The following is a 115,309-nucleotide window of genomic DNA, read 5'->3' on the forward strand; positions in this document are numbered from 1 at the left end:
TAAAATCCATTCCACTCCCAGCTGACACCGGACACTGACAAAATAACTGAATATATCATCACATCAATCTGGTGAATTTCCCTGACGTACACAACAGAAGCAACATTGTGCAACTACAACATCCGCTCCACCAGGACAGCGCTCTTCCGTTGACGTACTCTAAGTCAGTGCTCCCTCAATGACCAACCGCAGTAATATAAAGACACAACCCTTAACACTTATACGTCTACCCTCAGGCTAATCATATGCCTATAAAAGAGAACATTTATAGTAGTTCATCCTCTTTTGACAGTGACCTCTTGTAGACGTACAAGACAGAGCTTAAGGGCAAATTCAACTAGTTGTTGGCGTAAGATAAATTTTATTACTTAGCTTTTATTACTCATTGCTGCTTTGCTTTATTTTAGAATTTTGCTACTTATGTATTGAGGTTTTGGTTTATGAGAATAAAGAGTACTTCTATTGCTACGCTGACATCTGAGAAATAGCATAGTTAGACTTGCACTAAAAATCTGTGTCAAGTCCTATAAATTGAACTCGCAACCATAATAAGGCGGCTTGCCTTCTGAGACATTAATCATAAACGCATAGTCTGGATAAAGTGGATGGTAGTTACTAATCACTGATGTTAGTGTGGTGTTCAAGTGAGTAAATTCACATCACACAATCCACACATAACAACACTGTAAGAGTTTCCTCATTTTTTTAAGAACTTTTAGTTACTGCACAATCATAGAGCAATAATATCAATATATAAAAACAAAACATTCCATGTAAAACTACCATTCATAAAAATATCGTGATTGTGAAATCTAATGTCAATTTTAGTGTACATTACTTATCCTGCATAGTTTGTAAGTCCATTTAAAAGGGTGTCACAGCAAAATAAGTATACACACAGCATAATCTAACAAAGTAAGTATAGTGAAAACCGATTTTTTTCAGTAATTGGAGTTTCTATAGCACTAATAAGAGTAATATCAATGAAACGCTAGATTATGAACACTCAAGAGGTGTCGCGGACAGAAATATTGCAATGACAGTCTAAAGAGCTGCGTATTTCCCTCCTCCAGCATTGAACAACTTCAGTGCAAGTACGTTACCTGCATGTTTTGTTTTTGGACATTTAGATTCTGCGATACAAAAAGGATATATTGTAGCAATCAATATGGACTAATGTATTTTACAATTTAAAAAATAAAAAAATAAAAAGTTCACAAAATGTGTAGAAAGGCTGCATATCTGCCGATAAGCTTTGCAACCACCGGATGTTTAACAGGAATTTATGCGTGCATGAGGACGAATGGAATGCCGATACAAATTTAAAATGTGGTGAATCTGTCAGGTTTTCTTTGGAGAAAATAAATACTGACCATCTAGACTCGTTGAAGATCGTATTGCAGCTAACGATATTTTAGTAAGGTATAACGGTTTTCCTCTCAGGATTCTTTGCTGCACAGCATCATCATATACAGTTTATCGATTACCCATTAGGCACCAGGTCCTGTCGGAAGTTCGATTATCCTACAATTATCGAATGCTTGCCCAAACGTATAACTAAAACATAGAGCGCTGATAATTTATTATTATTTAAAAATTCAATTGTTGATTTCAAAATGTTGTTGTTGCTGCTGCTATAAAAAGAGTGTCACACTAATCCTTTTGGTGGCAGTTACATATAATTTTGTTTTTGAGTCAAGTTTTATTAATGAAATAATGTTGAAATGCAAGTTGGTTTGTCGCAATGCTAAGTGTTTAACTACGCTTTGTTTTATATTTCTTTAGAACTTTACTATAATTTGGAGTATTCTTTCTCTCAAGATGTTAGGGAAAATTTAGTGAAAGAATTATTAATATTGTAATGAGCTTGCTGTTACTTTGTATTACCTTGCAGAGTTCTTCACGTGAAACAACTTAGGGGTGTCAGAGACGTACCTCAGATAAATATCAGTATAAACGATTTTAGGGCTAATTTCCAATAGCTAGATTCATATTTGGCATTTATTCAGACCAGTACAGTTATGCATACATAAGTAACTCATTACGGACCTAAGCCTTTTTTAGAGCATAATTTTTAATTCACTCACAAATCATACTCACGAAGCATTCACTCACAAAGCATCCGTCCAACATAATTAGTGTTTTGTCTTTGCAGAATTTATCAGTGGTGATGGCTTCTATTCTCAGTGGCCCAATTCCACAACATCCTATGTTTAACAAATCCGGAACATCCAGTACGCCTCGTATGGGCCCTCGAATCAAACCGGAAGCGTCAAGCTTTGCCAGCCATGGACAGAAAGGCACTGTAGGCAACATATTTGAAATTACAGGAACGAGTTGCTTTGCATCTACCTCCGGCACAAAAATAAGTGAGTTATATGCGTTTAGATAACTTATAGATTTTGGGTTGCTAATGTATTCTACATTCAAACATGTTGTATTTTTTCATATGTGAGAGTGCTGATGAACGGCATATAAACATTTATATAAAATTCGCATTGAATATAAAAATTGTCTCCTTCCATATGCTTCTACCAATGCACACATTCTATCAACACGCAAAGATTTATTAGCCCGGGCGAACTTTTGGCAGTTAATAAATGTTTACGCTGTCATACCCAAAAACATTATTTCAGAAAAGGATCCAAAAGACCATGTAGCAGAAAATGTGAAAAGAATGAGACAAATACAAAGAAAGTGTCGGCAGAAGCAAAAAGAAGAAGTTGAGACTGCTCCAACTCCGGTAAAAGCTCTCTGGAAAAGTGAGAAATATGAGTGCGTGCCTTCAAAACTCTCAGGCTATCTTAATGTAAGCTTTCAATGCTTTTTCTATACCTCAAATTTCATCTAATGCTGGATAAATAGCTGTTTCTGCCATATTTTTCAATTTAAATCAAAACTTGACCAACTGACGTCATGTCTATACAGTAAAGCTGACTTGGGAAGGTGACTTTCACATTGTCGTCATCAGTGAAGCTGCCCAAGATCTGTTTCATTGTATTTTTGTACATCCTCACTAGTACATTGTGTCCTACTACATTGTTCTGGATTGCACTTGCATAACCTGGCCGGTATGGTTCAGAGGTAGAGTTGTTTTTCCTTGGTAAACTGTTTTAACCTGAATCTTCTGTTATTCTCTAGAATTCTGACACACCTCGGCCACGCTCAACAAGCTTTTTGAGAGCTCACTCTAGAACAGGCATACCGCCTGCTCCACCTCGTCCTCAATCATCAAGGACGCCTCGCACCCCTCCAGCTCCTAGAGTTTCCTCACCCAAGCCAGATCACGCGCCAAATGTAGAGAGACTAGAAGGTTTTCCTGCAAGGCGGTCATCTTCTATGTCTGATGTAAGTTATTGGTATTTCTTTTACTTACATACTTAATAAGAAGCTGTATATATATAGTATATGTGGTTTACACTGTAAAGTGCTCATGTGTATATATTTATATATATATATATATATATATGTAAATAGCTCAAGTAATCAACTATGTCTCTTCATATCCTCATACTTGCTCATACCCTCAATATGTATATAAATCATATATTCTGTATGTATGTCAGTCTTTATTGATTAAGAGAAGAATGACTTAGTCATAAATTCAAAGGCATTCAAATGATAAGCGATGATAAGAAAAGGGATGTTGAAAGGGTTAATGCTGGTATTATGCGCGTGAGACGCTGATGTATTATAAGAACTTTTCTATTCTGTTGTAGCTGAGTGCTACTGGTAAACAAATGAACTTCATTAAAATAAATGCGCTGGCAGCATCAAGGCAGCAAGTAAAGCGGCCCCCTAGCCAGCAGTCATTGGAGGACAGCATGAATGTGAAGGCTGACAGATACAACGAGTACAAAAGGAATGTCAAAGGATCCGTACCTAAATAGTATGTTTAGTGAAGTTAGGCATGGCCTGCCATGTATTCCTAATTGTGGGATAATTTTCATGGCGTCATTGATACCGGATAGTATAGTTAACATTGCTATACTTTACTCGAAGGTTTTAATAATATATTTAAATTGAGTTTTTTCTTTGCGAATGATTAAGGGAAATGAAAGCAGCGAGTCAGCATCATCGATGAAGCTACAATCAACAGTTTTATAAGATTCGAGTTACAGTTCTAAAAGTATGTTTCATGAACTTTCTTCTAACATTTAGATTTGCATAGCAATTCACTAATCTCAGGTTTACCGTATCTGAAGTACCCTCATCTTTAGCTTTACAAGGTGAGGTGAGCATAGCATCATTAAATTTGTATTTGTGCTTATCAGAGAGGTAATTAATAACATTCAGTTGTTCATTGATCTTTAGGGATTTTATTACAGACAAAGACTTTTTTAAGATTTCAGTTTAATGGGGTAGGAATGGAGGAGCTGTATGCATGTATTACTTTTAAAAGTATTTCTCAAATGAAGATATTTCAGCCAAATTAGCGTGTTCAACCATGTGTAACCTGAAATTTTACTGACATATTTTTATATTGTGGTCAATTAGATTGCTGACCATTAGCAACAGTAGGGCATTTATTTACGTTTCAACTGCCTTATTAGCTTTTACATAAGTTTTATAAAAGTCATGTTTACTTATGGCTAGTATGGTTATGAAAGTATGGTTGTTTATTGTTGTGCATACAGAAACTTAGCTTACATTTTTAACCTGCCATAACATATTAGCTGATAAGGTAGTTTGAATGATTTTTTGTTTAAAAATATACCATAGTCACGTGGCATAATTGCTAAAGCTTATCATTGCTCTTCACGTGTATAAAGTGATGTGCAGCTCATTTGACTTGGTGCTGAAACATACCTTAGCTATATGTGCTTTCACATTTCAATTTCATCACTCGAAGGATTAATATTACAGTTTAGAAAAACGAAAGGAGGAATGGAAGAATGAAGAAGTAGAGCGAATACGTAACACACCCGACCCCGACATGCCTCCAGGACACAAGCTAATGCCATCAGAAGAACGCTGCGAAACTCTCAATCTTCTTCACCAAAGTAAGATCAAATCCTATGGTTTGCAACGTGCTCCTGCGACGTAAATAGTCCATTCTAGGGATTTTACGTTATATGAACTGTAAAGTACATGTAAATTGCCTAATTCGTGCCAAGATCTTTCCAAACTAACCCTTTTGGCCATACAAAAAAGATGGAACTTGTATGCAAGTGTATATATAATAGAGATTACGCTGTACATATGTCGTTTTATCTCACAAGTGTGGCAAGAAAAAGAAAGCAACGTTTTATGGCGTTCCTCCACGTATGTTGTAGGTGCGTATGCTGTACGTAAGATATCATATCATTAGTGTGTCATACATAAATGTAAATGAATCGTAACATATTGTAATTTAATGCATTGTACGACAGAACTCCTATGTATTTGTACTTACAGGCCACAAGGAACTGAGTTCCAAGTTATCATCTCTACCCATACGCAGTGATACAATGAGAGTTCGTACAGCAAAGGAGCAGCTCGAGAGCAAACTGTGTGAAGTAGAAGAAGCGATTAAAGTGTTCTCACGTCCCAAGGTTTTTGTTAAAATAGATGATTAGATTTTACTATTTACATTCCAGAAACAATGCGTGCATGTTTGGAACAGGAACACGTCTATGGTTCATATAAATGTATTGTATAGATCTACAATTACATGTAGCTCAAGCGTTGAAGGTTTTTTTGCAATGGATTTCATCAAAACCTTTTTACAACTGATCTACTGTAAACCGTCATGTCTTGTGCCAGTTTTATTACTCATTCTACTAATTTATTCCCTGTACATACAGTCAGCAGGTGTACATTTTTATTCCTTTTATTAAATTTAGCTTACAAATGTTTTCTTCCATTGATTCAAATTATAAATTTATATAAAATGTATGCGTCATAATATACACTATCTTACTTTCCTTTTTCATTCCACTCCTTAACGACAGCTGAACAGGATAGGATATTCGTTGTCAGAAATAGTCGTGGTCTTCACAAGGGGGTGGAGCTTTAGTAATGCTGCGACTGTCTTCACTAGTGCTTCCGGGCTTTGTTAGAAATAGTCATGCTCTTCACTAGGGGGTGGAGCTTTAGTAACACTGCGCCTGTCTTCACTAGTGATTCCGGGCTTCAACGTCACTACGGTGACAGCACCTGATTTCTTTGTAATTCCATGTTGGGTTGGTGCAATTGCCCGTGCAGCTAATGGACTTGGAGCTATCGGCTTCAAAGTGGTTTGATTGCGACTTAATGTTTTTATAATTGGATGACTCGTTGTGGCAGGTTGTATTGATAGGTTTGTTGTCACTGTTCTAATGCCTGGCTGCTGTAGGTTGTTAGTTATTATCATTTTGGCAGTGGGTAGGAGGGTCTGGGTAGTAATCAGTCCAGCGGTAGGAATTACTGCTGGTTTCTTTATGCTATTCTTCATAAAAGTATTTTTAGAGGTTGAATGAGTCTGGTTAGGTAATGCGGATACAATGCTGTGGGAAGATGTCGAAGGTAATGCAGAATCATCTTCGAGTTTAGTTGTCAAGTTATGCTGCCGCTCGATGGTTCTAGGCGCTGTTGAAATGGGCTGTACAGGAATAGATGTAGTTTTTGCAGTAACAGCACGAGGACTGCTTTGTATGGGTGCAACCTGGCTCACTACAGGTTTTGCTTTCATCGTGCTAGAGGAAGCTGCTGTGTTCACGGTTGGCTCTGGAGACTTTGGACACGCAGTGGGTCTAGCAGAAGCTTGCATTCTCTCAAAAGCTTCATGGTCTACAGTTTGGTGAAGAAGGAGGCTCATGAGACCAGCCCGATTAGTCATAGCCATCCGGGTATTGCGCTCCCTCTCAAGCAGCTCGTCTATCTTCATCCACTGCAGAGAATTCAAAAACAATTCGGAGTTGTGTAAACATGTGAGGTGTATAACTAAAGCACACCAGAGCCTATTAGATCATACCTAATACTATTAGACTAGACCAGCAGTACTTAATAAAAAGGCTATCGATAGTTTTTGGCTGTAAAAAGCTGGTTACAAAGAAAAATGCTTTTTCTTTACCAGATATCATATTATTGACTGGGTGCTGATAACCATTTTGATTTGTGTGATCATGACAATCTTCAACCAACTATAGAAAGGAGCGTTCACTAAAATTGGTAATTTTGAAGAAGTGTTAAAATATATATTTGAAAAGCAGCTATACAAAGGTTATATTTGGGTTTTTAACACATTTTAGATGAGCTGATGCAAGATACCCACTTGTCGAACCTTGTCCGCATCTATCTCAGCACGCCGCATCCTCTCCCATCTAAAGTGGTGGGGACAACTTTTTTTTGCATTCTTGCAAAGCTCATCAGAATCATTGAACACGTTTTTAGAGAGTGGACAACCGCATATCTCATCATCAGCTATCTGTAACACGTGCAGAAATTAATTTTTAGACATTTCTGCCTTTTAGTAGAAGAGTTGCTGTCTACTTCCGCCTCTATCAATGACATACCGTGAAGTGATGAGGACTTTTAGGATGAGAGGAACATGCAAATAACAGTAGCCAGAAGGCATCTAAGTGAGCCTATTATAAGCCAGAAGGCATCTAAGTAAACCTATTATAAACCAGATGGCATATACGTGAACCTATCACAAGCCAGATGGCATGTAAGTGAACCTATCATAAACCAGATGGCATGTAAGTGAACCTATCATAAACCAGATGACATGTAAGTGAACCTATCATAAGCCAGATGGCATGTACGTGAACCTATCATAAGCCAAATGGCATGTAAGTGAACCTATCATAAACTAGATGGCATGTAAATGAACCTATCATAAACCAGATGGCATGAAGTGAACCTATCATGAACCAGATGACATGTAAGTGAACCTATCATAAGCAAGATGGCATCTACGTAAACCTATCACAAACCAGATGGCATATAAGTGAACCTATTATAAGCCAGATGGCATGTAAGTAAACCTATCATAAACCAGATGACATGTAAGTGAATCTATCATAAACAACAGAGGTGTACCTTTGGATCCTTAGCATGCTCTGCGCATATCACTTTCAGCCTCTTACAATATGATTTGGTGGGTGCATTGTAATGATCACATATCGTGTCTCCTCCAATAATCGACTTGAATGATCCAGCAAAAGACATGTCTCTCTCTATCTATTTGTGAAAAAGTGTTGAGTAAAGTGCATGCCTACAATTCTTCATAGACAGAAAAACATTTGATACTCAAACCACAAGCGGATTCTGAGAAGAAGGCATGTAAATACCTTTATGAAACACTTTTCCATGTGCTTGAAGGCGTTGCTCTGTCTGACTTCATGTCCGCAAGTAACACAATAAACAAACAAGTCCATGTCTTCTTCCTCCTCATCAGAATTACTCTAACACAAAAATCGAGAATCATCGCAGAGGTAACAAGTGCTCCATCGTAGAACGATCCTTCATGGAATCACTAGACCCATGAGTTGTTGTAGGAATACCGTAAATCAGTGACCCGTTTTATAGAAAAACCATCATGAAATTTCAAAAACAAGGACATGTATGGGCTTTCCATGAAAATATCAAAACACAAAGCAGTTCTGTGAATACCTCCTCATCAGAGTCTTCCTGTTTCACTTTTTCCAGCTTGCCCCGCTCCACAAGCTTGTCAAGCTCTCGATGTTTCTCATCCAGTGACTGAAGATGATTTTTGGCAAGCTGAATCTTCTCTTTGATATCTGCTAACTCCTTTTTGTCCTTCTGCTCAGCCACACACGGAGAGCTCTGCCACTGGGCGATGCGACGGGGCATCATTTCGGTCAACCTCCTGTGTACCAAGAGCCAATACTAAGTTAAACATCTCGCATCTATTAAACAACCAAATCTACAGAAATTTATTTCAAAATCTGCTTAGGAATTTATTATATTACATTGCTAACTGATTGAGAACAATAAATATTTCAACAAGATAGCTTACATTGCAGCAAGAGTCATCCCGCAGTCATCAGAACAGTACTTGGAATTGGGTCTTGCAGCATTTTGACATCGTGGACCATAGCACTGCCTTGAAACCAACCGCGACATAGACTTGGATGGCTTATTTTCATCCTGGTTTTTCCTCGTGTACTAAAATAGTGTAATGATATAAGAAGTCAGCGGGTTGGTTGTGCGAGACCACTGTCTACAGCTGCATTTTTCAACTTTATGGTAGGTCAATATACAATATCAACATACAATAACAAACTAAACTTGCATTATCTTCCGAGAAATATACAAACACTCACAGGCCTCCGCGGTTTTGGCAACGAGACCGCCTTAGGCTTGCGTCCTCTCTTCTGTTTTGGAGGTTTTGGGGGCTTTTGATGAGAAATTGGCTTAGGTGGTTTAGCAACAGGAGGACTTGGAATAGACCTTTGCTCAGTTTTGGCGAACTTCTCATCGTCAGGTTTGATACCCTGAGTGTAGAGTAACAAAGACTTGCCAGTGTTAGAAGCATAAGTTAGTTGACAAGTAGGTGGCTATTATAATACTAACATCAGATGGATTGATCAGTGAGACCACAGGAATAACCTCTCATAAATCTCACACTTTTTTGTTCTGCATTTCATTTGCCATCACATTAGCGAGTGTGGCTATCATTCCATCTAACTATCAAGCAAGGTACTGTCACTTTACACCTTTCATGCACCACAAATGCCAATATTTCATGATTGGATCAAGAATGAAATAATGATCACTGTACATAGTAAAATAAATAGTGTACACTGAAGCGATAAACACCTGCGGATGACAAAAAGCTGCTAGAGAGAAAATGTTCCAAACTAGTTGCATATGCAGTTTAAAATTTCGTATGTATGCATGATTTTACTGTGTAAAACAAGACTACAATATTAAAGAAGGAGATGAGAAGCAAAGACAGACCATCAGTTGAGTTGGTTACATATGCAAAAATTATAACTGCACATTATTTAACTAATATACAAACTTTAATCAGTAGTTTTAAAACCAAATTTGGTCGCTGCTGATTACAAAATCGAACAGCTAGACTTGTAGACCAATTATGATGGTACAGACTTGTCTAGACAATTTTTTCTGATAATTGATGCTTCATTTGATCTAGGAAGAAGTCTATGAAACTAGATGAGTCTCGAAAACAAAGATGGGTGGGTCTATACAGTTGATGGCGCCTTCAGCGACTGACAAAGGTAAACATGGCAGCAATTAACAAACACCCAAAATAAAATTACACTCAGAGTTATCTCTCCTAACAGCGATGTTTCTATAAGTCATCTATCTATAAGTCATCTATCTATAAGTCATCTGTCTATAAGTCATCGGTCAATAAGACGTCTGTCTATAAGTTGTCTGTCTAAAAGTCGTCTGTCTAAAGGTCGTCTGTCTATAAGTCATCTGCCTATAAGACATCCGTCTATAAGTCGTCCCTCTATAAGTCATCAGTCTGTAAGTCATCCGTCTATAAGCCAACCGTCTATAAGTTATCCGTCTATAAGTCATCCATCCGTCTATAAGCCATCTATTTATAAGTCATCTGTCTATAAGTATATAATGTTCAGCAAGTTTTTAAAAGCAGTTAATGCTTTCTACATGCACGAGTTAGCTTTTATATTTAAAAATAATACATTTTTATCACTTACTAGTCAATCCCTTGAAATTGATAGTTTGTAAAACCCTAGCTTTAGCTGGATGAGCTCCAAATAATTACCCCTGAACTTACCAATTGCTTGCACTGTCGTAGTCTACACTTCTGGCGCACTTTGTTTGGGCCACCAAACTTCTTCATATCCTTTCAATACAACCACAAAAAGCTTAACTCCAAGATAGATGATTATTAGAGTGGAGACGGAGTGGCCCTAAACACAATACTATCCACAAAATGTAAAGATTTTGATAATTGGATGGATGTCAATAGATCCTATAAAACAATACAGACTAATATTACACATACCACCAATACAGATCCAATAAAAACTACTCAATTATTCATGCCATAATTATTGTTTTATTTTAACTATCTACTGTATTCTGGTTTTACTAGCTACAACCCAGTCATAAATTCTATGAGCCACCAGACCAGCTGAAATGTGTCAACCTTGGTTTCTTTACAAAGGAGACACGATGCTACTCAGACAACCAGTAAGTGAACATGGAGTTTCTGAGAACGACATCATACATATAATACTATGTTGACTGTTTCTCAGCTCTAGACTGTAGGTCTAAGTCATTTTTTTAACAACATATCTACGGTAAGACAATATATGAAATTTACTTGACTACATTTCATATCGGTTTGAAAGTAAATGCATAGCCAAACATGATGCCAGTTGAGGACTTGGTTGTTCTTTTTTAAATTATGGGGCATTAACAGGTTAGCATTGTTAAATATGAGCAAGTTCATGGCTTTTCCTTTTTTGATTAGGTTCTTCGTTTCAAGTTGCTACAGATATTCTAGTGATAATTTACTGTTGAAGGTACGTTAATGGTAAATATTTACAGGCACGCCGTTGCTATGGCGATGTAGCATGCAATGAAGATTGTAATTGATGCTTTGTAAAGCGTGTCTTAAAGAGATAACATAATATTCTGATGGCAAAAAAGCAGGTACTAAAGCACAGGTGACACGCTTTTTAATGTAAGTCACTCATATAAGATACGAGATCCTATGTAAGACTTCAACCTGAAACTGTTACAACTACACGGTTAACATGTAGCAAACTATAGCTATCACAGCGGCATCACAAATATAGAGCAAATAGCGGGTGAAGCGAATTATTCAATGGAAAACAGAACAAACCTTGCAAAAGTCACAGACACCGCAGTCATCCACCCTCGCACAGTTTACACACGCCATGCACTGTCGGTTGGCTGAGGATTTACCATGTAGTCTATGTTTCTTTGACTGCAATATAAAAATGATCGGCTGACCTTAGCTTATCAGTTTGTTAAGGGAAAACAAATGAAATAATTTCTCAAGCTAGTCGTCCTGTCACCATAAAATGTTTAGATTTAATAAAAGCAATCATCTGCTGAAACGCTACCTTCTTGGATGGAGGCTCGTCATCATCCGCATCTTCATCATGTTTCTCTTTGTGTTTCTTGTATTTGATTTTGAGAGATGGCTCCTCACTCTGACATTCTGCACAGTAGTATCTTTTAATGTTGGATGCCTTATCAGGGGTGATCTTAATGCATTTTCCATGAAACCATTCTCCGCACTGGTCACAGGCTCTGGGTTAAAGCAATGAGTTGCGACAGTTTCAAAGCTATTTTTAATATGCAAAAAAATACTTTTAGCAAAACATAGAGGATAGGTATCATTCGTGATAATTTTCATCACTCCATAAAAATTTTGCTTTTAATTCACTAAAAGCAATTGGCCTATTTATTATGAGTAAAGAGTGGTGTTTCAACCAAAGACCAATAAAGGATTTTTATAAAGAAGGCTGATGGTAAAGCATGGCTAAACATCACAATGCAGTTTCCAACAAACTCTGACAATTTTCTCATTTTCATCTAAAAGGAAATGGTGAGACGAAAAATATATTTTTCTCGTATGGCATATTGCATATTTTCTGTTAAACGGGCTCATTACTACAGATGATACCAGAAAAACAGGTCGAACGACAGCTTAAAACTTATGTTAATATTGTCTCATTATGTTTCAAAGCTAGTTATTGTATAATAGTCATAACTTAATACCGAGACTGATTTTGAGTTAACGATATGTAAGTAACATAACATTAACTAAAAATACATATCATACGTGTTCAAATAGAGATATTAGTCATTCTGTATTATCTCTATATGAACATAAAAACAGCAGCTGGAAAAATAATTTAGTCATTCTTAAGAATATTTGAATAAAAGCAGTAAACTATTTACCATAAAACCTCTAACTGTGCGCCATGACATTCTATTTTTCGACCCTTCTTCTCTATTGGCGGTGAATTGGAGGTGACGTTTAAATAGAGGCCGGAGTTTTATTTTTCAAATGGCACGTCAGAATTTTGGGAAAATAAATTCAGCCCTTTTACGGGCAAACTGACTGTCGCCTATATTTTGCCCTATTTTTCGGTGGAGCCATGTTAAATCTTTTGGATGCAGCAAATCTGCTAACTTATCAAACCTCTAACTTGTCAAAAATTTTTTAATAAAATATGCATTGGGAAGCTGAGAAATGACTCTACCAGTTGTTATCTAGTGCTTGCAATTAATCTGCGATAATATTATTATAGTCTGTCCCTTGCTTTGTAATTTGTTGGATCTTTCAATTTTTTATTTCATTCTAAATTTGAAGGCACATTTTTATTTTATATCTATATTTAACAATATCGAATGAAAGCTCGGTGTCCTCATTGATATGTTTGCTACAGTTTGCAGCCAAAATTAGCTTTTTATGTGCAATAGAAGTGGAGTTATGAGCGTCGATCCGTTGTAAGCCGTGTTAGGATAACTGCAAGGATGCTATCAAATAACACGCTATAAATCTGCAAATTTTTAAGTTATATAATAATAATCGATCAAATGCTACAAAGAGAAATATTCATGAATAAGCGACATCAACGAACCATACTTATATTAAATGCAGAAACAAAAATTAACGTTTTTAAAACAAAAATATTTCCATCATTTGCTCGGATAGTTGCGTTCTGATTGTTGCTTTCGATGGAACGAGCTTCTTTTGGTTCTCCAATACCTTCCACAATGTCTTCTGACCTCAATTCTTCTTCTGCACTGCTGAACTAATTAGAGTTCAAACAATTTTTTAGCAGAGCAAAACTCTTACGCGCTGCATTTAGCACAAACGCATGATGCATCACATTAAAGTTTTGCTCTCTAAACGTGACCTTTGTCCCAAAAAATGCAAACCGTTTTTTTATATATGTACATCGAAGCATGAAGACCGCGTTAAACAAGGAACTACTATTAACCTGAGACAGTTAGTAATTATTTCTATGGTGTTGCTTTCAACATTTTAACAAAAAAACAAAAAGCTTTGGAATTGGACAACGAGAGAATTAATTGTTATTGATGTAAATAATTCATTATTAATACAATTTTGAGAACATTTTTCTACTGATCAATTGATATTATGGGCTCGCAAAAATCAAATAATGTCAAAGTGGCGGGCAAATGGAGTATTGCAGTGGCGTTCAATTAGAGAGTGGCGCTCTATTTTCAACCCTTCTCTCAGGGAGATGGTCAAATGGAGGTGGCATTGAAATGGAGGTGGCTTTCAATTAGAAGTTTTATGGTATGTTATGTTTAACTAAAAATATAGGTTTTAACTAGCGCATTTCATTTAAAAGTATTGACACATATTATACTTAATTAATTTGAATCAGAACCATCATATGATTCAAGTTAAAGTCTAATAAACCAAAGTGCAAAAGAACATTTTCTGTATCTGCTGTATAATAAAACTATCAAAACAAACATAGATAACAATGAACCCAGCATTCAACTAAAACAAATTGTAACACTTTGAGGAAACACTGAGCCATTAAATTTTCCTTCTAATCACGTTCATTTACGTTCTGTTATTTTCTCCATCCATACAATACGGCTCATAGCCGGTGGCAAAAAAATCATAAAATATCGATACAAATACTCACATCATGAAAGATTTAGAATCAGTGGACCGGCAGATACAATACCTCTGTTTCTCAGACATGACTAACTTTAGCTATAACTTTCCTGCAAAATAAAGAAGTGATTACAACCAAGAAACTTTAAATGTGTAAACCAGATTATAATCGAGATAAACATATCAACACATGAAACTTCATGTTGAGCATGGCTGAGGCAACTAAAACTAGACAATAGCCAACGTCTGCTTTAACTTTAAAGTTTGACTAAACTGCAATTTTTATAGCTTATTTGTTTGAAATAGTAATACTAAAACTCTGTTGTATAAAAATATCACTGAAACAAGATACAAACAGATAGTGAAGCCAGACCCCAAAATGAGCATACAATATGTACAAGCAGCAAGACTCCCAAGACATCAAAATATCCAATTAAAAATGTCAAAATGTCAATTAGAAACCTCAAGAGGGAGGAATCAATCATAGAAAATGAGTCAGTAATAGAAAATTAGTCAGTCGCCCTGCCAGAAAACCGCCAAAGAAACAATGGAAATGAGTCAAATTATTACACGTATACAGACCTACCATCCTCTGTCAGACACAACCTAAATACCATGAGTAAGTCGCGAGCTCCACCCTACATGTCTACACCAGCTAGAGACTTATGCAAACAAGATACCTTCGCACACCTGACATAAAGAATTGAGCCTTGACCCTCAACCTACTCCCCACAGGCTAGCCTTCCCACATGCTAGATAACTATAAAAGATCTCAGCTCCAATGACAGCCTTTCTCTTTCCTAAGAGCCTGCAGAGCTTGCTCGCTCTCTCTCTCTCTTTTATCAAGGACTTGCTTAGACTCTCTGCTAAAAATCTTCTCTCCCCTGCCAGTGGATTCTTTCCCTCCCCCACCAGCCAAAACTCTCTACCTATGGACTGTCACAACTCGAGTTAGACTGTCGAGACTCACAGCCATACGAAACTGAGCAAACAAACATAGATGACCGTTCAAGTAAGGGTGTAACATTCATTAGCTATGTTAACCTTTAGTCATTACTATTATCGTTTAAAATTTTGTGTGTTTTTGGACTTATAGATAAAGTAACTTCTATTGGTAAATATTAATTTTGCTTAAAATAACTTAACACTTTCATTAGTGCCCAAATCAGTAATAATCAAATTAGTTCCCACAAGCTAAGCAAAAGTGCACATGAAGTAAACGCTCATAGCCAGATGAACAACACTCTTGTACAAGGTGGTGGCCATGAAAAGGGCCCTTTGGGAGAAAATCAGCTCGGAACTATAGGCTATAGTCCGAGTCGATCACGAGGGTCAGGTCAGATCGCGAAGACTACTCGCTTTGGAGGAGCATTCTGTGCGGTAGAGCGCCGTGGTTGCGGCTGATGTGTGTTAGAACTAGCTTACGGTATTTATGGGTAATAAGCGGGCGTATCGGAGAGAGGACTTGTAAAGCGGAGGTAATAGACACTCGTTTTGTTTGTTTTGCGCTAACTTTTGTGGTAAGATTTGACTGGATCTTATCATTTTGCTGTCTTATCCATGTGTGTAACCAATTACAGTCAGTAAAATTGACCTATATTATTTTAACCAATTATCTTAGTTTTTGCCATTTTTGTGTGTATATAAGAACATGCAATCGTGTTGTTAGAGCAGTCTGCTCGTGTTGTGCTTTGTGCTGATATTTGTGAATAAACTTTGACGCTTTCTCAAAGTGTTGTTAATTGATTCATAGCAGACTATCTAGTAGGGAGCACTAGCTATATTTGTTTTGTCTTCTCCTCATAAGCCGTGGCTTAAGACTGCGTTTCATAGCTGCAGCCACACAAGGCTTCGAGGGACGACAGACAGATTTGGCGAGTCTGTAACGCTGTGCGTAGGCACGTGGTATTAGACAGCGAACCACAGCTGCATCCACGCTAGTGCACCACCTCAGCCAGACAAGTGTTCTGCCAACTAATAGGAACTAGACATTGAATGATAGTTGGATAATTTCATGCCTGAAGCCGGGTAACTCTAACTTCCAAGAGTTTTGTTCAGTGAGTTACAGTGTTGGGGTATACCGGCAACCATGTTACGAGGCCAGTATTCGGTCTGATCCTACGAGGCCAGTCTTCGATCTGATCCTACGAGGCCAGTATTTGGTCTGATCCTACGAGGCCAGTATTCGGTCTGATCCTACGAGGCCAGTATTCGGTCTGATCCTACGAGGCCAGTATTCGGTCTGATCCTACGAGGCCAGTATTCGGTCTAATCCTACGAGGCCAGTATTCGGTCTGATTCTACGGGCCTGTGTTCGGTCCAAATTCGTCAGGGCCAGTCTTCGGTCCAGCTTAGCCAGACTTAGGGTAGCTCCCGTATAATCTTGACGGTCGGGTGTAGCATCATTAGCGAGTACTACTTTACACAAACTAAACACAGTCAAAATAGAATAAGATGACAAAGTAAATTCAACACTGATGTGGTGTGTGAATTTGGGTTAGTTATGCATAACATAATTTCTCCCTAAACACATATAACAACACGGCTATATGCGCTGTACCAGTATATTATAATAAAATAATATAACTCGTAGTACGCGATCATAACTTTTTATTCCTTATTCTGACAACCTAATAGAAGTAGGTTAATCTCACCTAATAACGTTTACTAAACGCAGCACGCCAAATCATATAGTGTATTTACTTATTTAACAAGTTCATGTTCGACAAATTACATTCTTTTGCTAGCGTCATCAGTATCAGCTACATGTATATATTCCCAAAACAAATCATATTGATTTAATTCGTATAGGATGCGAGTTTTGCTACACAATTGTCCTTGACATTGTATAGCCATACAAGCATCCACGAAAATATCGTCGTTGTACAAGACGGGGAACCCCAGTCATAGGCTTACTAACCTGAATAGAACATAGAATAAACTATATTAAATTAAATTATAATTAAATTAAAATTAAAAATTAGGCTAAAATTATTAATTAAACTAGAATGAATTATCATCGTAAACTCAGTTACTAAACTTTTATGGAAATGTTTTATTAGCCATCGCTAAAATTTATTTTAGATTTGTTTAAAGAGAGCAACTCCAAACCCGTTTCTTAGCACCATAAACAGTAACTGCCTAAATACTAAAAAGTGCATAACTAATGGATTCGTTCATTCACTTGAAGCCTTTTTGATAAAAAATAAAATAGTACAAATCTGCTTATACTACCATGCTCACCATTGTTACCATATACATGTAAATGTAATGCAACACTCGAAGCTTAATTGGCGGTCCAGAAGAGTCCACTGAGGTTGCTGCCACTGAGATTCAAAAGCCAATCTTGACTAGTGAGTTTAGCCACCTGAAAGGATTCCTTTCAAATTTTGAATCAATAATCTATAAATAGATAAACTATGCTAGAGTACACCTCGTGTTGCAGAGTTAACAGAGGCACCCTAGCTGGCTATTGATCACGCTCATTCTGGGTTGGTGCCTTCTAGTGTTGAAGATGTTATGTGTGGTTGTGGAGAAATTATGTTACGCATAACTAATCCGAGTTCACACACACAACATCAGTGTTGAATTGCTTGTCCTATTATTCTATTTTGATTATGTTTAGTTTGTGCACTTTTGCTTAGCTTGTGGGAACTAATTTAATTATTACTGGTTTAGGTATAGTGAAGGTGTTAAGCTATTGTAAGCAGGCCTGCCAACCCAATAGTGGGGCAATGCGTGAGATTTGGTTTTGGGGCAATTGATGCATCAATGATAGTATATATAAAATTGTGGAAATTGGGGCAAAAATCTCACGCATTTTCATTTTTTCTTTGAGGTGATTGCGTGAGTCTCACTCCCAATGCGTGAGAGTTGGCAGGTATGATTGTAAGCAATACTGATATCTATCAGTCAAACTTACTTCTTTATTCTATAAGTCAAACAATGAAATACACAACTAACAAAATTCTAAAACAATAATATTAATGACAAACAATTAGAAGAGCTAATAAAAATTACATCCTTACTCGAACGGTCGTCTATGCTTGTTGATCAATCCTGTACAGCTGTGAGTTTCCACAGTCAAACAAGAGTCGTGAGAGGCCATAGGTAGAGAGTGTCGGCAGTTGAGATAGTGGCGTAGAGGAGGCTCAGCTGGTGGAGAAGAATGAGCCTCCAGAGAGGGAGGGGGAGAGAGGGAGACTCCTCAGCAGGCAGATGGGAAAGCGTCCAAGAAGGCCCTCGGGAAGAGAGAGTGAGAGCTCAAGCGAGAGCTGCTGAGTCATTGGAGCTGTTCTCTTTCATAGATGTCTGGCATGTGGGATGGCTGGCTTGTGGGTGAAGGTTGAGTGTTAAGGTTCAATGCTTCATGTCAGGCATGTGAAGGTATATTGTTTGCGTAAGTTTTCAGCTGGTGCGCGTGATGTTGGCATGTAGGGTGGAGCTCGTGACTTACTTTTGGTATCTAGGTCATGTTTGACAGGAGTGGCAGATCTGTATGTGACTCATTTGACTCGTCTCTAATGTTTCTCTGGTGGCTTTTTGATGATGGTGGTTGGTAGGTTTAATTGATTCGACTTCCCTTTGGCATGTTCTCCATCTGGTGTTGACGCAGTTTCTATGATTGATTTCTTCCAATTCTGAAGTTCATAATTTTCTTTTGGCGTTTCCAATTATCGAATTATTTGATTTCTTTTAGGCGTCTTGCTGCTTGTAGGTATTATAAGCTTATCCTGTGGTCTGGCTACATTCCTTGTTGGTATCTTGTTTCCGCAGTATCTCCATACAACAAGGAAATGCTTAGGCAATTTCTATTTTTGCTTTTACGTTCAGTATGAGTAATCTGAGATTGACAGCAATAAGCCAACATGAGTTTTGTAAGAGCGTCATTATTTTTAAAACTTTTGTTTTTCTACAGCATTTCGATGCACTTACGCATGATGCTGGCATTACCCGTGTTCGGGAACAGATTTACGTAAAGCAATAGTTTTATTGAGAGTTGTCTTTCATACCGTAAAACAACTCCAAATATGCAATCTACTGAAATTTTTGTGCTGATCTGACTGCATACACATATGCAGTTACACATATGCAGTTGTACATGTCAATAATGTTGGAGAGCTTATTGGAGATATGCAATGTGTTTTACAGCTAGTCTACAATGCATCAGTCTCGAACTACTCAAATCGGCATTGCCCTAATTTTGTACACAGAACTGATAATGAAATTGACATTGCTAGGCAAACTGACGCTCTTCAAACTGGCAGTATGGAAAAGTTTTACATATTTTAAGAAATTCTAGAAAATATTTTGCTGTTGCACCGCTTAGCTATCGCCAGCTTTTATTGAATTGAGACTTTTGCATGCTTGAAACACTAATCATGACTCACCAGTTCTTCGTCTATAGCATGTGTTTTGACATGGTATATACAAACTGTGCAGCAGTAATGCGGTTGTTGATAAAATTTATTATCAATAAAATCTACTATATCAACTACATATATGGCCTCTCGCCTTTTCAACGTAAGGCGTTACATCTGGAGCATTTTTGGACATTCGTCCCATAAAAAAAATTTAACCCTATACTGTGTTGCATGACTGTAGTCAAGCGCGAAGTTTTCTGTCCATACACGGCGCCTGGTAGCAGCTGCTGTAGTTAGTGCATCTCGCTGTTGTCGCCGTTTCATCCGCTCCGAAAATTCAGCTCGGTGAGCAGCTGTTGTAGCTAGTGCATCATGTTCTTGTCGCCGCTGCATCTGCTCGGAGGTTTCTGCACGTCCAGCCGATGTAGCGGCTGCTCTGAGCCGTTTGAATTATTGCTGGGGTCGGTTTAGTAGTCTCTGCACTTCTAGCGGCTGCAGCATCTATTCTGGCCTGCTCTCGATGTACCCGTGTTTGTTCGACGGTTTCTGCTCTTCTAGCAGCTGCAGCAGCAGTTCCGTTTCGTTGTGGGCGTAGCTGCGTTTGCTCTGCAGTTTCTGCTCGTCTTGCTGCTGCTTCGCAAATTCGATCTCTCTTTACGGGAATCAATCTGTTTTTGCGTTTGGGCAGTAGGCTTTTTGGAAGGCATTGTACTGCTTCAAGCATTTCTAACATCGAATGAGATGGTGTGCTTTTTGTAATATACGCCGCTCGCTTTCTTCTCACCACTGCCTATCGCCAAGCTCGGAGTGCCCGTGCAAGTTCTGTAGTTTCTGTAGTTCTCGTAGCTGGAAAAAGAAGTAAAAGTAACTCAGCTGCGGAAGGAAATGAACATGTTTATTATCACAAACAGTGGCAAATCCAACGTTTTCAACCCTTTCACTGAAGTAGACTCCCTCATGCGTTTTCTATAGTCGACCGCCATAGACACATTTTTGCGACTTTCCCAGCAATTGCTAGTAACTGAATTTTATTATTCGTTGATAACATAACCAACGGTCTTTAAGACTTTTATAGTAGTGACAGTGTTGTCCAAAGATTTCTCTATGAAAATTAGCCTAAAATTTAATTTTAAATTTTCGTTCAAGAATTTCTAACCTAAAAACCAAGATTTTTTGTGCGAGTTCATTAAATGCGTCCGAGTTAAAAAAAACAAATAACTACTTATGTTGATGACACATGACAGATAATAAAAATGCACAAAATATAGATACAACGATTTTTTGTATAGCAGTGCTTGTTAACATGTTGGCAAAATGAAATATATAACCAAAACAAACAGTATAGATGGAGTTTGAAATTGAAAAAATATTGTATACATATTAAGCAATATCGGCAAAATGGCTGGCAGTAGGCCGATAGCTAAATTTGTACACGAACGCGAGTGAAAGGTTTATGTAGTGGAAGTGTGGCAATTCATAGACAATACAACATTGATTAAGAAATACCTACCTTTTTTATGTAGAAATTTAGTAGGTGAGAACTGTGTTTTCCCGTGACCGCAAGAAATCAACGTTCGTGTGACCTTCTCGGTACACGTTGGCAGTAAATATTAATCGCATGTAAATTACTATTCATTAATTTATTTTATTTAATGATTAGTACATTTGTATAGCTGTATATGCTGCCGAATTCAGAACGGTGCTTTTTCACACGGTCGCAATTTTACTGTTCCGAACGCACCAATGTCGTTGGACGCCGTAAAGAGGCGCGCTAACCAGATATGACGTGCTCTGTGTAAAACTATGAATAGGTTATGTATAATAGAGGCGTGTAGTAACCGAAGACTTCCAGTAATGCGCCCTAGATACCTAGTAGCGGCTAATAGTCCGAAAAGTACGGTACTCTATAAAGCGGACAGATAGATAGATAGACAGATAGACAGACAGACAACGATTGCCGTTTATATAGTAGATTATTTAGAAGACTATTTTGTTATTAATTAAACACAAATTTTATGATCCTTGCATTCTAAATATTTTAGATTGGCAGCGAATGAAGAAATTATTTTTGCAGCCAATCACTTGTGAGTTTTCTATTGGGTTACTTTATCAACTATTATTTTTCTACTGCTCTTTGTACTGCGACTTGCACTATTTGAAATGGTACAAATGAAGGTACTTTGTTTTTATCCATGACATCTTGGTTACCTTGGTTACCTGGAAATTCGCAAATGGAGCGTCATATCAAATCTTGTTATCATAACTTTTTGGAACTCAAGCTCCGTGACATCATTCAGCTCACTGCATCAGCATGTACTTGAGGAGTAGTATTAACCAATCATCATCATTAGCCAATAAAATGTGTTGTCAAAAGAGGCCTGTTAACCTTGCTGCTTTACTAACTCTAGTAATATTAGTAATATATGGTAACTATAATAACATCTAGTAATATCAGCTATCATTCGTCATAGCTGTAGAACATTTGGAATTATTGGTAGCTCTGGTGTTTCTGAGTTTGTGTATCGACTCTTCGTCAAGTCTGTGTTCTGGCTCACCCTGAAGAATGTCTATTGACTTTTGAATCTGTGTATAACTATCTGCCCACCTATAGGACTGTGTATTCATTCATCCTCAAGTATGTGTATAGCCTAACTCTCAAGTTTGTATATTGGCTCATATTGACCAGACATTTTGGATCATCTTTGAAGCTGTGTACCAGCCCACTCTAGACTGTGTATTCATTCATCCTCTAGTTTTTTTTGGGTTGCTTTCATGCCTGTTTACTTGGCTCATTTCTCTTTGATTGGCCAAAATGCTGACTGTTAAAAAATCTTTACGCTCTTTCAGAAAAGTTTGCTAAACCCAAATAAATCTCATCTATAAATGTTTTTTTACGCCGCAACTACTTTACCTTTTTGTACTTTGGAAAGTAATGAACAGACCTTCAACTACTTTTTCTTACTTTTTACTTATAAATAATAATAATAATAATAACTAAACGATAATTTGGCTGAAAAGGCTTGCTTAGTTTTGTTGAAAATTATCAAATGTGAATTAAAAACTCAACCACCATGAAAATGCAAACATTCTGTTTGGAATTCTCACATCACGCTGCACTATAATTTTGTTAGTACATTCGTAGAAAGCACCACGTGCACCACATTTCTTCGTAAAGGTAACCGTAAAGGAAAGTTTCAGGGATTAGTAACAGAGTGCTAATATCTGAGGTATGGCGCCTTACAGCGCCTCGCAATCCGTGTTCTCAACTCGAGTTGTGTAACTCGAGTTGTACAACTCGAGTTGTATTTACAAACTCGAGTTTGTAAAAGTAAGGTGCAATATATTGGTATTACGGTAGCATAACCGTAGATCTGGTTATATTAACAATGCTACATCAATAGGCACCCGTTAGCTAATAGAAATCAAACTATGTATGTATGTACTGTAAAACTAGAGCTAATGGCGAATTGTAGTGTCCCGAGTTTGCAACTCGAGTTGTACAACTCGAGTTATATATGGCGCCTTACAGTGCCTTGCGTTGCGTGTTCTCAACTCGAGTTGTTGAACTCGAGTTGCTGTTCAAAGAACTCGGCCTAGGTTTTTGATGAACTCGAGTTGTGTTACTCAAAACTAGCCCTAGTTTGTAAAAAAAGCAAAGCGAGTAAGTGGGGTGTCTCATTTACAGAACTGCATTTGCGCAAGTTATATAAAATTTAATAATTGATTAATAATAACAATTTAAATATATATTTATACATATTTAAATTATTATTATTGGCGATATTTGTGCATATTTATTTACATAAATATAAAGATACAAAAACAATTGTAGAATGTAAAAAGCAAACTAAAAACAATCTATGTGGGTGCCGAGCCACTTCTTTTTCAGATGAAACAAAGAGTTATCTTTTTAGAACCTGACAAGAAACTGAATGAACACCGAAAATGAACAAACATAGAAATTATGTCAACGACGTTTAATGATGCACCGAAAAAACTCCTTATAAAAAATATAGCTAGAGAAAATGAAATGATGAGTTGTTTAGTATGGCGCCTTACAGTACTTCGCATTCCATGTTCTCAAGCCGAGTTGTTGAACTCGAGTTGCTGTTGAAAGAACTCGGCTTGGGTTTTGATGAACTCGAGTTGTGTAACTCGAGTTGTACAACTCGAGTTATATTTACAAACTTGAGTTGTACAACTCGAGTTGCAAACTCGGGACACTCTAATTCGCCAGCAGCTCTAGTTTTACATTACAGTACATACATAGTTTAATTTCTATTAGCTAACGAGTGCCTATTGATGTGCCATTGTTAATATAACCAGATCTACGGTTATGCTACCGTAATACCAATATATTGCACCTTACTTTTACAAACTCGAGTTTGTAAATACAACTCGAGTTACACAACTCGAGTTGAGAACACGGAACGCGAGGCACTGTAAGGCGCCATATCTGAGGAGTTCGCATGAATCAGGAGTACGTAGGAGACGAGTAGTCATCATCGACCAATCAAACATGAATAACTATTGGTAAGTTTTAAGGCTATAAATAGACACCAGAAGCTGCTGCATTTACTACTCTAAACACTCTGTTGTTAAAGTCAAGCATAACTTTGATGAGCTGGTTTATTACTAGAACAAATGTTGAAGTGATACAAAAATAGCTTTGTAAAGAAACTATATTGAGCACAAAAATATAGTCATATTTAGAATGTGTAAAAACATCCATCGTCATCAAAACAATCAGTATGATATGGCAGCATTGCTCAAGTAGTTAAGTTGGACGGACATGAAAAAGTATTAAATGGACACCAGAAAAAGAATTTGCATTAGAATTACAGTAATGTCACCACGATTATTACATTAGAGTCAATATAAATGCTGAGCAGAATGAGGACTTGATCCCAATGTATCTACTCATTCTAATATGTAGATATGAAGCCCGCTTAGACCATATCCTTCTACAATAGAAACAGTAGAAATCTGTGTCATCCAAGGGCAAGGTCATTCGCGTAATTATAAAAGTCATACAATAAGGTTGTTAATTTTGCCTGCAAAATCCAAAGTATATAGTGAGCCAATCGATCACCTATCATCATGACACCTGCCCATATTGTCATTTGCTATATGTGTCAGGCTAATGAATACATGTACATGTATTCTACTTGTCTCAGTTTAACTCTAATTATTCTAATTGTGCTCCGCGGCAAAACCTAGCTAGAGTATCTCCCTGAATTCCAGTCAGAATTGTCTTACCTTGAGTGAGCCCTTAGATGAGCCTGTGGAAGGACGGGATCGGAGAAGACTCTGACCAGACATCGGTCTTCCATGAGCGGTGCCGAGATCTGAGTTGGAGTTCATGGCATCCTGGTCCCACCGAGCTAACTCATCAGCTACCAGTTGCTCCATCTGATCTTTCCTCTGATCATCAGTCAACTCGTCTCCACCTCCCTTCAAAGGAAAGACAAGTGTAGACAAGTGCTAGCAAGTGATCCAATCAATGAGTGCTTAATATCTAGATTTTAGAATCCTGCTATAGCTAGTAAAATAATTAGCTGTTTTGAAACTCTCAATGATGAGTGAGACTTAATAACTTGAGCATGCTTGACTTGAGATTTGACCTTTAGGAAGAATGTTTATAAGATTTTAAACAAAAACTAAACCTGTAAAAAATGATGGTTTAAGTAAATCATTAGATTTTTTGTCAGCTTTAAATATTTTACTTTTTTTTGTTTACTGCTCTACATTCGGAGATTAATCAACTCATGAGGTGATCAGCGTGAATCAGAGCCAAAGGATTCTCCAAAATTGTTATTTAAGAATAAACTTGGTGTAGTCCGTTTTCATTATCACCACGATTAGGTGCATGCTACAAATTCTTCTCTTATGATCTCAATGCCACAAAGCTAAATGATACAGTAAGAAGATATTGAGAAATAACAATTGCTTGAATTGCTTGGATTCATCAAACGTGATTGAGATGAAAAGGTTGATATATCCAGATGCTCAATATATCTACGGTATGTTAGAATTTTCAGAAGCAAGCAAGTAGACATTAATAAATTAATGTGCTTGTTTTCTAAATCTTGGTCCTTTCCTACCAATGACTAGCTTCACTTGGTTCTTTCCTACCAATGACTAGCTTTACCTTTCGTAATTGTTTAGTCCATATAACCAACGAAGATTTTGACTATTGATACTCCTTGTGTGCTTCAACCTGTTGTTTGCCTGGATCTATATCAGCTAAGATTTTGTCTCCAAATGTAAGGCTTTTGGATACTCATACTTTTGGCTGACCGATAAGCTGACACCATGAACTATTTAGACTGACTAATGGAGTTACAACGACTAAAAACTCCTGCAACTCATTGAACAAAAATTCTAATACAGAAACCAACAGTCGACAGTTAGCGGAAACAAATAAGTTCATATCCCAGCAACTCCATTTAGTTAATTGTCATTTGCGAATGAAAGTCCAAACCAGGATTTTTATTTAAAATAATCAAGCCTTACATAGTTGATAAAATCAAGACCCACTCACAGGTGTAATATAGCAGTATTATTTAGCATAATTGAGATTACGTATCATCTAAGTGACACCGCCTACTATTAGTCTCTCACCTCAATGATGCTGTCAAGGAGTTTGCTCATCGTCTCTCTCCTCCTAGACTTGGCTCTCTCCATAGTGTCAAGTTTAATGAGCACGGCATCTATTTTTGAGACGATACTCCCTATCGAATGTTCCATTCTGTCGACTCTTCTCGCTAGAACTGCGTACTCTTCGTACGGCACTCCATCATCTACAACTCCACGCTTGCTGCTATCTTCATCGTCGCTATCCTGTAATGGTAAAGATACGTCTGAAATAAGGGAACTAACTAACATGCTTGTTATTTCTCTTCCAACTGAACAACAATTTATAGAATATTTAATTGTATTTGTTTGTCGATCTCGTTACATAACATCCATTTTAAAACTACATTTATTATGTTTATTATGATTATTCCATGTTAATACTCTCTCCCTCTTGCAATCACTCGAGGCGGCTAGAACTGTCTATGGTTGTGGCTATATGTATGATGTCGATAGCGTGTTAATCAGTCATCAGAAAACATGACTTCAGTATCAAAAGACTACAGTTTAGCTAGCTGATTACAAATGAATGAAGTATTTACCTATTAATAACACCATAAGTTACCAATAAGCTGAGTGTTTGTAATTTATTCCAGAACTTTCCAACGGCACTTGAAGAGTTGCAATAAATCACTGAGACTCACGAGTAAGTCGGCAAGAGAGGCAGGTGTCTCGGAGTCTTTAGCATCTTGTATCTTAGCGTACTCCTGATTCAGCGAATCCTTCTGCTTCATTAGATCTTCAGCTAAATGTCGCTGCTCTTCGGGGTCAAGAATTCTGTCTCCATCAGTGTCATACTTGGCAAACATGGCCTCAATCTCGGTGTCAGCGTATCCCTTTCTAGAAAACAGAATAAAGTGATGTGTGCTTTTCTGTGAATATAAACTTTTCAAATACACTATGCAGACAAACCAAGTTCATACTGTTAAGCCTAAAGAATCTAATTCAATGTATATACTAACTGCTTAAGGTCATTTCGCCACTCAGAAAACTGCAAGTGGTTGTCACCATCAGCGTCAGCACCGGCAAGTGTCCGCTGAATGTCATTCAGTTTGTCCTTTTTGAAGTTGAGCTTGTCCATCATCTTCTCATAGCCCTGCAAACACAAGAACTTTGATTAAAAGCAGCATAATGAATAATGCAAAAAGCTATTTTTGTGAATGGTACATATAAAGGGGCGGTTGATTTCAATTGCGACGTAGAAGTCAAAAATTGTAACCGAAAGTATCAACTCAAACTTCTGCCTCCTCACTATTTTATAAAACACAAACATAGGCCAGCTTTAATAATAATTATTTCTCATTTATTCTACCTTCTTAAAGTAGTCCCCCATCTCAAATTCAGAACTCTGGAGAGTTTCATCACCCTTGACCTCTGAGTAGGTATCATTAATAATGGCGAGGAACATGTTGAGCAAAACGAAGAAGATGAAAAATACATAGACAAAGAAGTACGTAGGACCAAAGAAGTGATGCGCGTTCTGAAGGGCGTGGAAATCAAAGTCACCAAGTATGATACGGAACAAGGTGAATCTGCAACAAACAGATGAGCATTATGTTAACTAATAAAACACAACGAACCAATGCAGTAAAAGTTTTCGTGAACTCATAACTGCAATTTGTAATATTGCTTACACTGCGCTCCAAGTAGTGCTGAAGTCCTCGATCTGAGTTCCAAACATCTGGTTTCCAAGCTGAGCAAAGTCAAGGAACATGATCAAGAACATCACAAGAAAGCCGAAGAGGTCTTTAGAAGAGCGAGAGAGAGTGGCAGAAAGTTGAGTCAATGTTTTGTTAAAGCTGATGTATTTAAACATCTACAAAAAAGAAAACACAGGTAAATTTGCTGATTAAAGGAACTGTAGCTACTTCATGACATTGACACGCAAGTCATGAAGTGTCGATGTCATGAAGGCAGACATGACGTTGTCACTGTGTTAATGTCATGTTTGCCTTCATGACATTGACATGAGGAGCCGATAAGGCAGCAGGTGACTTCCTGCATTGCGCATGACCAACCAATCAAACACGTGACTTTTTTATCGTTTACAAAATTATGTTCTGTCGCGCAAGCAGTAGATAAAGCAGTCACCAACCTTCATCCAAGCCAAGAAAACAGCAATAGCGATCTGGTTGTTGAACTGGCTCTGCCAATATGCCAGATACTCAAAGTCAGCATATTCCTCCGGATTCTTTAGCAGCTCATCCAGCATCACATTGACTCTGATTGTTCGATAAACTGAGAAGCCGATGCAGATATAGGAGACAGCGAGAACAAAGACATCAAGAACATTCCAGAATTCGGTGAAATACTTTAACTTGTGCTCTTTTATCTACAAAGAGGTAAAAAACAAGCTTGTTTATTGATTCCAATAGAGTCTGATTGGCCATATTGTACCTGGTTGAAGATATCCAGCCTTTGTCTATACTTGGTAATGTGTAAATGGAAAGCTCAAATGAAGTGTTCTTACACCCTTTCGCTTACCAATCAGTTATTTTACTGAGATATAATTAAACACTCGGTATTTGGCGATGGCGCATATAAGTTGTTCTAACTTTTGAATCACAAGGTCTATAAAGAAGATTTTGATACCAAATTAATCATCATTAAAGTTTACTTCTGTTGATGCCATAAAACAAAGCTACAAATGTCTTGCAGCATGATCTCGGACACTTTTCCATCTCCTTCCTCTACCATGAATAACAGCTTATGCTCCGAGTCAAACGGATGATAGCTATTACTATAACTTATGGCGTTACTAGGTGAATGTCCGGATAATAAAAAAGTCTTTGCACAGAAAATTTTATTTTTATTTAACATATACATAGACAAAATTTAAACTTCATATCATGAAAAAATTTGTTTGTGCAGTTCAAATAATTTAAAAGAAAAACTAAAATAACTGTAAAGGTATTTAAATGTAAAACAATTAGCAAGTAATGGCTAGATAGTCATTACTTGCTAGAGAAAGTATGGTTTGTTACAATGATTACAATGGTTACAATAAAAAGTAATATGATACTGATACAATTAAAACGAACTGATGAAATCAAATAAAAATGTGTGTATAGAAGTGTATCGAAGTGTGTGTATAAAAAAGTCACTGTCGCTATATAAGCTATTCATCAAAATTTGGATACTGGTACAGACGGAGAATGAGATTTTAAAATTAAATGCATCGGTGAAGCGCACGAGGATACTTGGTTTGACCAAACCGAGAAAGAATGTAGAGGCAATTCCTACTCAAGAATGTCCATGTGAACATGTTTTAGTTTCACAATTTCTAGCGATTGTCTTTTGCAATAACCGAAAGTTGACGATTGAAATTGGTAGCTGTAAAGCGTCTGACACAGCTTGTTATTACGAACAAGAAATTGTGATACAAAATTAATTTTTGCAAGGCAAAACTCAGCTCAGCGTGGGCTGTAAACATGTTTTTATTGGCTCAAAGCAGGCAGATGACTGTTTCCTTTTGGTTAAGTACAGACATGATAAGCTATTTAATTGACTACTCACTTAATCAACAACGTTTTGTATGAAGCCTACTACTAAAGCCGTATGCATGACTCTTGCTGTACGTAGACTATGCATAGCCACACTACGCAGCTCGTGGTACACAATGAGTTAAATTACCACATAAATTTTAATCTAAATCTTTGATTGGTTGTCACATATCGTTGCCAATATTCCTGACAAAAAATCAGTTTTCTCACACCCGCTCTTGTAGGACAATGCAACACACTATCAATGTATCAATGACTTTCTATGAAAACTAAATACGAAAACTCACCTCCATGAGCTCTTCAATCGTGTAATATATGGCAAAAAGGACAAAGAGGCATTCGCAGGCAAGGATCACATAGTCCATCACAGTCACATATCGAATCAGTTTAACTGTACGGAAAGCTGAAGTGGGAATCGCTCCGCCAGTAGCAGGATATTCCACCACAAATCTAAAAATCAATAGTAAATAACATCTTATAGATAATTGGACAGAAAACTCCTAGTGCATAAATCAGCAGTCTTTAAAAAACATCTAAACATACTAAACTTTACAATATCTATACATGTATATAAAATATACATGTATAATTACATATTAGGTTTTATAAAATATATAGTACCATATACAGTCAAACATGGATAACTCGCCCACGGATAGCTCGAACACATGGTTAATTCGAACGGTTTCTTTGGTCCGTTCCCACGTAATGAAAATTTCTATAGATAACTCGAACTGAACACTGTTAATTCGAACTGTTTTTTGCCCAATGGCTACCGAAACAGTTGTTATCACTTTAGAAAATCACTTTATTCCAAGCCATAGATGTAAACTTCAACTTTTCGTAATTCATAAGCGTCGTTATTACCACCATCGGCAAAATATTTTTGTCAACGACTTTTCTAAAGGTTTGGTGAAATTTGATTTATACCAAACATCCGCTTAGCGATCGCCCTTCGGAAGCAAGGTAAAGCGAGGTAATCTTTGCATAAACTTAAAGAAAAATCGGCAAAATTGATCGTGGGTAAAACGCTCAAAAGAAAAAGATGTCTTTTCTTTTGAGCATTTCAACAACGATCAAGTTTTTTCAATGTCAATCTAAAAAACGTCCTGGCAATAACATCACCTTAAACAACAAACTAATCTCAAGTGATAGAAAAATCTCTATACTTTTTGATAAAAACGTTTTAAACTTTACATTAGAAGCATTTAATTTGAAACAAGCCATTTGTGCTTTTGATTTATATTATAGTTTGTATATGTACATGAATCTACTTATAAATAAGTAAATACATGGACTTGTGACAGTGCTCTGATAACTTGAACGCTCTGATAATTCGAACACTCTCGCTCGGTCCCGTGAAGTTCGAGTTATCCATGTTTGACTGTATATATATAATACATATAATAAATATAATACACATATTATAGAGATCATTTCAGTTTTACCTTAAAGTCTCATGGTAACAACCAGGAAACTTCAAGTAGTAAATAGTTTTTAAAATTTACAGTTCCCAATACATTTTATATAAATGCTCTATTTTAATATTGAGCACTATGCTTCTAGTGAACTGCAACCTTCTTCTTCAGCAGTATATAATACCGTATACATATACATATATGTAATGTAGTTTCTGCTGGTTGTTTGAGGCCTACCTCACGACACAGAAGAGGTTGATGTTGGCATTATAAACAGTGAAATCAGCGAAGACAGCTCTAGTGCCACGATCTATCCATAGCCTGTCCTTAAGCTCCGCAATTATGGAGAGACTTGCGCTCTTCTTTGAACCAAGATTTTGCGTGTAACCGCCTCCATTGTATACAGCAAGAGAGCCACTGTGCTTCGAACCATCGAGGGTGTCAGACGACTGGTAGTTCCATCTATAGCAAGACACCAATGTGAACCAATTCTTCACACATTTGATAGTTTTGTTATATAATTCACGATAAAACAAATCTTCAGCACCGTTAGCTTTATCAAACTCGTAAAGATGAAAAAACAGACTGTTTTATCACGCTATATTTGCAATTATTTGTTATAAAATGTATTTGTATAAAGATATACAGGACACACCTGCCAAGCATAAGTTTTATGTTACTCTTAGTTTTTGTTGAGTAATGAATGAATGAATGAATGAATGAATGAATGTGGGAACTTATCATCTACCCTACTTACGCGGATGAGGTGTCATTCTCAGGAATGCCACCAAATTGCCCTTTAAACTCGTTACTATTAGAATAACCTCCATAGCAACCCTTCAACTGGTCTTCAAAATTCTTGTCGATTGTGCAGGTGTTGTTCTTCACACGAACCTGAGAGAGCCAACAAATATACACTGCACAAAAAAGCATGCGGTACAAAATGATCGAGTTGTTTGAAACTTGTACGGTTTGGAAAACAGATCCTATCGGCACAAATATTTTGATATTGCATGATTCGAGGGATCGAATTCGTACATTCTTTTTTTAAATATTTATGTTTTTTGTCAACAATTGAACAATTTTGAATTCAAGAGAGACAATCCCTAACAGATTTACAATATTATAGTTACGGTATAACATAATGTGTTTTTCGTCATTTCCTTATTCGGAGTTACTTATCCGTGAGTAAACATACCCCTTTATAATAAAGCTATAGTTTGGTAGGTATATTTTGTTTACAAACATTTATTATGTTCATAATTAAATGATTAATCTCCATATTGCTCTTTTGAACAATGAAAAAATAAAATTTAAATTAGATATGTTCTAAAATGCATTTACAAATTTAAAGAGCAAAACAACATTTTGAAATTTATATGTTAGCTCGATAGTGTTTGCAGAGCTTTTGCATCAAAGTTTGCTTTTAATAATATTAAAAGTGAGTATGTTTGACTACGAAACATAAAATAGTTAACAAACACCCTAGTAATATTGTAAATAACATCAGCAGTATCACATGTTAAAGGAAATGGCTTTCTCTATTCAAGTTCACATATAGCCCAAATTTCTAATGCAACTGCGATACAGCGTCAATATACCTGATGCTTAAATACATTATAATCTGGATTCACCAGCAATGCAACTAGTGACCATACAGAAAGTATGATTGAAGAAATGAGAGCAATGAATGCTGTGAGAGAACAAACCTGTCGGAGACGAGGAACCCCGAGTAGCTTGCTCTCATAGTAAATGTAGCCCTTTTCATCCTCTGTAAGATTGCGGTTGTTATACCAGGTCTCCCAATACAAGCCATCCATTAAAGGTCCTTCGGCAAACTGTAATAAAACTTTTTAATGATATACAGCGGCAGAGTGACAAAATATTGCAAGTTGCTGCCACATGTCTGCAGATAATAATGTGTGTTAAAAGGTAATTAACCATCTGAGTTAAGCTGTCCCATTGCTGCCATTGGGTAATTTAACAATTTCGCATAAATGGAAAAACAAGTTTTAGCTAACTGCTATTTAACCAAAGGTAGATGCTTTTGATAAACCGGATTAATTGTGCAGATCAGGAAGACTGTATTTTATTACATATCTATACACTACCCAGATCGTGAGCTTTCCGACATGTATAAACATAGCATTGTACTATTTTTATAACAGAGCTGTAGTTTGATAGACATATTTTATTTACTGATATTTATTATATTAATAATTAAATAGTTAATATCTATATTACTAATTTGAACAAGAAAAAGGATAAAATTTTAATTTGATATTTTCTAAAATATATTTGCCAATTAAAAGAAAAAGAACAATATTCCAAAATGTTTATGCGAGTTCAATAATGTTTATCGAGTGTTTGCGTCAAAGTTTGCTTTTAATGATATTAAAATGAATATGTTTGGCTGCGAAAGATGAAATGCTTAACAAATACCCTGCTGTTATTATAAATAACAATAATAACTAATGATACATATTAATATATTGTAAAATATTATACATATTGTATTAATATATATAATAATGGCCAATAATATATATTAATACAAATGGTTTTCTCTTTCAACTGTCAAACCCGCCGTTAAAAACTCAGTGAATTTTTGTTCAAATTCAAAATGGCAAAACATGGTGTATATTGAAAGAATATGTCGTGTCAAACTACACCAACATCGTATATCTGTAGCGTACATATGGGAGTGCTAGCAATGCATCAGCAAAGAGTAAACCCTCATGCAAATTAACCAATGACAGAAAAGAAAGCTGGCATTGCAGGGAGTCTTACCCTCCAGAAGTCGAAAGGGTGATTGATTCCTCGAAATGTGTTCTTCGTCTCTGGGAAAGGGCTGTCAAGGAAGAGTTCGCTCATGACCTTTGTGTAGTAGAACATTGTTGATGATGTCATACCAAAGGTGACTGCAATACATTTTATAAATAGTATAGCCATAAATTTTGACAAATCCAAGACAGTCAAAGAGAGGTGAAAAAACTCATGCATTCTGTACAAGTATAGGAAAACTGAGTCCATGAAGACATGGAAGAATAAAACCCAGCTAAAGACAAGATTGAAGTAAATATAGACACACTGCTTATAAAGGCTCGAGTTGACCAGTGGGTCAAACAAACATCCAGACACATTATAATTTCTTGCCATTTTCAATTTTACAATCATCTCCACTTGGTTACTGCTAGCCTAAGTTATGCTTGATGAAGGCTTCATTGCGGGATAAACTCAATCTGGTGTCTCTTAGCTCATTGGCAATGCAGCTTTTGTAACCAGAAAAGCCCCCAATTGCTGTTGAGAACAAGGGTTTTTGAAATTATATCGCATACTATGATTCTCAGCTAAAGCTTTTTGTATTACATCTTTATTTTACAGCTTTATTACATCTTAAATCAGTCTTAGTCAACCCAAATCATCAAGAGCAGAAAGACACCATCAATTCACCTGTTAGTAGTGATATAGCTAAACTGAAAGTATCTCTCTGAGAAACCACTCTGTGGAAGTCTCAGGACTACCAAGTATAGGAGAATTCAGAAATAAATATTTAAAAATTAGCTACTAATATGGTACATTTGTCAGAAAAATCATTCATGCCGATGCTGTATCACCAGCTGGCTGTTGAAAATGTCTTGTACAAAAAACATTGAGGTCCATTCATGTCAAGCGTAGGAAATCACTTCAAAGAGCTTTTGATTTTTAAAATTGAAATTGGAAAATTGAAGAAGCGTACATAACAATTCCATTGATATATAAAAATGCTAACGGCTGCATATTAAGCTTTCAACAACCAACTCTTTCCTTAACTATTAAATAATCTAGATAATAAAAAAAGCCATGCTGTCAGGGCACTGTCACTCGCTGGGATTATTAGAAGATGAGAAAAACCTTGCAAATTATTTGCTAGAAATTATCAGAGTAATATTAAGATGCTATTCCAAAATGCATAAAATTGGTAAATTTTAAAAGCCTGTAAAAGCAAGATATTTCGAATTAAAGTTAAGCACCTTTACATAAATGTTTTTTTCAAAGAGTTTGAATTGTGTTGGTATCATCTTTAAAAGTTTGTTAGTCAAAAACATTAGCAATACGGATCCCGAACAAAAATAAAAGTTGATGTATAGGTGGTAAATTTCATGACAATTGAGCTGTTCAAGCGTCAACTAACAAATAGTGCGCATGTATGCACAGCAGTGGTTAGAGGTGCGAAAAACAAAACAGCTCTTTAAACTGAGCTAACCGATTGGGGAGTACGATGCAAACTTACGCGCACAAAGGACTCCGAGGAAAATAATGTAGATGATGAGTTCCTTCAAAGTGGTCTTGATGTAAAGATCCTTGTCCTTCGCGGTGTCAACCGTGTGTCTTGTCGACCACATGGCTGTAAGACAAGAAATTATTGAAAAAGTCTGTCAAATAAATGATGAGGAACAACAAGACACAATAATAGCTGCTCACAGTCATGACAGAACAAAGAGCATGATATACTGCCACAGGTGAGATGCGAGTGTCTTTATTGCTAAACAGACATACTGTCACAGGTGAGATGTGAGTGTCTTTATTGCCAAACAGACATATTGTCACAGGTGAGATGTGAGTGACTTTATTGCTAAACAGACATACTGTCACAGGTGAGATGTGAGCGTGTTTATTGCTGAACAGACATACTGTCACAGGTGAGATGTGAGCGTGTTTATTGCTGAACAGACATACTGTCACAGGTGAGATGTGAGCGTGTTTATTGCTGAACAGACATACTGCCAAAGGTGAGATGTGAGTGTCTTTATTGCTAAACAGACATACTGTCACAGGTGAGATGTGAGTGTCTTTATTGCTAAACAGACATACTGTCACAGGTGAGATGTGAGTGTCTTTATTGCTAAACAGACATACTGTCACAGGTGAGATGTGAGTGTCTTTATTGCTAAACAGACATACTGTCACAGGTGAGATGTGAGCGTGTTTATTGCTGAACATACATACTGTCACAGGTGAGATGTGAGCGTGTTTATTGCTGAACAGACATACTGTCACAGGTGAGATGTGAGCGTGTTTATTGCTGAACATACATACTGTCACAGGTGAGATGTGAGCGTGGTTATTGCTGAACAGACATACTGTCACAGGTGAGATGTGAGCGTGTTTATTGCTGAACAGACATACTGCCAAAGGTGAGATATGAGTTTCTTTATTGCTAAACAGACATACTGTCACAGGTGAGATGTGAGAGCCTTTATTGCTAAACAGACATACTGTCACAGGCGAGATGTGAGTGTCTTTATTGCTAAACAGACAGTGAGTGCTAATATAGTAGAGCTGACTTAATTGGGCAGATGAGACATGAGTGCTGTAATAGTTAGGTTGGCAGCCTCACAGGTAAACATGAGAGCTTTTATACATGTAGTTAGACTGACAATGTGTCATCGGTGATACATAAGTGCCTTGACAGTTAGACTGACATATGTAATAGGTGAGACATTACTGCTACTAAAGTTTGACTGGCAAAAGGTCGCGGGTGACACACGAGTACCATTATAATTATTACATTTTACTTGGTGATTAACCACTATTTTTACTAAATAAAAATATCGCAATCTTTTACAATTAGTATGTCATAATAATACATTCAGTTTAAAATTATTTCAATCCACCTGAAAGTAAAGCGCTTAGCCAAGCATTTTGATGTAAAGAATCGTGTACATCTAGTGTACTCAGTTCTAATGCTTCAAGTACTGCTGTCTCTAGGTTACAGACGTGTAATATGATGAGTATATCAAAATCTGTTTAATAGAATCACAATAAATAGTCGATGCCTCTAAGAATCAGCTTGACAAAGGTCAAGGTCTTATATGACCCTCATGTAGAACACGTATATGGTTTCATGTGATCATATATACTCGCTCTGTTGAATAGCTAACATTCAATCAATAAAAGCTCATATATTATTCATAGATTGCTGACGTGAGTCCTTTCAACGAGACCAGGGTGCTGCTCTGGTTAGAAAGATTAAACACACGCTGATCTGATGATGTATCTTTCCTGAAGAAGGCTCAAAGCGCTGAGGCAACAGCGTGTCAATATAATCTGATTTGTCGCTGGTCAGCTAATTCACCAATAAGTGAGAAACAACCAAAGTAAAAAAGGTGCAATAGTAACCCTAACAGCTAACAGAAACATCTTGTAGGAATACAGGCTATAAAAGTATCTATCATTAGAGAAAATGATATCAATTAACCATTTAGATACTTTGAGATGTGGTTTCTTTTTGTAGGTTTTATGACTTACCTATATTTCTTTAACAAACACAACAGTTAACCATTAATAGTAAATACTATTTGAAAGCCTAAAGAGTCTCATCTGCCTGTTTGTTTAAAGTTTCAATTTGAAAAGGTCATTAGGTGGTTTGACTTACACTTGACTCCATCAGTAAACTTGAACCAGCAGGAATCACTGTTCTCTTCTACTTGATGCTTTCTGCTGCTGTCAGCTCCACTCTGTAGGAAACCTCCGATGTTGCTAGATGAGCCCTCGAAACCATCATTAATGGCTGAAAAAGTAAAGACTTCACTTTCACTCGCTAGCCATAAGCACACTTAGCTTTGAATGTTCATTTATACGCTAACTACTTGTTATCATTAACTTGTTAGCAATCCATAAATCTTAGTGTTCTATTATCAGAATACGCTAGCATTAACTCTCTGACACCAGGTTTCCTAACCATGGTTTGTGGCGAGCCAATTAATCCTCATGTATTACTCTTAACCTTTTCTCAATAAATCTCAGAAGCAAAAGGAGAGCTTGAATTCATATCATAGAGTATAATCTTGACACAAGAACGATATCTGGCTTCATATATTCTTTGTAATCAGTAATCTAACTGTTGATTATTATATGTTATATATATATTATTATATACGGAATGTTTCTGCTGACTAAACCTTGTAAATGAACAGTAACACTAATACAAATGCAAAAATTTGTACACATTAAATATTCACTCCAGAAAGGTAGGAAATAGTATACCTCCTTGCAGCTCATTGTCATGGTCGGCAGTACTCCAGGCAGCGATGCTGCGCGCGCTGTCAGGGCGTGTAGGCATCCTAAATATTCAAAACCATATTGATAGCATTATAAAACAATCGTTCAGACAAACAAGCGATCAAAAGGTAGCAAAATAGAAGCATATTTATAGGTAATAATATTATGTATAATAAATAATATTACACATAATATCATTTGTATGATATGTATAATATCGTATTATACATAATATCCTATTATAATACATAATATTATTAGCTGTCAGGTACATGCAGTGTACATGACAGCTATATCGGTTAATAGCAGCGTATAAAAAGATGGAAGCAACTGATTCTAGACTCACCTGTAGCAGTAGAATTAGCTGTTAGCAACAACTCCCTCAGCTAACGATGAACCGTCTGCAGAAATCGATACAACAAACAGAAGAGAGCTATCAGAATCAATAACTAGACAAAAGGGGATATCGGTAAAACTGACGACAGTTGGTTGTCATTGCTGGCTTAATGAAATGTTACTGAATACATCAATACCGCAACCTTGTGCAAATAACAATGTTCACTTTGTTGTCCGTAGCAAAAGAGCCAGCTCAGGTGACAGAAGCATACAGAAAAATCCATAAATCATTGAAGGTCATGGTTAACTGAGGAGGCTGTTCCAAGAATGGCTAATTGAGGAGGCTACAATGTTCCAAGATTAACAGCTAATCTTTACAAGTTTCGTTTTAAGGTTATTTTTATTGACTTGTGAAAATTTAGCCAAATCTCTAAATAAATATTTTAACGTCCAGTACTTTGTTGAATCATCCTCACCTTTAGTTTTCTGCGGAGAATGTCCATGATGTTTTACGGCTAAGATATCCAACATGAAGCGATGACATATGCTTCCATGACAAATAAGAAAGTCATATTACATCTTCATATTATATTTTATAATTGCAGATTCAAGCTATTTGTTAAGTATGATTATTTGAGATAGCTTAGTTTCTAGCAATATCCTAGTTGCAATATATAAATAAAAACGGCACTAGTTATGCCTTATTCGAGGATAAGCAGTTTGGCTAGTAACAGAAAGGTGCCTTGCTTTGAAAATTACATCAACTATCTTCTATATAAGAAAATAGTATAATAAAAGGTTAGCGAGAGAAAATAAGCAACATGGTATGTCACGTTTCTGCGAGACATGATGAACACATTAAGTGAGTGAGTATAAGCAACTCCCAAATGAGCCCCTCAACTCCCTGGAGGTTTAGCACAGTCATGTATTGTCTTCCGGTCAATTATCGTTTACGGTGAAAAAGTGGTCTGCATTGTAGAATTTTATGCTCTCACCTTTTGGAGACAGCATCTGACAATCAATTTCATAATGAATAGAACCAGCAACCACGTTTTTCTGTTGCAAAAGCGATCAACTGTTATTAATGTGCAGACAAAATCACATTTTGGCAGCAGCATGCAGAAGACATTTCGGCAGATTTGTAGGTAAATAGTGCAGTGCTGAAAAAGAACTGTATAACAGCTATTTAACATTGAATGCAGACTACTAGGTACTCCAGGGAGTGTCAATTTTCCATTTTATATGATGCAAAGATTAAATAGCACAAATTGTATGTAAAACAGATTAAATAGCGCATAACATATGATGTGAATAATGTAAGACTGTCATGTAGATATAGTGTCATCAAAGAAAAGGGTTATTCATGTTTGGCTGCTGAGATGGTGCTTGATGGTAAAGGGGCTGAGCACCCATGTAACCATGCATTGGCATCATTGGGTTTACGAGCGGTTGTTGACCATTGTTGAAGCCACCCATATTTGTGGTTGCCGACATCTGGTTAAGGGATGGCCTTGGTGGTTGTTGAGCGTGGAAAGGATTACTGTTAATAGGTACAGAGCCGGTTCCATGGTTTGTCATTGCAAATGGATTGACTAAAAAATATAGCAATTTTGTCAGATTGCAGTGTCTACCGTGTAAAATATAACTGCTCAGATCCGCGAAAAAAGTTATAAACAATCAAAAAAATTTTGACCCCGCCAGGACTCGAACCTGGAATCTCCTGATTCGTAGTCAGGCGCCTTATCCATTGGGCCACGAGGCCTTCCATGCTTTCCACACGTTTCAATAACGATCCTATGCTGCAATTCAAGCATCACATTTTTGTATACAGCTGTGCGTATTACTGCAGTTTCTTTTTCGTGCATCGTCGAGGTTTTTCCACTGCATAACGGAGCACATACACAATTTTATCTTGCACATAGCCGGCCATTACGTTGTCTCATAAATATTTAATTATGGGGATATTGTCGGAAAAATTGTGGGAATAAATGTACATAATATTTTGGCATATAAATTGAAGACTTTCTTGGAAATAGGAGAAAATTTTCATCAAAATATTCCAGTTGGTAGCATTTGTTCTTCCAGATAGCAACTCAAAGATAATAAATTTATACTATAATAATTTGATACACAAATTATGCTTATAGATGTACTCTAGATCTTGTAGTTTGGCAACTTACATCTTCACAGATGTATTTCTCTGAAACCCTAAAAGAGGTTTGTGAATAAATAGGTTGAAGGGTTTGCGATAGCAATGATTTTCATGGTCAACTAGTATATATGGCTAACTAAACTAGTGGCAGCAGTGCAGCCCATAAAAATTCCCATCGAGGTTTCTTCGCAAATAACATTTAAAATCGTTTCTCTTTGTTAGAGAAATGCTTATGAGTACAAACTGGCCATAATGAGTACAGTTTTATGATGGTCTTCGTATTATGGCAAATCTCACTAGGCTCTGCGTTAAATTGTCTAAATTATGGATAGCTACATGTACATGCACTATGGAGCACATCATATAGATTTGGAGTTGTGTGCCAGTTGTGTTACCCTGCGAATTAAGTGGTTTATGAACATTCGCATGATGGGGATTGACTGGTGCCTTGTTGAAAAAAAGTAAGGAATTGTACGCTTTAAATTAATAATTAGCAACGCAGTTGGCGACACAAACACATGAAACTTAATAGAGAAAGGATGTACAGAAGTTTTGAAAATGCTTAAAATTGAGTGGCTGGCGCGTTATTTCAATGCGCACCATTCGCAAGAGCTGTTTCCATTATTCGCAAGTATGATGGATTTGATGAAGTTTTTCGAATCGCAAAACTCGCTTAGCTTGCGGATTTATGCCGTTTCCATGATGCGGCTAACTTGCGGATTGGCTCAAATTTGCGCATCATGTGCGTCATGGAAACATAGTGATAGGCCAATATTTTAGAGCACAATGTTGGACAAAAAAATCATTTCAACAATTGAGTGTCCACGCATTGATGATTCACAAAGCTTTGCACACACTTGTAATGTTTTGCATTTCTTACCTTGACGATACACTGTGCAATCAAGTTATACAATAATCAAATGATACTCCCAATTTTAGTTACCAAACGTATTGCAATAAAAAGCTTTTTGTTTCAGATAATGCATAAAAATAAAACAAATATGCTATTTGATAACTGTATTAGCCAATCAGAGATGATACATTAGTCAATGTTATAAAATGACTAATACCATACACTAGTCACTATTATAAAATGATTAATACCATACACTAATCACTGTTATAAAATGACTAATTCCATACACTACTTACTGTTATAAAATGACTAATACTGTACACTAGTCACTGTTGTAAAATGACTGATACCACACACTAGTCACTGTTATAAAATGACTAATACTGTACACTAGTCATTGTTATAAAATGACTAATACTGTACATTAGTCACTGTTATAAAATGACTAATACCATACACTAGTCACTGTTATAAAATGACTAATACCGCACACTAGTCACTGTTATAAAATGACTAATACTGTACACTAGTCACTGTTGTCAAATGACTAATACCACACACTAGTCACTGTTATAAAATGACTAATACTGTACACTAGTCACTGTTATAACACGACTAATACTGTACACTAGTCACTGTTGTAAAATGACTAATACTGTACACTAGTCACTGTTATAAAATGACTAATACCATACACTAGTCACTGTTATAAAATGACTAATACCATACACTAGTCACCGTTATAAAATGACTAATACCGCACACTAGTCACTGTTATAAAATGACTAATACCGCACACTAGTCACTGTTATAAAATACCATACACTAGTCACTGTCATCCATACATTCTATGGGTATTTCCCACGCTTAGCAGCAAAACGCTTTTGAGTAGATATCTTGCTAGGATAGGAGAATCCCATCACCACATTTCATAGGATTCAATGCAGGCTGCCAACTGCTAGGCAGTCAGCTGTTACTCACCACCTTAGCAAAGAGCTTCTAGAAATCACTTGTAGTACAATGGAGGGAAAATTAGTTCCCTTATACAAACTATAGTTGAAAATGCGACAAGCTTTCTCTGGGAGTCATAAAAAGAATAAAGAGAGAGGATAACTCTATTAGATAATACACACGCTCACTATCACCATTGGACATTATGCCAAGCTAGCCTCCAGTGTTTAGTAAAAGTATCTTATTGCTAGAAGAATAATGTGAAATTTGTCCAAGTGAACAACAGAGGGACTAACGCGAGACCTTACCAGTGCCTGGTGTTGAATGCTTCACAACCAAATTATCTATGTTAACCAAAGGCTTAGCCTGTGTGTCTAGGAAGTCCTCAGGTCTTTTTGAGGCCGTAAGGCTGGTCTGGCCGTGTGGCAGCGGCGGAAGTGAGCCCTGCACTTCTTGCATGTCAAACAATGAACCGCCGTTACTAGCTGCAAAATGAAGAGAACAGCCATTATATTTTACTCTTTCTCATGGAAGGTCTAGTCACATGATGGCTACCCTACAAAAAGAAAACTAATAATTGTCAACTCCATGATTGTACCAATCCTTTGACAGCAAGGTTTGGCTGACTAAGGTATTTTGTATGTCTAAAATGTAACGAGTAAACACTACCTGAAGTTTCAGCCATGACAGTTGTTCTCATTCCCAGCGCATCAAAATCGTCATCTACTGTTGCAGGCTTGGTAGCGCTGCCGCCATTCGCCTGCCATGGAGAGGTAGCTTGGCTTACTGGTGGACCAGCACCCCATGGATCATTGTTCACTACAAGGCACACTGTATACTTAACCATAACTACTAACTAACTTGTGTTTAGTTTTGACATTGACCATATACAAATTCACACGGCAGTGTACCAACGGCAGTGTACTAACGGCAGTGTACCAACGGCAGTGTACCAACGGCAGCGTACCAACGGCAGCGTACTAACGGCAGCGTACCAACGGCAGCGTACCAATGGCAGTGTACCAATGCTATGTCATTAAGCCGTGAAGCGTTGGAATGCAATGAATATGTTGCATTAATGGAACCTGGAGTTTTACTATTTATTAAAAATCATCTATAGGTGCAACCCCTAACAAGTGTCGCAACTCCAACCGTAATAAGGAGCTTGTATTAAGTCTTTATCGTGAAAAGGTAAAGCAGACATATCATAGACATATCATAAATAGAAAGGTAACCATGGTTCCTATGACATATCATAGACATATCATAAATAGAAAGGCAATCATGGTTCCTATGACATATCACAGACATATCATAGATAGAAAGGCAGTCATGGTTCCTATGATATATCATAGATAGAAAGGCAATCATGGTTCCTATGACATATCATAGACATATCATAGATAGAAAGGCAATCATGGTTCCTATGAAAAAGAGTGTGATATTAACAAATGGGTAATGAACAAATAGCTTGAGAACCAGCCTACCAGCAGGTTGGGCAGCGGGTGCATCCCATGGATTGTTACTAGCAGGCGCGGAAGGTACATTGGTAGGCGCCCATGGGTCTGATGAGGAACCGATGACAGGTGAGAATGGGCTTGCATTAGACTCCACCGCTGCTGTACTCGCTGGTTGCGGAGACCAGGGGTCTGTGGTAGTGACATTTATTGGTGCCTGAGCACTAGGATTCCATGGATCACTAGTGGATGGTGGGGCGGCTAGACGACCAGCTCCAGCGAAGTCAAGCAAATGCTACAACAATCGTCCGTCCAGCGAGTCATTATTAAAATAATTTCAAGTGTTGCGAAGCAATAGTCCCTACCTCATGCAAAAGGCAAAAATTTAATGCAAGTCTGCTCTCACATGTCTGAAGTGTTCAAGGCAGGAAAACTACTAATAACTCCTAAATATCTTGAAAATACTTCACTATTGAGGAACCTATCATATTTATATGATAGGAAGTGGAGATTGATTAATTTTAAATCATCAAATATGTAGCTACAGAGCATAACATAGATACAGCCATTACTAACCACCAATTTGTACCTTGCATTACTGGGTTAAAGCACATCAATTATATCAGTACTGTTTCGGCTTATTCAGGTTCTTCAATATCTTGGCTTTCAAATGAGCCATTGTTTGACATGGTGAGACAGACATTGGTTGGTGTTTATAGGATTTCCCCAGAGCTCCACCACAGAAATGTTCAATGGTATAGGCTCGCAAATTATGATGTCACATTTTTCATATTCGGTGTTGTGTGCTCTTACCGCTTATTTTTATCGCTTACCGCTTATATTTATCAACTACGATAATGACGCTGGTGGCAGGCGAAGGTATGACATGACAACTCCAGAGAACCAATGAAGATGACAAAGGAATCAGTGTCATTAGCTCTCCATGGACAGATTATTTCTATGATAAATAGCTCAGATTCCAAGCACCACACTATGTTTTCCCGATGATATTATGCACTAGCCCTTTCTTGTTATTGTGATGTTGAGGGGCACGACTGAGGCTAATTAATTTCAAGCATTGCGTGATCTCGCGAGAGTGCAATTTACATATAGTCCTAGGGCCACGCCACTGCAGGTCACAATTTAATCGATGTGATTTCCTTACTTTTATCAACGACAGTGTATTTATTGGAACAATCATATTTAGAAAGCAACAATAATAATGCAATAATAATTACTATAAATGTTTAAAATGAACGAAAGGATGAAAAAATCAAACTGTAACAATCACCCGAAATCTATTAACCCAGAACATGTGATTGCATTGGTCGGGTGTTAGCACGATCCCCGGGCATTGTTGATTATCTAGAAATGTAGTTTATTATTAGCGCTCTCTGGGTTTAAGAGCACCGATTGTCACAGAAAAGCGCAGCCTCAATGGCAGGCAGCAAAAGGGATCGACGACCTAAGGCTAAATGCTAATTACGACATCACATTGTGGGAACCACAACCAGGTGTTTTTTTAATGCAGGACATACTTTTGACACTCTGTTTTTTATAGTTATATTATTCTTTGTGTTTTGAATATAGGCTCATTCGAAAGCCAAGACTCTGAAGTACTGAAATATATGATAAAAGTACTGCTATAATTGATGTGCTTTAACTATTATTAACCGCCAATTTGTACCTACATTACTGGGTTAACTATTATTAACCGCCAATTTGTACCTACATTACTGGGTTAACTATTACTAACCGCCAATTTGTACCTACATTACTGGGCGACTACTTTTCGTTATCACTCTGTGTATTGCCTTTGAATTTTTTCAGTTTTTATTTTTGAAAGACAAACTAATACACCTTGTTTCATTGACCTCTCCATAAACATATATTAGCCTTGTTTCATTGACCTCTCCATAAACATATATACACAACTAGAATATCCTAGCTTTCGCTGTAGATAACTAGGGAACACAAAGTTTTCCTATCGAAATGATGAAAGTAATCCATAAATGTGACTTTCAAGAAACATAAATCGGAAGAGAAGAGTCTCATCAGTTGTTCGGGAAGCATACTACTTGTTGCTTGGAATGAGAAATACTTCAGCCAAAATTTTTGGAGATCGCGTCATCTGTCGCAAATGCATTGCTGAGCATTGTATTGGCAATGCGACAATGTCAATTGTATGGTTTACATTATTTCATTAATTAGCAAGCGGGTCAGCAACTGGTCAGACTACTAACTACATGGCAGCGGTAATGTAAAAAACAAACTCCTGTAATGCTCAGTTTAGTTAGAAACTTCATGCGATTACACGAGAAACATTCCTACAACTGAAAAACGCGGGCTAACTTGCTATACTAACTTATCTCACTTACAGGATTAGGTGTTTTAGTGCCGATAAAGCCAGGTGGACTGTGGCTATAATACCAACATACATAGAACCACGCAATATGTAAAATTTTCTTCACTTGAGCAAGGTCTCTGCACATCGGCCTAGTATGACATACCTTTATAAACTTTAAAACTCTGCAGCTAATTATAGCCTTTGACAAAAATAGTTGATCATTTTAGGACTTTCAACCGGTGTCGCTAACTGTTATGAGATTTGTGAAACTCCAAATGAATGGAACAAGTTTTTTCACTAAACCGAGAGAAATTGATGGGAAAGGAATTTGCCAAAATGCATAGTCATACTTCTATAGTTGTCAAACATGCTGAGAAATATTGTTTAAGTCAAAAACTCGTGAACAAGGAGACAACCTAACTACTAAACGGATAGGGCAAAAGATTACGGTACAATTAATTTCGGAGCGGCTGCATTTAATCTCAGACTCTGTGTATGAGATTGGAATCAATCTTTGATAAGAATAAATGAGGAATTTATAATCCCCTGAACAGAAACAGTACTGTATGAAGTTTGAATATGGTTAATATAACAAGTGTACCGATGTATAACAACGTATAATTAATACTACATATAGCTGTTAGTTTGTTGGTTACAATTCCATGAATATATGTTAAAGATGATCTTGCACAAAATTCTAATAAATTTTATCAAAAAGTATCGATATTTTTCTATCATTTGCAATTATTTTCTATGTTTGAGGTGATCTGACTGTCAGGGTGTTTCAAGACTAAAATCGACAAAACGATCGCGGTTAGAACGCTCAGAAGAAAAATGCGTTCAAAATGACGTCACTAGTTGTTATCGTTATTGTAGTTGATATCGTCTATTGCGATCAGTTTGCAGCCTTACCCGTCTCTATTCTGTCTGTTTCTTTGCAACTATCGATGTCATAATAGAAATGTCGCTTGATCTGAGCATTTCAACCAGGATCAAGTTTTATCGATTTTACTCTTCAAACATCCTAGCAATCAGATCACCTCAAACACCAAAACCAATCGCAAAGAGTAGAAAAATACCGATACTTTCTGATAAAATTTACTAAAATCTTGTGCAAGTTCATCTTTTAAGTAGCGAAACATGTAGTCAAGTCTCCATGATCTCTCCTGAGTTGAAATGTTCATAAACCGAAAGGCTGGACAACTGATAAACTAAAGTATTATTGACCAGGTGTACAGTGTTTGCATTCCTCAACAAGTTACATAACTATGTGCCCTATTCAATTCTATTCAATTGAAGAGAAAATGTATCAAGGACAACCAAAATAAAGACACATGCACAATATGCCCAGTGCATGCAATGCTGCCAATTCTAGTAGGCATAGCCTATACCTCAACTACCATATATGGTAGTATCTCGGTTCAAAGGGTCAGCAGCGAGAACAGAAGAAACAGCAGCATGCAGTAAATAAACAAGGCGATAACATAGCATTGTATTCCAACTCACTGGCTTTAGTCGCCGTAGCTACAAGGTAAATGCATACAGGAATGTTGTTGAATTGAGTGATGTAATAGCATAAGCTTAGCTAAACAGACTAAGATTAGCTAGTCTACGGGATGGACCACTCACTGTTGATAACTGTAATAACATCTCTACGTATATTTCAATGCTGCTTTCATATGAGCTGTAAACACTTTCCAAAAGTGCGTATTAAAACAGTTAAAAAATACACGCAAGAATAGTTTTAGATTATGTACGTGTCTGACCAGGTCTACAATAAAAATGAACCCTACACGAAGTACAACACTGATAGCGTTGCTCATCATATAATCCTCATTATACCAATCCATAGACATAGTTTGTGTGGTTACACAATTAGAAATTCAATTAAATTTGGTTTTTGTTATGATTGGTTAGACAGTTTCTAACCACAAATAGCTTTGAAAAACGTAATGATACTGATGCTATGGTTCTCAACTTCTCACTGATGAGTGGATAGAGATTATTGTAAATCGTTCCTGTTGGTTAAAACTTGCCAAGGTGTAAAAGCTATAGTTTATATATTTTGCTAAAACTATTACAAGACATACAACAATATTATAATCAAGAATAATTCTTCATGAAGCTCTTTATAATCTTTCCACATGCACACATACAATAGTGAAGGTCAAGGACAAATGCGGCACATTCTTGTTATAGGTAGGATGGTCAAATAGTCCCTCGACTACGTCAATTCCAGATAACGTAAATAATTTATGTGAAGTTTTTGTTTCGTGCTACGTAACAAATTCCATATAACATGGAGTTTCAAATCAGCCGAGTTCTTTAATTCGGTTATCTTTTTATCTTGCCACTTGCGAAAATAAAAACGACGTGTGTATCGCGTTATATCTACTACATTACTATACAACTTCCATGGGATTCTAATTCGTCGTGATAGATCCTCAGATGTGTCGACAAAACAGAGAATAGGTAGCTGCGCAATTGTTCATAAATACTCAAAGACAATCGATTGGTGTAGGCATTACAGAATCGGTCCATTGATCTGAATGTCATGAGTTGGAGTATTGTCGGAAGTTATCTTTTATCCTAACCTTGACTCCTAGGTACAGATAGATGACGAACAGGTAGGACTATTTTTGTAGTAAAAATCTTTTGTTGCCTTGCTTTATTGTAGACGTATAAAATATTTGTTTTGAGTTTTGCTTTGCAGAATAGACCTTCCCATTTAGAAAAAATAAGCAAATATTTGTGAATGAACGTCGAAGATGTGCCCGCTCCATCAATTTATTGTAAAATTATCGCAATCATGGTCTATAAAACCAGTGAAATTGATCAGCAAAAAGGAGAAAAATTGTCGATGCAAACCAATAATACTGCAGTTATAGTACGGCCTGCAAATTACAAAAGATAAGTCAAGTTTTTCATTTTTGTATGGATAAAAAAAGGGGTGAGTTTGGAAAGATCTTGGAACGCATTATGCAAGTTTACATGTATTTTACTGTTCTTATAACGTAAACATTCCTTGAACGAATTATTTACGTTGTAAGAGTACCTACTGTATTATATAGTGTCTGTCACTATGATTCCATGATGTGGTGAATAGAAGTACCTACTGTATTATATAGTGTCTATCACTATGATTCCATGATGTGGTGAATAGGAGTACCTACTGTACTATATAGTGTCTATCACTATGATTCCATGATGTGGTGAATAGGAGTACCTACTGTATATAGTGTCTATCACTATGATTCCATGATGTGGTGAATAGGAGTACCTACTGTACTATATAGTGTCTATCACTATGATTCCATGATGTGGTGAATAGGAGTACCTACTGTATTATATAGTCCCTATCACTATGATTCCATGATGTGGTGAATAGGAGTACCTACTGTATTATATAGTGTCTATCACTATGATTCCATGATGTGGTGAATAGGAGTACCTACTGTATTATATAGTGTCTATCACTATGAGTCCATGATGTGGTGAATAGGAGTACCTACTGTATTATATAGTGTCTATCACTATGATGCCATGATGTGGTGAATAGAAGTACCTACTGTATATAGTGTCTATCACTATGATTCCATGATGTGGTGAATAGGAGTACCTACTGTACTATATAGTGTCTATCACTATGATTCCATGATGTGGTGAATAGGAGTACCTACTGTATATAGTGTCTATCACTATGATTCCATGATGTGGTGAATAGGAGTACCTACTGTACCTACTGTGCACAACTCCAAATCCACATCCTCCGCACAATCAAAACACAGTATGCATAAGAAGCATTGAGTGTCATGGATTGCGCAAACCTTCCCTAGACTCAATAAATATATTCTATGACAGGCTGATTATGATAGACACCTATCGTGAGCCATTGTTGCAGCCAGATAAAACAAAAACAAGCTGAATGGTGGGAAATAAAAAAAACCCATTTTACTCATTTGTTTTACCCATTTACCCATTTTTACTTACCTATTTTTAAGAATTTACCCATTGTCAACCTTCCTCATGCACGCCATCACCTGCAAGGCTCTGCACAAGTACATGTACATTCCAACCAGCCATGCAGTTTCTATTTACACAAACCAAATGCAGCAGAGCAGTTTTAATATGGAGATATGATGTAGTGAACCTTATCATATGCAAACAAGCTCATCAGCTCAAGGAACCTGATCAGCCACAATATGACCAGTGTAGATGCCAATCTCACCTCAGCTTTGGGTGCTTCTGGAGGCAGAGCATCTTTCTGGCTCTCTTCTAACGCCATCTGAAGTTTAAGGTCATCGTTTGTTTTCTTTTTTGCGTCATTCTCGGCTTCCTCCTTGCTCATGGCCAGTGCCAACTGTAATTGTAGTTCCTCCTCGCCTGCCGAGTGTGGTCGAGCCTGCTCCAAATCGGGATTAGCGAGAGAGGAGGGGGTCGGTGTGTCTACAGTAAATGCACAACACTCAGCCATAGACCATAATCTCACCTTACAGCATCCCAACACGCATCATATCCATTCTACATGTAGGTAGTTAGTTATTTACCGTACTTTTCGGACTATTAGCCGCTACTTTTTTCTGATGTTTCAAACCATGTGGCTTATATAAGGGTGCAGCTATTCTGTGGTTTTTCTTTCACCGCTAGAGTGCATCAACCGGGATCTTCGGTTACTGCGCCTCTAGCGGTGAAAAAAAACGAAACAGTGCCTAACGGTACTGTTCCATTAGGCACTGGCTTAAAAAGCGTCAGTTAATACGGAACAGTGCCTAACGGCACGGTTCCGTTTTAAATAGCAAAGTTGCCGCCGTGTTAAAAATCATTGTCCTGCGTTCTGCGGCCTATACAAAGGTGCGGCCTATGTATTGTCATCGTTTTTTTAAAATAAAGCAGATGTTGCTTATATAAGGGTGCGGTTAATAGTCCAAAAAGTACGGTATACTCTAACGCAAAGAAATGTATCAATATCTAGCTGGTACACATTCAGTACAGCGACAAGTGACTGAGCCCGCAACTGTCAATCATCCAGAGGGCGGACAACCACTACAGTAAGCAGTTTTCTTTACTTGAAAACTATTAAAGAAACCTAATATCAGAAGCTCTTCATCTATAGCGAAATTACATAAAACAGACAATACCATAAGCAAGTGAAAGCGTAATGACTAGATACCAAATAGAACTGACCGCTGGTGAGTAGTGTCGGCCGGTGCTTTGGTCTGCCTAGCTGCCTCTACAATAAAAAACATGTCGGTAGATCAGACACCAAGATTGATTGTAATCATCAATAATTTATAGACACTTAACCTTCTAGTAAAAACGTATACCTTGTGCTTGCACTACAGCCCAACAATATGTGTATATTACATTCGAACATCTTTAAAAACAGACTAGGGATGCCACAGAGAAAGACAAGGATGCATGCCGCACACATAAATGCCCACCGTTATGTTCTACAGGTGAGCCACTGGCGACTAGACTATTTGTTCACTCTCTGCTAAGAGGTTGCTATGATAGTCTAACCCCTGTGTTCCTAGCAGTGCCCGTTAACTGCATCCACAACAAGATCTTGCAACTTAAAGTGAAGTAAAATAAAAGTTACCTTTTAATGAACACATACACATTCGTAGAGACCACTGCACGCCGACGAAATGTTGATACAAGACCCGGGAGAGTTTATAACGGTACTAGCATCTAACTAAAGTTTTAGCCATTTCATTTAATCAAATTTGGTTTTACAAATATTTGGTACTTCACCCATCTCTTGATCACTGTTCACATTATACAAAACTCACAACCGGTAGGATACGTTAGGTTAGCAGCAACTGGCACATGAACTTACTCTTGACTCGTACCTGATGGTCCGACCGAAAGAGACAAACATAAAATTGAACTAAAAACTAAACGCTCTTACCTTGGAGCTCCTCTGAGTCTAGAGAAATGAACATATAGTATTTAATAGATACCTACTCATCATCCAACAACATCATGAACATGATAGGAACTAAGTCTTGCACTCATCGTTTCAAAATGAGAAGAATATTGCAACATTGGAAAAGATTTCATAAAGATGCAGTTAATAAAAAATTTAATCTATACAAAAGAAATCTTTAAGATTTTTCAACACATTCTGCGTTAAATTCTGTCACACGATAGATGAAAAAAAATTACTTTGCTGAGCCAATGTAAAACATGCGAAGAAGCTTAGAGCTTGACAAGTAATTCAACACTCATGATGAACAGCAAAGTTTGTATTATCCATAATTCAAATCAAACTCCCGATGATAAACAACAATCGATAGGCAACAGTATTAATAGACAGCAAATCAAATTATTAAGATTGATATTTTCATACAATGAAGGGTTCCATGTTCTGTCAAGAGGACACATTCAGACTGGATAACACATTTATATTGTGAGATAGATGTTTACCTTAAAGCAAATGAAGCTCGTCAAAAAACACAATAAAAAAAGTAACTGGAACTTATCTTTTACTTACCTTCATGTCAAGATGTTTCTGGAGGATTGTAAACAATAACTACGATATGTTATAAATGATGACAAACAAGAGAGTTCCAAATCTGCCATTACATCCCAACAATAAATGAATCCGTTTTATTCTTTTAAATGCCAAAAAACTTGGGTTTAAATGATACACAGACTTGTAGTAATAGAACTACAAAACTTTTTGATAGTATTATTTTGGCACAATTAATAGTGAGTCACATAATAGTAAGGAGATGTTGCCAGTTACCAGCTAGCGGAGGTCACGCTATATCAAGCCTCCCACCCAGACAGCATGAATCAACTAATAGTATACGATTCGAAAGCATGTGTTGCTGATATGTATTGTTATCGCTTACACTATTTACTTTTTATGCCGTGTGGCCACGGGCAACTTTTAACTTTCTTAGCCCATTTGTAAAGGCAGCAGATTTAAAGCAAGACCCCTCAAACTAAATACTACTATCCTGCCTCAAACAACATGTATACACATGCCTAATTATCTCACAGACAGGTTCACACGATGCAACTCGGAGAGAAACAGACGGCACAGAACGCTTCACATGAACAGAAAAAAAAGGAAAGGAACTAAAAATCAAAAATATTCAAAAGTGTACCTTGTGTTTCCCTTGCTTCTGTAGAATTATTATAATATAAATCAATACACCATCAATGCATATATATGTATATCAATGTACGAGATATGTCAGTCTTGAACAATTGAATCGACATTTCCACAATTCTTACCTTACATCTGACACTATGTGGCAACTACAGATCCTCAGATGCATTTCTGTATTTCCTCATTAATTATTATGTTGTTTCCTGAGCATGGCAGAGTTTCTAGAATAGCCAAGCTCTACTAGGTTATAGATATGAGCTAAAACAGTTGAAATTTGTATAGCAAAGACTCACAGAAGTTGAATCGCTGCCGATGCCAAAGTTCTCAGTAAACCTCTCCTTAGTCTTCAAAGCCTTAGCTCTCTCATTCTTCAACCTCTCGTCATCTTTTAAAAGGGCAATGAGTACCTTTGCCTTTTCCCTTACATTTGCCCCGAGGTCTTTGTTATCCTCCATATGTTGGAAATCTGATAGAGTTTGTATTGCAAATATATTCTCCTTGCACTGTTGCGCCACCTACAACAGCATGGATTAACAGAGGCATATATATTCTCTTTGCTCTGTTGCGCCACCTACAACAGCATGGATCAACAGAGGCATATATATATATTCTCCTTGCACTGTTGTGCCACCTACAACAGCATGGATTAACAGAGGCATATATATTCTCTTTGCACTGTTGCACCACCTACATGTACAACAGCATGGATTAACAGAGGCATATATATTCTCCTTGCACTGTTGGGCCACTTACATGTACAACAGCACGGATTAACAGAGGCATATATAGAGCACACAATAAAATGGTTCAACCTGAGCTTCGAAACATATTTTTCTAAACATCTAAATTGAACTTTGAGCAATAAATTCGAGACTTGCTTCAGATGCTCAACAAAACTTCAAAGATCAAATACATCCAAGATAAGAAAAGAAATCTGACAACATGGCTCAAGTGCGGCTCTCTCTTGCTATATTTAGTTCTCGATAGTTGTACACAGATGTGTTCATTGTGGCAGTATTATATATTTTGTGTGGCATATTGGTATAATATTGTCTTTATTATCGCTAATTGGAATGAAACAAAAAGCTGTATCTACGCTTATTATTTTACACAATAATCTGAAAATGTGAGAATAGAGTAAAAGCTGCTACAGATACATTCCGCAGCCTAGCCTGCTTTATTGATAGAATATTTATGAGAATTTCAGTAGTTTTAAACAATCTGCCCTCTTAATATAGTTTCTGGTGCAAGATCATGCAAAAATGCTTGTAAACATGTTTTTCCAACCTTTGGAACAGATTAAACTCATTGACATTATTTGTAAAGGAAAGAATTCCTTTTGAGTTTGAATAGCTCGCTTTTTAAAAATCCTTCTGGAATATATTGTGGTCAAAAACTGAGGTCATATCATTGTACATCATATACATGTATCATGCACATCACAATGATGACCTTTACAGTGAAACATTCCCTCTTACAATCACAATACATTGTAGGCTAGTTACTTTCTACCGCGAAACACCTATTATGAAAAGCATAAATACCTTGCAACTATATATTCAGTAACTTCTAAGAACCTGTCATCATTTTTTGCCCAAATGTCAAGATTAGTTATTTGTATCTAACAAGCTTCTAACTAGGAATTTACTTTAATTTGTCTCGGAATCTTCATAAAATGAATACTTATGCAAACTGGCTGATCAGGTGCTTTGGAACAACCGCAAAGTTTTAAGCATAGAAATATAACATAGCCTAAACTCAAATACAGATTGAAACGAAAATAACAAACATGAGATGAAAAATATTTGAATCAGAAATCAAAGCTGGTATGATTAAGTGATTCAACTAGTCATGTTGACTTCCTTGTAATAACATATCTGCAATCATTGAAGTTTATTGCTAGTAACAAACAATGACTGTTATATTGCAACTTAACTTACCATGATTCAAAGGGGATCAACAAGAAGGTTTTCTAATACAATATAATGTGATTCCATAAGGAAGAAATGATTTCATAATGAATCGCTAACCTTAGCCATGCATTCATATCCACATAGTTAAGTACCACGTAGCGATTATAACTGATATCTCACATACCAGGATATCGGCCAGTTATTAGAGTCAACCAACAAATGTGTTTATACGATTACGTAAACACAGTACTTCCTGTAAGTACAATAGCAGTGATAGGCCAATAAACAACATCAGTGTGAGCCATGTGTGAGAACAATTGGATGCTAAATTGGTAGTCTAACATGAACTTATACAAACATTTAGTAGATTTTTTATCAAAAAGGATCGATATTTTTTATCATTTGCAATTATTTTTTGTGTTTGAGGTCATCTGACGACCAGGATGTTTCAAGATTAAAATAAAAAAACTTGATCAAGATTCAAATGCTCAGAAGAAAACTAGATGCGAGATGACGTCACTAGTTGTTATCATTGCGGTAGCTGATATCGATTATTGCATTCAAGTTGCAGCGTTACGCGTTTCTATTTCGTCAGTTTCTTTGCAACTATAGACGTCATAATCCCACTTTCGCTTGATCTAAGAGTTTCAACTGCAATCAAGTTTTTGTTGATTTTAATCTTGAAACATCCTGGCCGTCAGATCACCTCAAACATAAAAAACAGTCGCAAATAATAGGAGAATAGTATGATACTTTCTAATAGATCTTTACGACACATTCTAAACCTACATGTAGATACTGAGTCTTTTATGTACAATAATAAGAGATAATTACCTTTTCAGAGCCTGTCTTCATGATGTATTCAAGCAAAGTCAACGATTTGTATACATGACGCCAATTCTTGCCATGGTCACTCAGCCTCTTCCATATCATAGCCATTATCTCTGTGAATGCGACTACATTATATGTGAGATCAGCGATCTCGGACATTAGGGTGCTCGATGGGCCCCATGGATCATTTGAGGTTGCTTTTCTTACTTTCACTTCAGCATCTGTATAGTTTTTTACCATGTTTTTTACTGATCGCATTACCGGCATGGCTGCACTGGAAGGTCCTCAATCCGATGAATGAAGTTTTATGAACCTATAATAGTGAGAAGAGGCTGCAGTCTAAGCGAAGCAAGCCATGTGAGGTCAAGGGAGCCTAGTGAGATGTGAACAGGAGCAAATTTCTGTGTAATAATAGTTTGGTTGGTAGCACAGTACAAACCAGCAATATGGACTAATCTACCAGATAAAAAATCACTGTTCTTATTATTATAGTGCTAGAAAGTTATTATGAGTGTTATTTAGGAACATTATTACTGTTCCTAAATGTGCACAAGATTTTATTTTAGTCGAAGATCATATGTACAAATACTAGCAAAAATTACTTTGTCGAACAACTAAAACATTTCAAATTAAAAATGTTTGTTAACAGGATGACTTCAAAGAGCCATACGATACATATATACTAGGTTAAGGCTAAATGCAAATTTTGTGGTCCTAACTTTTGACAAAAATGAGAGAGCAAGTTGGCAGGTAATTAATTTATTTGCACCATCAACGGTCGTATGTGATTTATTTACTTGTAGCTTGGTCCAGCAGATCTCAATATGCATGTAAAAAAACAATGGTAATAAGAGAAAATTTGGCATATTGGTTGACTGCTAAGACTACAGTAGAAACCAAAACACCAAGGATTACACATGTCTAATCTGTGATCACTAATAATCAGTCCCTTTCTGTCATCGTTCAGTTGGCTGTAATAAATTACTTTAATGCAGTAGGTAGCTGCCAGCGATTATCTCAGTGGTAAGACACTGGCACACATTGCTAGCAAACACTTGACGAGTTCTGAAATAATCTTCGTGCGTTTTATTTAGCATATCATTAAAACGGGCTTGTTTATTCTATATTGAATTATGATTGAGCTTATGCAGGTGTTGAATTACATAATTTTGTGACACACATAAAAGCTCAAGATATACTTTGTACAACAATGTATAGTTGATAAATACATAGGTAGGGATCGCAGAGGTAGCGTTGCTCAAAAGTTGGCTGACATATGCAGCGAACTGATAAAGGCAGAGTGTATTTGAGAAAACATTGAGTTCATTACGGAAATACACATTCTTTTTCAAGAGCAAACATTGTAGACATTTCTTTGAAAATAAACCTGATTGAATAAAAACCAAATAAACAATGTAACAGTCTCTTATGGACAGAAGAACTGTTTTTGTCTACAATATAACCATACCATCTAGGTAAATTTTAACAGAGATGGAAAAGTGCATAAAAACTTTGATAATTAAGAAACAGAACAAACTTGAAACTATTTAACAGACAAAATGTATTATAGCATTACAAAAACAATTAAAAAAATCAGGATTAGCTCCTTACTCCATTTGCTCATCAACAGAATGATTTCACAATTTAGCTCATATAATTTGGTGTAAAATTTCAGTGTTGAAACTGTTTCAAATGTCTCCTCACACTAAGTCAGATGTTTAACATCAAATACAGCAGCTCTATAACATTAACAATGTATAAACTCAGAACACTCAAATGTCAACTTCCGATAGCTTTAAACACAACATGCGATGTAATTTTCAACATATGACACCCTACAACTCTTGAAACATTGCAGTTATGTAAGTAAATCAGTACATAAGTTTTTCTTCCAATAGCTTGGTTCTATGGCACTTTAATAATATTAGGAGTACTTCATACATTCCTTTTATAGTTTCTAATGATGGATTCCCAAGACTATTAAAAATGGAAAGGAAAATGGCAATGCTTTTCAAAGAATTCAAGCAAAAAATTCATAAAAAATCATAAGCACACAATTGATTAAAAACCTCTAAATCCGCGCCGGGTAGTTATTGTAAAAAAGGAAGTGAAAGTGATTCGAGTAAAAGAATGCCGGAAACAAGTGAAAGTGGAGAAGGTGGCCATAGCATTTCAAGACAAGATTTTTAAACATTGAGCATAGAAAAAAGTTAATTTACACTAATTAAAAGTTGATGCAGTCAACATTAGACTAGCTCTGGATCTCTATCACCACTTCCACGACATCCGTCTTTTGTCTTACCAATAATATACCTCTATCTGCTTATCGTGAATGTGAAATGGGAAGTGAAGAAAGACTCTTTTTACCAAGTAGTACAGTACTTTGTTTAAATTTATTTTTAACATTTACATTAAGTTTTTTAAATTTAGTCTTTACTTTTTGGCCTTTTAATAATGCTTCACTGGCAAGATTAAGAATAAGAGCAAAGCCATAAACCTTGGTAAATAATGCTATAGGCAGGTAACAATGGCTTTAAGTTGTTACAATAGGGCATTTCTAACGTATAAATTCACAAACAATATAGTATTCAAAGCATCGAATGTGGTGATAATCCAGTATATTAAAAAGACATTACGTGGATGAGAGGACAGCACCTGTGAGTGAGCTAAGACTTGCATTTAGGTTTAATAGCGTGGATACGAAATAAAAACGTGTAATGGTTTAGTTTCAAGATATAAGTCACTTACCATTGTACAGTTTGACAAACTATGATAAAAACAGCACATATAAACATCAATATGACATGTAACACTTTGCAAAGATCGCGATTCTTTTTGTCTGTTTTTATGGTTTGAAAATACTTACAAAACCTGATATTTGGCCAGAATTATACTAAAATATTATTCAAATGACAATCTGTAATGTTATCTGCTACTGTTAATACAATAATATTTTCCACTGTCAATTAACCTTTAACTCAAATTCCTTAACAATGTTCACATATACCTGTTTACCTATAAATTGAGTAAAACAGTCAAAATTATACAGGTGGAACAGTTGGCTTTCGTGACTAATAATGGGTATCTTGAGCATACATGTATATACAATAAAACCTTGAAATGCAAGTTTAATTTGTTCTGTGATGAAGCTCGAACATCAATTGACTGTAATCAAATGAACTCATTCCAAACAAAACAAATTACGTATATGCAATAATTTATTATTCACAAACATTTTTTGCCCTAACTTAGAGTGATGGAAAAACTTTTTGGTTTTCTGCATACAATTAGTATTATTAAAATGCTAACTAAAAAGAAGTCAATACTGAAAATGAAAGTTCTGAGGAGTAATATAATAATACTGGGTAAAAAGAAACAAATACTTGTCCCCTGAAAAGCACGGTTGCGAGAAACCGGTTTTAAGTGAATTTGAGCTAAGCATTTTGTCGGCTTACCCAATTTACCTATATGTGGATATTAAATATATTCTGCTTATGCCTCAAAAAAACAAAAAACATTATATTAGAAAAAACTATTACTGTAGATGCTCCTATAACGTAAATTCCAGAATAATGTAAAAAAATTTACGCAAAGCTTTTGTTTTGCACCACATAAAAAATTTCATGTAACGTAAAGTGTTGAGCCAGGACAAGTTCTCAAATTTGAGTTGAATAGTAACAAATCTCACCACATTTGTGAGAGAAAAAATGATGTATGTATAGCGTTGTATGTATTATAGGCTACATAAAGCTTCCATGACATTTTAGTTCGCCGTGATAGATCATCAGATGTGTTGACAAAACAGAGAATAGGTAGCTGCGCAATTGTTCATAAATTCTTAAAGGCAATCGATTGGTGCAGGTGTTGCAGCTTTGGTCTACCAATCCAAATGTCACGAGTTGGAGTATTGTCGTAAGTTATCTTTTATCCCAACATTGACCACTGGATACAGAGAGCTGATGAACAGGTAGACACCAGTCTTTTTGTGGAAAAAATATATTTTTGTTTTGCTTTATTGTAAACGTATCAAATATTTGTTGTTAGTTTTACCTAGCTAAATAGACTTTGTTGTCTAGAAAAAATGAGCAAATTGTTGCAAATGGACATTGATTGGGTTGATAAACTATGGATGTGCGCTTCCCGTCAACTCATCATATGGGGAGTGCAAAATTTTCGTTTGACCAATTCTTACAACGAATTAGGCAATTTACATGTATTTTTTTATTCGTATAACGAGAAATCCCTATAACCTAAGCGTTCTCGGATGGGATTATTGACGTTGTAGGACAACGTTTACTGTAATAGGCTGTTTTGCCTTGGTCACACATAAAATCTGCTGAAAAAGACATAAAAAGGGAAGAAGGGTGCACAACACAGAGTACAGTACATTTTCTTGAGAAGAACGTTCTTTCGGAGAAAACTAGCGTTAACATAGCATGTGAGCAAAAAATATTATTGACGTTGTAGGAGAGCGTTTACTGTAATAGGCTGTTTTGCCTTGGTCACACATAAAATCAACTGAAAAAGACATAAAAAGGGAAGAAGAGTGCACAACACACAGTACAGTACATTTTCTTGAGAAGAACGTTCTTTCGGAGAAAACTAGCGTTAACATAGCATGTGAGCAAAAAATATTATTGACGTTGTAGGAGAGCGTTTACTGTAATAGGCTGTTTTGCCTTGGTCACACATAAAATCAGCTGAAAAAGACATAAAAAGAGAAGAAGGGTGCACAACACACAGTACAGTACATTTTCTTGAGAAGAACGTTCTTTCGGAGAAAACTAGCGTTAACATAGCATGTGAGCAAAAAATATTATTTTGAAAAAAATATTACTCCTTTTCAAATATCAACGATATTTTTGTTACTTTAATATAGATTTAATAACCGAAATGTCATTAATGAATGCCTGAATGAATATACCTCTGGAGGTCAATGCAAAATTCACTTATTTTGGTTTGCTCAGGTAAATACCTTTATATTAGCTTTATGAGCTATACTCTAATGAGTGTTGTAACAGCGTATTACAGTCTTTCCTTTATCTACGAAATAGTTCTGATGAGGACTAGATGTAGGTAGAAGCCAATAAACGACATAAAAATATTTCAGTAAATTGAGCTAGGTAATTGCTAAGTAGAGTTAAAAAGTGAATTGCTACCTGAATAAGCAACCGGCTGATATGCTGATGCATCCGTTGAGTTACAGTCATTCCTAATGCCATTATACTTGAAGAAATCCATCGGTTTTTAAACAAAATTGCAACGTTCAAGAATGCTTGTTTGAAGACATCAGATGGCAATGATTCGCCTCGATTTTTTCTTCCAAACATGTCATCCTTATCAAAATGCATTAATTTAGTTAATTAGGTAGTTATTGAATGATTTTTAAATTGTTTTTAAACAACAATTAATTTGTAAACATGAAGTTCTGCATCAACAAGATGCAGTATGGCAAACTTGATTGTTGTCAGTTGAGTAAAACAAGGGTAAATGCTATAAATTTTCCAGCTCACTGAATAATTTGAGCTTGTTAAGTTATAGCACAGAATACGTTTGAATACTTTCAAGTAGGCCTAATAATTAAACATTAGAATAATTTCAAGCAAAACATTGAACATTTTTTCACAACTAAAATGTATGAATGCTAGTAAATTGTGAAGACTGCAGCCCTAATAAGATTAAAAACTTGGAGAAAATTGGTTGGCTCCAATTTATTTTGACGTCACACTAAATTGGGACATGTGTTAGTGATGCTACAAATAAATTTTAACTACACAAAAATCCTTTATATTTTTATGTTTGCACTGTCACAGCATGAACCAACAAAGTTGCAAAGAGCAGTTTTATGTTGCTATGTGTAATAAATTGTTTAATGAATACATTAGCATACCCGTACAAACTTGTGATTATCCATGAGCATACCTGCCAACTCTAACGCATTGGGCATGAGACTCACGCAATCACCCCAAAGAAAAAATGAAAATGCGTGAGATTTTTGCCTCAATTTCCACAATTTTATATATACTATCATTGATACATCAATTGCCCCAAAACCAAATCGCACGCATTGCCCCACTCTTGAGTTGGCAGGTCTGTCCATAAGTAATGCTATTGGTGTGCTTAAATATATCCTGACAGTTTTAATGTGAAAAGTGCCGAAGAATACGTTTCATATATATATATATATATATCTAATATATACTGATGTTGAAACGTCCCTAATCACACACAAAAACACAAAATTCAAAGAGTCATAGTCAAAAGGCATTATTATTATATTGTAGTTACCTAATACCTAGTATGCTCAGGACGCACAAAATGCAAAAAAATCCGCAAACAATAATGAGTGCTCTATAACCCGGTATATTAACTATGTTTAGCAGTCGCAAAAACGTAAACAGAACGGAACATATAGGTACTATATATGTAATTAGGCGACAACGGCATGCGTTAGGAAAATGGGAAACTTATATGCTAGCATTTGTGCAGCTTTTTAAAACAAAGTATTTAGCTGTTGATGTAAATGTATATATACGGTAAAATACGTGTAAAAATAGACGAAATAAAAACATTAAATTAACTAGCGGTAGATATGTTAAATCAAAAATAAAACTCACAAGTATGAAAATAAAAACGGTAAGGATTCGTGAGCAAACGATAGTCCATCAACACACTAGATACATTATTATTCTTACATACGTATATAAATGTTACAGTAGAAGAGACCAAATCAGCTCAATTGCAATACAACGTCTTATTGTTCCCAATGTTATTAATATTAATCGTCAAACCGGAAGTAACCAAGACAGCGCAAACATGGCGCCGGAGGCCACAGAGAGGTCATGTATTGGTCTGAGATTACAACTATACACGCAAAGCGCATTGACTAGTGGCAAAAATAGTTATAAGAATTCAATGAGAACAACTGCTAATATATTTTTAAAATTGCTGGCAATAGAAAGCAAAACGTGCCCACGTGTTTATGAGCTGTGTCTTTTGTAAAATGGCTGCGAAGTCCAATTTAACTACAGCCCTAGCGTTATTATCAAATATCGGTATTTCCGTGCTGATAGTTTTGCTCAATAAATGGATATATCAAAAATATGGATTTCCAAATATGTCTTTAACGTGTGTACATTTCGTTGTTACGACTTGCGGCATGGAAATAGCTAGAAGATGTGATCTATTCCTTGTAAAAAGCTTGCCTTTGAAAGACATGGTGTTATTGTCACTGTCGTTTTGCGGTTTTGTTGTACTCACTAATCTTTCGTTGCAATCTAACACCGTTGGCACATATCAAATTTCGAAATTTATGACCACTCCTTGTGTTATGCTCATACAAAGTTTCTTTTTTGAGAAGACGTTTCAATGGAATCTTAAACTAACTTTGGTAAGTGGAGATCTTTAGAATATTTTCATTTACCCAAAAAATGTATTAGAAACTTTTTATAGCTATAATGAATAATGGAATTCTCTCTCTTTTCAATTCAACTGAGAGTAACTTCCTGCAGTTGCATTACATCGCTACTTGGCACCTGAGGATTTCCTGAATTTGAATCCACTTTTCATTTAAGCGTTTTATGGTTTATCCAACACACTAACTAATGATATAGCGTGTTGCATGAAATTAATAGCTACAATTTTATTTTTGTTACATTTTGACAAGATTTTATACTTGTGGTAGGATTGTAGTTTGAAACCAGTTAAAGTTTTCGTTTTCATTTATTTAGGTGCCAGTTTGTTTGGGAGTGTTAATAAACAATTACAACGATATTCAGTTAAACACGACAGGCCTGCTCTATGCCTCAAGTGGTGTTGTTGTCACATCAATATATCAAGTGGTAAGTTGAAGGTTGTCATACTGCTGTTATTGCTTGTCTTTCCTAACTCTCTCTTTGCAGTTCTTATTTACTATACCTTGCCATAGTAATATAGAAATATGTTTTAACATCTGCATTATTGTGTTAAACTTTAACTTTTGTTGCAGTGGGTCGGTTCTAAACAGCATGAATTTCAAGCTAACTCAATGCAGCTGTTGTACTATCAAGCTCCTCTCTCCGCTGCATTTCTAATGTTGATCATCCTATTCGTTGAGCCCCCTTTTAGCGTCGGAGGCGTGTTTAATCAGATATGGTCGATGGCTGCTCTGGTGAGTGCACTCATCTTGTGCAAGCAATCATATTGACCTAAAAAGTTTACTCAACATGAAGTGCAATTCTCTAGAATTCTTTAATTCTGTAAATCTCAATGTTTGTCTGAAGGTCTGTTTGTCTGTCGTTCGTTTGTCCAGTTATAGCGATAAAGTTTCATGAATAAAAAATCCGCTTCGCTCTAGAATTGAATTCGAAACCTGCAGGTCTGCAGTCAGGCGAGCTAAGCTACATGACCTAATGACTATGCAATAGAATAATTCTGCACATACTGATTACATCGGTTAGAATGCGTATAACAGCGTTGTGTGGCGCGTAATGTCGCATGATCTGGCTTCACGGCTCATGTTTTCAAGGCTCTTATTATAGTAAGTTTAGCAATATAAGCTAGCTTAAAGGTTGACTTGCAACAAAATTCACGTTACAGTTATTTGATATCAAAAGATTCACCATGTCTTACTCTGTTGTGTTGTAGGTGCAAAATATGTGGGAATGTGACTACAAGCTCTTAAAAGCTAAAAAACGAAAAGTTGATCGCAGCCACACGAGACCGCCGTAGTTTGGATTCTCTTTCCAAAACGGCTCAAATGTGACGTAGTTGTGGTAGATGGTTTCTCTTTACTCTTTCATGCAACCTTATTCGTCGAAATATTTTCACAAGTATGCTTCACGCATTCAATAAAACCATGTCTATTGTTCTTACGCGTCTGTTTTATCGTCATTGTAATGCTGTCACTTTTAGCAGTGATATCTTATCTTACTATAAAAATTCATTTAATTTTTTAACCTTACCTCGAAGGAGTACATATCATTGTCTGATAATCATGACGAGCCTGTTGGTCACCTGCGATAATCGAAAAGTGCTGCAAAAATTATTTGCGAAGTATTGGGTCACATGATCAGATTACGACTTGACAATTCGATCAAACTGAAACAAAACTGTAAAGTAGCGAGCATCTATATTTGATACGAGGTCTTTGGTAAAACCCGAAGTATTTGTCATAAACTAGTGCTACGATAAGTTACATATTGAGCTTTTTATTGGCCTTTCAATTCATGTGAGAACATCACGTGACAAGACGATAACCAAACTGTAATGACTACGTCAAATAAATAAACAGATTCCAATCTACGGCGGCTTTTCGTTTTTGAGCTTTTACGAGCTTGTAATCACATTTCCACATATTTGGCACCTACAACACAACAGAGTAAAACATGATGAAGCTTTTGATACCAAATAACTGTAATGTGAATTTTGTTGCAAGTCAACCTTTAAGTTACCAACTTGAGTTACTCAAATTAGTAAATATGCTAATTTTGTCATTGGTCAATTAGTCAACTTAGCCAATTACATTACCTGCCACCTTTGTAAGTGGTTTTTTATTCCCCTGTTCATCGCCTGGCATTCATCTAGTTGGGCATATATGTTGAACTACCTGACTGCTACTTGGTGTATATATATGGACATATATACACCAGCTAGCAGTCAGTGACTACCTAGTGACGATTGGTGTTGATTAGTGATTGCATGGCTTGTGACATTGTCAGATGCCGACTAAACTACAGGCTAGCATCAGGCAGGGCACACTTGGTATTCGTCTTGACTCTTTTGCAGTTCTTTGTACTTTGCTCCGGAGCAGTTGCATTTCTCGTAAATCTATCCATATTCTGGGTTATCGGCAGTACGTCTCCTCTCACGTATCCTTATTCAAGCTACTACCTCGTGTGACGATTATTGTATAGCCTCACTAATGGGTGTCTGCTTTCTTTCATTTTCCTTGATGCTTGATGGCACAGATATAACATGGCTGGACATCTTAAGTTCTGTCTAATAGCTTGTGGAGGTTTTCTTATATTCCATGAACTTCCAACTCTATATCAACTTTTGGGAATTATCCTCACTATATCAGGTAATGGAAGTATTCAATCTAGAGAGTTTGCAGCCAGACAGATTTTACGCTTTTGATAATCCTGAAGTTTGCAAACATGCCAGTAGACTTTTTTTCTGATTTAGTTTATTTTCAACTAACTTATCTCACAGTTTTGTAAACGGTGTAAAAACTTTATGTACAGTAGTAACCATGTTTTGTAAAGCTATTATAATATTGTGCTTAATATAGTGCGATATCCATTGAAACAGAGGGTTACCCAAGATAGTTGTGTTTACGTATAACGGTTTTTTGAAAACTGAACGGGTAAAAAAAACATGCATTTGTTGTCTCAACCATAGAGTTATCTCCCCCTAGAGTGATAACTACACGAGCGTTTCTGGTGCCAACAAGGAGCGTTTAGGCCACGCCTCTTTTTTGTGCTAGGCAGTCGTAGTGATTGACTAGATCAATAACATCAGCCATGAGAAGGGTTAAACAAGGATCATGAAGTCCAGTTGAGATAGTAATTAATGCTCATATTAAAGAAATGATGATTATAATTTATCACTTTAATATATGCTTATTATTTAAAGCAATTCAATACCTACCAGGGATTGCTAAACATATTATGGAAATGTTTACTTTTTCATTTCCATAAACATAAATATTTCCATAATTTTAGGGAAATGGATATGGAAATTTTATTTTACAAGTATGGAAATAGTATGAAAATGGAAATAATATGGAAATGAATTATGGAAATGCTATGGAAATGGAAATAATATGGTAATTAATTATGGAAATGGAATTAATATGGAAATGAATTATGGAAATGGAAATAATATGGAAATGGAAATACTATGGGAATGAAGTAGGGAAATGGAATTAATATGGAAATGGAATTAATATGGAAATGAATTATGGAAATGGAAATAATATGGAAATGGAAATAATATGGAAATGAATTATGGAAATGGAATTAATATGCAAATGAATTATGGAAATGGAAATACATGTAATATGGAAATGGAAAAAATATGGAAATGAATTATGGAAATGGAATTAATATGGAAATGGAAATAATATGGAAATGGAAATAATATGGAAATGAATTATGGAAATGAAATTAATATGGAAGTGAATTATGGAACTTTTATGGAAATGGAAATAATATGGGAATGAATTATGGAAATGTTATGGAAATAGAAATAATATGGAAATGAATTATGGAAATGTTATGAAAATGGAAATAATATGGAAATGGATTATGAAAATGGAAATTGTGACATACAAGTAATCCCTGATACCTACATGACTTGCCAAGGCACTGAATAGATAGTGAGTGAAATTGAAGGTAATGCAAGCAGTTACTCATAGATAACATACATAGTCATACTGGGGTTGTATTACATTGGTGTGATGGGAAGCTAATCAACTGCCATCAACTATGAGCTGTACTACCCGGTGTTGCCCGAGTAATAAAAAAGTATTTGGACAGAAAATTTATTTTTATATAACATTTACTATTCTAACTTTTAAACTTCATATCATGAGAAAATATTTTTAAGCAGTTTAAATGAATTAAGAGGAAAAAGAAAACAACTCTAAAGGTTTGCAAGCTTTTTCAAACAACTACAACTTTTAAATTTCATATCATGAAAGAAGTGTTTTGTTGAAATAAATTGGGAAAAAAATAAAACTGTAAATGTGTTTAAATGTAAAATAATTAGCAAGTAATGGCTAAATATAATCTGTTTAGCTATGATTACAATGAAAAATTATTTAATAAATAAGGTAATAAAAAAGTCTATTTTATTTTTATATAATTATAGTTAGTAGAATTAAGTATAATTTATTTTTATTTAACATATAACAACATTTACCACTTTAACTTTCAAACTACATATTATGAAAAGTGTTTTGTGTAATTGAAATAAATGAAGAGAAGAGAGAAAATAAAAACAACTGTAAATGTTTTCAAGCTTTTTCAAACAACTACCACTTTTAAACTTCATATCATGAAAGAAGTTTTTTGTTAAAATGAATTAAGATGAAAATGCAAATGTGTTTAAATGTAAAATAATTAGCAAGTAATGCTAAATATAATCTGTTTAGCTATGATTACAATAAAAAATTATTGTAATCATAGCTAATTTTTATTACTTTATTTAATAAATAAAGTAATTCACAACTACTTTTTTATTACTTTATTTAATAAATAAAGTAATTCACAACTACTTTTTTATTACTTTATTTAATAAATAAAGTAATAAAAAGTCTATTTTATTTTTAAATAATTATAATTTAGTATAATTAAGTATAATTTATTTTTATCTAACATGTAACAACATTTGCCACTCTAACTTTCAAACTTTTTGCTTGCTTACATCAAGCATAGATGTCCACTAACTAGTGGACATCTTTGCTTCAAGCTAGTCTATGTATTTGATTGATATGTATTAAAATCTAATATTACATGCAAGGGCTGTTTGTGAACTGAGGTGACAATGAATCACTCTATCACCATACAATGTCAATACTTTCAGTTGATGGCAGTCGATTAGCTTCCCATCACACCAATGTAATACAACCCCAGTATGACTATCTATCTTATCTATGAATAACCAATGATATACAGCCCCTCATGTGTGGGGGCTGTATATCATTGAAGTAACTGATTGCATTAACTCACATACTTAACACCATCTATTCAGTGCCTTTGCAAGTCATGTAGGTGTTGAATTGCTTGAAACAATAAGCACATATTAGAGTAATAAACTATAATCATCATTTTTTTAATATGAGCAATAATTACTATCTTAACTGGAAATTCATGATCATTCACATGACTGACGTTATTGTTCTGTCGATCACTACGATTGACTAGCACAAAAAAGAGGCGTGGCCTAAACGCTCCTTGTTGGCACCGGAAACGCTCGTGTTGTTGAATGCACAGTTATCACTCTAGGGGGAGATAACTCTATGGTCTCAACCTCATAATTTCTACAGTGATTTTCTCACAACATTCACTGAGCGCAGGTACATCTAAAACACTTGTGTTTAGTAACCCGACTGGAATTATACACAAGACTGTCTTAGTCATCAATTTATGTAGGAGTACCACATGGGGTTTTGGATCGATGTAATCTCGAATATTTTTAAAAGTTCTTTAGAAAACCTAAGTTGTAAAAGAGTTGTCTTCCTACAGGAGTCCTCGCCTATACTTACATTAAACTAGAAGAGCAGAAGAAACCTGTTGAAGGAAAGCCTAGTTCTAGGTCTCACCACAGTGTGTAGTTTCCCGACAGGTTAGTCTATTTTTATATTACTGTTTGCTAGCATAAGGTCAATGGAGTGGTCACATTATACCTTGGAAGTTTCTAGAACATTGCCAACCAAACTTAAGAACATTCTCAGCAAGTATACAATGATAATGAAACAAGCGGGAAAATTTGTCTTTTCCTGGAAATAAATTGTGAAAACCGCCGCCAAGAATATAATACTACCGGATAAATTTAGGTATATTTTTACTTCATTCTGTTTTTAACTAATAAACAGCATTCATTAGCTAGAAAAGTTTCAACTGCATTTGCTGATGATTCATCATCCAATAGATCACAAGGATTTGTTGTACCTGGCTAAACCGATTGGATGCTGTTAGGTTCAACATTGAAGGCTTCACTTCAGCTACTGTTAGGCCTCCTCTCAACAACCCTTCTCACCTTTCAGCCTATAATTCATTACGTTCAGAAGCTGCTACTATGACACTAAGATTTATTGAGTTTACCCTTCACCCCACCCCACCCATTTATTGAGTTCACCCTTCTCCCCACCTCACCCATTTTTTAAAGTTTTTCTTGTTAATTCAGTAGTCGCTGATTAGAAACGTTATAAAAAATGCAAAAACTAAAAAAGTTCCAGCGGCAGTTGTGTAAAAAAGACAGAGTTATTCTGATTGTAGATGACAGCCATTGCTGGCTGTTGCCCCTTAGCTTGTTGTTTACCATTATAAGGCATCACCAATATTGATATTATTTCTTTTGGCTACCAGAGATTCAGTCATCTGATTGTCAATATGAACAAAAAATAGCATGTGGTCATCAACAAAACTGCCTTGTATATTGACGAGTAGCGGCTCACACCACCTTACTTATCTCACCAAATTACTGTAGACTATCGAAAGCTTTATAGAAACTAGACTAAAATGGCCTAGTTATCTATCGTATAACATAAGAGATTTAACCTAATCTTAGTTTATATTGTCTAGTCTTACTTTTGTCATGCATCCTTCGTAAACATTTTCACTTGACCGTTCATCTTCAATATAGACTCTTCACGGTTACTCTGAATTTGTTCCCAACGAACACTGTTCAACTCACCTTCCCTTCATCGCGTCTTTACCTTATGCTCGCTTTTTCTCTCCGCTGCTACACGACGTAAAACATACTAGTTACAGATGTTATGCTCATATGAGAGAGAAATACCTCTACAATATGTCTTCTGTCTACCCGACTACTTTGGGGCAACTCCGGGAAGTTTTTGTACATAATATGTATATACGTGTATGCGTGTGCTTAGCTACATTGTATGACACAAATTACTGCTTTACTTTCATTTAGCTAGTTTTGTTTTTAGGATATCTCTTACGAGAATAACAGCTGATGAAATAATCCAGCATAATGATAGGTGCTTAAATTTGTAAAATATCGTATCATTTTCAGTTCCTAGATACTAACATTTATTTGTATTTTTTATTCTTTAATTGTAGTCTGTAAGACAGGGTTTTACCCAAAAAACTCTGTTTGTTGTAGTCAAGTAAGAAAGCAGCAACCAGTTGATGCTTCTGTCACCCACATGATGGACACCTGGTTACTAGGAATAAAGCTGTCCGCCTCTAGCTGTCTTCCATACCTTTTTAACCATTCGATCTGATCACCAGTCGGTCATGTAATGTCTTCTGGCACAGGTCACGACAAGTTGATTGTTTGCTATATTTATCTGTTATGCCAGTTTAAATCAATCATAAAAACCTGAAGAAATCACGCCTATTTTTATAACCTTAAATTTAATGCTTTTCACTGTTAGCTCAAGATTTGCTATTGCAACTTTGATTTTATTTGTAAGTTATGTATATTTGAGATATATAAGATATTCAGAATGTTGATATTTGACAACAATTCCATTTGGGTAGTGTTTAAAGTCCTAGAAAATATTTAAAGAATGTAAACTACCCGGTCAATATAATCATGCCTTCTTAAAGCAGCTCATGTCCATTTACATTGCTGCTTGGAATACCTTGTGATAACTTTGATATCTTTTCTTTTCAGACCTGGTAGTAACTATCATCTCTAATGCTGCTTCTCACCTAACCTTTTAGCTCAATGCCTGAAGGACACATTCTGTCCATTCTCTGATTTATTTGTTTAACATCTCTCACAGCTCGCCATATTAAATTTGTATGACATCTTTTATAGCCATTCATATTAAATTTCAGTTGATGAATTATTCAGAGCATTTGATTTAGCAATCCAATAGTTGATACACAATGTTTAGCATCACTCAGCTGGTATCCTATAAAATTGAGTCTGCTGAAGCTCCCAAGAGGATGTCCGTAACCAAGGATGTGGGGAGATGATTCAACTTATGGGTGTTATGAGGTACGTTTGTTGTTGACTCTCAGTTATTTCATTGTGGTGACAAAAGTATGATACAGTACGTGGTTTTAACCGTATTGGTGATGTATTATTGTAGTAGGACTCAATTAAATTCAACGACTGTTTTTAAGAACGTTTTGAATTAGTTGATGGCAGTTTCTTATATTGTTATATAAAGCTAGTGCTTATTTTCACAGCTATGTGGTGTACAAAATCTGGCTTTTTTACTCATATGCATGAAGAGGCAACAACTTACTTTTGATAGTGTTACGGATTAATGTTGGCTTTATTGATACGGTGATCTTTCAAGGTCAAGTGTTCAGCCTGACTCCAATGTGCACTTGGCTGCAATGTTTATCTGCGCATACACTAAACTAGACATCTGCCATAGAAAGCCTCGTTGTATGTCTGTATAGCTAACTTGTGCATTAAAGCTGACACGAGTAAAAATAAAATTTTTATCAATGCTGTGGATGAGAAAGAGCCAATTGCAACAAAATTCAAATCCTTATCAGAAAATTGATAAGCATGGGTTGACAAATCTTATCAATATACTATTCAATTGCCAGCTGCTATATCCATTTACACAGTTCTTTTTTAAAAGCCATTCCGGTTTGATATTATAAAATTCCTAGAGTTGTTGCTATCTGCGCATCTAGCTTTAGGACACTTACTGCTGACATTCTACTGCTGTCAGAACACAAATATTAGCAGAGTAGTGCTGGTACATGTTAACAGTTTTCATATTTAGTGACCGTTAAGTTTGTTATTGATGGTCTACCCAAAGACATCGTCAGAACAATATGGCAGTGGAATAACTTCCAGTATGCAAAGATTGTAAAATCTGGTGTCTAGAGAATTTCTGGGTTTTAACAGCAACTGTAAATTTCAAAATAAATAAGTACATACCATAGTCTCTGACTAGTTCTGAGTGAGTCAGTATAATAGGTACATAGTCACTGACTAGTTCTGAGTCAGTCAGTATAATAGGTACATAGTCGATGAGTAGCGGAAGATTGGTGTAAACAAACAAGGCGAAGGGTACTCGCTTGTGTAGAGATAGTACTCTGTTGATAATACTATATTTCTTTCATCAGGTTTGTCAGCAAAGTTTTGCAACATAATATTGTAGCCTCATTTTGGTGTGATTGCTAACAAGATAGGTTTTGTTTTTCCCATAGGTAACAGCAAATTTAAATATACATTCGACAAAATATGCCACTTTTCAAGCCCAATAACAAAAATTTTTTGTAGATATTGTACTTTTGTGTAAATTACTCTTTTACATGTGGATATTGGATTTTGTTTTGAGTTGCATGTTTTTAACAGATCTAACATTCTGACATAACCAAGTATACGGGAGGAGAATATAAATAGACTGCAATAGCCATGGTGGCAAGCACAACCATAGGATCTAAAGCTACATTGCAAGTGTCTGTGAAAGCCATTGGCGTTACTGGAGTTGCCACGCAAAGGTTTCTCATTTTCTTTATGAAATACAGTGATATGTGATGTACCCTTTCCCATCACAGGTAAAGGTTCAACGGTTGTACAACTGAAATTCGGAATTACTCCATCAGTCCTACCCAAATTGGAAATTTTTCAGGCATAAAGCAGTCATGCTGCATTACATACCATTCTAATTGGCTAGTTTTTTGGTTTTCCAGGAAGTACAAAAGCTGCAGTGACCTAGAAATGCGGTCATCTCAGTAAAAGCATGTTTGCACTCCTCAAGATAAGTGTGTAACTTTTAATACATTTAACTATAAAAAGGTGTGAAGCTTTTGTTAATTTCAGCATCTGTTGCTGTTTTTGTGGGCCTATTTGTATGCGGTTATGCCATTGCGGTGTTAAATTTAAAGAAGATTGCAGCGTGTTTGGTACAGGGGAACACCACGAACTGCTGTAAAACCACTACATAGACAGATGGATGAGTCTAGAATCTAGAATAAAAATAGCTGACAAACCATCTTTTGCTGTGATTGTAAACTGTAAGATTGTAGAAGCTGGTAGAATTCGCATGAAATTTCAATATTGCTGGAATTGCTAGTAAATGCATCAATTAAAGGCAAACTGTGTTGAAGGCGAGTAACGTTGTTGATGAAGCAGAGATCTTTTTCTCACCTCCGAGTATAACTACACCTTGATCTCTAACCAAGACATTCTCTGAGTGATTGTGTTACAATTTTCAAAATCCTGCATAAACTATGCTCAGAATATTTGTTCTTATCCATCGTAGATTAAGTTTATGAACTTTCTGTTACTACAACCTTCAATTCACTACCCTGACTTCGCCACAATACTAACAGATTGCCAACTTTCAAAACACATGTGTTCAATTCGCTTACTAGTTCCTGGTTTCTGTTTGCTCATTTTTTTGGCATGGAACAAAAACATCATTTTGATGATGGTCACCAATGTCAATAAAAAGTTGCACATTGATCATAGATTTTGACTTTTGTATTATTCTGATATTACTCCAGATTTGTACTCTTAAAAAAGCCTTGTTGTTCATTGTGAAATATTGTTTACACAGTTATTATCTAAAAACATCTGAATAAAATCGTCTAGTTGAATCGTATTGTCAGCTCTGTGAAGTATGCCAATTCAAGTTGTTAAAAATTACATATATTTTTATATTTAAATATTACTCGCGTATGGAAACACTTTACACCCACAGAGCTCACAATAACACTCGAATCTGGCTTTTAGCATGACTCAGAGGTAGATCATGACGTGATACTTTCATGATTCACCTCTCCCACCGCTATCCTCACCAGTCACAAGATCTTTTCTCCAGAGGCAACAAATCGCGCTGTTTTGCTGTTTGCTTTCTCAATTATTGTCGTTGTTAAGGACAACTCGAGTTAATTGCACAGCGTTGGCTGACACATTATGGGTCGAGGTGTAAGGCACAAGTATCACGCGTGCACGATTGCCGTTATTGATTCTCGTGATTCCCAAGGGTAGCATGCATGAGACGCTTGTAACACAGTTAATTCTGCTAACTTGGATGACTTGGTGACACGCTGTCATGGGTAATGACAAGCGTGCGGAGACAGGCAAATCCTGATTGGGTTTTACTTTCAATGATGACATCATTGTTTCTTTTTAATAATCACAAATTCTGGGTGTGCGATGGCTTAGTAGATGCATCAGAATCTTTACACCGCGTTAGCCCATGTTATTTACTAGTAATATTGTATATTTGTAATATTGTATTGTAATTTTTACATGCACACCCCTAATACACTTCTGTCAAATCAGCTCAACTGCCTTTTTTATATGTTGTATTTACGGACAAAACTTTTTCCATACCAACGCAACTGCTTAGTAGAAAGTCACTTAACAAAATAACTGAAATGTTACTCCTGGTTACCGCAGACCAATAGTTTCATAATAATCACTTTGACCAGAATCAGTTGTTTTACAATGGTTATTGCGCAGTTACAGCACTTAGAGAATTAGCTACTTCCTGTTATGGTCGCAGGATAAATTTCAACCAGTTTCATGTTAGACATCACGTGTTTATAGTTTCGATGTTTTGCTGTCAATTCTTTGGTGCTGATTGGCTGTCGGGATGGTTGAGGTTACGGTTTATAGTTTGACTAGCATTAAGCAGGAAAAGGCTTGGGGTTTCTTTCGTATTCAACTGAAGTTGTTTCACAGCAACAATTCATAACGTCATTCATTGAGGGCAATAGTCCGTAGTGCATGTGAGAGTGCATTCTGGAGTTTCTAATCAAATAAATTCTGGCGCATTAATACGAAAAATAAAAATTTTAAGATTACCGAAGTTTGTGCATCATGCAATGTTTGTGACCTGTTCAAGCCAAGTTATATACTCTACACGCTAGGTGTTCAGGGTGTTTATTAAAAATTGAATAGCAAATTTACAATAAATTAGTTGTATAATAAAAATGCAAATGAGTGCTCAGTCAATAAAAGGTAGCATGGCGTCATGTAATCTTCTAGAGAGAGAAGGCAGCAGAATGTTTTATCATAGATAGTAATTACTGCCATAAGGCTGAGGAATGATGAGATAGCAGGCTACAGATGACAACTATTACATACATGTAGATTTAATTAAATTATATAATAGATAAATATTTATAGGTTTTTACAATGGTACCACTAGAGACCTTCAACCGGTACTAATCATTAATATACCGGATATTATAAATAATATACAATGGAATGTCCCAGTTACACAAGCTGGGTAATCACATTCCTATCTCCGGTCTGCATTGGTTGGAGCAATTATCATTGCCTAGAGATATGCTAAATACAATATAATCATAGTAAAATTATATCCATTTATGATAATAAATCATGATAGCAATGAATGTAACAAATCGGGAAGATCTTTTGACTCATGCTGATCTACTGGATCAGATCAAACTTTGAAATCATTCGGTGACCTTTCTCATTCTAACCTTTTTAATTTTAAAAGCATTACCAAACACATTGGGGCCAATCAAACCAGAATAGAATATGCCAGCAGTGATCATCAGAATATATATAAACCTGTTTCGTATTTTTTTTCTGTGAGCTTCTGTCAATTACTTTAACGTAAACTGTTTAAGACTTTGGCGCCTCTTTACAGATCGGTAGTTTATGGTATAAAAGACTGCAATCCGGTTTCTAGCAATGGTGACCGGACTCCCCTCTTTAAATCTATATACAATGTAGCTATAGATTGGGAGGCTATCGTGATGTTTATTATGTCTAACGGTTGCTAGGGCACAAGCTGTCTATGACAATGAGCAGCTGAGATATTATTCATGAGTTGAAAGTTGGTTCATAGAAACATGTTTCCTTTTCATACAACTCAGTAAAATGACTTGGGAAACAATTCGTATTGCTGTGCATGCTGGTGGAGATAAGCTTATCTTCAGAACTGGATCTGAGGAGGACGACGACTGGTAACTATATACCAAGTTCTCTTTGCATAAATTCTATATATTTATGCAAAGTTCTTTATTAAGTTCTCTTTCGATAAATTTTATGTATATATTTAATAACCAATTAGTCTGGTTGACAGGGTCAAAGAAAGGTATGAGTTGCTGCTTATTAGAATTATAAAGAATTAGCAGTAAGTTCAGCGTTGCTCGCAATTCCTTAGATTTTATAAGCAAGTCGCGATCCTACATTCTAATCTAAATTTTCTTGCTAAGAACCTCAAATGAGTGTGAGAACTCCGTGCCTTCCTGTCTATATTGTACTTATACTAGCCGAATGCCTAGCATTGCACGGGTATTAAAAGACAGCTTATAAGCAGTTGCAGGTAAAGTAGCTGCTTGCCATTAGTCTGGCACGCTAGTATCCGTATCGCTAAACTTACCAATATGAGCCATGAGAGCAAGCTTTAGTCATGTTGTATTGCCTAACGCAGAATTCTATGCCTATTTTAACCGACATAACGGCTCATATCGCCTCAGAATTAAATGCATTTCGCGTAGCTTAATTGGTAAGATATTTGCCTGGCAAACGGGAGGTTCTGAGATCAAATTCAGCATGTAATGAATATTTCATGTGGAAGCTTTAATAGCTATAGCTGAACAAAACACACACATAAACTGAGATTTATATATAATATAGATAAATCTATTGTTCTATTTTTACTTTTTCATTTCATTTGCAACTAAACTATCGTAACCACTAATAACATATTCTGGCATTGAACCCGGCGATGCTCGGAATCTTTTTTGTTTTCAACAGAATTTGATTTTAATTTAAACCGTAAACGCGTTCATAAAGGGCAACTGTCCTTAATCCATTTCTAATCGGATAGATGGTGGCACATTAACAGTATATGCAAAACAAGAGTTCACAATAAGATTTCCATTTAAGCCCCATATTGCTTGCATTGAGCCTCCTCTCATAACTCTCTCCTCGCACGGAAAAAAAATTCCTGTCACACTCTTTCAGGGCAATGACCTATTAGCCTAGTTGGAAGAGTGTCGGTATGCTAGCCTGAATAACATGAGTTCCAGACTCGCACATTGTAATCTTTTACAAAACACCTTAATTACCACCTAGATTTGTTCTTCAATGCGATGATTTCAAGACGGGCAAGATCAGAATTTTATGATATAGTAGATAACTGTATATTTTGAAACTGAGCATTTAAAAAAATTCTTCTGTTGGGCATGTCGCACTCCAGCTTCATTATGAAAAGTATTCCTTCTGGTAATAGGCTGCTGTATTACATGCGTTTATACTGGCACTAAGTCTTAGCACGCTCCAACAGGCTTTATTATTAGTGTAACCAAAATGAGCCTCAAGTTAAGGTTAGAACTTGTTGACTTCCCTTTCAACAGTCACCATGTATATGTACGCTGAATATAGTGAGAGTGAAAGTCTGAATCTATATGTATAAATCTAAGCATTGGTTTGTTGGTCTGTCATATGTCCATTTGTAGTGATAAAATATGCATGGCTACAGCATTTGCTAGCGTTAGGAACAGTAAAACTGCTTCGCACTGGAATTGAACATAAAAGCATCAGTTTTGCAGACAGGTGCACTAACCATTGTCATACTATGGAATAATTGTGGTCATACTTATTACACCTACCAATATTTAATGGCACAAAGGACATCCATTGTACTAGAAAAAAAATTTGTGCTCTTACTTTCCCAGAATTCTCTAAATCTATATACCGGTATATATTTTTCAAAGTTGCCCGCGTGTGTGTGTATGCGTGTCCAGCTATAGCTATTAAAATCTTGGAATTAAAATTCCGCATATAAATGGATTTGAACTCAAAAAAAGTATTCGATTCAAGCGGTCTACCACTGAGCTACATAGGCATATCGATCAATGATGTTATCATATTCCGTATATCGAATGCACACGATAACTACATGTATTTTAGCATTGCGCCCATGCGATATGATGCCCTTGTTAAGAAATATTTTTCGTAAGGTTCGATCACTATATCTGGCGTCAAGGCTAATTCCTTTTACGCAGACAATTATATTATCTCTGTGGGAAGAGCCTCGACATCCTCTCTTCGTTCGGTCAGACAAAGACAGTACGATATCTCATTTTTCCATTTGTACCAGTATCGAGAGGTACCAGTATTGTCGTATTCGAAGTTTTGATGGATAGCTTCTGCTGGAACAGTAGACTTTTTTATACACACACTTCAATGCAAGAATTGTTATTAATACTTCAACATATTCAGGATTTTTATTTTATTTTTTCAGTTTATATTGATTTTATCATTACTGAATCATTTTTTATTGTAATCGTACAAAACAGACTTAGACACTTTAGCTACTACTTGCTAATTATTTCATATTTATATTTAAACACTTTTATCGTTGTTTTATTTGGTTTCTTAATTTATTTGACTTGCACAAAACATCTAACATCAAACTTCATCTTGTTTCATGATATGAAGTTTGAAAGTTACAGTCGTTTGACAAACTTTGAAAAACCTTCACAGTTGTTTTTATTTTATCTTAAATTATTTCAACTACACAAAACACTTTTCTCATGATATGTAGTTTGAAAGTTAGAATGGCAAATGTTATATGTTAAATACAAATCAATTATCTGTGCAAAGACTTTTTTATTACTCGGGCAACGTCGGGCATTCAGCTAGTATCAATATATTAATTAATGCTTTAGTCGGAACATGCTCTCGGAGAATACATCCATTGCATTGCTTCCATTATATTGCAATAAAAGCAATATAATGGAAGCAATGCATACATTATGGTCAATGTACATGTAACATTAAAATTGTTGCATTGTCTTGAATTGAATATAGTCATAATAAAGCTGGCAGTTCTGCATGCAGATGACTCCTGTATATATACTCTACATCTTCAGTAAGGATGAGCTTTGTTATGCTCAATGAATTGCTTATATACAGTTTATACAGAACCATAGGAGAGGTGTCACATGTCTCCTAACGATACCATTTAAGAGTTGTCCCACATGGCTCCTTCACAATATCGATAGGGAGTTGTTACTCCCTTGTTCCTTAATGAATCATAGGGAAGTTGCAACACCATGGCTCTTTAACTGAACCATAAGAGAGAAGTGACGCCATAGCTATGAGTGGTATAAATTATTCAGATATTCTAACACAACCACATACAAGAGGGGATTTTTATGAGTTTTTGTAATAGGTCAGCATGCAATGTCAAAATAAATCCGTAAATAGCATAAGGATTTTTTTATATTCATTGGAATTTATTCTCAACTCTTCAGATTCTGCACTTTATGCCTGATTTCACCATGACACGCAATATTTGGTGTTTTCTTAGAATTAAAATAATGCATCTGAAATTAATATTATGAGTAATTTTAAAAATTATAACTGTACAAGCTTTTGGTATTAAGCCATGAAAATTATTTAAAATTGTGTTAATCATTAAATACATATAGAAACATTTGTAGCAAAGAAACATTTTATTAGATTTGTTCTCATGTACTGTAGTTAGAGGTGGAACGAGACAGGTTTTTTAAGCTCGAGACGAGACTCGAGACACTGTCTTGTAAAAATTCGAGACACGAGACAGTAAAATAATGAGCATTTGGTGATGATTTCACTACACAAGTACTAGCTACTTGGTATATATAAAATTAATAAAACTCTTTTTAAATTGAATTTTCACCTGGTGTAAACGATTTAAATACAACATTTTAATAGTGATATGCATGTAGTTTTTGTAAACAAAAGTGACACAAACAGCTCTAAAATACCGAAGTTATATATTCTAAGAATTTTGAGCTTGATTGATCATAATTATTATAAACATATTGCTTTGTACATGTATATTTTTACCATCTATTGAATAGTTCTCACTTTTTAATGTAATGTGTAATGAAACCGATAGCCGTCGCTCTACAAAGAAATACCGCAACTAAAAGAACACACGATAACACTTTCATTCTTATCGTTTCATTAATGTTAAGTTTTGTTTGTGTATTAGCTGTAGTATGTGAATTATATTTAAATTGTACTCATGAAATTATATTAATTACTGTATACATGCACATGTATATTCTTATATTGAGCTAACGAAACGTCATTGTTAACCGAACACGGACTATGGTCGACACGGCCTTTCGTTCGTTTCTCTGTGTCCGGGCAAGTTTTACCCGCGATTGGTAGTATATACGTAAAAGAGGCCCGAATTTTATGAAGGGCAGTTGGTGTTTAGACACGATACGATAAAATACAGATATTTTACCCGCAAAAGTCTAATTTATTAAATTGGATTATCCGAAGAGTAATTGGATACGACCCGGTATCTGTTTTAAGGACACAGAACCGAACTAAAAAATAACAGGGCCGTTGTCCGGACTACATGATTAGACTCAGTGGCCAACATAATCAATAGCAACAGGTAGTAACGAACCGGGTATAACTTTAAAGGCAGTTGCCCGCAATCCATTACAATATATGGAGTTGTTGCTACCGCAAGAAGCCATGTTATAACAACCGTGCGCAGGCGCTTTAGTTCTATTTCCTGTCTCGAGTTTGGCAATAGTTAAGTCGAGACGAGACCGATACGAGACGAGACAGGTCGATACTCGAGACGTCTCGTGTCTCGTTCCACCTCTAACTGTAGTGCCCACTTCAAGAGATCACTCATTGCAAGAAGATCACATTCTAAGTGCTTCTCCTATTTTGTCATAAATGAACACCCAATTTTTATGTATTTATTATACATTGGCTATATGCATCAGTCTTTATGCACCAGATTAGATTAATCATTTTTAGTTCATCCGGTAAAAAGTTTTGGAGTAGCCTAGCTATGTCTATGATTAGTTTAATGTGTTTTTGACCCAATTGTAGTTGGTCTAGCAAATTCAATAAAGAAATGAGCCAAGTATGTCAGCGTCTTTATCATGAGCAGAGCATGTGTTGTATTTATTTACATAACCCATCAGAAAAGCAAACATGTCTTTGTTGTTGATATAGACTGATTGATGTAACCGTCTCTATGCAATTGGAAACTCACCTTCATCCTAGCTTATGCATAATGTATGATTATGTTAAAATTTAAAAGCTTGCGTAGCTAGCGGTTTCAAGCCAATATTTTACATCTCAATTTCGTATTCACCGCTAATAGCAGCAATTTTCATTTTAGTCTCCCAACTTTATTTCATATCTATGCGAGCAGTCAGTCTGGCGATGCCCGGGATTCTTTCATGTTCAATGAGATAGCCTGCGGCTGGGTCTTTAAGAAGCTGCTTTCCAGGCACCAGACGGAGATTTGAAACTAAATATTATAGCGGCCTGTAGGAAGGCCTGAAGCTTATGAGCGTGAAGTCTGGATACAATCACCAAAAAAATGTAGAAATTCATGTTTACATGAACTAACTGCCAAACAATGACAAAGTAGGATTTACAAATATAGATTATTGCAAACTGCTGTAAATTTTTAGCTGTACGAAAAATATTTTTTTAGTTACAAGTTTCTACCATTAGTTATAATAACAGTATTATAGCTGCATCAGGAGTTCAAATGGTTCGGTTTTTACGCTTGTCCCGTTTCGAAAGCAACCTTAGAAAAATTAGCAACCTATGTATTAGTTGTAGCAACTGCCTTTCATGACAAACACCACACGATAGTCGAGGAGTATTTCTTCTGTGGTAGCGCTATAGTTAAGCTTAAATGTTTATACATTTAACCCAAATCAACCACTAAATTAAGCCCATCAACAAGTAGGCGACCAAAGTTTGCCTGGCTCTGTCCTCATGAACACCTGCTATACCCATATACTGCACAGTAAATATTCCTGCAGTTATAGGTATGTGTTTTCTGGTTAATGTAATTTTATGCTGCAGTTATAGTATGACAGGACTAGTCAGTTGTTTATAAGGTCATGTGACTGGAAAGTTTTGGTTGTTTAGTTTTGTGATACTATAACTCCTAAAATGCACGATTCTTATTGAGCCTCTAATAACTTATCTATTAGACAACCTAATTGTGATTGTAACTGGCATCCATTGAAGGCTTTCTAAGACAACAAAGTCATGTTGCACTCCTATTGCGCAGGTATCCAACAGAGACACCTAGTGGATGCTATGCAGTATGCAATAGTAGCTTCAGTGTATGCTAGATGGTCTCTAATAGTATTTCCTCACATTCTTGAAAACCACAACAAATTACAACATCATCGTTATAATATCATCGTAGGTTAATGGCAAGCAATAAAGACATGTATCAGCTTCTCTGTGCATATTTATTTAAAGATCTATGACAAGTTGGAGGTAAGTCAGAAAAAATTTTTGGCATCCAAAAGGGTTAATGTGGCTCCGCCCAAAGGAGAGTGTAAAATATAGGCGACATTTGATTCGTCCGTGAAAGGATTACATTTATCTTTTCATTTTTCCGACAAGGTGTTTGAAAAACACTACACCACCCTGTATTTGAACGTCACCTCTAATAAAGCGCCACTCTAAGAGAAAAGTTTAAAAATAGAGCGCCATGGCGTTCAAATATATGTTTTAGGATATGCTGTGCGGTCTCCAGTAAAAACTCCTGGTGTACGCTAGCTGGTATCCAAAAGGATCTGCTGTTATATCCTATGATTTGACAATAGAAGTGTGCATGAGATAATAGATCATTATATTAATGTGAGCAATTAGAGATAATTGGTGATGATAATAGATGATTAGAGATTGTAGTGTCAGTTATAAGCTACTATGTCTGCAGTTTAGTTGTTGTGTTGCATGTAGTGCAGATGAGGATAGCTTTATGAAAAGTAATAAGTAATTAGAGTCTTAATCATCAGTGTTTGACTTATTGCTATCTCTGCTGCTCATTTAGCTAAGGCTTCAGTTTAACCAACTAGGTTGGAGTTGTCATAACATGGAAGCTTGAGTAGGCGCGGCACATGGCGACCACAAGTCAAGATGGCTGAAAGATTTATGTGCGTTATGACTCACCTCCAAAATATGAAGCTTTCTAGTAAGCTTATAATTGTTTTAAAACAGTTATTGACAATTATGACCATATAACCATAAAAAATAATATGCACTCTTTTATAAAAAACATAGTGACGAACAAGAATATGATAATTGCAAAGAAATGGTAAATTATTTTGGCAATGTTTCCATAGATACCGCATTTTTTGGGCAAACTGAAACAACTGCAGTACATTTCTATGTTGATTCTGAATCAAAGGACACTACTATCGATAGAAAATCTATACTTTGTTTAACGGTATTTAAACAATATGTTGATTGCACTAATTTTATTTACAATTAAACCACAGCAAAGCTTTTTCTGTAAAACTAATTTAGAAATAAATTATTGCATATTTGCTATTATTTTATTCAAATAATGGTAAGTAGTGAGAATATATCAATTCGCTGCTTTTAGGTTATTAGAAGGCCAAAATAAAATGTCTAGTTTTGCTGACGCATCATGAATGCCGACTATTGGTGATATAGCACTCAGCTCTGCAAAGCTACGTTTTGCAATCAGTCAAATCTGCACATTGATTGATGAGTTGCTAAGGAGAATGCTATTGTTTATGACGTTTCCAGGACAGATCAATATTTTGCATCGCGTGTCCACCAATATTCAGAATGCTGAATAAACCCTTGACAAAAAGAAACATTGATTTTTACGAACCATTCTTGTTGACACATTGGATGGCGGGTGAGGAATGCATATCAGTATAGCAAGAGACTTCAGTGGTAGGCTGTCACGCTTCTCGTGCATCTTTATAACTGCTGTCGCGTTTACCGCTTCTGCTGACTCGGGGTAAACCATGCCTGAAAGAATATCTCCATCGCTCGGGGGTGGGCGGCCCGACTCTGGCGTGTCTTACATGAGTGGTAGAAGTAATGGCTCATCTTTGAATGGCAGGGCCGCAGATGTGGAGATCATCTTTATTGACCCTCTGGAAAAGAAGTATGAGTGCCCTGTGTGCGTCAGAGTTCTTAGGTATCCAGTGCAGTTTGAGGATTGCGGGCACCGCTGCTGTTCCTCGTGTCTACCAGAGCTTCTCAGGCAAGTTATGACCTTAGGTTATTGCGCCCCCCCTCCGACTCTAAAAACTTACCGTAGTAGCGACTAATATTAACTAATTATGTAACTAGTTATGTAATTAAAGACAGCATATTTTAGGATACATTTCTTACTTCATGTTATATCTCAATTTGTACTAAGTTCATGGAATAGCATCTTAAAGTATCATTGCCTGTACAGAGTATTTTGTTTACAATGACTGTTTATTTAAAACATATATATTATACGTGTATATTTTTTGTCCATTCGTGTGTCATGGTTGATAATATGGAATAGGCCTAAATAAACAAGACGTGTTTCGGTTGCTAGTATTAAAAGATCTCATGAAATGTCGGAAAAAACATGTGCCTTATGGTAGTCCAGGCTTTCTCTGGGCAGAATAAAATGTTTCACTGGGAAGATGTTCTGAGACTAGTGCCACTGTTGAGATGTATCTTAGTAAAAAGTGGCTGGCTTTTATCATCTAAAACCTTATGAAAATAGGTAGCCAAAGTTCACACAAAGACAAATTCAGGTAGACACAGTTTGGCAAGGCGGCTCTGATAGTCAGGGGGTGTTACCTAACGCATCCTACTTTATTAAATGCAGTAGTGTATTATGGTATTGCCTAAAGCTAAAATATCATTTCCATCACCTTTTTAAATATTATACTTATAAAAATTGCTAGTTTTCATATGCTGTATTGACTCGTAAGCTGTTTTATTACTATCTCAACTTTTTTGTTTATTTTGATTTCATGAACTTGTAGAATTGCACCGAGATGTCCGATAGACCAAAGCAAAGTGGACAGAGAAAAGGTGAGTAAATCATAAATATCAAATATACTGACAACACAGTTCTGCTAAGGCTAAAGTTCAGCAGGGAGGAGGCCTTTTAGCGGACCCGTCTTAGTTTTCACTGGTAATGACAAGGTTGGAGGCAATGTCAAAATAATCGTTGATAAGTTGTAGCGAACTGGCTTGAGTATAGCCATTTCTTATAGCAACAGCATGTGACTAGACAAACATTTCAACTAAGCGCGTTTGCAAGAGCCAAGAGGGGTCGCTTCAACAATCTCATTTTGCTGTCTCGGCAGCTAAGGAGTGAAAATATGTTTTTTCTGTTGTTCTTTCTTGCAAGTTAAATTTAAGCTGAGAATAAATTTTTAGAACTTGTTTATAAAAAATCTGCCAATTGCACTAGATACCAGATGGAAATGGAGTCCCACCGCGCCAGCCTCGAGCAAAAGTATGTAACGAAATCAAGTGGCAGAGAATGTGAATCATACATTTTCTGAGCTAAGTTGCTCTGCATTTTGTAAAATCAAGTGCAATTAAATACAGGCTGTGAATGTAATGTCAAATTATCATTAAAACTTGAATTGTATCATTCAGGTTGACTTGTTTTCTGATTTTACATCAAGTTTTTTTGAGTGTTCTATCGAACTACCTGGTTTCTATAAAAATTGCATCTTGTGACATTATTTGGAAATAATGCATTTTTTAAAATTATTATTTTTATCGGCAAAGAGCAGTTTTTGATATTTCAAGTTCATAGGGTCAAGCATAGGTATATAGAACATTTACAATATAAACCTGGCCTTTTTAAATCTTATATATTTATATTGAAAAAATTTCATTGCCCTTGATTAATTTCTAACTCTTTCAAACGGCTGGTATATAAAGAACCCATAGCTATTTAAAATAATTATAGAATCAAGTGGAATTTTCAAATTTCTTATTATAAATGGGTTTAAAAACTTTATTTTGAACTTGAATTGAATTTTTAAAAGAAAGAAAAATAGCAAACAAATACTTTGACTCCGTGCTGCCAAGGCAGCAAAATGAGAGAGAAGATACAACCTTTCGCAGCCTTTACAAACATTTAGTTGTGTAAAATTTATTCCTCAGAATATTCCTGCAACCTGATTTTAACACCAAGATTGGACTCTGATGGTTGAAGAGACAGAATGCAAAACATAACTAGCAATGCAATAGCTTATTAGATGTTTTTATGTGGAACATAGAAATTGACAGTGAGCTAATATATTATAACTGTAGCATACTATTATAGACGTATGATGTAGATGGTGTATTGACAGTGAGCTAATATATTATAACTGTAGCATACTATTATAGACGTATGATGTAGATGGTGTTAATGTGACGTTTATTAGTTGGTAAGTATTCTCTGAATATTTTACATGTTATTTCTTGTTATTTGGTATATGTTACTCTATAGGTTTTACCGATTTGAGAGTAGAGCTTTATATTCCCTATAGGCTATAGTTCAAATAAATCAATGATAAATTTTTAAGAGTGGCTACTCAGAACTTGGATTTGCAGGTATCAGCATTTTTAGTACAAGCTTTTAATAGCGTACCCGTAATTACCAGTTCCAGCGTGTTTGTATTTGTCCTGGACTCTTTTAAATCATGCGTTTGATTGGCTAATTCTGAGAAATGAACTTTTTGTTACCAGAAGTAATAAACCTACCACTACAATAATTCTTTTAGCAACTGGCAAAAATAGATTCTCCAGGTGTACCAACCCTAAATCCAACCCTTCAATTTTACTTTTGATTCAAAAACTGTTTTTAATATGTTAAAATTGAATACTATGTTAAATTTGAACGTCTTATAAAAAACTGAATGAAAAGTAAAATTTACAGTTTGTTTAAAATAGCCCCTTGAAATTGGAATAAGTGTACCTGGTAGAATAAGAATGACCTTGAACGTTTGACATGACTGGCTGATCTATAATTAACACAGATATTGCGATATGGCCAGTTGTACACGTGCTGGGTCTGTGTGGTTACCAACTGTTTGGGTATATTGACCTTGCTAAACACCGCTACACTCAAGCATCGTACAGTAGGTTATGCAAGTACTTTGTGTCACTCTCAGGCTATCGTATCAACTGAACTAAAGAGACCAGCGCTAAAAGGTCACGTCATGTTCTCAATTAGAGTTGACTCTTACCATTTTATACATGACGAGGCTAATTTTTAGAGCGATTTTTTATAAATGAAGCACAAAAAGTTCATTAAGTCAATCAAAATAAAAAATATTTTAGTGAAAAATTAAATTGGTCATGTCTAAATTGATGGTTGAAGTTTTTTATGAAATGCTTTTTAAGAATGCGACGTTTAACCCTTGGCTCATCAGCTACGTTTAACCCTTGGCTCATCAGCTACGCTTCATTGAATAATGGATGATATTTGTTTTACATAAAGCAGCACTAATGAACATTTGCTGGCAGCATCTGACTCGGTGGATAATAAGTGGTTATTGAATTTGGGAAGGCCAGTCATCCGAGCCAATAGTTCAAGATATTGCTTTTAGCCACAAATCTATATTTATTGATCACACCTATTGTCTGACGCATCTCGAGTGTTATTATATATATCGACTTCCTTTTCGACTGTTTGTAAATTTGCAAATGGCCTCTCACTTACTTATGGTAATATCATTGGAGAAAGGCTATTTATATCTCAAATAACTGCAACTCTTTTTCTATTATGCTTGTGACTGTCATTCTTATGCCAATTGGCAAAGTAAATCACTTGTTTATACTTGTCACGTTGCAATACAGGTGACAGTTGACAAGACCTTTACAAAAGAGATTGAAGGACTTGCAGTGAAGTGTACAAACCACTCAGTTGGATGCAAATGGAAGGGAAAGCTCAAGGATTTTTATGTATGTTTGTCTGGGACTATGCTTGCTAAGCACAAAATGGCAGTAGATATACATTATTACATACATGTATAATATACATGTATATATACATATATAATGTACACATAATGAATATAATGTGTACAATGTATTAATATATGTATATAGCATAATATATAGCATAATATATGTGTATACATATATGTATATAGCATTCAAATGAGATTCATCAAGGATTTTGATTTTATCTTTTGATGATATAAAGTTTAACAAGATGACTTGTTCTGACTATTAGTTTCCAAAAACCTGTTCTTCGATCTAAGCTAGTCATAAAGCTCTGAGCGTAATAGCTGTGTCCTAATCCCTCTGCTCGCTCATCTTGCTAGACTACGAGAAGTTCAGAATGCCAACATAAATTTTTAAAAAGGCTTATGGTTTCTTTCAAAAAGTTTAAACGCTATAAATAAGCATGTGAAACATTTCTTGCTTACACAAAGAATTCCATTGTGATAAGCCGTAAATATACGGACATGATGTGGGCATTTGTTTTACGCATCATTTAGCGTAGAAGTAGCCTAAAGTGCTTCAATAAAGGCAGTTCAAGTCAGTTTGTTTCAACATACCGTAAAACCTCTAATTGAATGCCATGGCACTCTATTTTAGAGATGTAGATCAAATAGAGGTGGCGTTCAGTTAAAGGTTTTACAGTAGTTCGTTGTAGAGAGACTTGCGTATACTGACTATTAGAAAAAATCAGGCTGTTATCACTTTGCTCATTCAGGAAACAGATTAGATTATATAAAAGTAAATTATATTTAAATAGCCTCAAATCTTCCTTGTTTAATTTCCTATGTAATTAAAATATATAATAGTAAAATTTTTAACATACTGTGTAGGCCCTTACTAGCATGGACATTGACAGAATATGTGGCATGTATTCCAATGATATGTCTAATCTAGAGCTATGCTGTCGGCAGGTTCATTTTGATGACTGCAAGTACCTGAGTGTGCCATGCCCAAGGAGCTGTGGTGCTGAGTTTGAGAAACGGTTTGTTGACAAGCATCTTAGAGATGACTGCCCGAAGCGAGATATGACCTGCGAGTTTTGCAAGAAGACTATCGCCGTCGATGAGGAGTTCTCTCATCTCAACGTTTGTAAGAGGTTCCCCATCCCGTGTCCGAATGGCTGTAAGAAGAAGGAGATTCCAAGAGAAGAGGTCAGTTAGCGTGGCATCAACGTATACAGTTAGTTTAAACAATAGCTAGTGATCACAAGGTGAGTAGGAGGGGGACTAGCAATTGGATAGAAGTGGCCGGATCGAAATCTGTAGAGTTGTCTTTTATCATAGAATATCCAAGTCATCCCTTGAAGCCTAATCTTGTATACACAGGCTAACCTCCTACGATCCTAGACTGTATCAACAACTGTTCATCGATTGTGAAAGCACTTTGAATTGCAAAATTCATTTTTAACTGGATATCACATCGAAGCTCCAAGCTTGTAGACCTAATTAAAAAACAGAAATTAAATATAGCAAGTGGTTTTTTTTACACTCTTTCAAAGAAAGGATGTTTTATAGGTAACTGAAGAAACATAAGGGTTGCTGTACACAGAGCCTGATAGAGTCTGATAGAGTGTGTATATTTATTATGTATAGAAGAACATATAGCTTTAGTGTAAAGCTCTTGTTACTGAGGGGAGGGAGCTACCCTTGTCTCTTTTTAATCTTTTATTATTTCATTTCAACCAGTATGTCATTAAAAACTATTGATTGACAGCAGTATTTTTCATTTTTGCGGTCAGGTAAAAGTGCCCTTGGTATGTTGGCGATATCTCAAGAACTATTGGTCTCATCAAGTTGTAACTTGAGAATTATATTTAAAACATTCTGCGCAGAGTGACCAAATTTTTATAGTCTTACGTAAACGGAAAGTACAAAAAAATCAAGTGAAACTACGAATGCTAGTTTACTCGGGTGTAGGATGAAGGGGAAAAACATTTCTCCAAATACTCTCAGGCCCAGGCTTCTAAGTGTTAACTCTGACACGCAGGTTTAATTTGTTTTACTGACAAGGGTGTAATGAAGAGGGCAACATATAGAACTCTGTCGTCTCGTCTGTTAAAATGGCAACTGCCCCTCCAGTAGTTATAAATGTTTATCGTTACAACACCTTGAGCTATCACCCTGATAACACACTCTTCTCAGAGATAGAAGTTGTCACGTTAGTATATTAACATGTTAATATCACTATGTTTCCATGGCGCAATTAATCCACAAGTTTGCATCACACGCAAGATGGTAAAAAATCTCTCAAGTCAAGCGAATTTTGTTACTCGCAAATTTTTATCGAATGCTTCATGTTTACGAAAGAGGGAAACAGCACTTGTGAATGTTGCGCAAGAAAATGCCGCTCCGGCTATTCCATTTTTAAACATTTTTCACATTTCACTCGTTCATATTTCAATTTGACAAAAGAGGTGTGCGCCGTTATGACCTTTAGCGTAGAATTCATTTTTTTAACAAAGTGCCCACGTTAATCCGCAACATGCAAATGTCCATTGGAACACTTATTGCACGATAATTCAATGTGCAAACAATTCCAAATTCGCGACATCTGCATTATGGAACATTGTTTGTGACCCGAAGTGATACAGTCCTAACTTAGAAGCATTATGTTAGACACACAGTTAGTTCTGCACATTATCTTTATAGCAACATCCTGTGTAGGTATATCAAAAGAGCGAACATTGTTTGCATAGCTGCCGACACGCATACGGTACAAAGTCGGTAAACAAAGCACGGAAATAGTTTCCGGCTTGGAATGCTTTCCGGAAGGATATTACGTAGTGCTGTCGTCATCTCTTTTCATCATAGCTTGTCATAAACCTTTACAAGTGCCGTACCATTCCTCGGTCATTCACCTCCTCAAGGCTGTTAAACTGGAAGAAAAAACCAACATTGAAGGCTTTTGATATTGAAAAGCAGAATTGATCGATTTGACTATCTTACAACACGATACCTGCTAATGTCTATAGTTCATATTACTATCAACTCATCTCATTAGTCTTCTTGAACATTTCTCAGCATTCCCTTTTATGGCATTTTTAATGCTATTGCGTTCAGGTGGAACAAACTTTATCAAAACTTTTACACGACAAGGAATTTTATTCTAACATTTTAGTGGAATAATCTCAAACTAGTCTAATATGCTACACGTCATACACTTGCGAATGATTGCGTATGGACAGCAGTGAAAGTCAACGACAGAAGTGATCTATTGTCCTTATAGTTAGTTACATAGCTGACCATCTACTCAGTTCATTAAAAAACTCTCCACTCTTATGGAACAATATTATTATTGCAATGTTTTCTTTTATTCAAAGCTTGTATCAAACTTGGTAGCCTAGTAATCATTTAAAAAACAAACCCTATGACCGATAATATCATGGGTGCATAGTTATTAAACTTTATTTTTCTTTGTATGCATCGCTTAGACCTCCAGCCGTAATCGAATCTAAACATCAACCAATTAATAACTACTTGATAAAAATTCTTACGCTCAAGAAGTCGATTTAACATTTACTCGTTATATTTAGTATATATAGTATGATATCGCTGTTAACTTCGACTGGCTAGTTTTTGTCATTAGGGGTTATTATAAACTTCTCATTACCTTCAAATTGACCATCTATCATGTATTACTGCACATCACCAAGACCAGTTATTGCAATATTTCAAGCACCATTATAGACATCAAACTAACTTTTACAGATTTTTTTTTCCATTTCGAAGGGCTTAATGAACTTATTGTATAATTTCTAATATAAAAAATAATTGGTTGATTTTAATACTGCTTTTATTGAGCTTGTATGAATAATATAAAAATAGCGCATACACAATTTTGTTTTAGTTGTGCCAGAAGTATAGACAAGCTCATTTTCTCTAATATATATCTAATATAATAATATATATATAATCTATGTGCACTTACATAAACTCTTTGAATGTATTATTATATAAAGGATAAACCAAGGGATGTAGCCTAGATCTAAATTTATTTTTAACATAATTCACAATTTTAAAAATGTCTGTCTCATGCTTTGAATGGTAAATATATATTGTTCCTGTGTTTCCATAATTATTCATACCTTGCTATGATTGCATTCTAATAACTCTAAGGGATCAGCTGATGCATCCTGGTTACCAGCAGTAAATTGCTGTCACTATCAGCTCCTTTGATCAGCACTTTATTGACTGTAATTAGTGTACTGTGGCCTGCAGTGAGCGAGTGCTAACGCACATTCCGCCTTCACTGAGCGTATTCTTTCTCCTACATTTTCTGTCCTCACAGGTTTTCTAATTTCCTGCCGATTGTGTCGAAGTCAGTCAAATCCGTACATACCTCACAAAGCATTGATTCGCATCCTCGCTGTAAAAATTTTCTGATTAAATCAAATACAAAAATGAGTTAAATAATTTTGGTGCTCAATTACAGCGTCGTGAAATTTTGACTGCATCTGGATAGCTAGCTACCAGCTGCCTTGCAACTGAAAATATTACAAAGTTCTACCCTGCTATAGTTTAAAAAACAGCATGATAACAAGAAGCGTTTATATAAATGACCTAGGTATGCCAAGGGTGGTTGGATGACTTGCCATAGGATGGCTAGTGAGTCATCAAAAGGATAGGCGAGTAGGAAAGTGGGCGGAAAGTACTAACAGTTGATGAATAATTGAACAAAGAAAGTTAGAGACTATACTGGGAGCTTTATGGGCCAACTATTGCCCTCTGACCTTTCATACAATTGTATCTTGACATTCGATGTGGGTTCATGATTACAAGACAGTTGCTGGTCAGATCATCACCCCTCATCATGGAAAGACAACTCATAAACTAAGCACAGGAGTGAATAACATTTTGTTAGCTCTTCGAATCCAGTTTTTTCCCAACTTTTTCTGTTGTCCTAATTTTTTTGAGATTCCGTTAAATAAAGGTGGTGCAACAATCTTGGACAGGGACAGTTATAAAAAATATATTTTGCAGTTATCAATGTCACACGTTTTTTTTCTTAGGCGTCATACACAGAAGATACAGGGTCCTTAACGAGTGACTTCGGCTGTACTATCATACATTTTATCTAGACAATTTTTGGTTTTATGAAATAATTAATATTTCATTCTTAATCAATAAAACTGAACAATTGATAAAAAAATATTCATGCCTTCTGAAACATTTAGTTATTTGGTTGGCTTATGATTAACTTTGATATGGATAAACTTATGGCTTACAGGCTAGGGCACCAGTAAAAATAAGGCTGGGATATATTCAAATCATAATAACATAGCCATAGGCCTACAACTAAAACAGATTTTTAAAAAAAGCAAATAAAAATGTAACAACTTCCCTTTCCCCCCTACTCAGAATCAATCCATAACCCTATATCAATCCATAAATTTCATGCTTTATCAATGGGTGTCTTTTCAGCTTGACGCACACATGGAAAGTGCCTGCACGAAGCAAGGCATCCCGTGCCCCTTCTCAGAGGCGGGATGTGAGTTCAGATGCGCACGTAAAGAGATGAACAAGCACATCAGAGATGAGCCGGTCAAGCATCTGACGCTCGTAGGTCAGACCATTCTCGCTCACAAGAAGACTCTCGAAATGCACTCGGAGATCATGGATGTGCAGAACGAAAAACTGGGTAGGAATTTACTCGCTTCTTTGGTGGTGGACAGCGTTACTTAGCAATAAGCACGGCTACATAGTGTTGGGTTAGAGGAAAGAACTGAGCTGTATAGCGTGATGTCGTGTACTTGAGCTTGTAGATCTTATGGTAGAGTGCCAAGCTATTCAGCGGTGTGTATGCATCAGTGTTATACTTCGGTATGAAGGTTCTGTAGCCGTAGTACTCAGTTTTATAGACATACAGATGGCTAGCTAGCTCTTTGGAGTGCTTTAGTGAAGCATTCCTCTCTGGTCCTGTCAGCTCTATTAACTCTGCTATTCATGTATTTGTTTGTACAAAAAGCTAACGGGTAACAGGATAACATCTTATTAAAGGAAATGAGTTTGTTAAAAGCTGAGTTGTGATTGGTCTGATTGAGGATGTTTACTTCCTGCTAATTGCATAGCAGCATTGAGAATTATTTTGCATTACATTATTTAAACATTGACTGCTCCTTTCTCATTAATGTTGTAAATAACACTTATACCTACTATTTGTTTTGTTTCCATTTTCTTCACTCCAGTAAATTTCAAAAACCTGGGTTTGACATATTTACTCTAGTTCTTGTGTGAGGTTTCGCCGCAAAATGCAAGATTAAATGTATAAAATTATTTGTAACGACTGTAGTATTGAGGTAACACTGTTTAAAACGTTTTGTAACTGATAGCATTTTTTCCGTTGGTCTTCATCGCTCAAAACCCCCGCCTTTAATCCGATGTGAAAATCAACCAAATACATAATTGCTTAATAAAAACTAGCTTTCAGGAAGTCGATTTAACGTTTATTCATTAAGTATGATATCGCTGTTAACGTCAACTAGCTTTTTTGTCATTACTGGTTATTATAAACTTTTCATCACCTTCAAATCAACTGTAAATGGTAGATGCATACACCTTGGGAGAGCGCAAAGTCTAATTCGCATTTTATGATTTTGTCCTTTGTAATGTAGACAAAGTTGATCGCAAGGTGGAGTCTCTGGAGAAACTGTATGGCTCTCAGTTGATATGGAAGATCGACAACTATTCTGCTAAGCTTGAGGAAGCCAAGGCTGGCAAGAAGCCGACCATATTCTCACCTCCATTCCTCACAGGTCGCCATGGATACAAGCTCGCCATGTCTTGTTGTCTTTTTGGAGATGGAAAAGGTGACTATCTTTAACTAAATAGATATCTATAATTGTTGTTAGAGATAATCTATAATCCATGATATTTGTTACAAAGCGCATTGTCATAAATTTGTCAGCAGCTAAACCATTTTCCGGATTATTCAAATAAATGAAATCAGTTTACTTACCAAAACTCAGGTTTTTACTAAAAAAGCATCTTAAAGTTGTCTTCTCCTGGTAACAATAACGTCTGACTGTTGGGGTGTTTCTCGAAATAGAAATAAAGAAATCTGTGAAGAAATAAATTGCTAGTGTTATTGATCTAATTAAAGATATTGCTTGTAGTAGCAGGTACAGTTGTACCCGAACACTCTTTTTCGAGTTTCCAAAAATAAAATGGTGGCTTCTTATGTAATTCAATAAACAGTACAAGCATTGCATATTCTGTTGTAGCGAGAGGAAAGAGCTTCTCTGTGTTTGTTTGCATCTGCAAGGGAGAGCATGATGCGCTTCTGCTCTGGCCATTTTGCCATCGAGTAACCTTCACCCTACTAGACCAGTGCCAGGACCCCGAGGCGCGCCGTAACGTCACCTACTCCGTAAAACCTAATACGTGTAAAGAGAATAAGGCATTCCTCGGGCGACCGAGTGGAGAGAGAAACGCAAGCTTCGGAGCTCAAAAGTTTTGTGACCTTGGCATAATAGATACACTGGATTATACGAGGGATGACACTCTCTACCTCAAGGTTAACATTGAAATGGATGATATGGTTTTGTTATAAACTCCGTCCACTCTTTCTTTTCTATCACGAATTTTACGCATTCTAAGAAGCGTACTCCTATCACTGATATCTCCGGTTGATTGTTGCTGCTTTCATTACAATTCTCTCATTAGATGCCCTTTTATGAAGTACGGAGTGCTGAGATTTCTTTGGTGTTAATCATTATATAATGACTACCATATTTCTAGACTAGCGTAGATCTCTTTCAGCCATACGGGGCTGTGAAGCTACTTTCAATATGAAAACAAACTGCAGACAATACTGGAACAGATTACTAATATATTTTATATGAATAATTTACTTTGCATTGTGTCGCTATAATATTATCATAAATAAATGTATGACTGTATCTTGGGAACCCACAAAGTTAAACAGGAATGAGAAGGTACTTTCACAACCCAACTGCACAAAATTATAATAAAGTGAATAAGTAATAACAAAAAGATTAGCTCTAACGCACTGGAGAATTTCATAAGTATGTCGCTCAAATCTCAAAGGAACAGGGAAGTACATCGCTTAAATAAATGAGAACATATTGTATAAAATAATATATAATAACTTACGCCTAGGGGTACAAACATTCCCACGGCACTCATAACCCAAGGCACCAAACTAAAACGATGCTATTAGTACTAGTCAATGATGCCAGTGTGTGAACCAATTCCGAATTACAACACTGACGGATGATTGGCTGAACTAAGTAACATATAACCCATGTTATATCATCTACAATATTTTAATAGGAATTTTAGAGCTTGTTTTCTTGATTGCATTTCACAGAATTTGTGATCGTATATGGGCAGCCATTTCACCAATATTGACTCAAAAACATGATATAAAGGAATTGATTGAATTCAGTGTAATTTCAATTCATGCAGTGAGATTTTTGTTTCGATTTTTGTTTCGATTTTAAGAGTGTTAATAAGTTGACAGTTGTCTGAGGTCCAACTTAGTCGTCAGCACGGGCAGCCAATCGGGAGCGCTCAAGGACAGCGTCTACCTGACTATCGACAACTGAGCAGGCGATTAGCATCTGTGCGGCGTAGTATGTCGACATGATGATGGTGTGGCTGTAGGGCACAGGCTGGCTGAACTTGTTCACAGCAATCGTAAAGTCGCTGATGCAAAAGAGGAGAGCACCTGCACAGCTGCACTGCTTCGTCCAGCTTGACAGCTTACCAACGCGAGCACCTGCTCTCCATGCCATAGTGAATATCAGTATGATGTAAAGGGGCACCAAGAATAGGAGAATACCTGCAAGAATACACTTGTAATCAGGAACTAGGGAATTCCCATGTGATACAAGCAAGTGATTCAGCTACTAGTATCACCTCCGCAGCGGAGGATGATTAGTAGGGATTGATTTTGACAAGTACCAACAGGTTAAAACTAGCCACAGCTGATGCTAATGGCTAAAAGCTGAACTGACCGGCAATGACTGCTGTTTTACTCCTACGCAGATATTACGCCTATTCACATACCTTCAATGTATTAAGAGCGCTTGCATTATTGACTCAAGGAGTACCTACATGACAGGCTTGGAAAGATTGAAAGCTCTTTTCAACACTGAAAAGTGAAACTATGTCCATGCTTCCTTACACTCAATGCATACATCTTTGATCTCAATCAGCTCATTGGTAAGAACCAATGGTATTACATGTTATAAAAGGACTCCACAACGGATGAAAAATTCATAAAGTTTTGCTTTTTAAACCAACAAATTAATTGATTATTAATCCATAATGATTCATTTGCGTCAAACCTGATACATCCTCAAGGTTTAGCGTCATGTATTTGGCACATACAGTAAAACCTCTATTTTAACGCCAGTGCGCTCTATTTTACAACACTTCCCCCTAAAATGGTGGTCAAATAGAGGTGGCATTCAATTAAAGGTTTTACAGTATGTGTACTTCCAATAGCATAAACTTAAGATGTGAGTTTGAAAAGCTTTTTCATTGCACATCTCATTGAGTATTTCTGCTCATGTCAGACAAGCTTTTTCTATTCTGGAAAGTTGCCAAAGACACACCACATCATCATACCACACACACCACATGTGTTGCAACAAAAAAGACAGTTGAAAAATAGCCTCAAAGGTAGCTTAATTGGTGAAAATATGAGCATGTATGGTAGGGCCGTGTGGCCACTGGGAAGAAATGAGAGCGCATGTGTAGGAACAAGGCTAGGCATGTGTAGGAACAAGGCTGGCATAGTTCTTACCATTTAGACCAGAAGCGATGTAGGAGAAACAGAGGACTGCTATGATAGAGAAGATGGCAAGCTTCTGGTAGTCCCTTGGCTGAAAGCCAAAAGCCATCGTGTAGTAAATGTGACCAATGGCGAAAGAGAGGAGTCCGGGCTCAAAGTAGTTCCAGGCTAAAATAAAGATCAATTTTATTAATTTCCAATACCAGCTAGTTTTGCCTCTGAGCAGTGATGACGGCAAGGCTCCCCACAAACAACCGTTTGTAAATGGGCAAATTCATTCTCACTTGTAACAGATAATATGTGAAAGCCTCTAGTGTAAATTGGAACTGGATAATTCTTTCCATTATTAAATCACCTTTTTTAGTTGGATTTATGTCATGAACCTAGAGGTGTTTTTGTGCTGGATTGTTTTCATCGTTAATGTGGAGCGATTTTTCTTGAACAAAATATAGCAATGAAAAGACAGCACAAGTGTTATTTCTATCAGAAATTGTCAATAAACCATAATAGATAATATATATGCAGATGATACTTCTATATTGGACAATTCAGGAAGGGTGTCATGATTTTCACACGACTCATTGGTCAACCTATTTGTCAAGACGACACATCGTTTAGTAGCGCCACCGCGTCTAGCCACTACAAATATCTACACTACCCATCCGCACTGCGTATATGCGCACTGCGTATATGCGCACTGCGTATTTCAAGTGGTTGTCGGTCTTCTAGGTAGAGGTGATATAAGACAAACATTGCTTGGAATTACATATCTATATGAGTGAACTATCCACAGATAGCAAAATGAAGTATTTGCAACGCATCCCACTTCGTGTTGTGCCAATTTGTACCAAAGCTTAGTCCAATAGACTGAGGACTAAATACCTACTACTTTATTGAAGCCTAAAACAAGATCAACCAGAGTATAAGCTAATTGTGAGGTAGACATGAGATGACATATGAACCCAGACAGGGGAAAAACTTGAGCTCCGTGATACGGCGATTTAACTGTTTGATAGCGATTTTGAATGTGGACGATTTAAAAATCGCGACCATTTAAAGATATGTCGTCAATTGTATAAACGATTTAATTGTGTAATGGCGATTTCTCTCACACCTGACGATTTTCAGAGTGAGTGATACTGGAACTAAAATACACGGACCTTCTAGTCATATAATAAGCTTATTCCATGACCTTCCTAGGCACACGGGCATCCATGAAATAAATGTTTCTAATTATCACAAACACAAAATAGTTTCTTTTCAAGTTAAAATACACAAATAAATCTTAACAAAAAATTAGAAGTCTTTTTCACATAATAATAATATCGCGATTCGATCTTGCAAATTTTCGATATCAAATCATCTGGTAGTTTTTGGAAATCACGAGGCTCTAGTGGAAACTACATTTGGTGCTTTCATCCAGTGGTACACAGAATTTAAAGAGACAAGACACGATACTTAAAGAGAAAGAATAGGAAGCTGCATTGACTCAGGCTGAAGTAAATATTATCAGGTCTCGTTTGATAACAATACTTTGGCAAACCTTGGTATGATTTTCGACCTTTGATCCTTCAAACATCAATAATCAAAACCAGCGGAAACTCATGACATTGACATGTGCTTTTTGACCTTCAGCCTTGCAAGGATTTTCCATTAAGAGAAAAGGTCAGGGTCTAGTAACAACTATGCAATAACTAGCTAACACTAGATAGCTATAATTATCGCTATAGGTCAAATACTAGTTACTGTACCTCTAACAGCTATCCACCATCATATGAAAGTGTCTCATTCCCACTCACTACCTGTATCTACTAACCGTTCCTAATGCTCACTCTTAACTGTTAACCAAAGCTTAAAGGTTGACTTGCAACTAAATTCACATTACATATACCTCCTATAATGTATACCTTCGATAACGTATACCTCCTATAACGTAAACCTCCTATAATGTATACCTTCGATAACGTATACCTCCTATAACGTATACCTCTTATAACGTATACCTCCTATAACATATACCTACTATAACATATACCTCCTATAACATATACCTACTATAACGGAAATTCCAGATAACGTAAAGAATTTGCGTAAGGTTTTTGTTTCTTACTACGTAAAAAATTCCAAATAACATAAAGTGTCACACCGGGCAAGCTCTCAAATTTGATGTAAATAGTAATCTATCTTGTCACACTTGTGCGAGAAAAACTGATGCGTGTATAGCGTTATATCTATCAAATATAACTTCCACGACATTCTAGTTCATCAAGATAGATTGGATGATGTGACGACAAAACAGAGTATAGGATAGCTACGCAATTGTTTATAAATAATTAAAGGAGATCGATTAGTGCAGGTGTTACAGCGTCAGTCTACCAATCGGAATGTCGTGAGTTGTAGTATTGTCGAAAATTATCTTTTATCCTAACCTTGACCCCTGCATAAGAATAGCCGACGGACAGGTAGTATCGCCGTTTTATAGTAAAAATATTTTTGTTCTGCTTTATTGTAGGCGTATAAAATATTTGCTCTTAGTTTTACTTCCCGGTTTAGAAAAAATAAGCAAATCGTTGTAAATGAACGTCGGAGATGTGCGCTCTTCATCAAACTCGTGAAATTATCGCAATCATGGTCTATAAAACTAGTGAAATTGATCAGAAAAGGATTTAGGTTGTCAATCCAAACCAATAATACTGCAGTTATGATACAGTCAACAAATTACGAAAAATAAGTCAAGTTTTTCTTTTTATATGGCCAAAAGGCTGAGTTTGGAAAGATCTTGGATCGGATTAGACAGTTTACATGTATTTTACTGTTCTTATAACGTAAAATCCCTCTAACGTAAACGTTCCGGGAACGGATTATTAACATCGTAGGAGTGCCTACTGTACTGTTAAAGGGAAAACAACTTTATAAAAAAAACACCTTTGAGTTAACTTCTCCAACACCACTATCATTTGGGCAAAAAAACTATTTACTAAAACATTTTATTAAATACTCCTGTATCTGTTCTATAGGACGACCACATCTGTTCTATATCACATCTGTCCTATAGGACCTACATAGACCGACCATCTCTGATAGTGCATCTGTAAACCTCCGTTTGACATTGTGGTCTAACCACTAACAGACCTACGTTTGATTATGTATTTACAGGGCTATGTCCCTAGTATAAACAATATATCACCTATTTGCATATTGCACCGATGGTTAACATTTCTATTGTAACAAGGAAAAGAATGTAACAACAAATCTGCACTATGGAACTAAATGATGACACTCTTACATTATTTTATAATTATATTATAAATTTGGTAAGAAGTTTATTAAAATTTGACTAAGCATAAAAATTTTCCTCAGATAAAATACTAAGCATTTTATCTGAGGAAAATGCTAGAGGAACATATTACACAAAAGTGTTACACACCTTTTGTGTAATATGAAACTTTTAGTAATTTTTGTGCTTAGTCAAATTTTAATAAACTTCTTACCAAATTTATAGTAAGCTCTACTTTAGTATCGAGCACTTTATGCCGACTTTTAGCCTATACTTTATTGTAATAACATTATATACATATTATATATACATGTATAATATATATATTTTTTTATATGTATAATATATTATATATTCATAATTATATATATTTATAATTATTATAATAATATTACATATATTATTCATTGTTTTATAATTAATTATAATATTGATAAGTGTAATGAGTGTTAGATCCCAAACAGGTATCATGTATGTACGAGCTGTCAATTTGTTCATTAAAACATCAATCTGGTTTCCCATTAGGCCATTATATCTCACAACTATTAAAAAATGTTTTAAAAGAAATTCAACAAGGCAAGGTCTTGTCTAGAGTTAAAATGTATTGTCGTATTGAATTACTTCCCCTTTTCATGGCAATAATATCTAGGCTGAACTATCCTACCACGAGTAAACAACTCCGCACATATCAAGGCATCCGATGCATTAACTTTTCCAAAATATGGCTAACAAAACATACCATGATCCGTAACTTGTCAAAAATTTAGGATGAGCAGTCAGTATCAAAACGATTGTAAAAATATGCCCCAAACTGATTGGGATGTTTAAAACATTTAACAAATTTAGTAATATGTGGTGCCCTGACAAAAAATGCTGTTTGACATAATAGAACTGCCATCACGGGTCCACTGGGTGTTTCTATTAATAACTTTAGCGAATGTAGTGCATTGTAATAGCTGCTAGTGAATAACATGAAAATCAAGAATGCTTAATTGAAAACGACAGATAAAAATGACTCATGTCCGAGGTCAATCAGTGGAGCGTGAAATTGCACGCAACGCTTGCAACAGAAGTTTCAAAACAGCTGAAAGGAAATTATTGCGTAACCAAAGTTTGGACTTCAAACCTTGTTTGTGCCTGAAGGCGATTGCAATTCGTAGTTCAAGTTCACTGGCAAAATGCCAAATTATTCAGGATATGGCAATTATATTTGCCACTGAGAATACATTTTTGGCACAATACATGTATGTACAAGGATTTAGGTATACCAATCCGTAAAAGGAATGATCCCGTCCGACCAAATATTGGAAACAATTTAGTTGATAAGCAATTAACTTACAGTTAGAACAACATTATCCATATTAAAAAAAAATTGATCTAGATGGTTTATCTTCTAAAACACGTTCATAATTTAAAAACAGCCAATATCCATACCAATATCAATGTAATCAAGGCTCACCTAGTAGAGCATCTCCTATAACACTGAATATTAGACCAGCGAAGATTCTTCGAGTGTAAGCATAAGCTTCTGTCATATTCACACCGTCCAGCAAAACGAAGTGTATCAGCATCAGGATGGGCAAACATTTTATCATGCAGAAGAAAAATGTTGAAGAGCTCTCCTCGCCAAACAATACAAAGAACACGGCAACTGTCTTGAAAAAAGGTACCAGTTTTGGACCGACGCTTTTAAGCTACAACAAAAAACCATTTTAAAAGTCTTGTGCTAATTATCTAAAACTGTCTTTTAACAAATAACAAACAAATAAGCAGATTTTAAAGCTATTTAAAACTAGCAAATAAACAAAAATAGTAAAATACGTTGGCAACAATTACATGTCGAATGATCATGACAAATGGAGCTTACCACTCTTTTTTGCTCTTTGCAAAGCTCTGATTTCATGTATTTCGCTATCACGTTCGACATCTTGGTGTTATTTTATCATTCTTCGAAGGCGCAGATACCGAAAAGCTACCAAGGTAAGACTACGATTTGATCGGTAACAAAGAACTCGCGTAAGAGCCAAACCAGCGATGTTATTGTTTATAATGTGGCGTTCACGTGATTTACGTGTATTAGCTGTGGTGCTATAGCAGAACGGCGCGCCTTTGTTACTCCGTGCAAAGAATTTAGATCTAAGTTTATTAAAACAATCTCGTAGTTCTTATCGATAGCGAACATTAGTTTACGAAATCGTTAACGGACTGATAAAAAAACGAGACTGTAAACGAAGCTACTTCGGGATCGGATGATAACCCCGCGTTTATTTAAAGCAATCATGCCGTACAACAACAATCATGCCGTCTGCATCAATCAATCCGACTAACAACGGGTTAGGGGACAACAATTACTCAGCTAATCTAAATGGATTTGACCAAAATATAGAGTAACAAATGATTCCTATCTAGTGACTAAATATAATGGCCATACAATATATTTGGTCAATAACAATGATGATATTAATTAATCAATGATGATGATCTTCATTCCCAACGAGTGAACAATAGACACACTTTCTGAGGGCAAACTCTGGATATACACAGTTTGACCATGTTATGTACATATATCATTCATCATGGTGCTAGTAACATAAACAATTAGATATTTTTACATTACTTGGCACAGAGATAATTGTGCAATAAACAAGTCCTAGCTTTGGTCGAGGAAACTTGACTCGGACAACTTTGGACAACTTATGATCTTATTGTAAAGTGGGCTGATACAACAATCAAGCATAAATCAGCCACTCAAGCTGCCGTTATTAACTCACTTTGCCGAAACAATCAGTTTTACTTTGGAATTTGTGTAATTCTTTATAAATATGTCAAATTGTTGTTGTACTCTTGCAACTATCTATGCAATCTGGCTGGACCAGCAATATTAAACAAAAATACTTTTTCAAGTTGATTAAGCAAAGTAAGTCTACAAATCGCTATTAATTTTTTACTATACTTAAGAGCCACTAAACTATTCCCTGTGTTTGTTTTGGGTATGACTTGTCCAAGCTATGAGTTTGAATGGGAAATATAATCTGTGGCACTAATAGAATATAATAGACAATATTAGGTAGATAAGCTGTAAGTAACCAGTGTCCTGAAAGTAAGTATTAGATAGATAAGCGGTAAGTAACCAGTGTGTTGAAGGTAAGTATTAGGTAAAGCAGTAAGTAATCAGTGTGTTGAAGGTAAGTATTAGGTAAAGCAGTAAGTAACCAGTGTGTTGAAGGTAAGTATTAGGTAAAGCAGTAAGTAACCAGTGTGTTGAAGGTAAGTATTAGGTAAATAAGCAGTAAGTGAACAGTGTGTTGAAGGTAAGTATTAGGTAAAGCAGTAAGTTAACCAGTGTGTTGAAGGTAAGTAATAGGTAAAGCAGTGAGTAAACAGTGTGTTGAAGGTAAGTACATGTTTTCAGCAATCAGCAAATAGGCAAGTAGATAGCCCAGATCAGCTGTAAGGAATCAAACAGGGACTTCACGTGAAAGATTTAGACTGGATAAGAAAACAATCAACTAATGATTACAGTTACTAAACTCATAAACTAATATATATCTCTCAAAAGTTTTAGAAGAATTATCACGTAAAAGAAAGAGTTTTGCTACAAGATAAAGAAAGGATGCCTCGACAAACAAGAGAACGCAGAAAAAGAGAGGAAGACCCTTTGATTACTGAATACTGGGAACGGATGCACAAGGTCATTCCAAACAACATCAGAACACTCTTCTGGCTCATCTTCTTTTGGTGTGTCTTCGTACACGGAGACCTACTGAGATACTCATGGAGCTTTATTGGTCGGTTTATTCTTTGGTCTGGCATTGCGAATGGACCATTCACTGCAGACTACCTGCAGACTATTAAAGGACTCACAGACCTCTAACCTATTCTCTGTTTCATCAGAACATTCAATATGATACTTTGTTATAGAATATACTGACTTGTGTAAACTATTTACTGAAACAGTTTTGCATATCAAACCTACCATCTTCCGGAGCTGGTGTTTGTGTGTGCATCATTTGTGTGATCATGTTATTGGTCAAATTTAGCTCTAAAAGGCTCAAGAAATGCTGATATGAGAGTTTGCTGATGTGGGTCAACTTTTTACATATTGCTCATAAAATGTCTATAAGTTAGTTACCATGCACCTAAACTTGTTTATAGACAAATCAAGTATGAATTTTATGAGGTTTTATAACTGTCAGGCAAAGGGTGAGTGTAGCACATCAAATTCGCTAAAGCAAACACACATTTTAATTAATATTATAACTGTCGCTTATAATAAAATCGCTCTCCAACAGTTGATCCCAAATATCTCAAATATAAACTTTACATCTAAACTAGGCTGATACATTTGTTTGATACAGATTATGTCTCTTCAGGGAGCTCTCGTTGGAGTACATATTATTGTTAAATCTACCAAATAGAAACCAGAGAAGAGTTGTCCTTTCCTTAACAAAGTGTAGATAACTCTAAGATAAAGCAAGTTGAAGTTAAATACAATAAGTGTATGTGTGTTGTTCTTCATTGTTAGATTTTAATATTATATTCTTGAGAAGCTTGTTGCTGTTTCTAATTAAAGATAATGAAATATCTAATCAAATTTAATGAACGATAGCTACAAAGTTGCTTTCCTTACTGGGCTACTTCACTTCACGATTGAAGAGTATTTAACCAGACTAGAAATCTGCTCCAAAGCAGTAAAACAAAATTGCAATATATTATAAAAATTATTTAAACTCCAAAAATTAGACAAATAAACTTTTGGGTAGCTTCTGTCACAGATTTCCTTGATAGTTCTAAAAGTTTGATATGTATGATAACGGCTTGTATCATAGTTACTTGAGTTATAGAGTTGATGCATTCATCGCTGACGCATATCCTTTAATTTGTGTTGCTCAATCCAAGATCTGGTTGCAGCCTTATAAATTGCCTCAACTTATCCTAAGAGCAAATATTATTGGTAAGCCATTGAAAATTGCATGGAAGAGAAAGGTTTATCAAATTATACAGCCGTTAGCTGCAAGAATTCAGGAGACATCGTGACTAATACCCAGTTTTAATAATTACCGAGACAACTGAAAGGGGTAAAGATGTAACGCCAAGGAACTATTGATCAATACTGTTTACTGGAGGGATCCATAGTAATAATATTAGGAAGCCTGACAGACGTATGTGTATATAAACAATAAGGTTTTTATAGACACATATTCATCTGAGGTCACTCCTTGTAGCAACCAAGCAGTGAGCAGTTCTTCATCACTCTCATAGCCTTAATTCTTCTGTTGGCAGGTTCATAGAATGATGAACTTTTTACTGAAAGGTATCAGTATTTTAAAACTTATCAGAATTATGAATTTATGGTCAATTCTATATTTTGTTGTAATAAAATTTAGTCGCATGCCCATATACTACGTAGTGATATGTAATAAAAGTATATATATTATAGCAAGGTTAATTCCTAAATAAAAGCATGCTATAGATAAATTATACATATAATTTTCTTATCAATTACTAATGGTGGAATTACTTTCTCAACAAGAGAACATATTTTCGTTTTGAAGAGTTTCGGTATGAAAGGTGAACATCCTTATTTTGTAGGAGCCGTGATATGCTTCGCTCTCTCTGTGACCCTCTCCAATGCAAATACTTTTGTGAACTACAATACTAACTTGTTTACTGATATAAGAATATGCGCTTCCAAGTGGATTCTTCAAACTCCCTCACACATCATCGGGAATTCTGGGCTCACCTCTCAGCTAACGGAGTCACCAAATTTTGTCCTTCAGGTAGAAATAACTTTGTTCATCTCTTTCTTAGAAAAACTTTCCAGAAGCAAGTAACGATAATTCTTTTAGTTATAATCTAAGCTAGTTGCTGCCAACAGCAAAGGGTTAACAATGAAAATATCACAATAATGTATTATGGATTTTCATTAAGGCGTGGCCGCAGTACCCTCTTACCACAGTCAATAAAATAGATTATTTAATCAAACTAGAGTTTTTTCGTAGGCTTTGTTCAATCACATATATTTTGATCTTTATTTGTTGCAATATCTGTATCTATAGTATCTATTTCTGCTGGAGCCCTACCTCACCTATTTACTCTCCCTGAACAATCCAGAGGCAGTTGGACCGACCTATCAGGAGACATTTGAAAACTACTGCAATAAGGAGTAGGCGAACTAATATTGAACATTTTATAGATTTATAGATTCTTATGTTTTCTTATTTCTTGTTATTGAACAGCTCATTTGTAGTTGAACTTGAGTTTTCTTATTATTGTTACTAAAAGTTTAAATTAAAATCAACATTTTTTTCTAACAAAACGAATGCCTGCCAAGCAGCCTGTAGGTATATTTACTCAGCAAACTATTGCCATCACTGTAGACGCAGCTGGGATATTAATCTATATATGACTAACGTAAATTCTGTAGGACCGGTGTTGCAATCTTTATCAACTGCATCAGAGAGTCTAAAAGTTTCCGAACAGACCTGAAGCTACTTAATGGACATGAGGTAGACAACATAAACGTATTTGAGAACCTCTACAGCCGCTACTGCAATGCTACAGGAACTGTCAAACCAGATGTGTTTTCAGGTAACATCCAGCATAAAGATTTCATACATGAACTGCAATCTACCAGTATGTGTCTGTAATAATCGCATATTAACCAAGAAGTCGTATTAAAGGTTTATAAACTTTATATCAACTAACTTTTACAAACTTTTTACCTGATTGGTTGGAAGAGCAGAAGATGTTTGGTTAAACCTTTATGATTAAATGGAGTTAGTAGTATAATAATAATTACACAGAGAGAACTGCTAAAAACAGCATTAGCAGAGTGCGACATCAAACATCATCACAGCACACTAAGGAAATATGAAAATGTCAGCGAATTTTGCCAGCACAAAGAACACGGCTTTGATGGGCTATATCACACATAATAGTAATAATAATAATAATAAGGGCAGCCCAGTCGAATTTATAAGAACAGCGGGTAAGATCATAACTACCAACAGTGAAGATGGACGACAAGAGTATAGAAACCATCAGAAAACTGAACGAAAGCAAATCTGGCATGATAAGCCAATGAACGGACAACATCTAAGACAGACAGACAGACAGCAAAGGAGACATGGCAATGGATGAAGAGGGGATGTCTCAAACGAGAGACTGAAAGCCTGATCATTGCTGCCCAGGATCAAGCATTAAGAACCAACTATAGGAAGGCCAAGATAAAAAAGTCAACAAACGATCCGAAATGCAGATTGTGCAAACAGAAAGATGAAACAGTGTCCCACATAGTCAGCGAATGCAGTAAGATTGCACAGACAGAATATAAAAGGCGGCATGACAAAGTGGCAAGTGCAGTGCACTGGAGCATATGCAAGAAACATGAGTTGCCCCACACAGAAAAATGGTACGACCACCGTGCAGAAGCTGTATTGGAGAAAGAGAAAGTGAAGCTGCTATGGGACTTCAATGTGCAGACAGACAAGGTTATTGAAGCTAGAAGACCAGACCTGATACTAATAAATAAAGAAACCAAACAGTGTCAGGTCATAGACATAGCAATACCTGGAGACACAAGGGTAGTACAGAAGGAAGATGGGAAGATTGGTAAATACAAAGAGCTTGGGTTCGAGATAAACAGACTGTGGAAGGTGAAGACCGGCGTGATACCAATAGTAATTGGTGCACTCGGAACAATATCAATGAGGCATATAGCATACTTGGCGGAGGTGGGAGTGAATATGTCTTTTGAGACTATACAGAAGACGGCCATCTTAGGAACAGCTCACATTTTGAGGAAGGTCCTCTCTTAGTGGAGTTGAGGAAGATGTTGGATCCTTTGGCCTTTTGTTAAGACCCGGACTCAACATAGACAACAACCAGTCACCTACTACCACACGACTGTGAAGAAAAACTTTTACAACCATAATAATAATAATAATACTAGTAATAATAATAATAATAAATGAAAGCCAATTTAGTTTTTTGCTTGATTTTAGATTATGTGATATGCATGTACTATTCTTATTTAAATTTACTGTACTAGCTAGAACAAACCTATATATTATTATAACCCTAAGAGCTGACTTGAGTTCAACTTTATTAAGTAAAATCCCGTAGACTAGTATAAAATTGTCCGGTATTAATATGCACAACTACCTACTTGCTATACTTACTATATTCTCATATACTGATGACGCGATGTTCTAGTTTTGAGTGAAGGCAGACAATCAGAAGAGATTCGGAGACTCGCTCAGCAACTGACCAAGCACGCACTCAACGGGTCACTCATCTGCTATGATGTCATAGAGAATTCGGTACAATCTCTGATGCAGCTTCTCTCTGATGATCACATACAAATAAGAGCCTTTGTCGGAATTCTTCAAAGGTACTTTAATCTTAGGAACTAACTAGTTGATTGTTTAACAGTTATTAGTCATAATCATTACTCAAGAGCTGTAAACTGATTGCAACCATGATAAAAGGTATGCAGTTATTTTCAATTAGATGGTAATATGTAACTTTATGATGGTTAGCAAAAGAGAGATTGTACAGAAACTCTGTAGTGATTGCGAATGGCCAATTATAGGCATCTTTTGTTTTTTTCTGATTTTTGCGTGAGGCTATTTGGCAATCGGTTTAAGGCTAGTAACAAGCTCGATATAAGATATATTTTAAAAAACTGCAAAAGACAAGGCTACGTTTTCCATTAGATTTTTTCTTTAGAGTTCTGTGAGAGATGCTAGTCTAATGCTAGTAATGCTTTTGACATGTGAACTACCATATATTGCCATTATATGAAATATCTTTGTTAAACAACTTTCAGTGGCATAGAGACTTTCTCACGCTGCCTCATGGTCACTATATCTCCCAATGGAAAAAGACTAATGCTGAAGCAGCACCTTGAGTTGACCTTGCTCAGCTTGATTGACTCAAGCGTGGCAGATGTGACTAGAGCTGAGGTAGGCCCTGTGATTACTAGTGGTTGTATTAACATAACGTCTCTTAACAACTTCAAAAGTTCAGGTTAGTTTATAGAGTTTAGTAAGCTCTTTTTGTTAAGTCTTACATTTAAAGTTAACTGAATGTTAAAATCTGTACAGTTATATACCTTCTGTAACATGCTATGTCCTATCCATTCAGAGTTGTGTGCTCAATCCACTCCTATTTTTAAGATGAGTGTCGCTAGACATACAGTGTCTCTGGCTGGCTATAACAATGTGCTAGTAGAAGGAAAGGATCCACAAGGCTGCTCTAAGGTAGGAATACAGCGTCTGTTGGAGAACAACCATATGCTCATCACCGGCACACTCATGTACGAGAGAGGAGATGGCAGCCATCTTTCTCACCTTGTAGCGGTAAGTTTTGTTTGGTAACTTTGGTGCGAGTCTTGTAATATTTCAGAGCTCTATTTGTGCTTTGGTGAATTCATTGAAGCAGTTGAAATATCAGTTAGTATGATAAATGTATTGTTCATTTGGTCTGTTTTTATCTCTATCTATTCTAAGGTTTTATGGTTTTATTTAAAAGTTATCCAAGATGCTTGTTGTATGGTTCTTTTTAAATTCATATTATAACTCGCTAGTGTTTCTAAGTAGTGTTGTATGTTTGTAAGACTAGCTTTCAAATGTTATTTGAATCTTCTGTTATAGGTAGGTACAGTTTCAATTGGTTTGCAAAAGGCATTCCAGAAAAAGTGTTTTGCTCTACATATTTGAAAACCTTTTATTACTACGATTTGGCTACGAAGTATAATTTCATTATTTTCACAATGACTGAAATTGCAATTGCAGTACAATTACAATCGTCCTGCCAAACCATAATAGAGGGCTGTACATTATGTGACTCATTGCATTACCTTCAAATGAACTAACAAAGCAGATCCAACAAAATAAAATATATCATACTTGCTGATTCCTTGTAAACGTATCAATATGTTTACCAAAAGTAAGACAATACTCCAAAATTACAAGAGCCACACTATAATGTATAGTGCAAGTGTATACATTGCAGTGTATAGTGTATACTATACACTGCAATGTATAGTATATTACGGCACATGTACCGATCTTTTATTACTGATATCTTGATGAAGACTCATAAAATGCTTCTTGTCTATCATTTTTATATTAATTTGAAAGAATCATTTTAAATTTTCTGTCTTGTTAAAATCTTGGATTTTAACATAACTAATTAACTAACTAACATAACATAAATAATCAGGTAGGCCTACTGTATTGAGAAGGTTGCCATCAAACAGTATTAGTATTACTAACAGCTAAAGTTTTTGTCTTGTGTCAGCATCTACCATTTTAAGAGTATTAATGTTATTATCATAAGCAATAGTATTTTTATTATTAAGCAAGTTTAATTACGCTAGAACACAAAGCAATGTAAAAGATAAAAATGGTTTCAAATCAAAGTAACTTCTGGCTATTAACAGTTTTTGTTAGCTAGCAAACTCAAAGTAAATTGCTCACTGCTGCCAGGTACATGTAAGGTTTCCAGTCTATGACCAAAGAACACACAGACAGATAGGAGAGATCACGTATTCTAGCGGTATGGATGACCCTCTAGAGACAGAACTTGTGACATGGTGGTGGAAGGACACAGAAACGCAGATGGCTCGAGCTTCATCTCAGGAATACGGTATGTCACATGCTGATGTAGATCTACTCACTCTAACTGAGCTCAGAGTATAAATATTCAGAGGTATTGTTGCGTGTATAAGAAAAAATGGTCTCGTAGAAAGATGTATTGTAGGGTTGCATCATCATAGCTGTCAGTCGGTGAGACAGTCGACTGTTTATTTTGGTCTGATTTAACACCTCCAGCTTGCTCTATTTCTTGTCATCCTTTGCCATTTGTTACGCTTCGCTTTCACATTCTTTATTTTCCTTTTGACGGTTTCTATAAAGCTCAGTTTAGTCATTCCCAGATTAGTCTTTTCCTTGTTTAGTTGGGAGTGATGGCAGTTTTCAGGGCAGGAGATCTCTCCTGATTGAACATTTCTTTGTTCAGGTGGGAGTGGTGTCAGTTTTCAGGGCAGGAGATCAGAATCCAATCTCTCAACTTGTTTGAGTCATCTCAAATTTATTCGGATAAGGATGGCTCTATGTAGTAATATTCCTGCTCTTGGTAATACCTATTATTAGTACTAGTACGCTAGCAGTCCCGTGGGAGACCATCATTTGTAAATCAGTATTTGCATAATTATTTAGCATAGCAGCAAGAGGATTAAGTGGTGCAGTGTGGTTGCTTCTGAATCTGAAGCCTTGGGTTTGATTCCTATGCAAAGTAATCTTTTTTCCAAACGATTACGAAAAATCTTTTCAGTAATCATCAAAAGATTATGAAAAAGATTGATGTTATTTCTGGGTGTGACTTTGGACAGACGGACAGATATGACTCTTATTATAGTAAAGAAGATGAGCAGTACTAATATTATTAGTAATCTCATCCCCCCTATTGTACCCATGATTGATCATGAGTGCCTCATCACATATGCTTGCAATCTGCCAGTCTTTATCTCAACACCGCTGCCGCTGCTAGCACTGTCAGCAGGCCAATCTACTTGGCCTGGATTCAAACATGCCGGTGTCCAAAGGCTAATCTTCAAGTTCCTATACACGAAACTAGCCCTTTGTAGATTCAGTAAGATTTCATCGTGTTGAATGCCATTGTTAGTTACAGTACTTCCGAAATATTTAACAGTCTTGTTTCAGTAATTTACTATTGATGGTTGTCAAAATTGCTTGGGAGACACATCCTAGACATTTTGGCAGCTGATAACGACACTTTGTTTTTGTAATATTGATTTTAAGACTGGACTGTCTTGCAGCAGTGACGGATCTGTTCACTAGGGTGTGTATGTGACTATCGGCTTTGGCAGCTACTAAAGTACAATCATCTTCAAAAACTCTCACAATTTTACGCTTTGGATTAATTGAGCAATAGTAAACTGCTCTGCCTCATTACTAGTCTGGATGTGAACTCCCTCTCAGCTGTCACTAAAAACTACTTGAAACATGGTGGACAAACAAAGTGAGAAGAGCGCCGCTGCAGGCGCACATCCTCTTATTCAACCCTTAGCTTGTAGTAATACAGTTCATAAACACAGGCTATAATAGCATGTTAGACTGTTTTACAATATTTGTCTTCTTCAACTTTCTCCATACATGGTTAAACATCTCATAGTGCATAGCACGAATATAAGATTGATTCAACTATTTGTGACTGTTGCTAGGAATATCTCTGGAGTCTGTTGGAGCTGACACTATAGAAATAGTGGACTACAGAACTGGAATGTACCTTGCTCTGAGCAGAAAGGGGTAAGTGCCAGTTTTCATTCAATAATACTAACATTTTCTGTCTGTATTGGGGAAAAAATATTTTCAGTTTCGGCTATGAAGTATAAAGTGAAACTATTAAAACCGTCAAATAAGCAATATGGTGCTCCCGAAATCTTATGAGGGGTTACTGACAAGGTCTTTACTAGATCTGCTTTTTTGACTGGTTATGAGAAAAGGGAGGCAACAACACGTCAGCTGAAGCAATCAACAGACTGGCAGTTTCAGAGAAACAGCAACAAGATTCCTCAAATAAAAACCACATGGCCTGGTAGGCCATGTAGCCAATAGGAAATGGCTCTCCACTTGGTCTTTGCTGTGAACTCTTGATGGCATTTTCAGCAGATATTCTAGGCATGCATCTGGGGTTGTTTCTGTGAGATATACTGCCTGTAGAATATTCAGCCACAACATGAAGACATAACAGTTTTGACAACGATGGATGAAGAATACAGTTTACATGTTGGCAATCTGTATGAATATAATCCGGCAAAATTCGAGCCCAAGTGGAGAAAATGACATCGTTTCAAAAGGAAGTGCAACCATTCGCACCTTTTGCTTTTGAACAGGATTTTGGAGGCATGCCAGTATGTACACACTTGGTAGCGGTTCAATCAAGAATAGAGAAAGGGAAGACGATACCAAAACAAGAAGATTGGAATCCTGGTGTAAGGAGAATCAGGAGGTCAAAGAGAGAATTTACTAAAGCTGATTTGTTAAAAATAAAAGTGATTATGTAAAGAAAAATCCAAGTAAGGCATCGATATTTGCCAAGAGAGACTGCAATATCTATGGCTTACGTGCTGAACAGTTTTTATATTATATACATGTTATACGTTTCTAAATTTTTAGATTTTCTAATGCTGTAAAAATACTTTTAGTTACTTTTGATTATAAATATATACTGAAATTTAGAAATCTCACTGTTAGTCTTTCATTTGTCATTAGTGTGTTCAGCTTTAGCGATTAAAATCTATGGACAAATAGTCTACTTGGCACTGGTATT

At 36.0% G+C, this 115,309-nt stretch overlaps 7 protein-coding genes and 1 non-coding gene across 12 annotated transcripts; 3 read left to right on the forward strand and 5 right to left on the reverse strand.

The window, feature by feature from the left end:
- The first annotated feature begins 1,287 nt into the window (after positions 1-1,287).
- On the forward strand, positions 1,288-5,566 carry LOC137385726 (enkurin domain-containing protein 1-like). 2 transcript variants are annotated; one of them, XM_068072262.1, is made up of 7 exons: positions 1,288-1,422; positions 2,156-2,369; positions 2,637-2,809; positions 3,142-3,348; positions 3,720-3,889; positions 4,867-5,003; positions 5,398-5,566. In XM_068072262.1, exons 2-7 carry the CDS (start codon positions 2,171-2,173, stop codon positions 5,556-5,558), a joined length of 1,047 nt encoding a protein of 348 aa, XP_067928363.1. In that variant the 5' UTR covers positions 1,288-1,422; positions 2,156-2,170; the 3' UTR covers positions 5,559-5,566. The 2 variants fall into 2 exon arrangements, with proteins under 2 accessions (XP_067928363.1, XP_067928364.1); XM_068072263.1 differs by having other exon boundaries at positions 1,298-1,417.
- Positions 5,567-6,026: 460 nt separating this feature from the next.
- Positions 6,027-17,391, reverse strand: LOC137385717 (CXXC-type zinc finger protein 1-like). Its single transcript, XM_068072251.1, has 12 exons — positions 17,227-17,391; positions 14,601-14,682; positions 12,024-12,213; positions 11,780-11,884; positions 10,703-10,771; positions 9,252-9,422; positions 8,945-9,093; positions 8,578-8,794; positions 8,256-8,369; positions 8,005-8,145; positions 7,235-7,387; positions 6,027-6,850 (listed from the first exon to the last, which is right to left on the reverse strand). Exons 2-12 carry the CDS (start codon positions 14,657-14,659, stop codon positions 6,038-6,040), a joined length of 2,181 nt encoding a protein of 726 aa, XP_067928352.1. The 5' UTR covers positions 14,660-14,682; positions 17,227-17,391; the 3' UTR covers positions 6,027-6,037.
- Positions 17,392-24,602: 7,211 nt separating this feature from the next.
- LOC137396887 (polycystin-2-like) lies at positions 24,603-38,928 on the reverse strand. The gene is made up of 17 exons (XM_068083193.1): positions 38,883-38,928; positions 38,522-38,598; positions 37,911-38,045; positions 35,766-35,879; positions 34,283-34,413; positions 33,202-33,330; positions 32,250-32,386; positions 31,730-31,954; positions 30,362-30,524; positions 28,667-28,903; positions 28,206-28,387; positions 27,884-28,103; positions 27,530-27,667; positions 27,216-27,407; positions 26,560-26,778; positions 25,195-25,389; positions 24,603-24,899 (listed from the first exon to the last, which is right to left on the reverse strand). The coding sequence occupies exons 2-17, from the start codon at positions 38,595-38,597 to the stop codon at positions 24,885-24,887; spliced, it is 2,508 nt and encodes an 835-aa protein (XP_067939294.1). The 5' UTR covers position 38,598; positions 38,883-38,928; the 3' UTR covers positions 24,603-24,884.
- Positions 38,929-39,445: 517 nt separating this feature from the next.
- Positions 39,446-63,326, reverse strand: LOC137397209 (epsin-2-like). Of its 3 annotated transcripts, none has more exons than XM_068083499.1 (10): positions 63,202-63,326; positions 56,506-56,815; positions 54,052-54,273; positions 51,820-51,865; positions 50,864-51,081; positions 48,142-48,159; positions 44,319-44,583; positions 43,501-43,650; positions 43,140-43,316; positions 39,446-40,464 (listed from the first exon to the last, which is right to left on the reverse strand). In XM_068083499.1, exons 2-10 carry the CDS (start codon positions 56,767-56,769, stop codon positions 40,217-40,219), a joined length of 1,608 nt encoding a protein of 535 aa, XP_067939600.1. In that variant the 5' UTR covers positions 56,770-56,815; positions 63,202-63,326; the 3' UTR covers positions 39,446-40,216. The 3 variants fall into 3 exon arrangements, with proteins under 3 accessions (XP_067939600.1, XP_067939606.1, XP_067939611.1); XM_068083505.1 differs by having other exon boundaries at positions 63,198-63,221; XM_068083510.1 differs by lacking the exon at positions 48,142-48,159.
- Trnar-acg (transfer RNA arginine (anticodon ACG)) lies at positions 40,562-40,634 on the reverse strand. The gene has a single exon. It is a non-coding gene; the product is annotated as a tRNA-Arg (tRNA).
- Positions 63,327-63,506: 180 nt separating the features above from the next.
- Positions 63,507-71,782, forward strand: LOC137385634 (solute carrier family 35 member E3-like). Its single transcript, XM_068072138.1, has 7 exons — positions 63,507-63,892; positions 64,233-64,343; positions 64,490-64,651; positions 66,268-66,350; positions 66,450-66,562; positions 69,732-69,831; positions 71,335-71,782. Exons 1-6 carry the CDS (start codon positions 63,620-63,622, stop codon positions 69,818-69,820), a joined length of 831 nt encoding a protein of 276 aa, XP_067928239.1. The 5' UTR covers positions 63,507-63,619; the 3' UTR covers positions 69,821-69,831; positions 71,335-71,782.
- Positions 71,783-72,095: 313 nt separating this feature from the next.
- Positions 72,096-96,570, forward strand: LOC137385635 (TNF receptor-associated factor 4-like). Of its 2 annotated transcripts, XM_068072140.1 has the most exons (8): positions 72,096-72,180; positions 85,028-85,171; positions 85,938-85,986; positions 88,762-88,866; positions 89,823-90,062; positions 94,332-94,548; positions 95,522-95,716; positions 96,131-96,570. In XM_068072140.1, the coding sequence occupies exons 1-8, from the start codon at positions 72,155-72,157 to the stop codon at positions 96,457-96,459; spliced, it is 1,305 nt and encodes a 434-aa protein (XP_067928241.1). In that variant the 5' UTR covers positions 72,096-72,154; the 3' UTR covers positions 96,460-96,570. The 2 variants fall into 2 exon arrangements, with proteins under 2 accessions (XP_067928241.1, XP_067928240.1); XM_068072139.1 differs by lacking the exon at positions 72,096-72,180 and having other exon boundaries at positions 84,835-85,171.
- Positions 96,571-96,718: 148 nt separating this feature from the next.
- LOC137385636 (lysoplasmalogenase TMEM86A-like) lies at positions 96,719-103,984 on the reverse strand. The gene is made up of 4 exons (XM_068072141.1): positions 103,815-103,984; positions 103,407-103,641; positions 98,683-98,838; positions 96,719-97,713 (listed from the first exon to the last, which is right to left on the reverse strand). The coding sequence occupies exons 1-4, from the start codon at positions 103,872-103,874 to the stop codon at positions 97,409-97,411; spliced, it is 756 nt and encodes a 251-aa protein (XP_067928242.1). The 5' UTR covers positions 103,875-103,984; the 3' UTR covers positions 96,719-97,408.
- Between the last annotated feature and the right edge of the window lie 11,325 nt (positions 103,985-115,309).

Source organism: Watersipora subatra, chromosome 1 (genome assembly GCF_963576615.1).
Source record: "Watersipora subatra chromosome 1, tzWatSuba1.1, whole genome shotgun sequence".
Lineage (NCBI taxonomy): Eukaryota > Metazoa > Bryozoa > Gymnolaemata > Cheilostomatida > Watersiporidae > Watersipora > Watersipora subatra.

What these genes read in the sequence shown, in the direction of transcription:
- LOC137385634 (XM_068072138.1), top strand. Translation starts at nt 63,620, where the DNA reads ATGTCTTTAACGTGTGTACATTTCGTTGTTACGACTTGCGGCATGGAA. An exon ending in TATGGTCGATGGCTGCTCTG is followed by an intron (nt 64,652 to 66,267) that starts GTGAGTGCACTC and finishes ACTCTTTTGCAG; the next exon opens with TTCTTTGTACTTTGCTCCGG. An exon ending in AATTATCCTCACTATATCAG is followed by an intron (nt 66,563 to 69,731) that starts GTAATGGAAGTA and finishes GTCTTCCTACAG; the next exon opens with GAGTCCTCGCCTATACTTAC.
- LOC137397209 (XM_068083499.1), bottom strand. Translation starts at nt 56,769, where the DNA reads ATGCCGGTAATGCGATCAGTAAAAAACATGGTAAAAAACTATACAGAT. An exon ending in TGAAGACAGGCTCTGAAAAG is followed by an intron (nt 54,274 to 56,505) that starts GTAATTATCTCT and finishes ATGCTGTTGTAG; the next exon opens with GTGGCGCAACAGTGCAAGGA. An exon ending in TGTCATGGCTGAAACTTCAG is followed by an intron (nt 43,317 to 43,500) that starts GTAGTGTTTACT and finishes TTCATTTTGCAG; the next exon opens with CTAGTAACGGCGGTTCATTG.
- LOC137385717 (XM_068072251.1), bottom strand. Translation starts at nt 14,659, where the DNA reads ATGTCTGAGAAACAGAGGTATTGTATCTGCCGGTCCACTGATTCTAAA. An exon ending in TGCCAAAACCGCGGAGGCCT is followed by an intron (nt 9,094 to 9,251) that starts GTGAGTGTTTGT and finishes ACACTATTTTAG; the next exon opens with TACACGAGGAAAAACCAGGA. An exon ending in AGGAAGACTCTGATGAGGAG is followed by an intron (nt 8,370 to 8,577) that starts GTATTCACAGAA and finishes TTTTTGTGTTAG; the next exon opens with AGTAATTCTGATGAGGAGGA.
- LOC137396887 (XM_068083193.1), bottom strand. Translation starts at nt 38,597, where the DNA reads ATGCCTACACGCCCTGACAGCGCGCGCAGCATCGCTGCCTGGAGTACT. An exon ending in TGACAATGAGCTGCAAGGAG is followed by an intron (nt 38,046 to 38,521) that starts GTATACTATTTC and finishes TTACTTTTTCAG; the next exon opens with CCATTAATGATGGTTTCGAG. An exon ending in GTTTACTGATGGAGTCAAGT is followed by an intron (nt 35,880 to 37,910) that starts GTAAGTCAAACC and finishes CTTGTCTTACAG; the next exon opens with CCATGTGGTCGACAAGACAC.
- LOC137385726 (XM_068072262.1), top strand. Translation starts at nt 2,171, where the DNA reads ATGGCTTCTATTCTCAGTGGCCCAATTCCACAACATCCTATGTTTAAC. An exon ending in GGTCATCTTCTATGTCTGAT is followed by an intron (nt 3,349 to 3,719) that starts GTAAGTTATTGG and finishes ATTCTGTTGTAG; the next exon opens with CTGAGTGCTACTGGTAAACA. An exon ending in TCTCAATCTTCTTCACCAAA is followed by an intron (nt 5,004 to 5,397) that starts GTAAGATCAAAT and finishes TTGTACTTACAG; the next exon opens with GCCACAAGGAACTGAGTTCC.
- LOC137385635 (XM_068072139.1), top strand. Translation starts at nt 84,930, where the DNA reads ATGCCTGAAAGAATATCTCCATCGCTCGGGGGTGGGCGGCCCGACTCT. An exon ending in GCAAAGTGGACAGAGAAAAG is followed by an intron (nt 85,987 to 88,761) that starts GTGAGTAAATCA and finishes GTTGCAATACAG; the next exon opens with GTGACAGTTGACAAGACCTT. An exon ending in TCTTTTTGGAGATGGAAAAG is followed by an intron (nt 95,717 to 96,130) that starts GTGACTATCTTT and finishes ATTCTGTTGTAG; the next exon opens with CGAGAGGAAAGAGCTTCTCT.
- LOC137385636 (XM_068072141.1), bottom strand. Translation starts at nt 103,874, where the DNA reads ATGTCGAACGTGATAGCGAAATACATGAAATCAGAGCTTTGCAAAGAG. An exon ending in GCAAAGAGCAAAAAAGAGTG is followed by an intron (nt 103,642 to 103,814) that starts GTAAGCTCCATT and finishes TTTTTGTTGTAG; the next exon opens with CTTAAAAGCGTCGGTCCAAA. An exon ending in TATAGGAGATGCTCTACTAG is followed by an intron (nt 98,839 to 103,406) that starts GTGAGCCTTGAT and finishes TCTTTATTTTAG; the next exon opens with CCTGGAACTACTTTGAGCCC.